Genomic DNA, 117,665 nt, shown 5'->3' with positions numbered 1-117,665 from the left:
GGCATCACATACCACCTGCACAGTGTCGTAACTATCGAGGGTGCAAGGGATGCAACTGCTATGGGGCCCGGTGGCTGGGGGGGCCCGAGGTCCCACCATGTTATTTTTTTTTATTGTTGGGGCACACTGGTGCCCTCGGGAACACTCTACCTTGTGCCCCCTTCAGTGCCTATTACTCGCCAGCGACGGGTATTAAGAGCAGAATACCTGGTGCTGAAAATGGGAGCCCTGTGATGCCGGGGAGAGGGAGATGATCAGCGCTGCCAGCGATCGGGAGCTGGCGTCCCGGCAGGTGAGGGAGCCCTCACATTCAGTCAGCCCTGCAATGCCGGGGGAAGCAGTTTTGCACTGCTGGTGCCGGGGATCAGAAGACCTGGTGCCAGTGAAAGGGACCCCTCAGCCAGCCAGACTGCAATGTTGGGGAGCCCTCAGCCAGCCAGGCTGCAATGTCGAGGAGAGGGAGGTTCTGTAAAATATCAGAACATACTATACAACAAGGGATAAGCTACTATAAACATAGGTTAAAATAGATGGACGCAAGTCTTTATTCAGCCTCACCTTCTATGTAACTATGTAACTATGGATACACAGCTGAAGACCCCATGCTGGAGATGGGAGCCCAGTGATGCCGGAGACAAGCAGTTTTGCACTGCTGGCACCGGGCATCAGGAGCTGAAGACCCGGCACTGGAGATGGGAGCCCTGTGCTGCTAAAGCTACATATCGTGCTACTTGGACTCCGTCTCTACCCATTTCTCTCCATGGCACCCTCTCTCACTCCATCTCTACCCTTTTCTCTTCTGAATAGCACCGTAAGAGAGCTATTCAGAGCTGGGGCTATTCCAGCAATCGGGATGCCAAGTACTAACTAGTGGATTTCGGCCTACACCCCAGGAGAGGTATGAGCAGAAATCTGACAAAACTACAGTATCTCAGCAATGCTGCTTTGTGCCATAGTGCAGTGTAAACAGCATTGTGGCAGGGCACATTAGTTGGAGAATGCCAGTACTTGTGACTAAACACCAGAGAGTACCGGCATCCTCCAACAAAACAGCATGCTGATTCGACTAGCTATTGGAGCTCCCTCCTGGCGCTATTCATAGTGTGCTGAATTAAATTGATACCCCCAATAGGCATTGTAGTGGAAAGGCGAGGGTGCCCTTTCAAAATTTTGCTATGTGGCCCACAATGTACTAGTTACGCCCCTGCACCTGCATGTTAAGGGAGTGCTGCCCACACCGATTGACATAGACGTGGCCCCTAACGTGCGGGGCCCGAAGCCCAATGTGGGTGCAATCTATGGCTCCCAGAACATTAGGAAATTCTGAGAGCCAATAGAAAGCCACCTTAAGGTCCTGCCACTAGGCCTCACAACGTGGGAATCTAATATACGTAGGCCACAACTTCTTAAAAGCATTTAACACTTGAGAAAAATGTTTTGAGAAAGTGGCTTGTGAGACCATTAGGTCACAAACTGAGTAGAGCCTGTGGCCAAGAAGTAGAGGGCACACATTAATTTCTGCAGCCCAGACACTGCATAGTTGGCACCGCCACAAGGGTCCAAATCATCTCTCACCTGCTCATATAAGTCCAACATGTTAATGCAGTTTAGTCGAAACATCCCCAAAACCTGTTGTTTGGAGAGGGAGTCCAGGCACGATACCTACGTGAAGCACGCAGCAATCGGGGCACCTGGATCTGGTGCGCAGCTTGCTCCCTCCTTCTGCGCAGCTCTTCCAAATGACCAAAGTCACAAACAGCCAGCTCCACACCAATCTCCATCTCTCAAATCCTCACAGGTGGCCTTAATGATGTTTGGGTATATGTAGGGGAGTCTATGATTACAGTAGGGGACACCTATGTTGAAATGAACCATTTGAGCATTTTCTAAAAGTTGTTCTTGGACCACTTCACCCATCAGGACCTGGTCTGCATGAGTGGCCATATTTAGTAATTTTTCAGATGCGATTTCCAAATTCGCATTTCATTAAGTAAGCAATTTGTATACTTTTGAATGGAAAAACATCTGGATGCGATAAAAATGTGAATTTAAAGCGCCAACTGGAAATGTGCGAATTGTCACCAAAAAAATGCGAAAAGCGGCACTTATTGCACTCTATTAAATATGCAATTTGGCAAAAATGTACGAAAACACCATTTTCTTGACTAAAAATCACAAAAAACTCACATTCGCATCCCATTAAATGTCACCTAGAATTTTAAGAGGGGGGTTTCCAAATGTAATCCAAAATATCCCACTCTGCAGCGCATTGGAGTAAGTATGGGAGTCTGTGGGTGTGGTAATAGCCCAGAAAATTGGTATTTTATACACTGGATATTGTATGGAATACAGTATTAATATTTAACAGTGCAGATGGTCTATAGCAGGGGTAGCCAACTCCAGTCCTCCAGAGCTACCAACAGTTAATGTTTTCAAGGTCTCCTCAAAGAATCACAAGTGAAGTAATTAGCTCCACTTGTGGATCTTTTAAAATGTGACAGTGAGTAATGAGTGCAGCTGTGCCCCAGCTAGGTGATCTAGAAAACGTGAACTGTTGGTAGCTCTCGAGGACTGGAGTTGGCTACCACTGGTCTATAGTATAGGCCAGTGGTTCCCAGAATGTGTGCCGTGGGTTGGTAGTCGAGGACCAATTTAAATTATTTATGATCAAATATTTATGGACAAATCCAGTGCTGGTGGCTGCCAATCATAAAATATTTGTACAATCAGAAGCAAATTATGCCCTTTAACACATAACTGGCCCTAAGAGGCACATTTAAACTCAATCTACTTAAATGTATATATATATGTTTTGGGGCTTAGGGGTGCCGTGGAAAGATTCTGATACCCTAAGGTGCTGTGATTCTAAAATGATTGGGAACCCCTGGTATTGGCTGTTTCAAATATAAATAAGATAAGTGGTCAGGAAAAGGTAAACATATCATAATACATAAATGCACAAACATTATAGAACCCGTACTTCACTTTCTAAGCTCACAATCTCCCACTTCATAGTAAAGCTCCTGTTTCTCTCTCCTGGCAGCTACTCTCTGGTCCATTGGGATGTTTGAGGACTCAGATACACACATAACGTAAATATGGTAGAAGAAGTTGGTACACTGGGCATGTGCAGCTGCTCCTCCCTGTCCCTTACCCTGCATGATGTGGTGATGGCTCTATTGATCATATGATATACCAGTGCTATTGTTATTATATTTTCAGGCACTTGCGTTTTCCTATGGTGGTATACAAGACAGATTATTTTTGGAGAATGACTAGAAGGGCTGTTTAACATGACTTCAACAACATTGAAGTAGGACCCATATTGACTACATCATGATGGGCCATCTGGCACACTTTAGGGGCCACATGAAATATTAAAATAAATTAGTAAATAAATACGTTATGTGAGGAGGAAGGAATATGGGCATGCTCATGGAGTGATACTAAAGGAGACTAGATGGTCAAATGTAATCTGGGCTATGCTGGATGACAATCCCAGACCCTAGATAACCACCAGGATCTTGGACTAGAATCCCGATAGCCTTTTCCAAACGTGAATAGGTGAAGGACAGGATGTACGGAAAACGTCAAGGTTTATTTACTAAGAGTTCTATTATAGATTGGATGTTGCTATGGGCAATCAATCAGACCCTACTTTTTATTTATTTAGCACAATCCAGAAGAAAATAGATAGAATCTGATTGGTTGCCTATAGCAATATCCCATCTTCAATAGAACTCCCATCTTTGTAAATTTACCCTTTAGAGTGGCATAGTACTGAACCAGGACTCCCTCTCCTAGTATGCACCTCCAGTAAGAGAGATAGGATTTGCAGGGCAGATAGTTAAGAAGCTACCCTGGAACCTAACCATACAATACTAGTAGGGAACACAGAATGTACATAGAGAATCAGAGTTGAATACAGTGACACAACCAACAGGACATCAGCACCACAGCCAAGAGAACTGGAAATCCTCCAACCATGGAATCAGGTAGGAGAAGCAGGAACAGTTCTTAGTGGAGATCGGAGGTGGTGGAATAATCACTCTAAACACTGACCTGTGGAGAAACCAAAGATCACAGAGCACAAAATAAAACCATCACATGTGACACACAAATAGCAGGTCCTGAGTAGATGACATGCAGAGGCTGCTAAGGCGATGGCACTGTAGTTGTAGAAGCAATTGCTGAATAAACAAGGTAGTGCTGACTTTGATATCAGATGACTGGTAAATGGGAATGACACTGAATCAGTAGAATGCAGTAAGCAGGATATCCAGATATTCTGGGAATGCTAGCTGGGATATGCAGATATACTGAAGACACTTTCTGCAGAAGGATATGCAGATATAAATGAGATGTTGGCAGATGCAGGAAATAAGGAGAACTGGGCATAGCTCTTATACAGGACACACAGATTGGCTTGAGACAGCACTTCAAATAGGACATATGGAAATGTGGAAGACAGTGCTGAGGTTACGGATTAGCTGGAATTAGCATTGAAGTACGGCACATGGAAGTGTGGAAAGAACACAAAGAGAGCTAGTGGCAGGAACACACTGACACTGGAGAAGGACAATGATATAGCACTTTCAGCATTCAAGTGACAAATTCCCGTGATCAGAAACTATCCCAGAGGGAAGGCATTGCCCTGACTCAGTTTTTATGGGAGTTCTAGATTTAAATAATAACTGGTTAAAGTCCATTAATGAATGAAGTCAGTTGTCCGCTGCAGCACTGACGTTGGCTAAATGAATCACATGACAAAGTCCTAGATGGCTGCTGAGAGTATGCAGGGTGTTTACAGATGAATAACAAACAGTTCAGTATTTCCAGATAACTGCTGTACACCAAGTAGTGTATTCACCAGCAACTAGTAACACTTAATTGTAGTCTGGGGACCACAGGCACATTGAGGATTACTGAAACAGCACAGAGTCTGAGTAGAGCAATGATGAGATTGGAGACTTGTTTCAGAGTATGTTGATATGACAGTACTAGGTTTGGTAAGTAGTGCTAAGACCCTAATCTATGACAATATGTGGCTGAAGGTTGGAAGGCTACACTCTTTTTCCGCGAATTATAAAACAACCCTAAAACTACCTCAGCGCCCTATCCTAAAATGTCTCTCCGTGCCTGTCACTTGGCCCAAAATTCTTCCACATGCCACAAAATGCCTTCAAACACCCTCAGACCATACTTACTGCAACCACATGGCACAAATCTCTCACATGCACACTAATAGGATGTACACACAGTTAGATTTCAGCTATTTTTCTATTAGATTTTGCTTATATAAGAATTTGATTTCGATTTGATCCCAATATTAAATTAAATAGAAAAATAGACTTTGCTGGCAAGACTATATAGTACATAACTTTACTATATAGTCTAAATGGAATGTATACACAACGCCGTGCAATTTGAAACAGGATTGAATATAAAGTAAATTGCACTGTGTGTACACTAATTGTTCCCCATATTCCATACCCACCTACCCAGATACCACTCAGACCATCACGCATACCACTAAGAAGCATGCCACCTAGATCTCCCCACATGTAAGACAGACCGTCCCAAATACTGTACAAACTTAACTTGTAAAACCTACCATTAGTATGATGACCCCTAATGTAAGTAGGGAGATCAGTGGTGCAGATCTTAAAGCAGCATCTAATTATCCTCTGATTGGATGCTCTGTGAAACCTCCCAACAGTGTGCAGAGGTGGCCATGTCACATGAAAGCCACACTAAATCACAGTCAGGGAGATGTATTATACCCATATACATAACGCTTGAAGCTTTGGTTTTTGGCTTTGAAGGCAAAGCAAGAAGCAGTAGCAATGAGATGTATAAACATCTTGCATTGTGCTAATGCACTGTGTCTCTCCACCTGGCATATCATTGCAAGATATTTTTTGCAGACCGGAGTCGTCAGCCGCAGCAGCCAAGTATAGACCCTACTGTGGTGATTGGGAAACACTGGCAGCTGTTGAAATCTATAGCTGCAAGTGTTGGAACGGTCAGTGCTACTGACCATTCATACATTAACTGCATATCGGTGCGCTATCTTGTAGATAGCAGTGCCAATATAGAAAGGTGTGCTACTCTGTCATGCAGCAGTAATACATGGAGGGAAGCGATATCCATGCATATAACGTGTGCTGATACCACTTCTCCCCCATGAGGACATTTAATACAGCTTCCCCTCTATTTCCTGTGTTCTTTCTTATAAGCAGGGAGTACACAGGGAACAAGTCATAATGGGTTACAGAGCTAGAGGTCAAAGCTTGTCTATGTTGTTGTCCACCATTGTTCTATGTTGTATTGTCTGCTCAACCTACTATCTTTTTAAATTGAATTGTTACATGCCAGTTGTAATCTGTAGTTTATGGGTACTGTAAATTAGAGACAAAGTAAGTATGTGATACATTTGCCAAGCTAAGAAAACATAAATAAATCTATAAAAAAATGGGTTATCAATTTGGCACAACCTATAAACCCACCATCGGGTATCCTCCCGGTTTACACCTTGCCTGTTGACAAACCTAAACACAACCTTAACTCTAAACTTAAATAACTTAACCTAAAATAAGACACGGACAAAAAGTGCTGGCGTTTCAAAAGAATGTCAAATTTATTTTGACAACTAAAACTATGACTATAAATGGTGGCGGCACTAAAGAACGGTCACTATAGGAAAGGTGGGGTTAAAGATCACTATGCATACATACATCGCTGGTGATCACTCTCCCTGGTGAGCCACCCTGCCTGGTGGTGATGGCCATCCCACGGACAGAAGCATGGCCCATGACAATCGATGTCGAGGGAGAGTGCACCCCACTACCTACACACACACAGAGTTCTTAAAGAATGACTGTTCTTTACCGCCGCCGGAGAAGAGAAAAAGGAGGGCAGGGTGGGTGGGGCTTCTTCAGACAGAGGGTTTGTCATTATAACTCGTGATCCCTTCCTACCCTGTCTAGAAACCTCCCCCTGCTCTGATAGGCCTTGTGCCCATCCTCATTAACATACATGTGACCAACAGCACTGTGTAACCTGTGAAGAACCCTCAGTGGTTTATGCCCCTTCAGGCTTAATCAGCCCTCTGTGTTTCTTTTTTTTCTCTAATGGACAAAACGATGTGCACTGTAGGTGGGGCTGATGTAACATGTGCAGAGAGAGTTAAGGCCCCCATATACTAGCCCAACTTGTCCTAAGGACAAGTCGGACCCAATTTCCCCTGAGCTCCCCCGGCAGCTCCTCGGGAGGCTCACTTACGATTTGGCACTTTATGTGCCATTTTTTACATGCGATAAATCGCAGGGAGCTGTGCCGATGATGGGTCCGATCTGATAGATTTTATACAGGACCGCACATCAGGTCAGAGGATGTCAAACACATCTGATTTGGGACGATTTTGTACTAGTGCATGGGGGCCTTTAGATTTGGGTGGGAGGTGCTCAAATGGAAATTGCTGTGTAAAATCAGCCAGTATTTACCCTGCACAGAAACAAAATTACTCACCCAAATCTAACTCTATCTGCACATGTTACAATTGCCCCATCTGCAGTACAACAGAAAAAAATTTGCCTTGCGATCTCGGCTGAATTAGGCCCCATGCATGGTCTTGCATTGTATTGCGGTCACTTAATAATGCTTATGCTTCGGTTTATGATATAATATATTGTTTTTGTTAAAAATGAAGAGGCATATGTAATTGGATATTGGGTTTATTAATGAAGTTTCGGCATCGGTAGGTGCATACAAACTTGCAGATGCCGGTGAGTAGGGGAGCAAAGGCAGGGGGGAGCAATGGGGGTGTTGGGGCCATGCTGCAGCATGGCCATCGTTAATGAGAACCTCCCTAATCTTTACATGCAGGACGAGGGAGAAGGTCATTAACAATACGCAAGAGTCATTAATTGAGTTATTAATTATATTACATGTACACACTAGACAATATAGTAAAAGATATCGCTCAGAGGGGCCTTTCTAAACTATATCTTTTACTATCTCATCTAGTGAGTATGGGGCTTGAGTTGTGAATATTGTATCTTTATCCAGTGTTATGGCAATATTGTAGATTATGTTCATCTGTAATAATTAAATGACATTCATTTTGACTACAGCCCCTAGATCTTGAAGGGATGTTTCAAGTTATCAGACATGATAATTTAGCAGCCAACAGTAGCAGTTCCTATATATTCTGCAAAGTCTCAGTACTCAGTGGAGCTTTCTTACCTCATTTCACAGTGTACAGACCCTACCCTCAAACTATTATCAACAAGGTCAATATTTGGTATATTAGAATGTGTAAATGTATAGGACCAAAGTTATTTTTGTTAATAGATGCATTTAACAATCCATTTATATTCCCCTCCCTTAAGATTATAGGGAAAAAATAGTTGACATAATGGGGGAAATTTACTAAAGGAAATTTGTAAAAAAAATAGGTGTATTTGTATTCAGAAATACACTCATTTTTGACATTTACTATCCTGAAAATAAGGCATTTCGTAGTCGTATTGATGTGCTATCAATACAAATACGAATTGCCGTATTTTCGGGATAGTAAATGTCAAAAATAAGTGTATTTCTGGATACAAATACAACTATTTTTTTTACAAATTTCCTTTAGTAAATATCCCCCAATATGTGAAAAATACTTTTAACTTCATCACTGCTAGATGAACATGCAAAGAATTGCTGTACAATAAATACCATGCTTGTCCAGCAGGAATACCTTCTTCTGCTATGTTTTCCTTTTACCTGAATCAATCGTAAAGCACACGACCAGCAGAATCAAAGAACAAATGTAGAGTTTATTTTTGTATCGTATTTTATAATGACAATTTTTTTTTTCATTTGTAAAATAATAGAAAATAAAGAACTGAATTTCTTCCAAAGGCTCTTTCTGTCATAACAACATAGCTATGTTTTCGGTGCCAGCATCATTTTAATACTTCAGAAATAAAGACAAAATATTACTCCATAGCAATAAATATTAATCCAAAAATACCCGTAACAATTTCTTAATAACAAACCCTGTCAATTTGGATAAAACTTGCCCTATGTTTATTGACAGATGTGTGCTAGTAGGTGCTATCTTTGTGACAACTACAGTGTATGTCTGCAAAGTAACTAGTGTACCAAGGTACAGTTAGATTAGTGCTATGAAAAAGATGTGATCTGTTACAGTACTGATTTTAAAATTACATTCCACAGTAATGTTTTAAGTGGTCCTAGTGATTAAACTACAAAATACAATATTACTACTTATTTATTATCTGATAAGTTATCTATGAGTGACCCTTACAGCTGTTGTTCAATGGCACTATTATACTGAATACAATGCATAGCATTGGATATAAATAAACTTATTTCTCACAAGATGTATGCGTTTGAGTGGATTATTTTATAATTACTTTTTTTAGTAAAGTGCAATGTCTCATTTATACTTTTCAGGGAACCACAACAAATGTGTAAAGTATGGGAAACTAATACTTCAGTGTAATACATCCACTAAGTATTGGATATTGGGGGTTCCAATTACCCACTGTCATTTTCTTCCTCCTCATTAAGGGCCAGATGTATCAAGCTGCAAAAGTAATAAAATGGAGAGTGACAAACATCAGCCCCTACCTGCAATATTACTGGTTGGGTTTAAAAAATGGCTGGTGGTAGCTGATTGGCTGGTTGATTGTCACTCTCCATTTTAATGAAGCTTGATACATATGGCCCTAAACCCCCATACAAAACATGGTATCACATAGAAACCCCCTAAAATGCTGAATTTATTGTTTTTTTTCCAGCAGATCTAGCCCCCCACCCCCCCCCCCCCCCCAAGACACACTGCAGCCGATTCCCCTTGGTAAAATGCGAGGGGATGTGTAACAAAAACACATCCCCTCGAATGCCTCCGCTGCAGGAGAAAAATTTGATGGTCGCAGACCATCAAATGATTTCTCCTGCCTTGGCAAATAGAAGTCAGGGAAAAAACAACTTTTATTTGTGTGCGCCTGGACGAAGATGGGGTGGTTGCTGACATCCTCTGATGTCAGCCGCCCAACCCCAGCAGGCATAGCCCACCCGCGTACCCATGGGAACGCCAGCATTTTCATGGGGATGCCCATAAAATGCTGGGAGTTCCCCTGGGCGAGCCTCATTCTTACCGCCATTAACCCCCAGCCCTCCGTCCCGGCAACGAACAACCAGGCGAGTGTGTAACTCATTGCCGGGGTCTGCACATGTGCAAATACGCGCTGATGCAGACCCCCACAATTTTTTTATTTAAATTTACCCTGTTCTCAATTAGGCCCTAAATCCATTAGGGTGCAATTTAGTGCAGATGTTTGCTCGCAAGTGCTGAGGATGTGAGGGAAGGAGCACCCCCGTTGCTAACTCAATAAATCACTACTGGCAGTGGGGTAAGCCCTGTTGCTAATTAATAATGGCCCTTAAGCCCCGTACACACTAGAAGATCAAAACCGAAATTGGCAGCAGTGGAGACCCGGTGAAGTGCCGGCATCAGTAAGTGCATACAAACTTGTTGATGCTGGCGAGAAGGAGAGAGATGGCGGGGTGAGCAATAGGGAGGGTGGGGGCCATGCTGCAGCTGTAGCATGGCCATCTTTAAGGAAGCAAAATCAAAGAACAAAAATTAAAGAACAAATGTTGAGTTTATTTTTGTATTGTATTTTATAATGACAATGGGCAGGATGCACTAATATGAAAATGCAGTCAACACACCAGTTTTTACTGCATTTCTGTATGATCTAAACCCCCTCTGCCGGGTCAGGGCTGGGGAGGGTATCGCCAGCAAAAGCAGGTGATACCCTGTAGAAGTCTATGGGCTTCTCCCCGCAGTACTGTGTAAGGGATCCCTCACAGATCCCTCCAAGCATGCTCCACGGCTGGGCCATCTCTATGCGCATGCGCAGAGGGAATCCCGGGTCTCAGACTCGGAAGTCCAGCGCCGGAGCCGCATCACAAGGGACAGCTCTTTTTTTCGCAAGAGCTGTCCCTTGTGTTACTAATCGCATATGTTAGAGCATATGGGCTTAGTAAAAATACGGTGGCCGGCGAAGAGGGGCAGCAGTGGTGAAGAAAATAAAGAACAGAATTTCTTTCCAAAGGATCTTTCTGTCACAACATAGCTATGTTTTCGGTGCCAGCATCATTTTAATACTTCAGAATTAAAGTAAAAATACTACACCATAAAAATAAATATTAATCCAAAATTACCTGTAACAATTTCTTAATAAGTAAGTAGTAAGCAACTGATGTAATCAGTGTCCCTTTCACAAACATGTATCTGCTGCAGAGCACACAATTTCACTTGCGCAATTATGTCTTTATACTGTAATGTACATCCTAAAAGTCCTTATCAGCATTACTATTGATAAGGAATGTATTTATCTGCAATGAGATCAATGGTTCACCTTGTGTTGTTCAGGGCTTTATGGCTAAGAACAAAACCAACCTGATCTGGATGTACCTGATCTGGATGTATTATGGCGGACACTATTCAGTCTGATGGAGATATATATCGCAAAAACTATGTCAACATTCAAAAGCAGAGGGGATCAGAGCATTTGGGTGACTGCTGACTGGTGTCTGGTTTGGGAATTGCCACAATTATAGCTAATACATTCTTACTCTGCAGAATGGCTGTGAGGCTCCCAAACATCTTTCTGGGCCACCCGAAAGAGTAACCAAGTCTCCTATACTGTATACCACCCACTTATCAAGTGAAATGGGCAGTCTGGGTGACTGATAATTGTCACAGGCCGCCGCGGCGGTACACGGCGGGCAGGATACTCACCCGTTCGTGCCCAATGGCTGTCCTGTGTGCAGCAGGTCCTGAACTCCGGCGGCAGGCATCAGGGGTGGTAGGCAGTGACCGGCAGCAGGGCATGCAGCCAGGAGACAGGATAAGTGTCAGGCAGCACTTGGAGGCCAGCGCAGCCATCTTGGTTTGGAGCAAAAGGGTGTTCTGGCCAGGTTAGGAGTATTTCCTTTTCCCTGACATCTCAGCCTATGGCAGTCAGCCAGTATTTAGGGGAGCTGCCTAGGCTAATCCATGTCAGTGCAAAAATTCCTTTGAGCTAGCAGCACCTTGGGAGTGCTCCTGACTATCACAGTGCCTACTGCTACCCTCAGCCCAGCTATCCAGGCTCCGTGGCAAGAATCCGGTTTTCCCTTCTCTGCCATCTCTGCTCAGCCCGGTCTGTTCCTGTCGGTCCAGTTTGGTGAACACCTCTCTGTGCTATCTCCAGTGTCTTCAGTCCTCATTCACCCTTAGTTCTCTCCATCCTGCAACTATTGGATCCACATCCACCCCCCTATTCACTATACCTAGCAAGACTTTATTGCTTCAAGTTTATTTAATTGAGTGTCTTTTGTTGTCCCATTGATGAAAAAATCAATCATTAAACCTGCTTGTTTTAACCCTACTCCTCCAGGTCCGTCTGCCATTCCTGAGACCCGCACGATTCCATCTACAGTAAACCTACCCTTGTGACAATAATGCAATTTGTACTGAATTGTGTAATTTTAGTCATGTTCATTGCCATAGAAGGGCTAGGATCACCACACCTTACATAACATGAATCATACAACTGGGGGATAGCTAAATTAAGGATATTTTCTGTTTAAAATCTCACAAATTTATAACAGATATATATACTGCTGTGGTCGCAATTAATGCTAGCCAGTGACATACCAGTGTGTGCTGCGGTGGGGGACAGTTATATGCTGCTGTGTCCCAAAGCCTGAATAGGCAAGATGCCCAGGAGATGGAACAGTGCGCAGTGTTGCTGATGGCACTACTACGGTACTTTGCTTTAAATAATTGCGTTGCTTTGATTTTGTTAACAATATGCATGATAACAATATCATTGCGCATATTGCTGAAACCCTGTACACATGGGACGATTTTATCCAGTATTGCTGGCTAAATGGTTGCTGAGTGACCATATCACCCGTGTTTTTTGTTTGTTGTGGGCGATAAATCGCTATGAGCACGGAGCATGCTCCCACAGCCAGCCCTTAATGGATGCTGGTCACAGGAGGATGCTCCTTCAATTATGGCTAAAAATTGCTGGTGCACAATGCACTGAGAGATATTAAGCCAAAATTGATGAGCAACCAAATTGCACCCTGTGTACACACCATTACACACTATGGGGGAAATTTACTAAGAATCCGATTTTTCGTATTCGTATTCTTAATACGAATGAATACGAATACACATGGCTGTTTTAGTCGTATGCAAATTCGGGTTCCGGAGGGTTCCGGAGGGCTCAAGAAAGGTAAGTATCAGTATGTGTGGGCTTTGGATGAATTAAAGATTTATTTCTCGCGTGTCAGTGTGATTTTTTTACTATTTCTATTACTGTGGAACTACAAGTTCCAGCGGGCCCTTTAATGCCCCGCATTCTGGAACTTGTGGTTCTCCAAGTCCCCACATGCGGGACTCATAGTTCCACAGTATTAGACAATTGTTTACAATTCTATTTTTTCACAAAGATCAGCCCGGTAACCAACACCCAGGGTTACCGGGGACAGCACCAGGCTTCAGCCTGGGCAGGTAAGTTCTGGAGGTGGGACCCCTTCATTGGGGGGGTCCTCACTCCCCCAGGACCCCTGCCCAGGCTGAGTGGTCAGTAGGGATGAATTCTTTGGCCGGGGGGACTTGTATAAAACGTCTTCCCCCGTTTGTGGCATTACCCTGCTGGCTGGTTGGGCATGGGGCTGGTTTTTAAAATACGGGGGACCCCTATTCATTTTGTCCCCCATATTTTGGGAACCAGCCCTGGCACTGGAGCCATGAGGGCGGGATTAACAGTGAGCGCATTGGCGGATTCAGGGGGGCACCCGGGCACGTGCCCCCCTGTCATTTCAGACATTTTTTTTTCTGGTGCCCGCTCCCCCGCTGTGCCCGCTATCCCGCTGTGCCCGCTCCCCCGCTGTGCCCGGCCGGGATAGAGATGTGCTACTGTATAAAATTCACTTCTCCTGCTGGACCGCTAGCCAATGGGCGCTTGCGGTCCAGCAGCCAATCAACTGGCGGCTGCTGGACCGCGAGCGCCTATTGGCTAGCGGTCCAGCGGGAGATATGAATTTTACATAGGATAGGAGCACATTTCTCTCCCGGCCGGGCACACTGTGGAGCGGGCACAGCGGGGGAGCGGGCGAGCGGGGAGACGTGGGCGAGCGGAGCGGGGCGGGATGGCTGGCTGGCTGTCAGCACAGGCGGGGGGGGTGCACACACAACCCTCCCACCCTACTGCACCCACCCTGCTGCAAGCACCCTCCCACCCTGCTGCACCCAAGCAGATTCAGTCAAGCATGAAGCCCCTTGGCATCGAGCATGAAGCCCCTTGGCATCGAGCATGAAGGTAAGTGGCACTTATGTGTCAAATGTGTAATGGGCATTATGGTGTGATATATAGTATGTAATGGGCATTATGGTGTGTTATATAGTATGTAATGGGCATTATGGTGTGATATATAGTATGTCATGTGCATTACGGTGTGTTGTATAGTATGTGACGGGCATTACGGTGTGTTATATAGTATGTAATGGGCATTACGGTGTGTTATATAGTATGTAATGGGCATTACGGTGTGTTATATAGTATGTCATGGGCATTATGGTGTGTTATATAGTATGTAATGGGCATTACGGTGTGTTACATTGTATGTAATGGGCATTACGGTGTGTTATATAGTATGTAATGGGCATTACGGTGTGTTATATAGTATGTAATTACGGTGTGTTATATAGTATGTAATGGGCATTACGGTGTGTTATATAGTATGTAATGGGCATTACGGTGTGTTATACAGTATGTAATGGGCATTACGGTGTGTTATATAGTATGTAATGGGCATTACGGTGTGTTATATAGTATGTAATGGGCATAACGGTATGTTATATAGTATGTCATGGGCATTATGGTGTGTTATATAGTATGTAATGGGCATTACGGTGTGTTATATAGTATGTAATGGGCATTACGGTGTGTTATATAGTATGTCATGGGCATTGCGGAGTGTTATATAGTATGTAATGGGCATTGCGGTGTGTTATATAGTATGTAATGGGCATTACGGTGTGTTATATAGTATGTCATGGGCATTACGGTGTGTTATATAGTATGTAATGGGCATTACAGTGTGTTATATAGTATGTTATGGGGATTACGGTGTTATATAGTATGTCATGGGCATTATGGTGTGTTATATAGTATGTAATGGGCATTACGGTGTTTTATATAGTATGTAATGGGCATTACGGTGTGTTATATAGTATGTAATGGGCATTACGGTGTGTTATATAGTATGTCATGGGCATTGCGGAGTGTTATATAGTATGTCATGGGCATTACGGTGTGTTATATAGAATGTCATGGGCATTGCGGTGTGTTATATAGTATGTAATGGGCATTACGGTGTGTTATATAGTATGTCATGGGCATTACGGTGTGTTATATAGTATGTAATGGGCATTACAGTGTGTTATATAGTATGTTATGGGGATTACGGTGTTATATAGTATGTCATGGGCATTATGGTGTGTTATATAGTATGTAATGGGCATTACGGTGTTTTATATAGTATGTAATGGGCATTACGGTGTGTTATATAGTATGTAATGGGCATTACGGTGTGTTATATAGTATGTCATGGGCATTGCGGAGTGTTATATAGTATGTCATGGGCATTACGGTGTGTTATATAGAATGTCATGGGCATTGCGGTGTGTTATATAGTATGTAATGGGCATTACGGTGTGTTATATAGTATGTCATGGGCATTACGGTGTGTTATATAGTATGTAATGGGCATTACAGTGTGTTATATAGTATGTTATGGGGATTACGGTGTTATATAGTATGTCATGGGCATTGCAGTGTGTTATATAGTATGTAATGGACATCATGTGTGGGCTTATGTGTAATTGGAATTACAAAGTTCACTAAAATGTGCAATGGGCATTACGGTGTGTGGTATAATGTTGGTCCACGCCCACTTTTAACTGAGCAGGAGCCTCACCTACTACAAATTGAGAGGAAGGTGGGGCGCGAAACATGCCCTTGCTCCGGGCACCGTGGCACCTAGCTACACCACTGCCGCCGCCTTATAGGAGACAGACACTAGAGGTACTGCTATACCTCTAGTGTTTGTCAGAACAGAAGAGTGCAGCCAGCGCTACCCGGAAGTGTGGATTTGGGTAGCACTGGCGCGCTATTTAAATGGAACCCTTCACAAGCATGCACCCTGGCTCCCCCCTGGCAAAAAAAAAATATCAATCCCATGGCAGGGCAACAAGAATAAAACCCCTGGCAAGAAGCATGTAACCCCTGGCAACAAGTGATATTCCTCTGACAATAAGTATGTTGGTAAGCAGCAATTAAATGGTATAATATGTAATAGGCATTATTATGTTTAATGGGCATTTTGGTATTGGCATTATGTTTAATGGGCATCACAACGTATGGCATTGTGTTTTATGGGCATTACTTTGTTGGCATTATGTGTAATGGCCATTACAGTGTGTGACATATTTAATTGGTATTACGGTGTGTGACATTATGTGTAATGGGCATTACTGTGTACATTTTTGGCTCGCCGACGGCGCGCAATGTCCCTATTTATACATCATTATCTATACTATGGCTTAATCCATGTGGCGTTATCTGAATTTTGGCTTAATCCATGTGGCATTATGGAAATTTTGTCTCATTCTTTTTGGCATCATGTGTAAGCGGCAAGTATAATAGGGTCCACTATTTTGTTGCATAATGTGTAAAAGTGGTATATGGTGTGATACACTACACTCAAGGACACGCCCCCTTTGGAATGACCACGCCCCCTTTTTAAAAAAATCAGCGCGCACACCACTGCATCCTTCACTTTTCCCTCCACAGTGGGCCTATGGACTTAAAATGTCAGGGCCTATTTCTAATCCCATTCCTTCCCTCTCTCTCTGCTCTCCTCCTCTCTATCTCGCTTCACTCTCTAAGAATGCACACTGGCCACCACTAGGCAAATCTAGGCATTTGCCTAGGGCACCGGCCACTGGAGGGCGGCATTTTGCCCCCCCCCCCCGTGCCGCCCAGGTACCTGTCCTGCGGCGCTGTGTATTTAAAGCTGTTGTTGTGAAAACACTGGCAGCACGGCGCACGCTGATCTCAGCCAATCAGCGTGCTGCCAGTGTTTTCACAACAGAAGCGCTTCCGCTTAGCCCGGCGGATAGCGCTTGTTATTTCTAATGGACTGCAGGGACCCCCGCCGCCAGCTTTAAATACACAGCGCCGCAGGACAGGTACCCCCCTCCCCCGGCACCGGACAGCGCCGCATGACAGGTACCCCCCTCCCCCGGGTCCGGACAGCGCCGCAGGACAGGTACCCCCCTCCCCCGGCACCGGACAGCGCCGCAGGACAGGTACCCCACCCTCCCCCGGCACCGGGGCGCCCCCACCCCGACTCGCCTGGGGCGCTCCGGTGCCTTGCACCGGCCCTGACACTGGCACTACCAACACCGCTCACTCCCATCCCCCCTGTCATGGTGCCCCCCCTGTCATTTTCTCCTGGATCCACCCCTGAGTGAGCGGGAACGGGAGTGGTACTGAAATCGCATGGCATCGCACGCATGTCACTATAAAGAGGCATGCGATACGATTTCAGTACGGTACCGTACGTACAGAAATTGGGTGCCGTGCTAGGAAACAAGTACCTAATTATTAAAAATGTATTAATAATAACAATTAAATTACACAAATCACCGGCTGGTAATAATCATAAAAAAATAATGAATAAATAATAATAATTATAGATCACTCTATATATACAACTCATTCTGAGGTATTGCATAGGTTAATTTGTTAGTAAAGCATAGTAGGAAAAACTGCTTTCTCTGTAGTGGGTTAATCAGTTCAGGTTTTGGTTTTTATTGTAATTGCTTTGTTAATATGAAAAATAATTGCAATGAGAAATAGACAGTTAATTAGCTCTCTCACAGCTCTGTTGGTTAGTGGCTCAAATATTAGTAGCATGCATATTTGCCAGATTTTGCAGAAAAGCCTCGTTCTCGTTTGGACCACACGCACATGCGCACCAATGCATATCCAAGCATCGATTCAGATTTGAGCCCTCATTAGTAATTTCGTCTGTGTGCGCATGCGTGGTAAGGCATATTCACGTCTTTATATGGATTTAAGGCACACTGTTGTATAAGTCTGTTCTTTCTATTATTCCTGCAAAATTTGAACACCTTCTAAACGGATTAATACTTACTTACCTCTTTTCAATTATTAATTTCTACCTCCTCAAATATATAAAAAATAATTTTCTTTACTTTCAATTAGATACCAATTAAAACATTGAGGCATTTATAACTAATAAAAAAATAATGCTAAAAACATGATGACAATAATGGGTCTGGTGCATGTACAATATACCTAACATAAGTACACAGTATCCACAACAGCGTCAGAGCCTGAATCAGGTCCCGGGTGTAACCACCTTAAGTCTACACTGTGGGATTTTAAATGATCTGTACAAAGGATAGCAGTGTGAATCTTTACTGTATCAACTTGAAAGAACTTAACAATAAACCAACATTGTGAATAACCATTATTTTGGGCAAATAGATGCAGCAAGTAGACCAACTTCTGAAGGGTCTCTCACACCAGGGCTGACAGACATTTCAAAAGTGGTGCCAGCTACCAATCGGAGCTCGCAGACCATGATTTTGTGTAAATACTTAGGTGTTTATTCTGGTTCAGGCGGCTGGGCCGTAAGCGTACGTTCCTGTTTTTTTTTTTTTAATCTGCGCATGCGTACCTTCCGTAATGCGCAGGCGCGACGACTGCACAACGCTCACGGACGGGTCTTTCCATGCAAAAAACCTGTCCACAGGAGTACGGTCATTGTGGGCGGCATAGGGGCGTGTTGAGGGGAGCGGCCGAAATAATGAGGGAAACTGTGCGTAAACATGGGCGTACACGGGGGTGTGTACAATAGATATACGGTGCTACTACTGCTCGATCGGCGAAAGCACCGTTCATTTCGGACACAAAACAAGCGGCCGCCAACCGCCACCTCAGACCACCCCTACAGATAACGCATGAGAGCGGACAGCTGGGTCTGCTAATTAACGCTGATTACTACTCAAACACATACAACTGAATGTAATAAGCAATGCTGCAGCCTATTAAGTCCAAACCATTATTTCACTACCTGCAAGCCACACACAGCACTCAAACACATTGGAAGCATATCTTTATACACTTCTCTACATGTAAATTACATTGCGTCAACGTTTTCACTCTAATACAAACATTTTAAATTTTTAATTTAGCTAAACTTATATAAACCACATCTAAGAGCTACAAGGATGTGCCAGTGATGTTCTAAGGCCATGGCCACTATTTAGCACACAATCTTTGTATAGTACCCAAAATACATAACTGTAACACTTTCTGATCTGCTATGAATGGGATTTTACTACACTCGATGTAAAATGCCACCATTCACATTATTGCAATCACATCTCTATAGCAAAGGATTCCTACATCTGCTTATGACACAGAAAAATCATATATATTAAAATATTTAAACATGTTTGTTCACAAGCAATTTTATCATGTTTGGTCGACTCACACATCTGTAACATACCTGTACCAAGACATGACTTGTTTTTTAGGAAGGACACATATGCATTCCTACACAAATGCCCCTTTTGACCCTTGTTTGCCTACCTCACCCACTCCATGACGAACTCATTGTTCTGGGCCTGCTTTTACCTACTAATGTAGGAGTTACCTCACCTGCACAGAAACTGCTTTCTCACCTATTAAGTTGCTCTGCACATGTGCTGACACAAACTAATTAGCTGGGAAAAGTTGGATATGAACATGTTAATGGCCATGGAGAGGGTTACACATGGGAAACTTCTACAACACATCAATAAATGCACAAAAATACCCTGGTCATTAACTACACACAAATGTATTATTTGTTTGACACAAGAAATTACACATATAACAATTGTGTGTTAATTGTGAAAATAAATTTATTTGCTGTTCAGCATCACAGCTTAGTAGATAATTTAATATCATAAATTAAAATAAAATATAAAATATTGACAAAAATAACAAACAGCAATAACAAGAGGTTGCATATCTCCAAACTTGTGTTACCCTGCAAATGCAATGGTGAAAGAAATGTGGACACCAGAATACGACCTGCAACAACCAGGGAGAATACTAAGCATGATACACACCACCAAAAATAAAACCTGCATTTCTAGAGGTCAAAATAAGCACTTTAGTTCCCTTTGCACGAAAATGGATAGATGGCCAACTCAGGAAGTGGATGTCCAGTGCAATTTAAAAATTTGGGGTCCAAACACAGAAGAAGTGACCCAGTTAACATTATTTTGGCCCTTTTTTCCCCTTTTTGGATGGGGGGCTTGGGGACAGGGGCCTTTGGCACTGAATGCTTGCGCCGTCTTGGCCCAGTGGACAGAGGAGGGTCAGCAGACGTGGTAGCTTGTGGAGCAGCTTGGGGTGGGGCAGCAGATGGGGGATTGTCCCTTAGGGACCTGGTGGTGGTGAGCAGCTCCGCCAGAATGTTATTCTGGCGGCTGAGTTGTTGGGCAATGCTTTGCATACCAGCCGCCAGAATGTCATTCTGGTGTTGCAAGGCCTCAAACTGCTGGGTGTTGCTCTCCTGCCAAATCCCCATGAAATAAAAAAACTGATTCTGACGTTCTCTAGCCTCCATCCCATGCTGCTCTATCTTCTCCAGCATCTCCGACAACCTCACATCATATGAGGCCAGTGAATGGGTTGGCCTTATTGGTGGAGGCTGGACCACTTGCTCCACCTGTGGCTCTGAAGAGGAAGATGCTGCCGGTTCATCCTGTGCTTCTGCTTCTTCTAGGATAATAATTGAAAACAATGTCACCATCACATACACAAAAAATCTCTCTTACCAAATACAATGCATTACTGTGACTTACCATCAAAAGCACCAGCAAATACCTCCACCGGGAGCTCACTATCCATATTGGATACCCCCCTGACCTCGGCCACATCAATTACATCCAACGCCTCCTCCTCCAGGAGGGTATATTCCAAACTCTCTGGCATAGGCCCCCTCCCGGTGGACATGCTGTGGTTCTACCGGTCAGTCATCTTCCTCTTCAGTACAGTTTTGAAGTCTGACCACCTACAAAATCAAAAATTCAAATATCAACATGACATATGTGCACCACTGTGCTATTGAACATCATGACTACGTTACATTTCCTAGTGTGGGTGATCTTATGTTTTTTATGCATATGTTTCCCACACACACATTAATGTCTCCATTATGAGGCATTTCAGTGTCTCATCTCATTCATTAGGCCACTAAATGCACATACATATATCACTATGCAGAAATGACATCATCCATGGCCAAATTATGCACCTCCACCTGCTGTGAAACACATCCCACCATAGCTTGACAGTGTTGATAATATGGAGTTAGTTAACTATGGGAAGGCATGCTGAGATGTGTAGTTTCACACCACATTTTTTACATCCTTGTTTCAGTAGCATCATCTGGAACTTGTTACTACAACTCTTTTTCAACTACACACTTTCTGTTGTCCCATCACATACTTCACATGAGCAGAACTGTGCACATAACCTCACATCACACCAATGGTGCATGTTTCAGATATAAATGTGGTTTATTAGACATGGTTGTGTTCACATGTGTCATTGAAGTGTAGCACTATCTACAAACACACCTTTCTATTATTCTCCAAACATACATGTAACATATGTACACACATATGACATTATCAGGGGGAGAAACACACTTGCCTTTTCTTAACTGATGTCAAATCTCTGACCACTGTTGACACCTGGTTCACTTCCTCTGTGATCTTCTCCCAAAGGTTTCTCCTTGCACTGGCACCCGGCTTCCTGGTAGGTAATTCTATCCATTCTTGTGCCCTGGGAACTAAAATACGCAATTCTGCCTCTAGAAATGCAGGGTTTCTTTTTTTGGTGGTGGTATCCTGCTCAGTACTTGGCCTAGATGGTGCAGGTCGATTTCTGGTGGTCCCAGTTCTCTCACCATGCAGTTGCTGGGTCACACATGTTTGGAAAGATGCAACCTCTTGTTCTGGCTGGTTGCTTGGCCCTTGTGGAGCTGCTGGCATTGTTAGTGAGGGGCCCCCTTGCTCTTGGGCCCTCCTTCTCCGCTCCTGCTCCCTTTGCCTCAAACTTTCAGCAGGGATTCTGCTTGTGCTCTTTGTAGGGCGTCCTCAGCTGCGGAATCATCTGAGCTAGACATGTTTGCAGCAATTATGGTCAGCATCTGACTGGATATTTATATGGTAATCTTCCGCCTTGAAGAAGGGCGCGTATATTTTTTACCGCAATGTAGTAGCTAATTTTCGCCAATATTTCCCGCCGATAATTTCCGCCGTTAATTACCGCGGAAATTACGCAGGTCTCAATGCACCTGAGCATTCACCTGTACATGCACATACACAGGTTGTTGACCATTGTGTGCTACATAATGAAATGTGTGCACATGTAATTCCAATGATAAGTGTTTTTAGGTGGTCTCTGTTGGCAGTACATGTTTGCTTTCTTAAACAAATGTAGCAACATACCAACATTACAATGCTTTCCTTACATTTGTTATGAGGATAAATTTGTCATACACCAACATGTTGTATGTGCCTTGTTATCAGCGTATGTATTAGTAGATGGTTGTGTGTATAATTTTTCGCACACTGTATATACACAGTACGTCTCTCTCTACATTGAAAGCATACTGTATATTATGGTGTGTATATCGGAACGGTCCACGAAAGTTTATATTCGCATACATATTGTTAATGTAAAATGGATTAATAAAGTTAATAATAAAAAAACTAGATTTTAGACCAATCAGCAACCACCAAAAGTTATATATGTACCTGCAATTAATAACTGCGCCATTGCCAATATGTCTTCAACAAGGGATAACCCCTTTTCAAACGAAGAGCTGGTGGCCTTGGTAGAAATCATGGACCGGCGCCTGGGGCCCATATGTAACAAATAGGGAGAAGCGGCGGGCGTATAATGCTGCCCGCCGCTTAATCTACGCCCGGACCGGCGTCCGCAGAAGCCTGGGGCAGGTGGAACGGCGCTGGTCTGACCTGCGGCGGAGGCAGCCACACCTGCTATGCTCCATACGGCGCCATATTGCCCGATGTAAGTATATAATTTACAAATATTTATGCATTTTTTAGCAATGAGTTCTGTAGTCTTAAAACATGTGCATGAGTATGTGGTGTATATGGGGTGTATATGGGGGTATATGTATACCCTCTGATTTTGTGTGTAGCATATCAATTTGTTAGCATGATAAATGTATTAAATATAACTGAAATGATAAATTGTAATGTTATGAGCATGACTAATGTGACTTTTTCTTTCCCCCATTTTCATGAAACCCAACCTTCGATTTCTATACCAACAACATGAACATTTCAGCATGCGCCAGGGCATGCATGGAAGCCCGGGAGGAGGCAGCCAGGGAGGAGGAGGAGGCCGCCCAGGAGGAGGAAGAGGAGGAGGAGGCAGCCCAGGAGGAGGAAGAGGAGGCCGCCCCGGAGGAGGAAGAGGAGACATTGGGGCCTGCTGGTGCCCACCCCATATCAACGTCCCCTTCCACCAGCCACTCCCCTACCCCCACCCACACCCCTACCCCACTTCCAACCCCCCTACAACTCCCCACCACCCACCCCCAACCCTTTCTAATCCCCACTCCAACCCACTACCTCTATCCCAACTCCAATCCCATCCCCCTTGCTCCTGACCCCCCCAACCACCAACACAGGACACCCAACCAGCGGCAAGCAGGATGTCTCCACTAGCCATAAGTAAATAATGTGGCTAATGTTTACCTACACATTTCTACACATAAACAATCACAACAACCACATATGTGTATCCAATATCATCATTAGTTGCAACATATCACTGCAGGTCGACCCTGAGGTGTGGCCTGTCCTTCTCCAGGAACAAAGGTCCCCATGGTGGATTTTTTGAGTGTGGCCATGCCTCACTCCTTGAATAATTGATATAACAGTACATCCAATGACATATCCTACATTAGTGGTGTTGAAGTTATGTGGGTCCAGGTGTTGTGTAACTACACTTCCCAGCATAATGTGCAACATTAATTTATAGATGGGTTTGGTAATAGTGTGTAAGGCCATGCGGATGCATGCTTTACAAACATAGCTGTAGGCCTATAATTTGTACAACAATGTCCTACATTTTAAATAGTAAGAAGTGCTTAAGCCGCAACAATGTCATTACCCTTAAATAGCACAGCCTAATTGTGAGGTTAGAGGTGAGTCCCCCAACACAAACCTACCAATTGGGATACAGCATACATTCATCCAAGAAGGAGGAATTTATTTAATGTTATGTAATATGTACAGTATGTGTGTGTACACATATTAGTTTTTGGTACTGTGTTTACAGCAAACCCATCTTCAATGTAGTTGAAAAATGTATGTGGCCTTCACACTTACTGGTATTATGTAAAAATACAACAAACATTTGTGTATATTATATATTATTATTATTTTTTCCCTTAACTACAGACACTGAACAGCACCAGGAGGAGGTGGCACGGGTCATGAGGGAGATATTTCTGACCCTCCTGTATTTAAATATACTTTATGCCCAACTTGAGGCTCTCTTTTAATTTTTTTTTGAAGTTTTAACGTTTGTAAAAAAAAAAAAAAAAAATTTGGTACAGTTAGAAATTGCCTGTGTTGTTAATCCAAAATATGTTTGAGGGTTTGTAAGGGGAGGTACATACAGATGTGTAATGTCAGTTATATTTGTATTTTGAGGTGAGGGGTAACAATTGATGTGTGAATGTGTGTGTTTTTGAGTAAAAACACACATAGGGCCTTATTTTGGTTTACTCTTTCTGACAAAATCCTTCTTAGATGGACAAAACCATGTGCACTGCAGGGGAGCGGATGTAAAATGTGCAGAGAGAGTTAGATTTGGGTGGGGTTTTATTTCAAAGTGAGATCTATATTGAAGTGTAAAAATAAAGCAGCCAGTATTTTCCCTGCACAGAAACAAAATTACTCACCAAAATCTAATTCTTTCTGCACATGTTACATCTGCCCCCCCTGTAGTGCACATGGTTTTGTCCATCTAAGAAGTATTTTGTCAGAAAGAGTGAACCAAAATAAGGCCCATAGTGAAAATGCATGAATGTTTAATGTTGTTAGATGAAATCATCACACATAACATCAGGGTAGGTATACATGTAAAAAATGCTGCTTTCCCACTGCAGACCCGTTTTAAGTTACAGGTAATCTTAAACGGTATTTAGCATTCCCACTGCAGCAGATTACAGTTTTAAATGCCATTTAAGTACCATTCCCATTGCAGGTAAAACGTTTTAGCTCTTCAAAACGTTTTTACAGCACAAATGAGTGCCTGTGACTTTAATGGGCTTTTCAGGGTTAAAAAGGTGCACACCCACAGTTGTTTTCACATAATAAAAGGAGGGGGAGGGGCCAGTGGTGCGTACAAATCCCGCAGCGGTCAACATTTGTGCTATGTGTCGGCTCAATTTAACCCATGGTGGACAGTAATCTATACATTGCTGGCCAGTGCCAGCTATGTATATATTACTGCCTAATAACTAAATCATTGGTGCCCAGTGGTGCCTGTAATAAATAGATTGCTGGCATGTGCCAGCAATCTATATATTACTGGCTTATGACTGTCATTGGTGCCCAGTGGTGCCTGCAATATATAGATTGCTGGCATGTGCCAGCAATCTATATATTACTGGCTTATGATTGTCATTGGTGCCCAGTGGTTCCAGAAATATATAGATTGCTGGCATGTGCCAGCAATCTATATATTACTGGTTTAGGATTGTCATTGGTTCCCAGTGGTTCCAGAAATATATAGATTGCTGGCATGTGCCAGCAATCTATATATTACTGGCTTACAAAATAAAACATTGGTGGCCAGTGCTGCTCCGTGTGGAGCAGGACGGAGGGAGGCGGGGCATGTGGCCGGACCCGGGAGGACAAGAAAAAGAGGAACTGCGGGGCGGACCGGACCAGCGTCGCTAACGGCATCCAGCCGCAGCAGCAGCCAGCCGGACACAGCGGGGCAGCGTGGACAAGTGAGTATAACAGGAGGGGGGGGGGGGGGGGGAGGCGGGGGGTGGCAGCGGGGCGTACCGCCGGGCTGAAAGTGGTTAATCTTTCAGCCCGGCAGCGTACACACACGGAGATGATGGCTGAAAAAATCAGCCATCATCTCTACCGTTTAAGATGCATTCCCATTGCCTCTTAAACGGTAGATTACCGTGTAAAACTCTGCTTTGGAAACGGGTTGAAATACCGTTTAACTTTAAACGGTATTTCAACTCTGGCGCTTTCCCACTGCAGCCTTAAACGGTATTTTGCCCTCAAAAATCGGCAATATACCGTTTTAAGGCTGCAGTGGGAAAGGGGCAAAAATCGGAACAAACTAATTATGGACATAATTCAGTACATACACACAAACAACACCACGATGTTATTTAAAAGTATAAGCAATGTGGGGACACATAGATAGTGATTAAAATGCAACATTAGAACATAATAAATATACATGTAAGCAGGGGTAAAATGTATTTTTATTAGGGAGTTCATTAAGGTAGACAATTGAGGTAATATAAAACAATAATTGAATAACAATTAGAATAATTCATTTAATTGTCTTAATCATAGTTGAAAGGCTAGATTAGCAGGTCCATATATGTGAAGGGTATGCCAGCGTGCACGGACGTACGCTCACTCTCATGATCGGTGACAGACACTGAGTTTTCCATTGAAAACAATAGAGAGCCGTCCGTGCACGGTGGCGTACGCTCAGATAGCCGCAAGATATCAGTGGGAAAATGGACGAGAGACGTCCGTAAACGGAGGCGTACGCTCTGTTGTACGCCAGCTGTCGGAGTCTAAGCGGTGATCCGTCCGTGTACGGCGGCGTACGCTCAACTGTACGCCACTCCCCTTTGTCGGTGTTTGTGAGCATCCGTATGCGGATGTTTTGTGGGTGGACTTACGCTCACCGGCCACGAACGGGAAATGTACGCTGATACGGAACGTACGTACGTTTGGCCGCCGCAAACAGAAAAAAGGTCCTTAGTACTACTGGGAGAGTCATGTGTATAAACAGGAGTACGGTGGGCACTATGATGTGTGTGGTATAATGTGTAAGGTGCATTACAGTGTATAGCAGGGATGCGGTCATTTGGTCTACTGCATTATGGTCGACAGTCATTAGGTCGAATCCATTAGGTCGACATGCTAAAAGGTCGACATGACTCTAGGTCGACATGGGAAAAGGTCGACATGATTCTAGTTCGAAAGGTCATTAGTTCGACAGGTCATTAGTTCGACAAGGTCATTAGTTTGACATTGTCTATGTCGACATTCACAAGGTCGACATGGAGTTTTTCACTGTTTTTTGAGCCAACATGTGCCGACAGGCGGTATTTCATGCCCTACCATCCACTAGGGCGTGGTGGGAGAATAAAATAGTGTGCCGAGCGTAGCGAGGCACCGTGCCCGACGCATCGCGAGCGCAGCGAGCGATGCGAGGGGATGCAGTGCACTTTAAACTGTGTCCATGTCGACTGTGTTGACATTCAGGTAAAAAAACAGTGAAAAACCCCATGTCGACCTTGTGAATGTCGACATAGACAATGTCGAACTAATGACCTTGTCGAACTAATGACCTGTCGAACTAATGACCTTTCGACCTAGAATCATGTCGACCTTTTAGCATGTCGACCTAGAATCATGTCGACCTAATGGATTCGACCTAATGACTTTCGACCATAATGCAATAGACCAAATGATCCCAACCCGTATAGCATGTGTAATGAGCATTATGGTGAGTGGCATAATGTGTAATGGCCATTACTAAAAGGAGAAAACATAACAAATCATTTAAGGGGGGAGCTATATTTATAGGCCAGTACACATTGGGGGTTATTCAAGTTCCTTCGGACCGATGTTGCGTGTCTGCACATTTCTGCGCATGTGCTGACGTACCCACCCACGACGGAATGCGGGGGGGGGGGGGGGGGGGGTTGCTGGCAGCTGACATCACCGGATGGTGAGGACCCGATGGTGAGGACCCGATTTCCGGGATTTACACACCAACATCTGGGACATGCAGGAGCCGAGGCTTACCCACCATTCATGGGGGCAGGGAGCAGGACGTGATTTTCGGAAGCATCTTGGGCGTGCAAAGCCCTATTGTAAGTATGCGGGGAGGACCCAAATTCTCTTTTTTGGCACAGGACACCAACATGTCTAGTTTCGGCACTACTATATTAGGGCCCATGTCTGTGCTGTGAATTCAGTGTATATACTATGATCTGCGGGCAAGTGTGGCATCCCAGACTCTACTGACCTCTGTGACATCAACAGCCCTTGTATGCCCTGCTATTGGATAACCCTTGGGTCTGGGAGGACAGAGAAACAGCATGGGGCTGGGAGAGTCAGCCAGCATGGAGAAGAGATGCTTGCTGGAGTGAGACACAGCCTGAACCAGAATCAGCAGCATTTGCAGACAAAAAACAGGGAGAGAGCCTGTTTCAGCCATGCACATATACAGCCTGTCTCATCTAGACACAGCCAGCTATCAGACAGTGGGGAGATTTGCACTGCTCACACTGCTCCTATAAGGCAGACAGGGAGCCAGGGTGTGGTATGGGGTTCCGACAGTCATTAGCCTGGCGTCGGGATCCCGACTGCCCGGACTCCAACAGCATGGCAAACGCAAAAAAGGCCCTTGCGGGCTCGCTGCGGGCACGGTGGCTCGCTACCTATTCTATTCTCCCTCTATGGGGGTCGTGGACCCCCACAAGGGAGAATAGCGGGTGGCCATCGTGCACCCAACGTCGGGTAAATGACTGTCGGGAACGCATCTGGCACCCAGGGAGCCATTGTTAACCGTTGGGGAAACTGCTTAATGCAGAGCGAAGTAAACCGCTAATTTGATAATATACTTTATAAGTTCAAGTACTTCAACTTCTGACCACTTGTGTGACACTGGGACATAAAATCCAAGTATTGTACTCAGGAGGAGTCTGTTGTTCCACCTAGCAGAAAAGTAGGGACCTGGACTCAGAGACACAGCCTTTCTAAGCACTCATAGCAAAAGTGCTCATTTGGAAATAATGGTTGGCATACACACACTGAAGTTATATTATGTTGTCTGATTGGATGTGATGCTGTGAAACTGTTACAGCACAGGTTGAATAATAGTATTGAGCCAATTGTTTGCTATGATTTATTGCATTGTTTTCTGCAACTTTAACCCTTATTTCTTGAATTAGAAAAGTGACTCTTTGCTCCTGCAAAATAAATGACCATGTCACTGTCCTAACATGTAGTGACTGTATTCCATACTTGCCTACCCTCCCACTTATTGCAGGAGCCTCTCGCTCCCCCGCAAACCTGTCCGCACCTCCCGATTTTTTGTGGGCTGCCATTAACACCTTCACTGCGCATGCCGGAGAGGATGGGGTCGACTCTGCACGCGCCACTATAGTACATCACAGCCGGCCACATGCTGTGTGCACTAAGAGAAAGTCCGTGGAGCTGGAGAGACGTCAGCCAGGGCTTCCCTGATGCTGGCCCCGCCCACCACACAAACACAGTGGGTTCCGTGTATCAGCCCTGCTCTCCTGCTCCTGTCACCGGCTGCTTTGATGCTGCCTCCGCCCATCCACCACATCTTCCTCCTCCCTGCACCTCCCAGGAGTAGGGAAAAGGTTAGTGCTGTGGTGTACTGGGGTCTGTAATATGAGGAGGGGAATGTGTACTTTACTTGTGTGTGTGGGGGGTTCTGTTTATAATGTAATATGGGGTGATCTGGGTGTCATGTAGTATGGGGGCTGTGTATCATGTAATATGGGGTTGTCTGTGTATCGTGTATTATGGGGGCTGTGTGTGATGTAATATGGGGTGGTCTGTGTATCATGTAATATGGGGTAGTCTGTGTGTCATGTAATATGAGGTGGTCTGTGTGTGTATCATGTAATATGGGGGGCTGTGTATAATGTAATATGGGGTGTGTTGTGTATAGTGTAATATTGGGGGCTGTGTATAATGTAGACAGAGGGATTGCAGTCAGGGAGCCAGGGGCTGCCCAGCTGCTAGGAATGCATACCTCTCAACAGTCCCGATGTTATCGGGACAGTCCCGATTGTCAGGGCCTGTCCCGCTGTCCCACCCGCGGGCGGCAGTGTCCCGCGGTGTGGGGGGGCTGTTGGGAGTCCCCCCTGTCAGCTGCTAAGCAGCGGGGAATTAACCCTTTGCGCATAGCGTCTATTCCCGCAGCCAGGGGGCTGGGGGCATGGCTAGAGGCTCACAGAGCCTCTGGGTCATGCCCCCATAGCGGCAAAATGGGGGCATGGCCTCACGGAAGAGCCGCGAGTATAGGCCACGCACCCCGAAAATTTCAACACGCCTCCGGCGCGCAGCAACAACAACCCGCCTGCTAAGCTTCCGAAGTTGGGAGGTATGGGAATGACAGAAATAGGGGTCATAATACTAGTCCATGCCCTCTCCCAATTTCAAGCACACATAAGTTGTGAAGTCTGCCATTGCAGAACACACCCCTGAGTGTCAGTAAATGGGTGGTGCCAGACAGCTTTGGCGCAGAGCATGATGTCCGTCCCCCCAGCACCCGCAATCTCCCTGAAACTAGTTTTCAAAAGTAGGCAAGTATGCTGTATTGGGGTTCTGGGAGGGGGTCCCCTGTCCCTTTGCCATGGTACAAGCAGCCTAAAAGAGGAGTGGCCAAAATCCCTTACACACAGCCTCAAGCAGATTCCAGAGCTAAAGCAGGTAAAATCAATTCACTGACACCACAATTAGGGTGTTACACAAGCTGCATAGTTACTGCGACGCGCGTAGACTAGCGAAGTAAAAGAAATTGGAAACTGTAATTTGTGATAAAAGTAGGATAGAAAGATACCAGTAAAATATGAATAAATAAGGCTTAAGCAGAACATGCGCTTCCGGCCGCACTGATGATGCCACATCCGAAAAACACTCGGGCGTCAATACCTAGTGCATGAAGCGCCGGCAACAGCACAACTTCAGCAGCAACAGCCGGTACCTCACATGCCCGGAGAACAGCGCTGCCGCTGGCTGTTCGTACGTAATGTATTGTGTGCGTGCTAGTAACGACGCTGGGCTCCGCAGCGCAGACACTATAGCACGTGTGAGGGGCGGAGGCGGTGGTGGTAGGTACAGCGGCAATCAGGCTGTGACGTAGCCGTCGTTTCCCAACCTAGTTACTCCATCTGTGCTATTCCATTCCCGATTGGTTATAAGTTCTGCTGACAGCGCCGTCTCTAACAGGAGATGACCCCGCAGCTGAGCCTGCGCCGCGGGACATGACGGGAGTTGTAGTTCTCTCGTGCTTTAGCCCGGCGGAAGGAGGTGTGCGATCTCCCAGCAGCAACTACAAGTACCGGAGTGCAGCGCGGCCGCCGCTCCTGGTTCCCCACCGGAGAGATGACTAGTACAGCATGTTGTACCGTGCTCTAGCTCCAGCTGAGCGCCTGCTGTTCCTGGATCCCTGGCGGTAAGAGGAGGAAAGAGTCGTGGCTGCGTATCTGTGGCTTCTGTCACTCCGTGCTTCTGGCCACAGTGAGTACTTTATTATCCCCGGAATGATGGATGCGCACACTGCTCCATATGGATTGGTGCCGCCGTAGTTCTAGCGCGCAGTTCCGGGCCACAGGTGTTGTACAGTGTGGCACCCGCACCTCTATGTTCTTCTGTGGCCGGCAAGTGGCAGCGGCTTTCTTTTATGTAGTTCTGCATTCCTTCTGTACTGTACGTGGCAGAGTTATTACACTCCAGTCACCAGCTGTGTTTCGCTGCTGGTGCATGTTCTCTTTATTTTGTATAATAGTTACCAGTGTCTTCTCCATTATCACTATAAAACTGTTATTACGAATTACTCCAGCAGCCAACACGCTAGCAGAGAGGGTAGGCATCTTTATTGCTCTTGTGTGTAAGCTTTGTTATGTTTCTTTTAACATGCTTTATTTTTGTTTACCAATGCCTTTTTGTCGCTATAGTTGTTATATTTGTTTATAAATCATCCTTCTCTCCTTGACCCATTCCATGAGTGACCGAATGCTTGTTTTCTGGACTCTGTCTTAATTTATGACTGCCTTCACCTATTTTAAACAGGTTAATGTAGTGGTTCTCAAACTTTGCGCTGTGGCCTTGCCTTGGTTGCCCAGGGCCAATTCAAATTAATTAGGGTCTATGTAACCAATGCTTGTGGTTGCCAGTCATAGATTATGTGTCCATTGTCCCTCACTACATAATGAAACCTAAGGATATAGCCATAATTTATATTTATTTCAAGTTTTTTTTTTTTTTTTTTTATGCTTAATTTACCAATAAGAAACATTTGGCCAATGGGTGCTGTGAATATAATTCTGATACTATAGTGTGTTGTGAAGCAAAAAAGTATGGGAACTACTGGGTAAATGGATAAGAGGTGTTTCAACACAGGTGATGGCAATCGTATATTAAGAGTAAAATCCATGAATAGAGCATTTTGCCCCTCCTGGAGAGGATTGTTGGGCGGTATGCAGTGGCGGTTTTTACTTATGGGCTGCAGCCCCCCCCCCCAAGTAAAATCTGTGAGACTGCACTGACTTCACTGTGACTGGCAGTGACTACCTATTGGAAGTCCCATTGGGAGGTGTTCCCAGCCTTTTGGGATGTCTTTCTGCGGGCGGCCGTGTAAATTTGGCAATTGTGCATGCACAGTACCTATATCAGTACTGCGCACACGCTGGTCCCGGTGCCAGTCATTTAAATTGTACAGGCGCCGGGACCAAGATTCCTTCTATGGGCTGTTGCCGAAGCAGCTCATAGAAGCTGGCCGCATGCGCAGTACAGAGGTTTGTGCCAGTCCTGTCATCGTAGGACAGGTGCCGTGGACTGGAGGAGAGCGGCGGCGACAGGGGGAGGGGGGTGCCTGCGGCCAGAGGCAGCACTCTTCCCCCCCCCCCCCCCCAAAAAAAAGGTAGGAGCCACCACTGGCGGTATGATAAATCAGAACTTATTTGTGGGCACGGTAGTTTGCTATGCATAGTCCTATAGGTCTTCAGAGTTGTCTGCAGACTTTATGGTCTTTCTACAACTCTGATGTTGGGTGGACTGCTCACGGGCACAACAGGTCCTGCAAGGTTGCATGCACTGGCCCAAAGCTGCAGCACGATTGGTACGTGGCTTGGGGTTGACAACAGGAACTGTTTTTTACATAACGAATGTTTGCCGCCCCTGATTTTTGGGCATGCATAGGCAATAATATACATCCTCATAAACCAATTTCTTGGCCACGGCAGAGGCGTTTCAGCAGGCAGTCTGCATAAGCTTATTCACAATCCCGATCCAATGCTGCGTCTTCAGACGTAGAACTTGTATTTGCGATGCCTCCTTCAGGATTAGCATGTTAGATGGTTTACAGTACTGTCGAACTATGTAGCAGGTGATCTTATCTCTGGCAAAACTTAAGGTCCCCACACACTAGAAAGATCTGCGATCGTAAGATGTGCGCATAAATTAGCCTTGAAATCTTTTTTCCGTCCTGGACAAAAGATTTCAGGCAAGCACACATCTTTACCAAAGATTTTTCTTAAGATCCCGTTTGCATTCCTATGGATCTTTTGTTAAATCTTCTAATCTTTTGTGCAGCACGTAAGATCAGAAGATTCAGCTAAAGATCCACGAGAGTGCGCATCGGACCAAAATCGGCCGATTTACCGGCCAAAAAATCGTTCTAGTGTGTGGGCACCTTAAGATTGATGCCAAAATGATTTTAACTTGTTTTTCAGATGTTGCACAAGAGGATTTACTTAGCAATACATTAAATAAGTCTGAAGGTGATCTGCAGTATCTATTTGGTAAAACTTCCCAAGTATTTATTGACCCCTAGTGTTAAGGCCCAACAAACGGGTTGGCTTATGCAATTATATTGTTCCACCACAGCTGGGCTGGAGTTGTTGCAGCAGCCAGAGCAAGTCTCCAACTATCCACCTACCCTTGCCAACCACAGCATGGTAGAAGCTGCTGCAGATGGTACAGAAGATCCTGAAAATCCTCAATGAATAAGTAAACAAAGAAAATAAATTAACTGACTCAGGGTTGATCTCGCATGCATTTCACAACGATATCTACAGTGTCTGATTCGTAGACCACTCAGAGTTGCTTACTAATTTCAGTATGAAAGTTTTGTAAAGTGACATTTTTTTCATTTAATGTACCCTTATAGGCCTTTAAGGGTCCACTTAAGGGAGTCTGTTAATTGTGTTGTCCAACAACAGATCGCAAATGCATGAAAACAGAAATAGCGTGCACCCTTATGATGGCACCCTGAAGTGCTTGTCTGATTAAACCTGTCATCGAACTAGATCGTTTCTTAAGATAAGGTAGTGTGCAAAGTTTGAAGACTATTAGTTAAAGCGTTTGAGAGTCATCACACACACACCTTTCCGTTATACTTACTGTATGTAGCTTATTTATGTAAAATACCTTCTGCATGGGTTATTCTAATTGTTTACATTAGTTATTGACCCAGTGGAACTCACAATCTGTTGCCTACCATATAGATACACACTAGAGTAAATTTTCTGACAGAAGCTAATTAAATATATATATATTATTTTTTTTTTTTTTTTTGGGAAAAACATGTGGCTTACCTAAAAACTAGGGAGAGTCTCTATAACATCAAGCTTGTTCTGGTTATGCAAAGAACAGCACCACTTATTTTTGAAAGAGCTGATTATACATCCAGACATGTGATGCTGAGGAGGCACAATTAATTCAACTTCGTTAACAAAACAAAAAAACTAAATCCTGTATCTTGTGTGTAAACTGGATTTTTAGTTACTGTACTGTCTGAGTTGGGTTTCAGGTGTTTGTTCACTGGAGATGTCTAAAGGCCCATACACACTGGGTGACTTTGGGCTGAAAAACAGCTTAGTTTTTTTAGCTGCTTTCAGCTCTAAAGGGTGATAATTGCTCAGCGTGTATACACAGAGCTGTTTTCAACCCAGCGGTTTTCCCCATATCAGCTGTGCATACACGCTGGACAAAATCACCCATCGTGTATGGACCTTAAGGGTTTCTTGTATGTTGAATGTTGTGAACATGATTATTTTTTGTCTCCTCTGTGAACTTTTAGGGGGGCATTTACGAAGATGGAAGGGCGGGTGCGTTGTTGTCATAGCTGGGTGCAGGGGTACTGCAGGTTGAGGAGGTCCAGGTGCGTGAGTGCATTAGTACCACGGGTGGGGGAGTAGTAGGTGCAGGGAGTACAGTGGTACTGCATGTGGGTGGTGAGGGGTAGAGGTGCTGTAGTTGAGTGAGGGGCAGGGGTGCCGCTGGTGTTGGAGGGGCAGGTGGGGGAGTTTGGAATGGGGTTTCAGGCCCCTGTCCCAGATGGTGTTCCCTGCTGCTACCATCAAGCTCCCTACAGTGGTATTCTGTGCATGGTGACCGGAGGTTGTTGGGAGGTGCAGATGTCAGTGGCAGCTGGCAAAAGGTGCAGGCGATAGTGGCATTTGGGGGCTGGTAGGACATGAAGGTGACAGTGAAGGCTAATGACTTGTAGGAAGTGTTGTGACAGAGGCAGGGGAGAGGAAGGGTCTGGTGGTCTACCACCTGAAGTCGGCTGTGGAGGGCCAGCTGCCTGTTCACTGTTCCCAAGTCTCCTGCAACGGAGTGGGGAAGGATATACCAGGGATCCTGCCACACCAGCAGCAGATGCAACCCATGACCCCCCTCCCTTCCTAGGAATTACTTACCTGGGGCTATAGAAATTTCAAGGTGGCAAGGTGCTTTACTCTTACCATGGTGGCGGATGACACTGTTCCTACAGCACTGCCTTCTGCTTAACTTGCTTTTCCCGACAGCCACATGCAGATGCTGCAGCATGATGTCTTCTGCCCGGCTTCCGGCTCCCAAGTCAGTTGCTCAGGCCGCACAGCTGGCAGATGTGAAAGCAGTCCAGCTTAGTGATGGGTAAGAGCAGAGCACCGCTGCTGCAATAAATGCTCTGCTGGATGGATCTGCTGTGCACAATAAGGACTCCACCGGGAGTCTCTGCTGACCAAAAGGGTCTGTGTGTTGGGCATTAGGCTTGGGCACCCCCCACCCCCTTGTGCATACCTATGGGGGAGAAAAAACACTGTTGGGACAAGACCCAGCAGTTGCCGGAGAGAGCGAGTCCGCAGCATGGACGGTCAAAGTGGCTGTCGGGGGGGGGGGGGGGAGGAGGAGGAGGAGGAGGAGAGCGCAGTGCAATGCTGGGATAGAGCATGTAGCAGGGAGGTGACTGAGTGGCTGCTGGGAGAGAGCACGCAGCGGGGGGACGGACCATGCTGCTGTCGGGACGCGTTACCTGCTAGTAAGGTATCCTTAGTACACTAACTTCTAGTGTACTATCTGGATACTATTATCAGCAGACAGACAACAGTGGTGCTATTAGTCATTATTGCAGTGTCATGAGTTCTGAGACACTGTTAAGGCCCCCATACACTATGCGATAAATCGGGTGAAATCGTCCCAAAATCGCATGTGCTTGACATCTGATCTGATGCGCGGTACTTGCGCGGATCGGATCACGGCGTCGGACCTACAGAACATAAGATATATCGGAATCTGAGCCATCATGGGTGCTTTTTAGCACCCACGATGTTCAGATCCGATATATCTTTATATACAGCCCCCCTGCGCCCCCCCCCCCCCCCCCCGCATTGACGGCTCCCGGCGGAGGTAGTGCCCCCGGCGGAGGTAGTGCAGGCGGGCTCTCAGCCAATCAACCGCCACCCAGTCTTTTGAATAAGATCTTTCTATTCTCCCGCTGCGCCGACTGTCTCTGCTCTGCGACGCCTGCGGTCCCCGCCTGCACTACCTCCGCAGGGAGCCGTCAATGCGGGGGGGGGGGGGGGGGGCGCAGCTAGTAAGACAGGGGGGCGCTGCGGGGGACACAGAGTTGGCAGTAACAGAGCCGGGCAGGAAAAGCTGTCAGCGCTGGAAAAAAAGCCCATACAATGAATGGGCAGCCTGTGATTGGCTGAGCGCTCTCTCAGCCAGTCAGCAAATGGCTGAGAGCGCTCAGCCAATCACAGGCTGCCCATTCATTGTATGGGCTTTTTTTTTCCAGCGCTGACAGCTCCCGCCTCCCCCTGCCCGGCTCTGTCACTGTCCCCCGCAGCGTCCCCTGCACGTTTCCTTAGCAGCGCCCCCCCACCAGCAGCCCTGTTCTGCAGCCCCCCACCCCCCCTGCTCCCCGGGTTTACATGTGATAAATCGAGATGATTTGTCACATGTAAAAATGGTACATCAAGTGCCAATCTTATCAAGCTCCCCCGGGGAAGCTCGGGGGAAAAGTCGGGGGCGACTTGAGCTCGGGGGAAAAGTCGGGGGCGACTTGAGCTCGGGGGAAAAGTCGGGGGGCGACTTGAGCTCGGGGGGAAAAGTCGGGGGGCGACTTGAGCTCGGGGGAAAAGTCGGGGGGCGACTTGAGCTCGGGGGAAAAGTCGGGGGGCGACTTGAGCTCGGGGGAAAAGTCGGGGGGCGACTTGAGCTCGGGGGAAAAGTCGAGGGGCGACTTGAGCTCGGGGGAAAAGTCGGGGGGCGACTTGAGCTCGGGGGAAAAGTCGGGGGGCGACTTGAGCTCGGGGGAAAAGTCGGGGGGCGACTTGAGCTCGGGGGAAAAGTCGGGGGGCGACTTGAGCTCGGGGGAAAAGTCGGGGGGCGACTTGAGCTCGGGGGAAAAGTCGGGGGGCGACTTGAGCTCGGGGGAAAAGTCGGGGGGCGACTTGAGCTCGGGGGAAAAGTCGGGGGGCGACTTGAGCTCGGGGGAAAAGTCGGGGGGCGACTTGAGCTCGGGGGAAAAGTCGGGGGGCGACTTGAGCTCGGGGGAAAAGTCGGGGGGCGACTTGAGCTCGGGGGAAAAGTCGGGGGGCGACTTGAGCTCGGGGGAAAAGTCGGGGGGCGACTTGAGCTCGGGGGAAAAGTCGGGGGGCGACTTGAGCTCGGGGGAAAAGTCGGGGGGCGACTTGAGCTCGGGGGAAAAGTCGGGGGGCGACTTGAGCTCGGGGGAAAAGTCGGGGGGCGACTTGAGCTCGGGGGAAAAGTCGGGGGGCGACTTGAGCTCGGGGGAAAAGTCGGGGGGCGACTTGAGCTCGGGGGAAAAGTCGGGGGGCGACTTGAGCTCGGGGAGAGTCGCCCTAGTGTATGGGGGCCTTTACACTTGTCATAGTGACAGTTTAATTGAACTGTCCTACCCTATTTAGGAAGGAGACAGAAATGTATACCCTGTGAAGTATTCTCCAATACAGTGTACATAATTGTATATATTATATGTTTTGTGTGAGTCCACCAAAATTTATTTAATTATGAGTTCAGTTACATTTTATTAACAAAACAAAGTGAATCACCCCAATTACAATGGAATTGGCATAATAATTAAAAGACAAATTCCAATATTTACACAACCCCACAATATATTAATCATAATACAATAAATAAAGGTACTTATGTTAGTTGTAAATTAACATAAGAGTGCCCCAACAAAAAGTATTTTCTTTTCTTCCTTTCTTCTAATAACTTCATTCATGGGAGCACCTCCACACTGATTATTTGTTTGATATATTTTTTCTTGATTGCCAATACTTGTGGACCCTAGTATCTGTCACTAACCCTCAGATTTCCTACCCTTGTGCACTTGCTTTCCCATTTTCCTTTGCTGCATTAAAACATACTTATTTTCAGCTCTGACTCGTTGGAACAAAAACCTGGTAATATCTTAATGACAGCTTTTGTCAGTTTTCCAGCATTTCCAAGCAAATGGTCAACTGTCATTTGTTCTCAACCTTTACCAGCTTTATGTTCCAACCAGCCAGATCGGACAATACATCTGTAGATGTATGGCCAGCTAAAGACTTAAGTCTGTAGCTTGCTTACCATTTATTTTTCTGCCAGAAAATATGTCACCTTAGTCAAGCAACATTCTTAAAAATAATTGTGATTCTGCCATTCTGGGACATGAGGGGTATGAGCCAAACTATTTTACTATTCACAATGTGTTACTTGGAGGCTTATTGTGGGCCTTGTGCAAATGCACTTTGGTCATTTGTTAAAACTACCTATGGTCTACACCTGGGGTAGCCAACCCTAGTCCTCGAGAGCTACCAACAGTGCATGTTTTGCAGGTCTCCTCACAGAATCACAGGTGAGCTAATTAGCTCCATCTGTGTATCTTTTAAAATGTGTCATTGATTAATGATTGCAGCAGCTAGGTTGTCTGGAAAATGTGCACTGTTGGTAGCTCTCGAAGGCTAGGGTTGGCTACCACTGGTCTACACTATGGGTCCTCAAACTGTGGCCATCCAGATGTTGTGATACTACAAATCCCAGCATGCCTTGCCACAGTTTTAAAACTCCCTTATAGCAAAACTGTGGCAAGGCATGCTGGGATGTGTAATTTCACAACATCTGGAGGGCCTCAGTTTGAGGACCCATGGTCTACACGCTCTACAGGACATAAGTTGTGCACATACGCCCCACATAGTCACCACTTTGTACTAACACGCCATACCTAATTATACTGTGTATGTGTGTATCCAATACTGCCGCCACTCGCCACTTATAAATAAACTTGTTCAGGTGGCAGAGAAAGAACATGATGGCAATCCAACTCCCAAACTGAATAAAACTACTCAGACAGACCACTGCAATAAAATGTCTGTATCGGTGGTAACCAGTAACGTTTTGGGCTGTGAACCCTGTCTTCGGCCCCCAAAACATTACCTGTTACCGTCAATACAGACCTTTTAATTGCAGTTGTCTGTTTGAGGGCCCACCTTTACATTTTATGTGGGGGGGGGGGGGGGGCGCATTATTATAATTTGTGTGTAGGGACTTCAATGTGACTGGAGCAGTGCATGTATTACCTACACAAATATGCCCACTATGTTAAAACATCATGTGTCTGGGAATGGGGATGGGAGGTTCATAAAAAGTAACCAAACTTATTTATTCTTCCCATCCTGTGTAATTAAGAGTAGGTCAGGTTTCTTTATGCAAGCTTTGCTGCTGAATGGCATCATGTGAACATTGCAGTTCATGACAGTAAATCATTGCTTTTTGTCTTGCATAGGTTTTCTTTGCTGGAACAGAAATCTGTTTAGTAATGCAGGAGGACGACCAACCGCAAGAGGTAAGCTGCACCTCTGCTTCTCCTCAAGTTGTGGTATTGCTTATGAGAAGACCAGTGCTCATAACTCATCAATAGAGACAGGATTATTTGCATTTGCATGTTTGCAAATGCATTTGCATATTTTGCCCATTCTCACTGGTTATTGCATATTTCACCTAAAATCTAGGGATGGTGCATATTTTAGGCCCTGCCCCCTTTCCACCCGTGAGTCACAGCACTGCTTTGCCCTGCTGCTGGCCAGGTAGTGGTAGAGTGTGCAGGCTGGGGCAATATGTGTGCAGAGTGGGGAACCTTCGATGTACATAGCGTACACTGCTCTAGGCTGCCAATCCATGTTGACAAGTCAGTCGGGGCGAATGCCATTATAAAGCTCCTGAACCTTTGCCTGCCCCTGGCCTGGGACTTTACACCAAGAGAAAGACTTCTGCAGCAGAGGAGGTGGGCGGAAGGGTTGTGACATCACGCGGCGTGGAGGAAATGCAGTTTCACAGTGAGTATTATGGTGCAGGGAGGAAGCCTTCCACTGCGCCCTCCTCACACGCTATGCTGACATTTCTAATTTTATGCTGATTTTTAAATAAATAAGTAAAAAAGAACTTATTTAATGTAGCATATTTTAAGTATTTTTCATGCATATTTGCATGCATATTTCAAGCTTTTTATGTTGCATATAATCCTGTCTCTGCTCATCAAGCATGTACCAATGATAGTGTCATTTTCCATGTGGTGTTGCTAATACAGGTTGACTATCCCTTATCTAAATATCTGTTATTCAAATTATTCCAAAAACCATAGTCTCCTCATTTTGGCTAAGGGAAACTCAACCTGTATACAGTATTATAAATTCAAAAGAGGAATTCAATTATCTCTGTATGCGAGGGGGATATCCTTTAATGACCCATGGGAGTGTGCATCATTGATGAAATAGTGTGTACACGCGAGATATGTACAATAAAAAAATGTTAAGATATCCTCCTTATGTATATTGTTTAAAAATCAGTGTGTATGCGCGTTTAAGGGTCCTACACACAGTGCGATTTTAGGGCATTTTGGAAGTGATCTCAGTAGACTGCTTACAAAATGCCCCTTCAACGCTCCGTGTGTAGTGGCCATAGCATTGTTCAGCCCCGCGTGTCTCACGGGTCTATTCTTACTGGAGAACACTGGCCCTGACAGATCACTCGGTACACAGCGCTGTGTGCTGAGCAATCCACATTGCTCAGATTGCTCGCAGTCTCGCACTGTGTAGGCCTGTTAATATAGCAAAAAGTTTTCTTTCCACTAAAGAATAGTGAGTGGTATTTGCAGACAGGATTACAAAATAGGGTTTTATACAATTTGTAATTGCTACATATAAAATGTTGTTTTTTACCAGGTTGGTACACCACCAATGGCAACATCCAATGCAACAGAAGATGGGACAACAGAGCCCTCTAATTTGCCACACAACATCTGTGAGTATAGGGAAAGGGATAAATTGAAATCGGCAGCTATTATGTTGCTAGTGCTTTGTGCTGCCAAAAGGGAGGGTTTAGAAATTCCAGTTTATAGCACAGGGCTGGCCAATTGCGGCCCTCCAGATGTTGATGCACTACACATCCCAGCATGCCTTGCATCAGTTTCAGCATGGCCACATAGCAAAACTAATGCAAAGCATCCTGGGATGTGTAGTTCATAAACATCTGGAGGGCCGCAATTGCCCAGCCCTGTTATAGCAGGTACATATGTTTCCATGGTGCTGCAGTGTAGACATGTTAGTTGGTTGTAGGTACTGCAGAGCTACTGACAAGTTCGAGGGAATTGTACCATTTGTTCTAGTAGGGCATTCTTTGCACTTTCCTATGGGGCAGACGGCTCTTTCAGTGTATTGGTGCTAAAAAATCGCTGATAGTATGTTCTGCAGTCTGTTCTAGTGTTCTAAGAATGTCAACCTATACACTGCTCAAAAAAATAAAGGGAACACTTAAACAACACAATGTAACGCCAAGTCAGTCATACTACTTTGAAATCAAACTGTCCACTTAGGATGTAACACTGACAATCACATGCTGTTGTGCAAATGGAATAGACAGCAGGTGGAAATTATAGGAAATTAGCAAGACATCCCCAATAAAGGAGTTGTTCTGGTGGTGACCACAGACCACTTCTCAGCTCCTATGCTTTCTGGCTGATGTTTTGGTCACTTTTGAAAGCTGGCGATGCTTTCACTCTAGTGGTAGGATGAGATGGAGTCTGCAACCCACACAAGTGGCTCAGGTAGTGTATCTCATCCAGGATGGCACATTAAGCTGTGCCAAGGTTTGCTGTGTCTGTCAGCGTAGTGTCCAGAGCATGGAGGCACTACCAGGAGACATACCAGTACATCAGGAAACGTGGAGGAGACGTAGGAGGGCAACAACCCAGAAGCAGGACCGCTACCTCCACCTTTGTGCAAGGAGGAACAGGAGGAGCACTGCCAGAGCCCTGCAAAATGACCTCCAGCAGGCCACAAATGTGCATGTCTACTCAAACGGTCAGAAACAGACTCCATGAGGGTGGTAGGAGGGCCCCACAGGTAGGGGTTGTGTTTACAGCCCAAGACTGTGCAGGACGTTTGGCGTTTGCCAGAGAACACCAGGATTGGCAAATTCGCCACTGGCGCCCTGTGCTCTTCACAGATGAAAGCAGGTTCACACTGAGCATGTAACAGAGTCAAGGAGAACGTTCTGCTGCCTAAAACATCCTCCAGCTTGACCGGTTTGGCAGTGGATAAGTAATGGTGTGAGGTGGCATTTCTTTGGGGGGCCACACAGCCCTCCATGTGCTTGCCAGAGGTAGCCTGACTGTCATTAGGTACAGAGATGAGATCCTCAGACCCCTTGTGAGACCATATGCTGGTGCGGTTGGCCCTAGGTTCCTCCTAATGCAAGACAATTCTAGACCTCATGTGGCTGTAGTGTCAGCAGTTCCTGCAAGACGAAGGCATTGATGCTATGGACTGGCCTGCCCATTCCCCAGACCTGAATCCAATTCAGTACATCTGGGACATCATGTCTCGCTCCACCCACCAACGCCACATTGCACCACAGACTGTCCAGGAGTTGGAGAATGCTTTAGTCCAGGTCTGGGAGGAGATTCCTTTAGGAGACCATCCGCCACCTCATCAGAAGCATGCCCAGGCATTGTAGGGATGTCATACAGGCACGTGGAGGCCACACACACTACTGAGCCTCACTATGACTTGTTTTAAGGACGTTACATCAAAGTTGGATCAGCCTGTAGGGTGTTTTTTCACTTTAATTTTGAGTGGGACTCCAAATCCAGACCTCCATGGGCTAATAATTTTGATTTAGATTGATAATGTTTGTGTGGTTTTGTTGTCGGCACATTAAACTATGTGAACAAAATATTTAATAAGAATTTCATTCATTCAGATCTAGGATGCGTTATGTTAGTGTTCCCTTTTATTTTTTTTGAGCAGTGTATAGAACACATACACAAATTTCAACTGCTTAGTAGCACTTCTAGATTTCACTAAAATCCTACACCACATACAGGGGCAGATTTATTAAGCTCGGTGATGTGATAAATTTTTTTTTTTTTTTTTTTAATCACCGGCCAATCCACTTTTAACTGAAGTAACAGGCTAGGTTTGAAAAATGACAGGTAGGAGCTGATTGGCCGGTGATAAAAATCAGACACTTCATAACTTCACCAAGCTTAATAAATCTACCCCACAGAGCTGTAGATTAAAGCTACAAAGTATCTTCCTTATTCTTAAAATGACGAATAAGCATCTTCAGACTAAAGCAGTTGGACTCGTATCTGTTTTGAATCGGCAAAGCATTTTTTGAGTGCAAATACTCCGCAAAGGCCACAGATTTTGATGGTTCTAGTGTCACATGAAAGGGGTTGTAATGTAGATGTTCAATAATGTTGCAGAATTTTGATATGTAGTCAGGTTGTTGAGGCAGAAACGCATCAGTCATGATTGTTTTTGTTTTTCTTGCACTTGGATAAAGCCTTGAAATTCACTTGCTAAAAAAAAACATTTTGCCCTAAACTCCATTGATATAATGAATTCTTTGGAATACAGTAAACTTTAGATGAACACAATGGCCTTCATTCTGGTTCACTCACAAAGCAGAGTTAGGGGGGGCCATACACTAGTAAGATTTATCTTCAGATCTGGCTGGTTGGAACAAAAACATGGTTATGGATGAGTGACAGTTTGTCAGTTTTCCAGCATTTCCAAGCAAATGGTCAACTGTCATTTGCTCTCATCCATAACCAGGTTTTTGTTCCAACCAGCCAGATCTGAAGATTAATCTGCGTGTGTATGGCCACCTTAAGTTTGCTGCTTTGTGAGTCTTCCCCCCCCCCCCCCCCCCCCCCGCAGGCCTGTGAATAGATGTTTTGCATTAACATCCATTCGCAGCCTTGCGTGGGTGCCCAAAATCAGTCGCTCTCTAGTGCTCCATTAACATGGTGGCCAGCTAATATCTGCCCCTATTCGCATGGGGATGCCCAGCATTTTCCTGGAAAATGCAAACTCCTACTGCACGCCATTGTGAATTCGCAACCTAGCAAACCAATCAGAATGAAGGCCAGTGTTTTCTGCTATATTTCAAGCAACACTGACTAGTATCTCAATTTTTTCTTTTGAGTTCCTGGTATAGTAAATTATTATTTTTTTAACAAATACACACCCTTTAGATGCAGAGGTTTTATTTATGTAAATACTGCTCACAATTAAATGCACTGAGGATTCTAACCTGAAGTCCCTTGTTCTTTTGATTCGATGGGAGGCAATGGTTTGACTAATGAGAAATCTGTGCTCAGTAATAGTTTTGATATAGTCAAATTTAGGTACACAAAAGCTGTTGCAGGCTAGTATACTTGCAGCATAAGTCATTCCTTTTTAATACTGCAAGATGTGGGATATCATCCATCTGTACCTTGCCTACTCTCCCTACATATGTCTTATTTTCCTTGTTTGTCTTATTTAGCAGATGCTGATGCATTTCGCATTCTGTGGGAGATGAAAATGAAGAAAAGACAGAAATGCCCATCACTACCGGACACCGTGACAGAGCTTAGCACAGAGGAGGGCAGTAAAGTGTACATTGTGGGCACTGCCCACTTTAGCGACAGCAGCAAACTGGATGTGGTAAAGGTAATGGTCTCTGTAGCTTTCAGAGCACATATATGTATTGACACTCGCATCTCCTAAAGATCATTTACATATTAATACCTTGCTTTACAGAGAACTTAAGTTGTCTGTTAGCAGTGACTTTAGTCTTAGTGCAGAATTAATATAATACTGATGGTCAACTTCCTTATAGATTCCTTTAATGAAATGTTTAATGTATCATTAGTTAGCTGTGTATCTTTAATATGTATTGGTCTTATAACCTCAAACTGTTGTCCCTAGACCATTCAGGAGGTGCAGCCGGATGTGGTAGTGGTGGAGCTTTGCCAATACAGAGTATCAATGTTAAAAATGGATGAACAAACTCTACTAAAAGAAGCCAAAGAAATAAATTTTGAAAAACTACACCAAGCAATTAAACAGGTATTTTTTTATGTTACTATGAAAACAGTGTTGGTTGACAACCAGAGAAAGTTGTAGCTTATATATATCTATAGATCTATATCTCTTTTCAAATAAGAGTCAGTATTCTGAATATATTCTTTTTGTTTTTGGTCTTTATTTTGTGTGTATTCATATTCAGGATCAGATCTAGTGGAATTTTTTTTTTTGTCTGCAATAGCGAACCAGGGAAATTCAACATTTGAATTACCTTGTTCTTCCAACCCAGGCAACAAGAGATTGGGGAACTGCCATATTCAATCTTGTAAGGAGGGTAGGGGGGGGGGGGGTGCTTTTAGTCCAGTTTAAATGGCTGTGAGCTATAATTCCTTATTCAGAATGGCTTCTAGGTGAATGTAAAATAAGATTAACGGCTTCAGTGATCTAGTCCATTCACATTAGCGCTCTTATTCTAAATGTGATTGTCTTGTTAAATCAGCACCAACATGTCTGTTTTTAACAATATGATCTAATTTGATTATAATGTAAAAGTGTGCCAATATTCAGTTGGATGGTCTTGCTAGGCCTAGAAGAAAAAACAGAGGACTTTGACCTATCTATGACACTATTTGTGGTGTTAAATGTTTGGTAATAGTATGTAATATGTGGTACTTATGTAGTTTCCCTCACTGCCAGCAAATGGCAGTGTTTCAGAGACACAGACAATATATTTAAAGATGGATATAAATATTTCTATCACACACCCACACCTGAGAACCACTTGTATTCTCATTATTTGCCTCCAATTCCCTACATTAAATTGCTATCTTCCACAAGTACTATATCTAGGCCAGTGGTTCCCAAACTGTGTGCCTAGGCTCCCTGGGGTGCCTTGGAGTACTTGCAGGGGTGCCTTGAGTTGGTGATCCAGGACCAATTCAAATTATTTATAGTCAATAGAATAGGCAAAATCAGTGCTTGTGGCTTCCAATTCACATATTTAATTATTGGCCGCAACAAGCACTGATTTTAATGTTCCTCACCAAATAACTATACCTAAGGATGACATAGAAGCAGAACTATGTAATTCTCAGTAACAAACCTTTGGCCTAGGGGTGCCACAAGAAAAAATTGTGATACATTAGGTGCCGTGGTTCCAAAAAGTTTGGGAACCCCTGATCTAGGCAGATATTGCTGCAATCCTATGTCATACAATTGGCAGTGGTGATGACTGCATATAAGGAATTGAATAGTGTGTGACCAAGTGCCAGAGAGCTGGGTCACTCCATCTCTGAAATAAACACTCTTTGGATTTTCGCATGCAACAATTTCGAAGGATATATTGGGACTACATAACTGTAGATTCTCCAACATGGATAGCATTGTCTGGCATTTGCTGTAACACCTAACAAACTGTGAAAATTGCTCCAGATAAAAGCAAAATGTAATGCTGCGGTCACAAGTAACATTAGCATTTAAAGGGTACAAGGCTACCTTTCTTCTGTGGGGTGCTGGAGCTGACAGTCCATCCATTCCCATTCCTAACTTCACAGCTCAAGTCTCTGCACATTGCCTGGGTTTGTCAACTTTGACACTGATGCCTGAAAACAAGATGCCTGAAAACAGGTTCCAACTGTTATGGCCAAATGGATGATTCTGCATGGGGAGGAAACCGCAATCAATTGAACCTAAATATCAACAAGAGACAGTCCAGGGGAAAAGTGGCTCTGTTATGGTATAGGGCAGTGGTTCCCAACCTGTGGTACGCGTCCACCCGCTCGGGGGTACGCGGCGGCCCGGCCTGTAATGGCGGCCGCAGCAGTCAGACAGGTTGCTGGAGGTTGAGGTATGGGGCGCCGGCTTCTGAGACTGAGGGGAGGAGAGTGCATTGCGCATCTCTCCTACCCCTCAGTGTGCTTCCCTGTGACTGGCCGCCCGTCCGCCAATCAGAGCTTGCGGGCCGGCAGCCAATCAGGAGCCGGCCCGCGAACTTTGATTGGCGGGCAGCCCAGTCACAGTGAAGGAGATATACGCAGTGTGCTGTACCCTCCTTCCCAGAGAGAAGCAGCGGCGGCAGCTACACGGCAGGGGGACAATGGACTGTTCTATCCCCAGAAGCAGCATCAATGGTGAGTGTGCTGCTGCTGGGAAATACTATGGGGGCATTGCTGGCACTGTGGGGGCATATTTATTGCTGGCACTGTGGGGCATACTTGTTACTGGCACTGTGGGGCATTGCTGTCACTGTGGGGCATACTTGTTGCTGGCACTGTGGGGCATTGCTGGCACTGTGGGGCATACTTGTTGCTGGCACTGTGGGGGGAATGGGATCATTCGTTAGACTGCATTTAGGTCGACTTGCATTTAGGTCGACTTGCATTTAGGTCGACTTGCATTTAGGTCGACTTGCATTTAGGTCGACTTGCATTTAGGTCGACTTGCATTTAGGTCGACTTGCATTTAGGTCGACTTGCATTTAGGTCGACAGGGTCATTCGGTCTACAGGTGTTAGCTCGACAGGCTCATTAGGTCTCTAGGTATAAGGTCGACAGGGTCATTAGGTCGACAGTAAAAAAGTCGACTGTTTTTTTTTTCATGCGTCGACACAGTCAACATAGCACCGCGTCCCCTCGCTGCGCTAGCCATGCTTCGGGCACGGTGCCTCGCTACGCTCGGCACACTATTTTATTCTCCCACCACGCCCTAGTGGATGGTAGGGCATGAAATACCGCCTGTCGGCACATGTCGACTCATAAAACAGTCAAATGACCCCATGTCGACCTTTTGCCTGTCGACCTTACAAAAGTCGACCTAATGACCCCGTCGACCTAAGTCAAGTCGACCTTCAGTCATTTTCATCTAAATGCAGGTCGACCTAAATGCAGGTCGACCTTAATGCAGGTCGACCTAGTGGTGTAGACCTAATGCTTGTAGACCTAAATGCTGTAGACCATATCACCGTATCCCTTGTGGGGCATACTTGTTGCTGGCACTGTATGGGCATTGTTGGCGCATACCCAGTACCATGGGGTCATACCTGGCACCGTGGTGGCATTCCAGTTTCTGGCACTGTGGGGGCATACCTGGCACCATTGGAGCATATGTGTATCTGGTACTTTTGGGGGCATATGTGTATCTGGCACTATTGGAAGGCTAACTTGATCCGTTGGAATGTCTGTTGCTTCAGTAATAGAGATTTGACAGTGTTCTGTTCTGTTATATGCTGTCAGCAGAATGGGCTGAGCTTATATTGTGGTCAAGTGGTTGCACTTTTTTTTTTTTTTTCTCGTCATTGCCCCTGTTAAGCCACACCCCCTAAAATTCACGAGGGGGTACTCATAAATGAAAAGCCTAATCAAGGGGTACAGGAGACAAAAAAGGTTGGGAACCACTGGTATAGGGCATAGTCAGCTGCCGCACATTAGGACCCCTGAGGAATATTCTGATATCACTGACCTGGGAATACTACAAAATCATTATGGTAGCTGATTTGCACTCTGCCATGCATTTACTAGTGTGCTCTTTCAGGAAGACCATGTGCCACCACATAGGTCTGTACCCACCAAGTTATGGTTGGTTGGAACATTTCTGAGTTTGGCGTAATCAGTTGCAGTTCAGTGTGACAGCAGTGGCAAGGAATTGTGGTCCAGTATGCAGTACCTCAAAGCTTGTGCGCTGTATGCTCCATATTGCTGGTATAATCTGATGGAAGGAAGGACCTATATGTAGCTAAACAGGTGTCTGCCACATGAGTGTATTGATGGATACTATGGATGATTATCAAACACAACTTTTGTTAAAGGTGATGTAATTAAAATGGAGAGTGATAAACTACTAGCTGATTAGCTCCTAACTGCCACATCAGTAAGCACTTCTCAGGGCTTAAGCTGGCCATACATCAGAAAGATCGATCTTAAGATCGATTGCGCTCATGATTGTGTACAATTTCCCTGGAAATCCCCAGCAGTCCTTGGTGGTTTTTGGACACACAATCTACTCACAATCCATCATACAATCAGTCATACAATCAGTCATACAATCCATCTGCTGCATGATTGTGTACACCAAATGTGCACACAATCTGCATACAATCCATTATACAATCAGTCATACAATCCATCTGCTGTATGATTGTGTACACAAGATGTGCACACAATCTGCTTACAATCCATCATACAATCAGTCATACAATCCATCTGCTGATTGATTGTATGATTTTGTACACAAGATGTGCACACAATCTGCATACAATCCATCTTACAATCAATTGAGATTGTATGATTGGGTACAATATCTTTCTGATGTATGGCCACCTTTAGTCCATCTCGCCCATTGTATATTTATTGCAAATACTAAATGTTAAATACTGTGGGCTTTTTTTCATGCAAAGAATATAATTCGGCTAACCTAACTATTCTTTGACTTGCCTCCATTTTTTTTTTTTTTTTTTTTCTCTATCCCCCTCTCTTCTTGCTGCTTGTGCCAGAATGGCGTTATGTCCGGTCTTATGCAAATGCTTCTGCTGAAGGTGTCTGCTCACATCACGGAACAGCTGGGAATGGCCCCTGGTGGGGAGTTCAGAGAGGCGTTCAAAGAGGTGAGACTCCATTTTACATAGCTAGCATTTATCATACCAGTCTCTACCCTATTGTTCCAGCTTTCATTTTCTCAGTTGTGTCTATCCATGAGATGAGGCAATAGTTGGAATAACTACCTTCCTTAGACAAAAAAATATTCTCATGAATATGTATGTGGCTCTTCAGAACCTTTTGTTTTGATGTGTTTATTTAAGGCATAGTGATTATTAAGTTATGAGGGGACTGGAGGGTAGGTATCCTTTTGTTACAAGCAGATCATAATGACTGTCAGCTGCCATTTTATTTTCTTTATGCCAATTGACCCTTTCTTTGTGTATTTTGGACCCTTATTTTAAGATTTGTCACAACTCATTTTCTTGGCTATTATGCTAATTTTCCTCCTGACACAACTGAACAGCTGAGTAAGGAGCATAGATCCTTACGCCAGGCATGGCCAAACTATGGCCATCCAGCTGTTGCGAAACTACAAGTCACAGTTCTGCCATTAGGGAATGCTAAAACTATGGCAAGGCATGCTGGGATGTGTAGTTTCGCAACAGCCAGAGGACGGCCATAGTTTGGCCATGCCTGCCTTACACACATGGACACAATGAAATGAATAACTTTTGTATAATTGTTGACTGGCAGCTTTCAAAATCTTACCAGAAATGAGTTCCACTCCATATATGTATATATTTTATACCAAACCTTCAACATTTATGCCTTTTTATTGATGGGGTTAAAAAAAATATTTTATACTTCCTAAACAAAGGTCAAATTTTGTATTGCGAAGGTCAAATATATGGTACACGTAGGTATGCGGCTTGCTCTAAAGATTCATGACCAAAGGTATTAGCTATTTCACTAAAGTCCTTTTGCTTTACATGCGTCCTCAGTTGCGAGGGTGGCAACATGAATCTTTAAAGGAGAATGAGTCCTCTAGCGTGAAGCGCACTTCTGTCTTCCAACCCGCTCTCAAACACATTGAAGATAATGACACTGCAACGAAAGATTAAGTTGCACTGTCTCTATTTTATCAAATAATTGCTTTTCATTGGAGGTAATAGCCTCTAAAACCTGTTGCAGGGTAACTGCTGGTGTAGAAGACTCCTCCAAACCAGAGTACTGAGGATTTATAAGGTGGATTGTAATGTGCTGTACCTCCTTAAACTGGTTTTGGGGCTGAGGAGTGTGCATGTTTTATTTGCTGCAGCAGCTTGCCCAAGCTTCACCATATTAGCTATAAAAATAATACTCACGGGGAAGGAAGGCAGAGCGCAATGACTAGATGAGTTCCGCACAGGACCAGCACAATGTGTTGCTTAGTATCTACCAGGGCCGGCGCCACCACTAGGCAAATCTAGGCATTTGCCTAGGGCGCCGGCCACTGGAGGGCGGCATTTTGTGCCGCCCGGGTACCTGTCCTACGGCGCCGTGTATTTAAATCTGGCGGCGGAGGCAGCGGGGGTCCCTGCAGTCCATTAGAAATCACGAGCGCTATCCGCCGGGCTATGCGGAAGCGCTTCTAGTGTGAAAACTCTGGCAGCACGGCGCACGCTGATCTCAGCCAATCAGCGTGCTGCCAGTGTTTTCACACTAGAAGCGCTTCCGCATAGCCCGGCGGATAGCGCTCGTGATTTCTAATGGACTGCAGGGACCCCCGCTGCCTCCGCCGCCAGATTTAAATACACAGCGCCGCAGGACAGGTACCACCCCCCCGGCACCGGGGCGCCCCCACCCTGACTCGCCTGGGGCGCTCCGGTGCCTTGCACCGGCCCTGGTATCTACACTAATCGAGGAATCCGACAAAAGAAAACTGATAGAACACATGACCTAGGTCTCTTCAGCTGAGAAAGAATGGAGCTTAAATGTGCCTTACTACCCACAGTGAGAAAACAAACCTTTCAGTATGTAAGCCCACAGCTGGTACATACAGATGTAGTGTGCTCATTGTTGCAGGATCGCCACCACTCGCTCCCATTTGAATGTACCAAATTTGCAGCAAAATGCAAACTCCACTCTGCGATATAGATGCTCAATGCGTTTCTATGAGCCATGGGAGTGAATTAGATGCATACGTGACTACAGAATCGTGCCATTTGACACTGAAGTCGTATGTGGTGGTTGACATGGCAATGATGAATGTGACTACATCTGTATGTAAAGGGAGAGCAGGAACTAATTTTGCTGGGCAGCTCAGCATTTGTGTTTTTATATCTCCAAGGTGGGTTATTTTTATCCAGGTCTCAGGCACAGCTCAGTATGAGACAGAATGCAGAGTAGTAAGCATACTCTCCCCAGAGCAATGCTGCAGCAGGTATCGGGAGGGAGGGAGCAGGACAACGCTTGTATTTATCGGAGCAGGAGGAGGGAGGTAAGGAAAAGAAGGGCAGTGCATCTCCCCAGGCTCCACCGGCAGCGTGTCGCAGGAGGAGAGGAGATGTAAGCTACCACTTAGCGATGCAAGCTTTGGCGGGACCACATGCCATGGGTGGTCCCACAGGCCAGGGAGAGGTGAGCAGGGCTGCACATAATCCTACGCTGGAGAAGTTCATGGCACTGTGAGGTCTGCAAAAGTTATAGGCTGAACACCGGTACCCAGGCTCAAGATATATAGTTCGTGTAGTTGGCCAGGGATCTCAAACAATTGGCGTCCTACTCCATTGCTGACGCCCCCCCAATTATAGCAATACATGTACTCAGTGGTGTAACACCCAGAGACATTGGAGGCAGTGGCCACTAGCTGTCAGAGGGGCTGCAGGAAAGGGGGCTGCTGAGCTAGGATCCTGTTCAACTGTATCCTGCTACAGCACAATGTGCAGACGCAGCCATAAACTCAAAGTGCATAATTGTCCATTAGGAGCCGTGCCCCAGATGTTCAGCACCATGTCCTTACTACTTCACCATTAAAATGACCATGTTCCTGCTTGGAATGTATGCACAATCACCCACATTTTGGGGGAAAATTCAATACCAGTTTGTTTCTGACCTGCAAATATCATTTGTTTTGACCCAAAACCACCTGCTCTGGACCAAAAAAGGCAATTATATACAATGCAACACATGCCTGGTTTTGTGTTCTGCCCATTCGCTCCTTGAAATCATCTTTTGAAAAACACAGCTTAGTAAATTTTGCCCTTTAATCAAGGTTGCAGCCACCATAGAAACCAAATCCCTGTTCTATATATGTAAATGAGCTAAAATAGAAGAGAATCTAACAAAGACGTTGTGCTTGGTCTTCTAGATTGTTTGCCTAATTACACAGTAATCAGATCTGTAAAGCAACGTTGTATGTAAAAGCAGTCACTGTGCACCCAAGGAAATCATGGGCCTTATTCTAGTTCACTCTTTCAGACAAAATCCTTCTTAGATGGACAAAACCATGTGCACTGCAGGTGGGGCAGATGTTACTTGTGCAGAGAATTAGATTTGGGTGGGGTTTTACTTCAAAGTGAGATCTATTTTGCACTGTAAAAATAAAGCAGCCAGTATTTACCCTGCACAGAAACAAAATAACTCACCCAAATCTAATTCTCTGCATGTTACATCTTCCCCCCTGCAGTGCACATGGTTTTTCCATCTAAGAAGGATTTTGTCAGAGTGAACTAGAATAAGGCCCCATGTGACCTTAAACTTTTAGAAATCTTAACAATCTTAACATAAATATAACCCACTTTAATGGATTGTTTAAAAAAAACAAAAAAAACAATTCCTATATAAAATTACAGCTCATGATGTATAAAAAGGTTTTGCTTGCCAATTTTCACACCTGTCTTGACAAATTCACTTGTGGTACCTACAGAATTTGAGTCTAACTGACAGATTCAAAATCAATTGTCTTAAAATAGAGAAACCTTTTTAAATACATAAACATGGCTAAGACCTCACCAATTTCATACAAAGGGAAAGCAGACTCCTAATAGAAACAAACATACAAGTGTCCCACACTGTGGACAAATCAGAGCCATGGATGAAATGTCATGGCCTATAGCCTTACACTAGGCAAGATTCCCATGGTCTGCTGCAAAAAGAGGTTTCTGCGCTCAAACTACCCAAACGATAAATGCTACAAGATAGATTATAATATATTTCTCCTATGCCGGCACTCCGACTCTGTGCCTATTCCAATAAATGTATATGTCTAAAACAAATTAAATGAGAAAAACTTGTTCTACATTATACAGTCTTGAGTGCCTTCTCTTTTGGAAAAAAATATGTATAAATGTAAACATGGCAGCCAGGAATTACGCCTAATGTCCTGCATGATTTCAGTTATATAGTGTATTTTGCTCCTGTAAGTTACTTCTGGAATGTACTACTGTTTGTTATGGTTGCTAAAAATCATCTGAATAGTGTGGGTCCTAAAAATCATCTGAATAGTGTGGGTCCTATTTCAGGCCAGCAAAGTGCCTTTCTGCAAGTTTCACCTCGGCGATAGACCTATACCTGTAACATTCAAGAGAGCCATTGCAGCACTTTCCTTTTGGCAGAAGGTCAAGCTTGCCTGGGGTCTATGCTCTTTATCCGATCCAATAAGGTAAAAAAGCTGCTTATTCTACTAAATGTAATCCTTTTGTTTGCACTTTATGTAGTTCTATGTGAAAACCTCACTCGCATTTCATAGTTAATGGCGGCAGATTCTCTTGTGTAAATGTGACTACACCTAACACGCAGACCTTTTTGTTTCAGTGAGGAGGATGTGGAGAAGTGTAAGCAGAAGGATTTGTTGGAGCAGATGATGGCAGAAATGATTGGTGAATTTCCTGATCTCCACCGGACCATTGTCTCTGAAAGAGATCTCTATCTTACCTACATGTTAAAACAAGCTGCTAGAAGAACAGAACTACCTTGTGCCTCAGAATGTAAATACCTGTTTGTGGTGATGTTTGTCAGCCAGTGCTACATACAGTAGTTTCGTAATGAGAAATGCAATCAAAAGGTTTGAGTCGTTTAAGATATAGTTGTCTGAATAAGCTCCATATTGCACCTCTCACCCAGGCATAAACCTGTAACATTGCAGCTCTTTCCCATAATCCAAGTTAGTGCAGACGTAGGTGAGCAGAGTATTCTGTCAGTTTTATGTTACTGATATTACAGCAGGAATAGGAAGTTCACCGGCCTTCCTCCAATCACTGTTTCCGTTACACCACCACTTACTCGTCGCTTACATTGGTCAGTGCAGTCAGTCTTCCTTAGTACCTGATTGAGCCACTATCCACATTCTGCATGTTCATTGGTAGAAGACTGTGTGTATGAGCTACATGCACAGGCCACATTTGCAGGGCCTCTGACTTTAGGAAATACCGTAAATCCTTAGTGACACAGGATTAAAATTCTCTGAATAGATTATAGCCTTAACAGTAGGGATGCAAATCCCGGGTCCTCTTTTTCAAACCCCGGATTCGGGATTGAAAAACGCTTATTCCAGTATTGGCATCCCTATTTTTTTTTTAAAAAATGCCCTGGCCGTCATATGTACATACCTGGGCGGGTGCGTCCAGGATCCGGGTGTGTGGCAGGGCTCAGGAGGCGATGAGCGGTGTGGCCAGAAGTCAATGTGGCCTGTGCAGCCCCTGGCCTGTGCAGCGTGACTACTGACATTATGTCACACTGCGCAGAGCTGCGTTGGGAGAAGCCGGGCAGCATCTGAGTAGGAGCTCAGACTCTGCCCGGCATTAGATTAGATGCTAAAGATGCAGAGTGGCAGCAGGACTGCAAAAGTACATAGGTTTGAGGGGTTACCCATAAATCATGAATCCCCCCCCCTATCCATATAGTGAAGTATGGCCATACTTAAGTGCAAATACAAAAAACAAGGCTTTTTTCCCCCTGAATTTAAATAACCAATGTGAGCTCCACTGCCATTTTCAGCAGATACTTTGAACATCTTTAACAGATTTTAGCACACAATGGACCAGATGTACTAAGCCTGAAAAGTGATAAACCACCAACCAATCAGCTCCTACCTGTCATTTTTTTTTTTTTTTCAAACAAGTCCTGTAACATGAGAGGTAGGAGCTGAATGACTGTTTTAACCCTTTTGGGCCAGATGGACCAAGCTTGAAAAGTGATATCCAAAGTAGTGAATATTCTGTAAGTATATAATGCTTATTACACAAATGTTAGTGATGTGCAAGTAACCGTTCTACTTTTTTACTTTCTCAGCTGAACCGAGAAAAAGTGTCCCAACCATAGTTGTTGGAGTAGTTGGTATGGGACATGTACCAGGCATTGAGATGAATTGGAGTACTGATGTTAACATCCAAGAAATCATGAGGTAAATATGTCCCTATTTGCATGTGAGGATTGTAACTTCTTCAAATAAGTGCTTTTTAGTAATTCTTCTACAACGTGACCATTTCCATTACAGTTGGGTTTTAGCAATAAAGGGGTGTTTAATCCTCCGCTGGCATTGAAAAGACATCTCTGAAAAATGAGCCTTACTTTAAAAGCAGTTGGGCTTGTTTTGCCTAGAACTGCGGTGGATAGTCAAGCTCCCAGACGGATCTCGACAATTCACAGCAAGTTTCTTGGCCATGCCCTCTTTTTTCGGCACTTGGGACAGTTAATCCGGTCTGTCAGCTTGCTGTAGAGCAGGCTGAGAACGAGACTGGGTCATGACTGCCAGGACATCCTGACTGACGTGAACAGGATTGAATATCCCCTATAGTCTCTGTAATGCAATGGCTGCAAATACACGTTAAATAATACAGGGGGGTTTATTTAGTAAGCGTCCGATTCTAAAACCTAATGCTCCCAAGGTGGGACAGTAAAGTTTTATATACTCTACAGGGTCCATAATTTTAAATCTGACCTAATCCTTTCTCCCTTTTCTTTTTCAGTGTACCTCCCCCATCTGCTCTGAATAAAATTATTACATTTACTGCCAAGGTGACATTTTTTGGACTTGTAGGTTATGGTTGTTTTTGTGTAAGTAAAAGGACTGTCCGGTTTATTCTCTCAGTGCCAGCCACACAGTATTGCATTCAAAGACTGAACAAGGTCTGGGATTTTTAAATTTTGCACCATATTTCATGAACTACGGAACTAGCTGTACTAACTTCACCATCACATTGTCTATATGAAGTTGCAGTTCAACACCCGGTTCGCACCAAATGGCAGTTCTGGACACTGGTCAGACAGATCCTAAAGCTACCCAGTTATGCATTTTGACGTCTTTTATAAACCACGGTTTTAAATTCTAAAATGTATCACTTGCTTTGCATTTTTTTGCCACATGGTACACTGAATTATTATTATTTTTTTTTTAGATCCAATTAGAAAATTTTTTCTCACAGATTTCTTGTTTCTTAACACATGTACACTTCAGTGATTAATTATACAGCACTCAGTTTTGGATGATTTGGAAATGTTTTAATGCAAATGATTCACTATCTGTATACCTTTATGGAATATTTCACCTACACAGAAAGATTTCAATCTAAAATCAAAAACTTGCACGAGTAAATGGTACTGTCTAATGTGGTATCAATTTTTTTTATTACTATATATTTTTTTTTTTTTTTAAATACCAATACTCAAAGGTCTGTCTACAAATTTGAGATCCTTTTTAGAAATCTTCCAATGCAGTGTGGTGTTTTTTTTTTATTTTGGGGTGGTGAGAATGTGTTGAAAAAGTAATGAAAATATTTAATGTAGGCTACATCTTGTATATATTTCAAAAAGACTCAATCCAATGCAAAACCTAATGGCATGTATTCAATGCCGGTGCGAGCGGCCGGCGAGGGGGTTAAACTGCGAGGATCGCAGAAAACCAGTGATCCTCGCAGTTTAACCCCCGCGCCGGCCCCTCGCACTATGCAACGTTCCAGGGGAATCCTCGCAGTCACAGAACTGCGAGGATTCCCCTAAACTGCGAGAGCCGAGGCTATTGCAGCAAACTCGCTGTAATTAGCCTCGATTCTCGCAGCTTTTGGAGGCACATACGCCAATTCCCCCTCGCTCAAAAAACGGAACGAGGGGGAATTTGCGTATGAGGGGGGTCAGTTGAATACTGACAGGGTGAGCGGTGACTGCGAGCAAAAAGTCCTGCTCGCAGTCACCGCTCGCCCATGGCATTGAATATATGCCATAGAGTTTCATCTAAGATATCCGATTAATTTACTATATCAGATTTAGAATGCACATGGTGCCTAATAGTCATGCAACTTATTAGAGGTACTTTTTGGAATGTCTAACTTAAATACAGCTTGATACACTGATATTGTTTCTGTAGGTGATGACCAGAATATAGTGAGAATATGAAAGGTCTAGGACAGGCCTGTCCAACCTGCATCTCTCCAGCTTTTGTGAAGCTACATATCCCTGTATGCTGTTAAATGCTAAAACCTGTGGCAGGGCATGCTGGGATGTTTAGGTTCACAATTACCTAAAGGGCGGCAGGTTGGACAGACCATTGCTGGTAAATTATCTTGGCATGTACTGACTAAAGTGGCTACTTGAATGTATTGTTCACTAAATGTGATTAGTCTCCAAAAGAACTCTGGGGAAGATTTATTAAGCTCAGTGAAGTGATAGTGTCTGGTTTTTATCAACGGCCAATCAGCTTCTTACTGTAATTTTTCAAGCAAAGCCTGTAACTTCACAGTTAGGAGCTGATTGGCCGGTGATAAAAAACAGACACTTCATCACTTCACCAAGCTTAATAAATCTACCCCTCTGTAACAGCAAGGACTATTGGTGTTCGTTTTTTTTTTTTTTTTTAATGAAACCTTTGTAATGTGGAAATATTGTCTATAGCAACTTATGTGTAAAAATGTTAACTATAATCTGCTTGTTATGGTGTGTACACACTGGTACAATCAGCATGAGATTTTGACTATATAGTCAAAATCGCATGCAGGTCGCACAGGTTTTTTTACCTTGCGTTCCCGATGCGCACTCCCGTGGCAGCACAAATCGAAACCCAGATAGACAGGGCTGCATTTACTTTATAGTGCACATCTGCACTATCGTCCAAATCGCGGGATATGGTCATTGGGTCCACATGTGTCTAAGTCGACAAAAGCATTAGGTCGACAGTCAAAAGGTTGCCATGGGGTTTTTCACTGTTTTATGAGCCGCCATGTGCTGACCAGGCGGGATTTCATGCCCTACCATCCACTAAGGCGTGGTGGGAGAATGTGCTGAGCGCAGTGAGGCACCGTGCCCAAAGCATTGCAAGCGATGCGGTGCACTGGAAACGGTCTATGTCGACTGTATCTACATTTGGGTCAAAAAGTGAAAAACCCCAAGTTGACCTATTGACCTGTCGATCTAATGCTTGTCGACCAACATTCTGTAGACCAAACGTTCCCAACCCCCAAATCTCATGCATTTCGTCTGGCTTGCTGTGCGATTCGATCCTGATGCGATCTGATCGCATCGGGATTGAATAGCAAGCCTAATCCATAGACATATGTTGCCTTCCTCCTTTTATACTTTCTAGGATTCTACTAGGAAGTTAAACAAAGATACAAGTTGCGCTCATTAAAATAGTATTTGGTAATTTTTAGAATTCTATGGGAATGGTATTATTATGTTTTTTTTCTTTCTGCCTTTTGCATGAAAATATTGCATTTTGTATGGTCTTAAACTAGCCTTTGTTGCAAACCAAATATTTGAAATGTACCTTTTTTGGAGCAATTTACAAGCTATTTTGAATACGTGACTTTCTCAAATTTGCTTTTGTGTCTCAGGAATTTTTAAACACTGTGTGATTTGAAGAGTGTCCGCTTTTTGTTTTTATTGAACTTTTCTAATCGCATTTGAAGGTTTGGGAGTTTTTCCCCTTCATTAACATTAACCCCAGTTAATTCTGATTTTAAAGTATTATAAAAAAAAAAATGAAAAAAATATATATAATTTTATATACAATAACTGCATGCCTGACACCTACTATAGGTTTAAAGCTGCATGAATTCCTTTTTGGTTACAGTGGTATTCGTAGGAAATGATTTGTTCTTTAGCAGACTTTTTATGCAGGACCTATATTGAGGCAACTCATTTCTTACTATCAATGGGGAGTCAAAACCCACCTAACAAAGCAATGGGGCCATTTTGTTTCTGCTATACTGTAGTGGTAAACAAAGTAAAACGGTCTGTATAAACGAAGTTTATCTTGCCTGAAAAAAGCACTTCATGTTTACAAACTCACAGGGCTAGTATCCTCATTTTTGGAGATTACATCCTAACCGATTTATCATTGGCAAGATTTTCTACTTGTTTACTACAGAAATCCTCCAATTTGCTTTATGTACTGTATCTTCAAGGGGTGTACCCGCTGGGCTCTGCAGGTTTCACTAAGCGAAGTCCTCATCAAGTAATTAGCCATCAGATAGAAGACTGCAGACTACATCCTGCCTTCCCCCAGCTGCTGCCAAATACTGTGACAGGCGTCTTAGTAAAAACTCCCTTGCCTGCACAGGCTATATGGCCGGGTTATGGAGACACTGCAGGGTCGCACATTACTATCACCCGATGTGTACACATGGACAGTTCTGGCTAACCTAGGGGACTTTGATCTAGTTAAAATCATCTGGCCGATTGCCCTGTGTGTACACAGCTTTACTGTTTTACCAATTTGATTTAAAAGTGCCATGAATATATGGAATACAGATTTATTGTATGTATAAAAAGTCTAGGTGTAGAAACTCTTTTGTGCCACCATATGTGTTCTGTAACCAATCATATGTCCTATGTAGCTTGAAAATGTCCTCCAAACTTAACTTAGATCATGGTCAGAAGCCTAAATTGGCTGGTAAATCATGGGACTAAATAACCCCTTTAAATGAAGGCGATTGGCATAAATTCTAATGCTATTTTTTTTTTTTTTTAGCAATAAGTTGCCTGGCCATGTTACTGCTGTTCCATATACTGTAACTAATACCCCTTTTACACCAGAGCCGCAACCCGGATTAATGCCGCTCCAGGCCGGGGCTTGGTGTAAAAGAAAGAAAAAAAAAAAACGGGTCCTGTTACCCGGTGTCCGACCCGGCAAATGTTCAGGGTCTGACACGGGGCTTCCCTGGTGTCGGGGGCAGTGTAAATGGGTAACCCGGGTCATCCGACCCAGGGACCCATTTCCTCCAATCAGGGACCCCCAACCTCCGGACCGCAGCACCCTGAGGTTGGGCAGGGGCTGCGTTCAGCCTCTGCTGCTGTCCTATGCAGACAGTAGAAGAGGTGAATGGATGCCTGTGTTCGGCGTCCATTCACCTCATGGACGGAGGCTGGGGGCAGCCCAGCAGCTTACCTGGGTGCTGGGCTTGCCCCCAGTGTGTCTGTCGTCGTTGCGGGGGTGACTATCGGCGGGTTTCCCGGCGCTTGGAGATGCAATCTCCGAGCGCCGGCTCAGGGCCTGAATTCACCGGCGTCCCCTACCCGGCATAATGCCCGGGGGAAGCCAGTGTAAAAGGGAACTGCCGTTTCGCATCCGGGTCCAAAAACCCTGGTGTGGCCCGGCAGTTTTGGTGTAAAAGTGGTATAAAGTAGTACAATTGTACAGGATTTGCTTATTTCTAGTCTATTTTAAGGGGTGTTTAGCATGCAGGTCAATAGAACTTCCTAATCCTGGTGTGTTTTTTTTTTTTTTTTTTTTTTTTTTTTTTTTAAGATTTATTTTTCTATTCCTTGTCTTTAAATGGCATAGAAATGATTTAGAACACTTATGCCGATAGTGTCCCTGCTTTTACTGAAATTGCAAAGCCATAACATTTTATTTGCTTGATTCTCATAAATGTACATTTGCTATTTTGCATTTGGATACATTTTTGCAATAGCAGCGTGCCTTTTTAAGGTTATGGGGAACATTGTGATTTATATGATAAAAATAAAAAATTGCAACAGTGATACCATGTTTGTTTGTAGTATTCATTTAGTCAAAGTTTTAACTTCTGATGTACCCCATACACTTGTGCAATGCATTGACTCATCTTATGCAAACGCATCTTATTGTGCTTGGAACTTTCCCAGCCAATCAGAGGGCCGCCCTGTCTTTTGAATGTGTTTTTTTTTTTTTTATTCAAGTTCTGCTGCCCGCTGCGGACTACCGCCTCATGCCAGTTCTCCTGTAACCCGCTTCACTACACTACCCGCATAATGATTAACCTGACATTTGACTGGCTGGGCATCTCATTGGTTGAAACATTCAATGTGCATAGATGCAGTCCAAATCAATGGATTGTATGCAGTAAGGGCACCATTAGTCGTCAATGTGTTCTGCATCATTGCATGTATAACTTTTACATAATAGAGCATGGGATGGATCAACAGTACTGCCAAAGCCTTGCAGATAAATCCAACTAGTCATTAGTCCTAATTCTCTGTACATTCTCTATTTATGTGCGCACTCTTTCCCTCAGGGTAATGTTTTTAGGTCCCTTTCTTCGGAAGGAACACCCCCCAAATACAGCAGGTCACTTGAAGGTGGCATTCAGACTCTAAATGGTGAAAAATGTGCTAAAAAGGAACTGCAGATGATCAAGGACACATTAAATTGGTAGCTTCCACCGTTTACTTCATGGTTGAGTTTGTCAATATATCAATGTGCAAATGCAAACACCCTGTGCTGAGTTATTATTGTAATGAAAATTGATCAGCTACAGCATGGGTCTTCAAACTGTGGCCCTCCAGATGTTGTGAAACTACATGTTCCAACATGCATTGCCACATTTTTTTTTTCCTACAAGAGAATGCCAAAACGGTCAGGGCATGCTGGCACATGTAGTTCAAACTGTGGCCCTCCAGATGTTGTGGAAGACTCATGAGCTACAGGATCAAACTGGGTCATCCGTCCTGTTTTATGTGGATAATTTGGTAGAGCGATTCAACACTTATGTGTGCATGGCTGTGTTTAACTGATAGGGCATCTGGTGTGAGAGCAAGATGGGGAAAACTTGTGTTCTGGTAGTGAGCTTTTTCTCAACTTAAGTAAAAACCTGAGGAATATGCAACATGTGGTCATGTATGTAAGTGCTGTCCTAATACAGATAGGAATTTCAGGATAATGCAGTTTATGCTGTCTTATCCCCCATCCACTATTGCAATATGGCCACTTTTTTATGAAAGTCTGATGCATTGCTGCAACGGATTGTGTCATATACTTGCGATGTGAGGCGTGTTCCTGGGCGCATTTCAGATCTTAAGAGCTACCATGAATATTTCTTGCAGCCCTTGTTAAGTTTGCATACGATACATTGTATGTGGTCCTCTTGCTTACAATGTATCATTTGCAATACTGTCCCCCGGTAGATGCCTTTTTGGGATCCAACTGAGACACATCATTTATATATGGTTGTTGGCTGGACTAAAGGCCATATATTTTGAGCTAACTAACTTCATAGAAGTACTGTCACGGCTGTTTACTCCTGATTTGTGAGGTTCTGGAATACTGGTTTGGTATACATCCTATTCAATATTCGAGTATCGGTTTGCTTTCGCCCCTGAGGAAGTCATACTGATGAAACACGTTGGGCTCTACATCCTAACCGACTAAACTCCTACTAACAAACAGTCAAAGAACAGTACTAACAGCGACTAACAATCTGTCAAAGAAGTGTTCATGTGAAAAAATTGAAGTGTCTACGTATAACCAAAACTGTTTACTCTTGTAATACACATATATGTGTCTTTTATGTCATGTTTTAAAGTATTTTTAGGTTTTCTAAATTACATTGGGTATTATCAAAATAAATATATCATTATATAGCGCCCTCTGAAACCGTCTTTTTGTATATGTGTGTGTGTGTGTGTGTGTGTATGTGTGTATATATATATGCAGTTTCTTATATAGTGCAGCATATTCAGTTGTGCTTTACAATTTGAATATCACATCTGTTGAATATAAGGTTGCAAGAGACATCCTTAAACCATGGTCAAACTCTAATGGGACAAGTCCAATCTCCTCTGACCTTGGCAGCTAATACATAGTAAGAGAGAAACACTATTCTAAAATAGAACAGAAATTTAATCAAATCAATAAAACTGCATAAATGAGAACCATAAAAGTAGGGCCTATTGAAAGGCAGGCATTCATACTGCACCGTATTAATATTAGTAGTCTAGACACGGACAGAGTAGGATGATGCTTAGCAGTGTTAGTTGGAGAACATAAAGCAAAGTCCTGTTAGGGCCAAATGGATAAGTAGTTTTAGTATACTGGGGAGAGAGTCAGTGTAGTGCAATAGGCATTAGTAACAATGTGATATATTTACTACTCCTTTTTGAAGACAGCGTGGTGATCATGAGCCTTTAGCCAAGACAGGTGGCCACCTGAAAAGCGTCAGACTATCTGTTACCGGCTTGGTTAGCACTTCCAATAAATTGCCATATCTGGCTCTGCCGCGGGTCACTGTTATCCAAACATGAACTGGTACCAGAAAAGAAGCTTGATCTAATGCATTTCTCCGGCTTCCTCAGAGAATGTCATACATAGACGGCCTGACCTGTACCTGTTTGGGGAACTTTCAGGGTAGATCAGGCACAGTGAGGTACTATTATCACCCTTGGAGAACCTATATATATCAGGCTTACACTCTATTCAGTCTAGCCCATACAACTATAATTATAGTTGGCAGTCAGCTTTGTTTCCCCCCCTGCACTGAGATAACTATTAGGTGGGATTGTTGGCTCCTGCCAACAACAGACCTGCACTTATCTTTTTCTTATACCTATCTCTTGCACTCCTATTATGTCATCAGTAGTGATTTCGTGACAAATGCCTGGGCTGAATCCACTCAGCAGGATAATCAAAACACCTTTGCCAACAGCAGACCTACCCTTTATTTTTCTCCTAGAAACTATCAATGGCTGGTTCTCAAAAGGCTCACTAACCGACCGTTCACTGCCTTAGGCACACAGAAGGACAGCAGTAGCCTAAATCACAACACCTAGTTATTCTTCTATATTTCTAGCTTAATTTGATTTGTTAAGGATACTCATTCTTCTCCACCTCTCTAGCAGACAGCATTCTACTATCACATTGTTTAACTGAAATTGGGATATTTGCTCAACAGCCTGGAATTCAGCAAATACAGCCATCTGAACATTAGATCACAGGATTCTTATCCATTGGGTTGTGATCACACATACTCAGGCTGTTAGAAAATCATTAATTAAACATTGTTTTTTTTTTTTTTATCATTTAATTGTATGTCCATGTCACTTGGTTTAAAATATGAAATAATTGAGACTAAACAAATTATTTTTAATATTTATTAATAGGTTACATTTTAATAGACAATATAAGAGTGCTCCAAAGTCGAATTTTCCTCTGTTTTTCTTATCTGAATATATATTGACTCGTGTGAGCACTACCAACAAGGTTAATGGTCATAATTGTCCCAAACTTATGTTGCTTTTTGAATATTTTCTCAAATGCACTAATGACTTCACGACATATACAGTGCTGTGACAATAATAATCTTTCTATAGTATATAAACACAGAAAAGGAAGAACACTTTTTTTTTTTTTATATGGCTTATATTTAAAATATGGGTACTCTTTACCTAGAACGGCGCCCACTATTTTGATCTTGGGCATCGCAAGGTAAAAAATCGCATCGGTTGCATCGCATGCGACCAAAAAATCGCATGCGATGCGACCGACGCGATTACCGCGATTTCACATAGGGAACAATGTTAAATGGCCCACAGAGGCCAAATAGCCACCCTCAAGTGTGAAATGGCCCCCCCAATTGTTAACGCCACCCCACGATCAACGTCAACCCGAAGCGTGGCGATCGGCGGCGGTACGCGTCCTACGACCTTTTCATACCCCCACTATCCATGTCAGCGTGGAGTTGAGAATAGAAAGTGTGGCGAGCGGATACCTTCACAGGTATCCACGTCCCCTCGCGGGGCTCACCACACTTTCTATTCTCAACTCCACGCCGACGTGGATAGTGGGGGTATGAAAAGGTCGTAGGACGCGTACCGCCGCCCCTCGCGGGCACGCTACACGCGCCACACTTCGGGTTGACGTTGATTGGGGGGGGGGCATTTCACACTTGGGGGTGGCTATTTTGCCTCTGTGGGCCATTTGCCTTGTTCCCTATGTAAAATCGGGTCAATTGTGCCATTTAACATTGTTCCCTATGTGTAATCGCGTCGGTCGCATCGCATGCGATGCGACCGACGCGATTTACATTTTATATGTATTTCTATGTGAAATCGCGGGCATCGCATCGGTCGCATCGCATGCCATTATAATGGCATGCGATGCCTGCGATGGGCGCCCTTCTAGGTAAAGAGTACCAAAATATGTTGAAGCCACTATTAAGTTCTAGGGAAAGTATTTCCATTCATACTGAATGTGGGCAAGCCATCGCCCAAAAAATAGGGTGTAATAACTATATTTGTCCTTACAGTATCCTACTAGTCCTATTCGAACCTAGAAAAAACGGTACTTGTGACTTATCTGGGCGCCCGATGTTGAAATTGTATGCCAGTACCCTAAGCATGCGATTTGACGCGATTTCCCTTGAAATTCCCTTTAAGAGAAAATCGCGTTGCATTGTATGCTATTGTATTGCATGCGATGCGATTTGATGCGATTTTAATATGTACAGAAACACAGATGCCTGTTTCATATGTGAAATGGCCTCCCAGACCCCATTTTTAATTGTATACCCACCCTGATGGCTAAATGACCCCCATTGTTAAAGCCACCCCACTATCAACGCCAACCCGAAGCGTGGCGAGCGGCGGCGGTACCCGTCCTCCGACCTTTTCATACCCCCACTATCCACGTCGGCCAAGGGAAGTGGATACCTTCACAGCTATACGCGTCCCCTCGCCACACTATATAAAATCAACTCCACGCCGACGTGGATAGTGGGGGTATGAAGAGGTCGGAGGACGCGTACCGCTGCGCTCGCCACGCTTTGGGTTGGCGTTGATAGTGGGGTGGCGTTAACAATGGGGGGCATTTAGCCATCAGGGTGGGTATACAATTAAAAATGGGGTCTGGGGGGCCATTTCACATATGAAACAGGCATCTGGGTGCCTTCACATATTAAAATCGCGTCAAATCGCATCGCATGCAATCTGATTGTATGCGATGCGATTTTTAGGTGCGATGAAGAAAATCGGGCGCCCAGATAAGTCACAAGTACCGAAAAAAAACTAGAGATGTTTACATGGCGAAATATATATAAGGTAGGTACGGATCAAGTAAATATAAATAGTTCTTTATAAACTAAAATTATAGGCTCTGCCATTGACCTCCCTATGTAATTGGGAGGTTACACTCATTTCCACCTACCAAAATAGAGATGGTTGGTATGTATGTTACACTGGCCAGGAAGAATTGTATGTGAGACCTATACATTCTGAAATCTTTTCTTTTTATTTTGTCTAACTCTTGCTCCCAGTGTGGAATAGTTAGCTGGGCTGCCAAAGTGAGGAAAGGAGGTTAATGTATAGATAGTGTGGTGGGGCAGCAGGTGCATATCTGCCACACCCTTTTCAAGCTTCAGCACGCTTGCAGTGACTTTACCTACATATACACATCTGACATGTAGGCATCATCTCACACACTGGTATTCTACTCTATGGACTCTTCTGTGCAGGGTTGGATTATAATGGGGGCACAGAGGGTCAGTACCCCTGGGCCCCCTCTATCTAGGGGCACCCTGTGGTTGGCATGTATTTAAAATATATATATTTTTTTTAGCTAATGGTTTTGTGCATGGGAGTGAGGTAGTGCTGCAGCTTCACCTACTGTATCTGCCAATGTGACCATTATTAATGGTGCTGAGCATCCATAGTCAAGACACACTGTCTGCACAAGTGTGCAATGCATTACTGGGAGTTGACGAAGTCCCATAACACTTTGCACAAGAGGTCAGAGGCTGACAGGCTTGTGCTGAGCTCTGCTTGGTGGAGCTCATTATATGCTTCTCAGGCCCATGAAGGATAGCAGCAGCAGCAGCTGCTGCTGCCTAGTCATGGGAGGGTTTTTAATCAGAGGCAGCGCTGTCGGGGCTCCTACAGAGTAAGGGACAGATGGAAGCTTTTCAGGTGGTATTTTTTATGTGTGTGTGTGTGTGTGTGTGTGTGTGTGTGTGTGTGTGTGTGTGTGTGTGTGTGTGTGACCATTGACCAAGTTTATACTGCATTTACTCTGTGTTTTGAAATGCAGTTTGCGGCCAGTAATGATAAGTAGGTGGAGGCCCCTCTTTCTAAAGTGCCCCGGGCTCCCTGATGGCTTAATCCAGTGGTGCTTCTGTGTATTAGAAACTTTTTAGTCTATTACACAGTGGCCCAAAGTCTACTGATAATGGTAAATACTGAAAGTGTTTTTAGAACATATATAATTGCCAAAAGGCTCAGAATTTTCTATACATTGACTATAAACCATTCTCTTTAACAAAATGAAATTTGTGCTAACATGTTACTACAAAAAACTATACATGACTAGAATTGCCACCACCCAGGATTATTCCAGACAGTTCATAGTGAAAGGCTGCTATGTGCTTGCTTCTTTGCCATTGCTGGAGAGGGTTCTGGGGGAACCCTTGTCTGTGATTCTTTTGAAGTTTAGCTCATAGAGCTAAAACCATTTTCATACGTTGGTAAGCTGCAGATTTACCAACTTTTTAAATGCAAAAAAGGTAAATCTATCAGCTTTGCATCCCAACAGAAATCTATGTGGGTTTCGGCTGAAGTCGGGAATGGAGGGATCCCTTCATACAATTAGGTGATACTAAACATTTGTCAATGCCACTAAAAATGTGTTTCTGGGAAAAGCCACAAATATTTTTTGATAAATGGGCACCTGTGATGAGGAGTCTCCATGCCTCTCCTAACCTCCTCCCATCTTTTCTTTCTAAATCCTGCCCATGTGCCAACCCCTGAATTCCCTCCCTCCCCCCATATGATATGCCATATCATATAAAACGGCGTGTTAGTACACCTACTGAAGTTTACTAAATGCACCAGACCATGCCCCTTGTCCAGAAATCTGAAAATGAAAAGGTGATAATTCTATGTAACATGAATGGTGCCTTGGAGCTTGTGGCAGATATACTGTACTAAGCATTGGGAAGAGAAAACGCATTGGCTGGTACTTTATCTCTGTCCACTTCCCAATCAGCTCCTAGCTGCTATGTCACATGTTCTGGGTTAATGTATGATTGGTTTATTATACAGTATAGTGGGGTTATCTGTACTGATATTACTTCTCACCCATGTATGAAGGAGGAAAGGAGTGGTAATAACCTGTAATTATCACTGCTGCTGTCTACAAGATAGCAAACCGATATGCGGAGGTAATGTATGGACTGTTCTGACACCTGTAGCTATCGATATCGACAGCTGCGGGTGTTGTTGCTCATACACCACAGCAGGGACAGTGCTGCCCTGGATACAGCAGCATCTGCTAGTTCTGGCTGCACAGGAGCCAGAGCTGTACTCTAAACAGCGAAATGTGTCAGGAACCAATGGACCTTTACCCACCAGCCACGATTGACCTGAACCCATCAGTTGTGTCTCCATACATGGATAACAAATGTTCCCTGCTTGGCACTTTTACCGCATCCATTGAGGACACTTGCTGCAATATCATCCTACACTAATGACAAGCCTCTAAATATCTACCTTTGATGGTAACTCTTTATTCAAGTCAATACGCTTGGCATTCACTTGAATTTCTGAAGGCGGTAACATAGGAACATAACTGTTTGCTGTTTGAACATTCATGGTCTATTTCAAATATTATTTGATCTTATTTTCTTATTTGTTTTTTAGTATTATTCAATTCATTATTAATATAATAAATATTGCCAATACTTTCCTAGCGCCACTTGTCTATAACTTATTTAGTTACATAGTTAAGTTCATTCCTGTCACTTAGGGCCTTATTCTGATCTGAGCTCAGTACAAATTTGTTCTTAAAATGGGCAAAACCATGTGCACTACAGGTGGGGCAGATGTAACATGTATAGCGAAAGTTAGGTTTGTGTGAGTTATTTTGTTTCTGTGCAGGGTAAATACTGGCTGCATTATTTTTACACTGCAATTTAGATTTCGGTTTCAGCACACCCCATCCAAATTTAATTCTCTTTGCACAGGTTACATCTGCTCCACCTGCAGTGCACATGGTTTTGCCCATTTTAAGAACAAATTTGTACTGAGCTCAGATCAGAATAAGGCCCCAAGAGGCAAATTGGAGTTTAGTGCCCCGCATAAAAAAAAATAAAAAAGGGGGGTAAACAAATATGGTGCGTGTATGTATGTATGTATGTATGTATGTATGTATGTTTGTGTGCATTTAATACGCACACACCCAGTGTCTTCGAGAAGATAGTAGCTAGCATCTGACTGGTTGCTATGGGCAACATCTCAGTTCTAAAAACTAACACTTTAGTACCCCCTAGTCTATCTGCCCCACAAAAGCCGCTAGATGAGGGCAGAGGAGCCTGGGAGACGTAGTAGCACCATTTGGGCAGTGGGCACCCGTCCGTGTACTATTCTCTCTGCAAGGAGTCAGACAGGGCGGGGGGAGGCGGCGCTGCGCGCACACACACACACACCCTCGTCTCATGTGACCGGGTGTTTACAGTTGCCCGTGTGTTTAGGGCACGCGAATGGCTCGGAGCCTAACACGTGCCTACTGCGTATTGAGACAGGCCGGGACGATCCGAGGGCTACCTGGGGCGCGTGAGGAAGCGGCGGGCAGAGGCTCGCGGATGGACACGCTGCTGGTTGGGGCGCTGGGCATGATGAAGCGCGCGCTGCAGTCTTCCGCCTGCCCGGCCTCGAGCCTCCGGTCTCTGCGCTTTGATAACCGGGCGCTGCGCTGTCTGCCCGTGGAGCCCGGAGACGGGCATGACGAGGACGCAGTACGGTCTCGGCAGGTCCCGGGGGCCTGCTTCTCGCCAGTGCGCCCTACCCCGGTGCAGAACCCTAGGGTGGTAGCGCTGTCACAGCCCGCATTGGCCTTGCTCGGGCTGCAGCTGGGGGAGGACGAGGAGGAAGAAGCTGCCGAATACTTCAGCGGCAACCGGCTGCTCCCCGGGTCCCAGCCGGCCGCTCACTGCTACTGCGGGCACCAGTTCGGGAGCTTCGCCGGACAGCTGGGGGATGGAGCCGCCATGTACCTCGGGGAAGTGCTAAACCCGGCCGGGGAGCGCTGGGAGATCCAGCTGAAGGGAGCTGGGCTCACCCCTTACTCTAGGCAAGTGACCCCATTACACCCGCACAATGTGATCACGCCTAGTACTAGGCTACCTTACTTTCCACCTGTCCCAGCATAGAGGGATAGGGCCATCTCCAGATCGCTGCGGTAAGTTCCCAAAAGGGCTATTTCACACGCTCCGGCTCCTGCCGGTTGGCAAAATCCTGCACGGCCAGGAAGCCGTGCCGCTAGGGTGACCAACTCATCCCTTTAAACCGGGACACATATTAATTACGCAGGTTCTGTGGCTGGCTTTCACTGGGTTTTAAACTGCCACACCTCAAGACTCCATTTCACCTGGCTTTAAACTGCCACAGAACCTGTGTAATTAATGTGTCCCGGATTAAAGGGATGAGTTGGTCACCCTACGTGCCGCACACAGTAGTTTACAATGGAGGGGATGGCCACAGCCCGGAAGCCGTCCCTTCCAGTGGTGGGATCCGGCTGCAACTGGATGGCCGGGCCGTGGCCGTCCCATGTGAATAGACATAATTGTGTCCATTATTAACTACAGTGTGCAGCACGGCTTTTCGCCGTCCGGCAGGAGCCAGAGTGTGAAATAGCCCTAAAGGTTTCGCCGAGGACTATCCAGTAAGGCCCCTTTCGCACACACCGGCAGCCACCGGGCGGCGAAACCCCACTGTGCCGTATACAGTAAACCTCGCACGGCCAAAAGCTGTGCCGTGCACAGTAGTCAACAATGGACAGGATTGTGTCCATTCACACGGTATGGCCACGACCCGGTTGCAGTAAGATGTCACCACTGGAAAGGACGGCAACTGGGCTGTGGCCATCCTCACCATTGTAAACTTCTGTGCATGGCTACTTGGCCATGCGGGGTTTTGCCAACTGGCGTCAGCAGGGGCGTGTGAAACCACCCTTAGCCCTGATAACACGGCCTGACCCACCGGAAGGATTATACCACCTATTAAGCAGCCGGCAGATCTGTTATAACAAATAGGATCAGAAATATTTGTGGATAACAGATTAGTATTCTGCTCCTTTTAATAAGTGTTGAAAACTGGTAAGCCGCTCATCTGAGCGGCTCCTGGCATGCCGATTGCCAGCCGGCAAACTGGGTGCATGCACGTCAGAGACGCTTGCGTGCCCCATTCTCGGCAATGGACACGCGAGTGTGTGAGACGCTTGCTGGCGGCAAAAGGGAGAGTTGTATTATACACTTCCTGCTTCGCCTCATTAACAAGATGAAGCAGGAAGGGACATCGACAAGATGTATTAACATCTTGTTTCCTAAACTTCCCCCTCCGGCTGGCATCAGCTCACACTGATGTGCTGTCTCCTTCCCGCCGGCTGGACAGGGCATGCGTGAGACATTGCTACTCGTGCAAAACCTCCAGCGCAGCCCAGAACCAGCAGTAGGCAGATAGCGGCAGGGGGAAGAAAGGTCAGCACTGCTGACAATTCATACATGTTCCCTGCATATTCTTTAGATCAGGGCTCGACAAAACCCGGGCGCCAGGTCACACAGGACTTGAATTAATGACAGTAGCAGTCCATGGAGGATTATACAGTTAACTATAACATCCAGCGCCGCAGCAGCCGGCAGAGCGGTGCACAACTCACCCGGCTGCTGCTGCGGAGTTATTTAAAATTTGAGCACGGAGCTACAGTGGTAGCTCCTGATTGGCTCGGGTGCCGTCTTCACTTTTCAAATAGTCGTGCTGTGGACCTGCTCTGTGCTCTGATACAGCAACAGCCGGGTGAGTTGTGCTCGGCTCTGCTGGCTACTGCGGCACTGGATGTTATAGCTAACAGTATAACCCACTGCAGGGCTGCTGCTCCCGTGTCCGATGACAGGGGCACCAGAGGCTGCTGCAAATGCTCCTGGAGTCCTGATATGATCACGGGGGCCCGATGCTTACGTGTCTGATGGCAAAGACACCAGAGGCACCTATACTCTGCCAGGACTCGCTGCTCTAGGTACAGTAAACAGCACTGCTTCTATTGGGATGGATGGGGAAATGGAGAGGGGTGTACTGGGGGGTATAAACAGTGATGCCTGTGTCACCCTCTGCTTCTCTCACACTTCCACTCACTACCTCTCCCTTTAACCCATTTTTCATCAGTCTTCCTATCACTCACTGCTTATTCTCTCTATCACGCTCTATCCCTTTCACCCACTCTTGGTCACCCTCTGCAGCTCTCTGTAACCCACTGATTCTTCCTGTCAGTCACCCCCTGTTTGTCATCCTTTTTCTCTGCAACACCCCCTGCCTCTCCCTGTCCACCTCTACCTTCTCTTCCACTATCCTGTAATGGTGCCCCCTCCCTTGTAATTTTTTTCTGGATCTGCCCCAGACTGGTATCAATGTGGCACAATATGTAATGGACATGATGGCATGTGGTATTATATATAATGGGCATCACAGTGTGTGGCATAAGGTGCAATAGGCATTACAGTGTTTGGTATACCATGTAATGGGCATTATGGCATGATGTATAATATGCAATAGGTATTACGGCATGTGGTATAACGTTTAATGGGTGTTCGACATGTGTAACTGGCATTATGGTGTAACTTTTTTTAGTTTTCTGTCTACACTTTCTTCCTGGCTCCAATATTTTTTTTTTAATTGTCGAGCCCTGCTTTAGATAGCAGCGCCAATATGGATAGGGGCTCTATGCGAGCACTTCTAGCGTGGGGGCTGTGGCTATTTTATATATATAAAAAAAAAAAAAAAAAAAGAGTCCGGAGTTAGGACTCTCCTTCTATACTTAGGGCCTTATTCTAGTTCACTCTTTCTTACAAATCCTTCTTATACCCCTTTTAGACCAAAACGCCGGGTCGCACCCGGCTTTTTGGACCCTGGTTGAAGCCGGGTGCGACCCGGCGTTTAGGGGCATTTACACCGGACGGGCTTTAACGCCCGCACCCCCCTCCCGGCGCTTGAAGATGACAGCGCGATGTCATCTTCAAGCGCCGATCGACGCCGCCGTACCCGGAACGCTGCTGGGGGCAGCCCAGCACTAAGGTAAGCTGCAAGGCTGCCCCCAGTCCCCGCGCGCACCCCCCCGCCATTGGACAGGAGGTGAATGGATGCCGCACACAGGCATCTGTTCACCTCCCTCCCCCCGCAGCCACTGCTGTCTGCAGAGTATAGCAGACAGCAGCGCCGGCTGACAGTGTCAGACTGACAATCCGTCCAACCTGCGGACGCTGCGGTCCGCAGGTTGGACGTTCCCCATTCATATAAATGGGAGCCGGGTCATCCGACCCGGCGTTCCCATTTACACCGCCCTCTACCCAGGTCCTAGCCGTGTTCTACCCAGGTCAGGACCTGGGTAGAAGTCCCGTGTAAAGGGACACGGCGTTAGGGATTTACACCGCCGAAGATCCGGGTCTGACCCGCCGCTGACCCGGATTTTTCGGCGGTGTAAAAGGGGTATTAGATGGAAAAAACCATGTGCACTGCAGGGGGGCAGATGTAACTTGTGCAGAGAGAATTAGATTTGGGTGGGGTTTTACTTTAAAGTGAGATCTATATTGCAGTGTAAAAATAAAGCAGCCAGTATTTACCCTGCACAGAAACAAAATAACTCACCCAAATCTAATTCTCTATGCACATTTTACATCTGCCCCCCTGCAGTGCACATGGTTTTGTCAGAAAGCATGAACTAGAATAAAAGAGGGGGGGTTGGAGAAGTTTTAACACAGGCGCTTATGGTCAGATGTATACAAGTTCCAATATATTTATTTAAAAAGGTTTATTTTCTAAACTGCATGAAAAAAATAAACTTTGCAGAAAAAACAAATATTTTAAAAATAATAGAAAAAATAGTTCACTCACAAAGGGGTCCGATGGAAGTGGTGCGCTAAATGCATCCTAGCGCTATACATCCAGGATATGAAGGGTGGATTTTTAAAACCACCTGCCGCTTCTGTTTAACAGGTAAATGTTATAAGTTGCTCCTGCCGCAATTTGTACTCCACGACTCCCTGCTATCTCCCGCAGCTGTGGTCCCAGCTTGTAGGTAGAGAGAAAGTCTGTCTAGTACTGACATACAATGCCGGCTCCGTTGTGCGGCTCCGTTTGCGGCTCCTGTTCTGGGGGGTGGTTGGAAGGTAGAAAAAAAGTGACCACGTTCACCTGGCCAACGCGTTTCAATCCGCAACGGGATCTTTGTCAAGGCTGAGGTGATAGTGGTCACGTGGTCACATTTATATCCGTCCGTCTTCTTCATCCATATTCCTCCTAAGTTATTCCTTATCCATATCGCCTGGCATTCTTAAAGGCATATTAGGTGTTATCCGCAAGTGTATTACCTACAAACACTGACTATTTTAAAACGTAAAAAGGTATTTGTCTTTATTAAATAATTTTATTTAAAAACGGGATATATTCTATTTTATTCTATCCTAGGTCAGGACAATGCCTATTTTATCTATTAGTTATGGCATATATTTGTACAGACATCATGCAGACTCTAATAGTTTTATGTATCTAAAATGTTGCTAAAAGATCTATTTGTTTTTATGAGAAGGAAATTGTATCTTTATTTTATTTCATTAATGGACAAGTGGTAACCTCTTCTGTTACATGAACCATTTGAGCTCGAAGTCCCCATTTAGTCCTTGGGGACTTAGGGTCTTCAGCTCATAGATCCAACGCATCTCTGCCTGGGCTAGTGCAACCTCCACATTGTTTTTACGCCAATTGCCTTTCACTTGTTCTATTACTTTAAAACTGACAAGATCATTAATAGAGCAGTTGTGTGACTGTTTAAAATGGGCAGACATGCAATGGTTTTCAAAACCGTTCTTAATGTTTCTAAAATGCTCCCCTAAGCGTACCTTTAGGGCCCTGCTAGTCTTGCCTATATATTGTTTCTCACATTTACATTGCATTAAGTAAATTACGTTTTTGCTATTACAGGTCGCAAAACTTTTTATTTTGTATTCTTTTTTTGTGGTGCATGATTTAAAAGTTTCTATTTTGCTGCCTTCCTTATTTTTGCAGTTTCTGCAGGCTATGCATAGCCCGCAGCGGAAAAAACCCTGCGTTCTAATATTAGGACCTGTACTTTTAGGTGTTATGGCGCTTTTTACTAAGTGTTTACTTAAGTTGGGTGCCTTTTTATATATTATGACCGGTTTCTCAGGTAGAAATGTTCTTAGGACTGGGTCTGCCATTAGGACACTCCAATGATGATTTATTATTTTCTCAATGTTTTTGTGTTTGTCATTGAACGTGGTGACAAACGAGCACGAGAAGTCTCGTTTGGTCTCTTCCCTTTTATTTTTGTTTTTTCCTTTCAGGAGGTCCTTTCGTTCAATTTTCTTCACCTTTTCCAAAGTTGTTTGTAATTTTTCTTCTTTATATCCTTTTCTGATAAATTTCTCCCTCATATGAACTGCTTGGTCCTCAAACATCGCTTCACTAGAACAATTTCTTTTTATCCTTTGAAATTGACTGGTCGGGATTGAGGCCAACCAATTTGGATGATGGTTGCTGTCAGTTCTGATTAGGGAATTGGTATCCGTTGGTTTTTGATAATTTTTAGTGGATATTTTTCCCTCCTCCACGAATATCGTTAAGTCCAGAAAATTTACAGTTGATTTACTGATATCGAAAGTTAACTTTATTCCAAAATCGTTCTGGTTCAGATGTTCGCAGAAAGATTGTAAATTTTCCCTGCCTCCCCGCTACACTAGCAAAATGTCATCTATGTAGCGATGATAGGACACGAAACCCGCACCGAGCCTGCTCCACACATGAGACTCCTCCCAGTAGTTCATAAATATGATCGCGAAGCTCGGTGCGTATTTCGTGCCCATCGCAGTCCCTGACCGCTGGAGGAAAAAATCGTCCTTAAAAAAGAAATAATTATTTCTTAAAATAAAGTCAATCCCTTCCAGGATGAACTCCTTCGTGTTCTCTGACATATCCTCCTGTACTAGGAAGTGTTTTACAGCTTCCAATCCTCTATCATGGGCAATAATGGTGTAAAGGGATCCCACGTCTCCTGTTACTAAGAGATCACCTTCCTCCCATTTTATTTTTTCCAGTTCCATTATTGTTTGTGTTGTATCCTTAAGAAAAGATTTGCCTTTCTGTGCTATCGGTTGCAAGAAGTGATCTATCATTTGGGACAGATTAGACGTAATGGACCCTATTCCTGCAACAATCGGTCTTAGCGGAGGATCCTCAACATTTTTATGGATTTTTGGTAGCCCGTATATAACGGGAAGTGTTGGGTCCTCCATCTTCAGAAATTCCCTCTCTTTTTCACTAATAGTGCCTTTGGAGAAGTGTTTATCGACCAAATTGAAAAGATTCTTCTTAATAGTCTCTATAGGGTTCTTTCGTAGCGGAAGATATGTATTTGTATCTCTCAACATTTCAAAGATTTTTTCCTCATATTTTTTAGTGTCCATAACTACTATCCCGCCGCCTTTGTCGGCGGGTTTTATAGTTAACGCTTCATTTTCCTTTAGAGATTTCATCGCTGTCCTTTCAGCTTTGGTCATATTCTGCCTCTTCATTTTTTGGGGGGCATTACATGCCTTTTCAATATCCTCAGTTACCAATTTACCAAATGTTTCTAAAAAGCATCCCCGATTGTGTGTCGGGTTAAAAGTGGATTTCTTCCTGAATTTGTTTCTATTCTGGATGGTCTCATCCTCCTCTAAATCAACCACAGTTTCATCTTTATCTTTGTGGAAGAATTTCTTTAGAGATATTTTGCGCAGGAATTTTTGTGTGTCTACAAACAAATCAAAGGGTTTCGGCTCATTTGATGGCGCAAATTTTAATCCCTTATGTAGCACCTGTTCCTCTATTTCTGTGAGGGTATACGTGCTAGTGTTAAAGATTTTTGTTTCCTCAAATTTTGTAGTATCCTTTTCGGTGTCAGTTTTTTTCTGTTTTTTAAAAGTCCTTAACCTATCGATGTTTCTTTCCTTTTTGGACTTCACACCTCCTCTTTTTCCCCTATATTTCTTCATAATATTTTTAATTAGGGTACGGTTCTTGTTGATGTTTAGAAGTCTCTCTCGTTTCTGTTCCTGCGTCTCCCTAAAAAATGATTCCTAATAGGGAGATGATTTTGTGTGGAGGGTGAGTGTAGGGTATTAATATCCCTTCTTTCATATTGTCTTTGAGGATGATCTGAGGTGATCTCGCTATTTCGAACGATATTCGTGGAGGAGGGAAAAATATCCACTAAAAATTATCAAAAACCAACGGATACCAATTCCCTAATCAGAACTGACAGCAACCATCATCCAAATTGGTTGGCCTCAATCCCGACCAGTCAATTTCAAAGGATAAAAAGAAATTGTTCTAGTGAAGCGATGTTTGAGGACCAAGCAGTTCATATGAGGGAGAAATTTATCAGAAAAGGATATAAAGAAGAAAAATTACAAACAACTTTGGAAAAGGTGAAGAAAATTGAACGAAAGGACCTCCTGAAAGGAAAAAACAAAAATAAAAGGGAAGAGACCAAACGAGACTTCTCGTGCTCGTTTGTCACCACGTTCAATGACAAACACAAAAACATTGAGAAAATAATAAATCATCATTGGAGTGTCCTAATGGCAGACCCAGTCCTAAGAACATTTCTACCTGAGAAACCGGTCATAATATATAAAAAGGCACCCAACTTAAGTAAACACTTAGTAAAAAGCGCCATAACACCTAAAAGTACAGGTCCTAATATTAGAACGCAGGGTTTTTTCCGCTGCGGGCTATGCATAGCCTGCAGAAACTGCAAAAATAAGGAAGGCAGCAAAATAGAAACTTTTAAATCATGCACCACAAAAAAAGAATACAAAATAAAAAGTTTTGCGACCTGTAATAGCAAAAACGTAATTTACTTAATGCAATGTAAATGTGAGAAACAATATATAGGCAAGACTAGCAGGGCCCTAAAGGTACGCTTAGGGGAGCATTTTAGAAACATTAAGAACGGTTTTGAAAACCATTGCATGTCTGCCCATTTTAAACAGTCACACAACTGCTCTATTAATGATCTTGTCAGTTTTAAAGTAATAGAACAAGTGAAAGGCAATTGGCGTAAAAACAATGTGGAGGTTGCACTAGCCCAGGCAGAGATGCGTTGGATCTATGAGCTGAAGACCCTAAGTCCCCAAGGACTAAATGGGGACTTCGAGCTCAAATGGTTCATGTAACAGAAGAGGTTACCACTTGTCCATTAATGAAATAAAATAAAGATACAATTTCCTTCTCATAAAAACAAATAGATCTTTTAGCAACATTTTAGATACATAAAACTATTAGAGTCTGCATGATGTCTGTACAAATATATGCCATAACTAATAGATAAAATAGGCATTGTCCTGACCTAGGATAGAATAAAATAGAATATATCCCGTTTTTAAATAAAATTATTTAATAAAGACAAATACCTTTTTACGTTTTAAAATAGTCAGTGTTTGTAGGTAATACACTTGCGGATAACACCTAATATGCCTTTAAGAATGCCAGGCGATATGGATAAGGAATAACTTAGGAGGAATATGGATGAAGAAGACGGACGGATATAAATGTGACCACGTGACCACTATCACCTCAGCCTTGACAAAGATCCCGTTGCGGATTGAAACGCGTTGGCCAGGTGAACGTGGTCACTTTTTTTCTACCTTCCAACCACCCCCCAGAACAGGAGCCGCAAACGGAGCCGCACAACGGAGCCGGCATTGTATGTCAGTACTAGACAGACTTTCTCTCTACCTACAAGCTGGGACCACAGCTGCGGGAGATAGCAGGGAGTCGTGGAGTACAAATTGCGGCAGGAGCAACTTATAACATTTACCTGTTAAACAGAAGCGGCAGGTGGTTTTAAAAATCCACCCTTCATATCCTGGATGTATAGCGCTAGGATGCATTTAGCGCACCACTTCCATCGGACCCCTTTGTGAGTGAACTATTTTTTCTATTATTTTTAAAATATTTGTTTTTTCTGCAAAGTTTATTTTTTTCATGCAGTTTAGAAAATAAACCTTTTTAAATAAATATATTGGAACTTGTATACATCTGACCATAAGCGCCTGTGTTAAAACTTCTCCAACCCCCCCTCTTTCATCCATGATATTGGCTGGCCGATTGAACCAGCTGGAGATTTCTCAGGCTGCTAGGTGAGAGGCGCATTTGAAAAATCACACACCATCCCTTTTGGCATGAACTAGAATAAGACCCTTAAGGAGGCTATTACAAACATTATTGTGTGCCTGAGATTACCTGCACTATCTATACAGATTAGTTATATCAGTTACTACTGGAAGCTATTGATACAGTGTGGACATTCAACACTTATTAAAGGAGTGGAATACTAATATGTTATAGTGTTCAGCAGTGGTGGTATTTACCTATGGGCTGCAGCCCCCTAGGTAAAATCCATCACTGTTCTCTGCCTCTTCCGCAAGGGTAAAGCTGTATACACACGGACAAAAAGATTGGAGTGTGCACCGGCGATAAATCGCAGAGTGCGTGCTCCCATTTTAGACCCCTTATGATTCCTGCGACCAGCTGATTCCCTCTGCAGCTCTCCTGGCAGAGGTTCCCTTTCATCAGTGACCATCTCTGTTCACTGATGAAAACAGGACACTGAGCGATCAATCACCCTGTGTGTACGCATCTTAAGAGCCGCCACTGGTGTTCACTGGGCAGGGCACTTTATTCAATCAGGAGCACATTTTATATTAGACATTTACATTAGAAACCAAAAATATATATAAACAATTGCACACTGCACTAGGATTACACCCATTAAACATTGTCTTATGGTGTGTACACACGGTAGATGTGCCTTAAGATCCTATCCACGATCTGATCAGATAGGATCGTGGATAGGATCTTAAGGCGCATCCTATCTTGACTATATAGTGCAGATCTGCACTATATAGACAAGGCAGCCAAGACTTTCTGGCTTCCGATACGTGAACCCTATATCGTCAACATTGGAAAGGAAATCGGACCGCGTGTACACAGCATTACTCTGCTATGCCTGTTACATATTTTGTTGCAATGACAATTACACATTGTGGCACACACTGTAATGCCTCATACACATTATACCAAACACCATAATGGCCATTACACATGATGAAACACACCGAAAGTGCTCAGCGGCATATCAGCGCGGTGGGGCCAGTGTACGGGCGCACAGTGCCACATACAAAAAGGGCAGGGTGCATTTTGAGGTTTTCAAAACAGGCAGGGTGCAGCACCCTGCAAAAGAAGCTTAGAGGGAACACGGTTATCCACAAATATTTCTCACCTACAATATGAGCGTATATGAAGATTTCTCCATATGTGGTAAGATTGACACAATCTGATATTTGCATCAAGTATCATTCTAATTTGCATACCCCCACTATCCATGTCGGCATGGAGTTGATTTTATATAGTGTGGCGAGCCACCAAGCCCGAAGCGTGGTGACGCGTAATACTAAGCAAATAGCTTAGTGGGCGCCCAACTAACATATAAGTACCCCCTGTGTGTTGTTAGCACCACATGATCAGTGTTTTTAATTCTTTCCTTTTTGGAGGCTGGCATACCTCCCTCATAGTGGCTGCTGATACACACTATACCTCAATACAGCACACCCTAGCGCCTAGACCAGGGGTAGCCAACTCCAGTCCTCGAGAGCTGCCAACAGTTCACAGTTTCCAGCTCACCTCATAGGTACACAGGTGCACTCATTACTGACTGACACATTTTAAAAGATCCACAGGTGGAGCTAATTACTTCACTTGTGATGCTGTGAGGAGACCTGGAAAACATTAACTGTTGGTAGCTCTCGAGGGCTGGAGTTGGCTATCCCTGGCCTAGACGCGTTATTTCCTCTAATAACTTATTACTGTGCCCACACACTAGAAAGATCTATGATCTTAAGATTTCCTGTGAACTCCCTGTCAGTCCTGGACAAAAGATTTTGTGCAAAGAGTACATTTTAAGAAAGATTTATCATGAGAGTACAGAAAATTTTTAACCCCCTTGGTGGTATGCCCGGAAGTTTTTCGGGCTGAACTGCGCTGCCAATTTTTCGTGTGGGCATCTTAAAACCTACGTGTTAGCACCTGAAAGACTGCAAATAAATCATATCAAAGCGTAATAACTGGATTGTTAATGTTAGAAAGAAAACATGCAATGTAAGAGTTTAATTTACAATTACATTTTTTTAACACCCCCCCCCCCCCCCTCCCTTGCAAACCCTGGATCCCTCCCAGCGTGCCCCACGGCTACGGTGTGCAGAGAGTCTGCTGGGTCTCAGACCTGGAAGTCCAGTTCCAAATGAGCATTGCAAAGAACAGCTGTTTTGGGAAGTGCTATCCTGCAATGACTACTGCAATGCTCTCCTCACTGGCCTCCCTCGATCCCGAACTGACTGAAAATCTGCACTGGCTCCCATTCCCCTACAGAATCCTCTTCAAACACCTCACACTCACATACAGGGCCATCTCCAATTCCATTGCTCCATATATCTCTAACCTCATCTCCATTCATACACCCTCCCGCCCTCTACGGTTACCTGATGACTGTCATCTCTCCTCCATCCTGATCGCTGCTTCCCACACTAGAGTACAGGACTTTGCCCGTGCTGCACCCTTTAGTGGAACGCACTCCCTCGCTCCATTAGACTCTCCCCTACCTGGCAAAGCTTCAAACGGGCACTGGAAACTCACCTTTTCATCAAAGTGTACCCTTCCACTGCATAAACTAGCTGGTTCTCCGACCCCTTGCCTGTTTACATCCTGCTATCTAGCCACCACCCACTTGCTTGCACCTCTTGTAATCTGTCTGTCTCCCCTTCCTACTAGATTGTAAGCTCCTCCGAGCAGGGCCCTCTTCCTTCCTGCTGTCAAAGCCCACTTCTCTTCACATTTCACTCACAGCTGTCCTATACTCCAACACTCAGTGACCACCTTCGTCTGCATACTCATCTCCATCATTGGCCTCAAGCCTCTAGTTGTATGTTGATTGAGTCCTCACTACTTATATTTAAGCTGTAATGTGTATTGAACTGTGGCGTTCTTTATTTGTACTCTATTTTTGTTATTTACTTACTGTAATGTTAAGTTTTGTCTCCCTGTATTGTTCCTTTGTACGGCGCTGCGAAACACTTGTGGTGCCTTATAAATAAAATTATAATAATCCTTTCTGTTACTAATGGCATATGTTAGTGCATATGGGATTATTATAGATTCAATGTTGTGGCAGAATGTATTGGCAGAGTTTAGTGTATCCCACCCATAGGGCCTGATTCAGACCTGATCGCTTGGCTGCAAATGTTCAGGGCCCAGCGATCTGGTAACAGCTGCCCCGCCCCTGTGCACGGCTGCGAATACATTCCTCCTGATCGTGCGCTGCAATGGCTGTGGGGAGATGGAGGCGACTCTCACAGAAAACGCTGGAATGTTGCCTACAAACGTCCCGCCCCTTTTGACTATAACCTTTCAAAGAGCCAGCGATGATGTGATTACACCACTGGCATGTATGCAGCAGCTCTCACATGGACAGGGGCTAATGGAGGTGATGTTCACTATATGGGGGCCAAGCTCAGGACTGCTTCACATTCTGGAGCTTGATAAATCTGAGGGATTCTCAGCCTCCGTAGAACGTTATGGGAGCTGCAGCTACTGTCAGACATGGTGTTCTTCTATGGTAGCCTATGGGTTACTAACTTTCAGCCCAGGGTGACGTGTTAATGTTATCACACTGCTTCCAGGTCTTTAGTAGAGCAGGGGCTAATCAGAGCCCTTCCCCTGGCAAGAGAACACTAGTAAATTCCCATGAAAATATTAGCAATCATGTAAAAAATATTTACAGGGCTCTGCATGTGGCACTGAGCCGTCCCAAAGCCTTTGCTTCTGACTAGCAGGATGCCTGAAACTGCAACTCCACCTGAGCATCCTTTACAATGCTTCAGACAGGTAGCCTGTATAGTCCATCAGAGCTGCACTTACCGATGCTGCCACACCTGCCCCTATATGCGGCATAATGGCGTCATGTGCATGACATTGGGCCCCCAGGTGGTTGGTTGGGACAGGTTACCCTATGACCATGCTACAGATATGCCCATATGACTGTAACGCCGACTGCACTGAAGTAACACAATCCCTTACAAGTTCTTTAAGGGGCCAAATTATCTCCCCCATAAATTATGCTTTCCTTTTCAGGGTCCATGGGTCCCACAGGGGACATCGGGGACATCGGGGTTGTAGGTGGATCCAGGGGGTCCGAGGCACCAATCAGCGAAGCTTCTTAAGATTTCCCAGGATGCCCGGGCCCTCTCCCCTATAACCCCGCCTCCAGGCTCACACAGCTCAGTTTTTTGTTTGGTGCCTGCAGGAAGCAGACGCACCTTTTATCAGCAGGGATTACCTCACTGAGGTAATCCCATAAGAAGCTGCTATATTTTTTTCTTACTTTTATTTATTTTTACATTTGAATCTGCCGCCTAAGCGGCTGAGCCGCTTTGCGGCTGAGGCTGCTCACCGCCGTCAATCATCTGACGGCGGCGCGAGCAGCCGCATCACTCCTGCCGGCGCCGACATTCCCCCACGACCTCGATCAAGCGGGGTAGCCCGGCGGAGGGGAGACAGCGCCTAGCACCGCGGAATCTCCTCGAGGCAGCGTGGCCGGCGTCCAGGAGAAGGTAAGGCTCTCTTAGAGAGCACAAACCGCTGCCATGCTGCGCGCTGTGGGAGACAGCCGCAGCAGCTGGCGTGGACACTGGCCCTCGAGTCAGGGACTCCACTAGACCACCGGGGACCGGAGCGCAGGCCAGGATGTGGGGGACATCCATTTTACAAGGCTCCTTTTTACCTGGTGGGGGAAGACCAGCAAGGGGAGGTGGCGCGTAGCCTGCAGTCCCTCCCCCAGCTTTGGCGCCATTCTCCTCGGAGATTGCCGTTCAGTTAGCTGCATTAACCCTGTGCCCACCCCCCCCTTCTCTCAGACCAGCGCCATTTCCACAGGCACAGTAGTCTTCCAGAGAGAGGGCACAGTCTCCCCTGTGAAACCGTTCACTGACTAAGTGATTGCTTTCACAGACACCCTAAATCCCCCTTACTCCAATAGAGTTCAAGCGGTTGATACAGGGTGTGATAGCATTTATAGGCTGTAAAATGGCTGTATGTAAATGCTTGTGTATGTGACTGCAATGTGCTAGTTCCTTTACTTTCACTTTCTGTCAGTATTTCTGCACTGTCCTCTGTATTTCTCTCATCTTCTGAGGAGGATGACAGAGGTTTAATCCTCTAGGGTCACATACACTCAGTGATATCACTCTAGGTTTTCCTCTGTGGTATATACCTATTGTGCACTGTAACCCCCCACTTTGGTTTTGTTTGCATTATATCCAAACGGGGGTACAACCAGACAGTGTTTACAAAGCTCCTGTCCTGCAAGAGCTGTGCTGCAAGCCTGTCTAACAGGATGTCTTCCAGGACGGGTTATGTGTTATTCACTTTATCCCCCCCCTGGCCAGTCCTCTGCCACCACGGTGGTTTCCCACAACCTCCCTGGGCAGCCTAACAACAGTCACTAGGCAACCTATTGGATTGCCTTTGACCCCCCTACTGCACCCTCTGTAGTCCAGCCCCCTCCACCTTGGTGGGAGGCCCTGTCTACCTCTGTGCAGATCTGGCAGCAGTTTTCGGTAGCTAGGCAACACCTGCTACCTGATGCTGCACTACCTAATAGGTTTCTGTTAACAATTGCTTTCTGTAGCACAGGTTGACACAGATCATAAGGGGGAAAATAATGTTAATGCTGAGGATGTCATCAATATTCATAATGACAATATGATGATGCTATGCCTACAGCACTCCTGCTTCAAAGCAGGGACAACTGATGTGGCAGCTCTCACTCATGCAATCCGTGAGGTGTTAATGTCAGACTTGGTGAAGCCTGAACCTACTGCTAAAACCAGAGATGGTTTTTAATAAAAGCAGAAACTAACCCTAATGCCCTCATTCAGACCACTTGATGGTAGTCAGGAGGGATAAAGGGGCTAATCAGGTTTGTGAACCACGACTAATCCCTTGGTTTATTCTAAGGTATCCTTCAATACTGTTGGTCACTTCAGGATTGATATTAAAAGACCCTACCAAGGTGTTGGAAACATTCCTTAAGGGCCATACCCCCATTCACTGGGAAGGACCTCTATTGACATGGCTAAAGCCACTTTATACAGGTCCTAGAAGACTCCTCTGAGGATGCTAAGTTATGTGTACTCCACATTAAACAAGCAGCATTATATACATATATATAGAGATATTTATATCTATATATATATATATACATAGGAGCTATATCAGAGGCTGGCACTGTCGCTGCCCAGACATCCACCAGCTTCATTCAGGCCAGCCGTATCATTTGCCCAATACAGGGAAAGTGGACCTGGAGTCCTGGTAGACCTTGGAACTTTTACCTTTTTAAGGGTAAAAATTCTTTTGGGGAAAGGCCTTAACAAGTTTGTGGCCTCTCTGACAGCTGCCAATATGGCGGGTCTATCCACGGCTTTACCTCAAAAAGGAAAGCCTGAGATCAGTCCTATTCCAGGACCAATCATGCCATTAAGGCAAGCCCAAGCAGGGGCCCCTACAGGCTCCTGCCAATCCCGGCAACCACCTGCATAACGGCCCCTCCACAGGGGAACCCCAAGCGGGAGGCTGACTTCTCGTCTTCCTCACCTGCAGCCATACCACACTGGATTAGACATATCTCGTCCAATCCTGGAAAACAGTGTTAGACCTGGTTACTAAGTGGATCGGATCCACATGGGAACACCAGGTGCTGTAGGAACATAAAAAGGTTGCCTGGGTAAAGGAAGTTGTGTCATCTTTGCACGGGTCTACCTCAAAATTCAGACTAAGCAGAACCATTATTAAAATAAAAAGGTCTGCTACGGTCTTGGGTCATCCCTCACCACTAGAGAAGACTCTGCTACTACTCGTCTTTGGTCCTGGTTCTAAAACGGAACTTACAGGCCAATTCTAAAACTGAAGTCTCTTTAAGGTGGTGCAGTGTTCAAAGTTTCGGATGGAAACTTTAAGGGCAATAATCCTACCCATGGAACGGGGGATAAATAGGCACCCTGGGCATTTGGGACGCTTACTGGCATGTCCCAATTCTGCCAGCATACCAGAAACATTTCAGGTTTGCTATTTAAAATAGCCATTTTCAATTCTACTTGGCTTAGCCACAGCCCCAGGATTTTCACAAAACTCATGGCATTTATGGCTGAACATCTCCACCGTTTGGGTATCCGAGTCTTTCTATACATATAGACGACCTACTACTGGTGGCCAAGTCCCTATTATTGCTGTTATCTCACCTATAGATAACAATCAGGACACTCCAACATTTCGGTTGGCTCCTCTCGCAACAAATGTGGCATTTGGAGAGCTACCCTGGACATTCAGCCATGGAGGATGTCTCTTCTCATGGACAAGGACAATTCTCTGCATCACCAAATATGGGTGTTTTTGCAGATTTCCAGAGTCTTAAGCCACTGGGCGCAATGAAAATCTTGGGATTGATGATGTCAATGTTTGAACATGGCGGAGTGGGCACAGTTTCATTTTTGCCCTCTCAACACCTCATTCTGGCAAAACGGATGGACAATATCAGGTCCACAAGTCAATGTCCCTTCTGGTTCTAAGAATGGACGATCACCACCATTCAAGGCTGGGAGACATTAGCTTACTCCCGAGCCTTGCAGGGCGTGTGGACCAATCCAAAAACACATCTCTCCATTAACGTGTTGGAGCTTCGGGCAACTTACAATGCCCTAATCCGCTCTCAGGACCTTCTTCAGAAGAACCCGATCCTGATCAGAGCAGACAAGGCCACGGCTGTGGTGTACATACTTGACCAAGGAGACCCTCGCAGCACTGCTGCTCTCCAAGTAGTCTCTAGGATCTCTTTCTGGGCGAAACAGTGTCTTATGGCTCTGTCTGCGATCTTCCCAGCAGTTCTAAATTGGAAAACAGATCCCTAAATCGACTTCCATCGGGGGGAGTGGTCACTCCATCCAGAGTTAGTCGCCCTCCTCAAAGACCGATGGGACCTACCAGACGTGGACTTAATGGTGTCCAGACACAAGAAAAAGTGTCAACATTCGGGTCAGGGTACAGGGATCATCAAGCTAGCTTCATGAATGACCTAGCAGTTCCAAGGAATTATCATCTTCCGTATGCCTTCCCACCAAGATCCATGATTCCCAGGGTAATCAGGATATTCAAACAGGGAGGCGGGAACCTCGTCCTGATAGCTCCAGCCTGGCCACTCAGCACTGGTATATGGACCTTCTACAAATGTCCTCCCAACCACCCTTCCTCTCTTTCGGGTGGTCTCATACTCGAGGACCTTGTCAGCGCCTGTCGTTGATAGCGTGGCACTTGAAACTACTTTACTGTAAAGTAAAAGTTTTTCTAAAAAAAAAAAAAAAAAAAAAAAGGCCAAGGTCATGATTCAGGCGTGCAAGCCAGCATCATTCAGAATTTATTACCAAATATGGCACACCTACTGTACGTGGTGTACGGCTAGGAAGTTTGATCCAAAGGTTTTCAAGGTGGCCAGAATTCTGGCATCCCTACAATAGGGTCTGAACATTGGACTTAGACTGCCGTCTCTGAAAATCCAAGTCTCACCCTTATCCATCTGGGTTCAGATGAAATTAACCTTCTTGCCGGAGGTACGTACACTCCTACAAGGAGTGATTCATTTTCACCTCCATATCTTCCTCCTACAACTCAGTGGGATTTGTCACTTGTACTGCAGGCCTTAATCAAGCCTCCTTTCGAGCCGCTACAAGCGGCGGATTTCAAAAGGTTGACAGACAAGATAGTATTTGTCTTGGTCATTGCTTCTGCAAGATATGTCAGCTTTTTCATGTAAGCTCCTCTCCTCATATTTCATCCCAATAGGGATGTTGTGGACTAAAACATTGCACCTTCTAAAGTTGGTCTCCAGATTCCACATCAATCAGGAGATTGTGATTCCGGCATTTAACACGGAATATCTCTCTACAGAGGAACGCTTATTGGATGTGGTCAGGGCTCTGACCATCTACATTGACCGTACTAAGACGGTCAGAAAATCTAATTTCCTTTTCGTGGTTTATGAATTCCACAAAAAGGGTTGGTCAGTGAGCAAACAGACTATTGCTCGCTGGATCTGCATGGCTATTCCAGATGCTTATTGGCAGGATAATCTGCCTTTTCCTCCTTCCACCAAAGCACACTCTTCCAGAGCGGCTGACCTATCATGGGCAACACGCCAAGGTGCTTTGGCCGAACAGCTGTGCAAGGCTGCAACGTGGTCATCTGTTCATACCTTCATTAAGTTCTATGCTTTTGACACGTTCGCCTCCCAGGATCCTCCTTTGGTCGTCGGGTACTTCTGACACCTCAGGCAAATTCCCTCCCTTGAAATACGGCTTGTGACATCCCCGATGTCCCCCGTGGGACCCATGGACCCTGAAAAGGAAAAGGAAAGTTATGGTAGAACCTACCTTTGTTAACTTTCTTTCCTTTAAGTCCATGGGAACCACAGGGCGCCCTCCCTTCAATTTGTTCCTGAGGTATCCCTAGGTGTGATATACTGCACTGTGACCTTTAACGACCATAGTCTTGTTCATGTACCGTGATATGTATGTATGTGTACTTGGACATGTGTTCTCTCTGTCCTCTTCTTTTCTCCGCTTCCTGCTTACGGCTTGTTACCAAAACTGAGCTGTGTGAGCCTGGAGGCGGGGTTATAGGGGTGAGGGCCCGGGCATCCTGGGAAATCTTAAGAAGCTTCGCTGATTGGTGCCTCGGACCCCCTGGATCCACCTACAACCCCGATGTCCCCGATGTCCCCTGTGGTTCCCATGGACTTCAAGGAAAGAAAGTTAACAAAGGTAGGTTCTTCCATAACTTTCCTTTTCTCAGCAATGATTTCATAATCGTCAAGTTACCAAAGGCTGATTGATGGAGATATAGGGATTTTGCATTTATATATCTATCAATAGATCAAGGAGTAGGCAAACTCGTCTCTTGCACATGTGGCTCATATTAAAGTGCATTATTATGTTTTTATAGGACCAGACATTTTTTATGACATTAAGGATCCTTTCTTTCAATTATTGTTTGCAGGGTATTGGTGGAGAACATAACAAATTAGTTTATCCCAAATGTACCATCTATAAGGGGGACACCAACAAATTTCCCAGCAGATATTGTTGCATCTGCTGAATTTCCCCATTTTCAGCCACAAAAGCAGCCTCAATAGAAACCTACTGTAGCTACGTTTAGCATGCTCCAGATGCAATACACTCTGGGGTTTAGCTCATGTAGCATAGACAAGTTGGGAGTGGGAATGCAAGCACTTTCCTTTTACAGAGACTGCTGTATATAGAAACTCTTTCCCCTTCATGTGTGTTAAGACAAGTGACGGCATCATTTCATTTCTAGTCGTTGAGAATAGCAGCTGTAATTGTAATTATGGGGCCAGAAACCTGATAATTAGTAAATGGTCCTCTTAAGGTGCATACACACTGTACAATTTTTTTTTTTAACAATTTCATTCATTTTGGCCCTTCTGAACGATATTGGTCAAAAAAAATTGTACATTGTGCAGTGATGTTTTAATTAATACTTTCAGTTCAATTGTCATATGAATGCATGTATTAAATATATATATTCCTTTGTAGACAAGCAGATGGCAGAAAAGTGTTGCGTTCCAGCATAAGAGAATTTCTCTGCAGTGAAGCCATGTTCCACCTTGGAATACCAAGCACGAGGGCTGCTTCTTGTGTTACCTCAGACTCCGCTGTTGTTAGAGATGTCTATTACGATGGGAACCCCAAGAGAGAGAAATGCACAGTGGTGTTACGCCTTGCTCCCACATTTCTAAGGTAATATTAACAACCTTCAAATCATTTTTAACATTCAAGTATATCTAAATGGTTTATGAATCAAAATTTTTTTTTTATCAGGTTTGGATCTTTTGAAATCTTTAAGGCAGAAGATGAGTTTACAGGTCGGCAAGGTCCTAGCGTCAACAGAAATGATATCCGGATCCAAATGTTGGATTATGCGATCAGCACTTTCTATCCAGACATACAGGAGAAATATGCAGAGAGCACAGCTGAGAGAAATGCTGCCTTCTTCACAGAGGTACAGATGGGTCAGGGTCCATCTTTGCAGGGGATGGCGCTGGCGTCGCCAGCCGCCATCCCCCGCCAGCGCCATGGCGATGGTGAGAAGGGGATGCGCGTGCACGAGAGGCGCGCGCGTCCCCTTCCGACGGCGCTTCGATCCGTTCCCCCGGGTCCCCGCCGGCTTGCCGGCGGTAACCCGGGGTCCCCGCCGCCTGCCCGCACCCCCCCTAACCCCCCCTAACCCTGTCCGTCTCCCTGAGGCGGAGACGGACAGGGTTTTCCGTCGCGCCAGCGACGGAGACGCGCGTGCGTCTCAGTCTCCTCGCTGGCGAGGCTGCTGGCGGGTCGCCAGCGCGTACGTTCTGGCGACCCGCCAGCAAGGATGTTAATAGTAACATACTGTACTGTAGATCTTGATTGTTCTTGAGCGGTTTCATCTACACTCATTTTAAATATCCATTTAGAAGCCTAATTCAAATACAGGGTGGACTTTTATAATAAAGATATTTTTCTTTAATCTGGAAAGTGTCATGTATGTGTGCATTACCAATGTAAGACTATAAATAATTGAATATTTAGAGTCCTAATTGACCACTAAAGAATAATATATTGAGACATACATGTATTTTATTCTTTAATTAATATTTACTTAGTGCTGCAGAAATTTCACCTTACTATATAATCAATATTACAGTAAACATTAATAAATCAATAAGGATTAATAAATGATGTACCTGTACAAAATACTACTATTATTACATGCAGGTAGCACTCAATATATTTGCAAAAGAGGATCACAGGGAAAAAGACCCCCCTCCTTCCTGCCGAGGAATTGCACGGTATCATGTACCTCATACATTATCAAGTGGTGTCATTTGTTAGCAATATATAATAGAGATGGAAACCACTGTACCTACTTCTTTATTGATTATTTCCTCAACAAGACCAACAAGTGGCTTAGTATTATGTGTAAGTAGGTCACTTTTAAGAATCCTTTCCCTTGATCCTGATGAATACAAAGCAGTCCATCAGCAATAGCAGATGCCCTGCCTTTCACAGTGTCAGGATGTAAGGACCTTTTTATTCCCAGTGATTGAATAGACCAACAGGACACCTCAGTTGTACATCTCTGAGTTATGCCACTGCTGGTGTTTTTTATTTTAGAAATAATTTCTGGGAGCTTTAAACAAAAAAATAAAATAGTAATACACAAATAAATAATGGGGTTTTAATTAATGAATTGATTCATGCACTTAAACTCGCAGCCCACTGTCAAGGGACATCAATTCCCTGCAGGTCCTGATCTAACACACAGACTCTTGATAAACTTACAACTGCTATCACATCATAGTCAAACTGAACATATGACTGCTACTTGGTTCACAGCTCCCCAGCCAACTAAGGTATGAGTTGGAATCCTGTATCAGGGATAAGTTTTAACTGACCATTTTGTGAGCACAGCTTTCTTATGACCGCTGCTTCCTTGGGGGGGTTGTGATCAATTAAGTCTGTTTTTTTGGCTAGGTGGAAAAAAACAGCCTTTTCTATTTAATTGTGGCCATATTTCGGAAGTTTTTAATCATGTTTTTGCTCTTTTAAAAAAACAACTTTATATTCTAAATCGCATCGGGAAACACGACTGAAAAGAGTCATACGGCCGCAATTTCAACAAAACCTTGTGGATAGGCAAGTAGTTTACCTATCCACCTGTTTTTTGACCATGCCAGACTTTTGACCATTAAAAAATTGGCACTTTATTTGAATGTCGAACGCAACATAAATATGGTGAAAAAATGTTTTTCCAACTGTCGAAAAATCCAGCACTTAATTGAATACCCCCTTAGCCTTAATTCAGGAGCTGTGTTGTTGAAAGTCTCGCCTTTAAAAGCCATAAGTTAGTTGGCAGGTTAACTCTTGGTCAGGAAACAAGCATATATTCAGTTTGACTATGATGTGATACCGTATGTATTTTATATATGGGATACGGCTATGTCACAAAATTGTATTCCCTATGTCAGTAATGTATTGGGAATAAGTGTTTACATTGAATAACATTATTTTCCTTCCAGGTAACTAGAAGAACTGCCAGGCTGGTTGCTGAGTGGCAGTGTGTTGGATTCTGCCATGGTGTATTAAACACTGATAACATGAGCATTTTTGGCCTTACTATTGATTATGGACCATTTGGTTTCTTGGATAGGTTGGTATTGCAGTAGTATATCTATAATCTATTGTAGTCTGTAACTCCATTTTATATATATATATATATGCATATAGAATACATGCATATACACAGAGCAAAAAAGCATAGTTAAGTTTTTCATTCAAGTAACAGGTAGTCAACGATGCAGGAACAGCCTGGGTATGGACAGGGTCAGCCAGCCAATCTGACTGCCCTCCGGTCCAGCTATTTATACCATCTGCTAGGGGCTTAGAGCTGGACAGCGCCGCAGACACGAGTCTGTGTAGCACTATGGTACTTCCGGTGAAACCGGAAGTTCGGCGGCCGGGAATCGGCCGCTGGAACGCATATATAGATATATATAGATATATAATATATATAGATATATTTATATATAGATATATAAAATTTAGGTACTTATGTAATATCTGGGCTCCTGTTTTTCTTATGAGACCGCGTCCGCTCGCCACACTATATAAAATCGACTCCATGCGTTGTTGGATAGTAGGGGTATGAAAAAATGGGGTGCATTTAACATGGGAGCCCAGATAATACATAAATACCATAATTTATTATTATGAATGGAGAAGGAGCACAACCATGAGCAAGTGTAGGCTCACATACATATAAATAAACAGCTTGCCGGAATGGATTCCACCACCATGCGCCACAAACAGATATGTATGTATGTATGTATGTGTGTGTGTGCGTGTATGTCAGGGGAGAGACCATGTATAGCTCTGCACCTTCTAAAATAGACCTGTGCAGAAATGTTTAACACTAATACAAACCTTTAATTGGCAAACTACGTTGTTTCTGAGGGGTTTATTTGCTAGCAGCAGCTTAATACCAAAATTTAAAAACACATTGCTTTTAACAGCATTAAAAGATTTTCATCAAATGTAAATTGTGGGTGTGCTTGTTATGGCGGCTGGTGGAAAGTCCGATATCATACAATAGAAGTATGTGTGTGGCATTGCCAGCTTCGTCACTGGATGGTATTTTCTTGTACAGTTATATTTTAATGCAGGCCACTTCAGACCACGATACTTGATAGCACCCATATTATCCTACAGATGTCTTGTACAGTATATTTTATGTTTTTTACAGGTATGATCCAGATAACATTTGTAATGGCTCTGATAATATGGGACGCTATGCCTACAACAAACAGCCAGAGATCTGTAAGTGGAATTTGGGAAAGTTTGCTGAGGCTCTGGTTCCAGAACTCCCCTTAAACATTAGTCAGAAAATAATCGAAGAGGAATATGACGTAGAATTCCAAAGATGGTACATGCAAAAAATGAGGAAGAAGCTGGGTCTAATTCAACTAGAGCTTGAAGAGGACAGCAAACTAATCTCCGATCTGTTAGACGCCATGAACCTGACAGGTGAGACTTGACAATTACATCAGTTAACCAGCAGCCATTTGCGTTCATGTAATGAGTGTCCAAAAAAAAAAAAAGGGGGGGGGGGGGGGGGTAGGGTGGTTAGAAACAAAATGTGGTCCCAAAATATAATCTTTTATCATTTGGATAGAATTTAAACCAGACTTGGCAGTAATACATGTCACTAGTAAACTACTTGGGCTTGTTAGTAATGTCCTCACAAAACAGGAGGCAATGCATTCTGCAGTTTACTGGTAGCACCATAGAATGATAGGTCACACAACGTGGTGCTTGCATAGCACTGCCTTCCTTAGTAACCAACCGCTATGGCTTGCAGTAACATCAGTAGTACTTTGGGCATGTATAAATGCATACCCTACAACATGACCCATTGCATTCGGTACACAATGCTCTGTTCCTGGACGTCCCTGGTGATGTATTATTGTCATCACCTTTGTTGAAACACCCTTCTCGTCAATAACCTAGTTCCACACAGGTGCTGGCAATCATACGTTACCAGGGAAGTCCAGGAGCAGAGCATGGTGTACCGAATGGAATGGGTCATGTTGAAGGGTATGTAAATTTAAGTGCTTCAAACATAGGGGATTATTCTGATTCACTCGGAAAGGCACAATCACTCTCTAATGGACAAAACCATGTGTACTGCAGGGTGGCTGATGTAACATGTGCAGAGAGAGTTAGATTTGGGTGCGGTGTACTTCAAACTGACACTATCTTGGGTACTTGTTTCCTAGCACGGCGCCCGTCGTGGTTAATCGCATACCTTAAGTTAAGGTAACTTAAGGTATGCGATGGAGGCGATTTTCTGTAATTTTTCATACATTATTGCCGGCAAGGGTGAAATCGCGTTGATCGCGTCGATCGCATGCCATTATAATGGCATTCGATCAATGCGATTTTACATAGGGTACAATGTTAAATGGCCCCCAGACCCCATTTTTCATTGTATGCCCCCCATTGTTAACGCCACCCCACTATTGACGCCAACTCGAAGCGTGGCGAGCGGCGGCGGTACGCGTCCTCCGACCTTTTCATACACCCACTATCCACGCCAGCGTGGAGTTGATTTTATAGCGAGCCACTGAGCCCGAAGCGTGGCGATCGCACGTGTAATATCTTTAAAGTAATGCGCGTCCCCTCGCGGGGGTTGCCGCGCTCGCCAAACTTTTTAAAATCAACTCCATGCCGACGTGGATAGTGGGGGTACGAAAAGGTCGGAGGACGCGTACCGCCGCCCTTCTCGGCCTCGCGCTTGCCACGCTTCGGGGTGCCGTTAACAATAGGGGGGGGGGGGCATTTCACCCATAGGGGGGGTATGCAATTAAAATTGGGGTTTCAGGGGCTTTTTACATTGGGCTCAATGTAAAATTGGGTCTCAGGGACCATTTTACATTGATTCCAATGTAAAAATTGCGTCCATCGCATGCGATGCGTTCAACGCGATTTTTTTAGGTCCCGATCAATACAATTAAAATCACTGGCCCCGTGCTAGGAAACAAGTACCCTATCTTGCTGTGTAAAAATAAAGCAGCCAGTATTTACCCTGCACAGATCAATAAAACACCCAAATCTAAAGCCCTGTGCACACAAATCGATTTTGCTTTTGATTCTATGTTAGATTCGATTTTCTATTAGATCTGCCATTAGATCTTTCCATTCGATTTGGCATTAGATATCGAATTCAATATACATTCATGGTACATTGTACACATTCGATTTACTAGATCTAATTCAAAATTTCTTTAACTGCACAGTAAATTTTTCTGTTCGATTTTGTGAAAACGGGAGCGCGCATTGAATCGAAAGTGACACAAAAACCATTCGATTTAGTTTAGGAAAAATCGATGCATGTGTACAGGGTTCTACACAAGCAAAGAGAAAAAAGTGTGTCTCGGTGTGGTGCACCTTTAATGATTCTCACACGTAAATATTAACTTTTATTATTATAGTTAAAAACTAGCGAAATATAAAAACACACAGGACAAAAAACATGAATATGGTGTGTTTAAAAAACGGCGGCTCACTCCCTCAGCACAATGTGAAAATTGTAATGCACTGTTGACAGGTAATTCCCGTCGACACCTGTTTGTTACGTCAGATGGATTAATATCCTATATATCGGTGTCCGATTCGGGTTATACTTCCAGTATAGGGGTGCGTACCAACTGCGTGAAATACCCTAATATATGGTAGGCTAACTGTGACCTATTATTTGATCAAATGGGTTACGACCATTGTGTCATATTTATAATGAACGTGTCCTGTCGACCTGTGTCGATGGTTCCGTGTAGGAGTTCTTTTAAATATGTATAGTCTTATAGACCAAGGCCAATTTAAGTAGGTGATATTCCACAGGTCAGCTCAACTCTCATATCACCTGTCACAGGTCGTCACACTGAGTTATGCTACAACAGTGTGTTTTCTCTACAAATGCAATAGTATGATATTACCTAAGTGCAGCCACTCTTGATTGAGGATCAAAAATGCACTCAGAGGACACACAGTGCTGTTGAATAGGTTATGCTATGTAGCAATATCCTATGCAGCAGTATTTGGTTTTACCATAGATTGTCTTTAGGGTAAATAAACCCTGCTAATAATAGGTTCTATAATAGTATCATGTATCACACTGATTGGTTACACAGTTGAGTTCACAATATATGAAACTTTTATACTTTAATAGTAAGCTTGGGAAGCCAAGTGTTTGATTTGAGAGTAACAGCCAGTGTCGACCGTTATGTCAACGCTAGTGTGCTGGGTTTTTCACTTAAACTGTTTCTGTGGATACACGGTACATGACCAACATTGTCCACCTAGATCAGCGCTGGTTAGTATGTTTCTATCTCAGAGCTTATAGATAGTAACAATTTCCACTGATAGGGCTGTATCGGCTATATAGATTAGCTATGTAATTGCTATGTGTTGCTATATAAGTAGAAGCCGAGCAGTCCTATTATAGAGTGATCACTCCCTAATGTGCACAGGTTTTTAGACCCGTAACGGCAGGCAGAGTCATTAAGTGTGTACTCTGTCCACACATGGTCCAGCGTGAAACATTCAAACGTGGCGTACCCAGGCTGTGTATAACCAACAGTGGTGGGTAGTCTTACAGTATAGTAGCGCACCCCCCTGGTTGTGATACCTGTTGAAAATTTTTTTACAGATCAAAATACATTTCTAAGTGCTGAGAAAGAGTGAGCGTCACCGCTAGCCGGCGTACGCTTCGCTATTAGCTTTTTCAAGGCAAACCTGTGCACATTAGGGAGTGATCACTCTATAATAGGACTGCTCGGCTTCTACTTATATAGCAACACATAGCAATTACATAGCTAATCTATATAGCCGATACAGCCCTATCAGTGGAAATTGTTACTATCTATAAGCTCTGAGATAGAAACATACTAACCAGCACTGATCTAGGTGGACAATGTTGGTCATGTACCGTGTATCCACAGAAACAGTTTAAGTGAAAAACCCAGCACACTAGCGTTGACATAACGGTCGACACTGGCTGTTACTCTCAAATCAAACACTTGGCTTCCCAAGCTTACTATTAAAGTATAAAAGTTTCATATATTGTGAACTCAACTGTGTAACCAATCAGTGTGATACATGATACTATTATAGAACCTATTATTAGCAGGGTTTATTTACCCTAAAGACAATCTATGGTAAAACCAAATACTGCTGCATAGGATATTGCTACATAGCATAACCTATTCAACAGCACTGTGTGTCCTCTGAGTGCATTTTTGATCCTCAATCAAGAGTGGCTGCACTTAGGTAATATCATACTATTGCATTTGTAGAGAAAACACACTGTTGTAGCATAACTCAGTGTGACGACCTGTGACAGGTGATATGAGAGTTGAGCTGACCTGTGGAATATCACCTACTTAAATTGGCCTTGGTCTATAAGACTATACATATTTAAAAGAACTCCTACACGGAACCATCGACACAGGTCGACAGGACACGTTCATTATAAATATGACACAATGGTCGTAACCCATTTGATCAAATAATAGGTCACAGTTAGCCTACCATATATTAGGGTATTTCACGCAGTTGGTACGCACCCCTATACTGGAAGTATAACCCGAATCGGACACCGATATATATATATATAGGATATTAATCCATCTGACGTAACATAAACAGGTGTCGACGGGAATTACCTGTCAACAGTGCATTACAATTTTCACATTGTGCTGAGGGAGTGAGCCGCCGTTTTTTAAACACACCATATTCATGTTTTTTGTCCTGTGTGTTTTTATATTTCGCTAGTTTTTAACTAAAATAATAAAAGTTAATTTTTACGTGTGAGAGTCATTAAAGGTGCACCACACCGAGACACACTTTTTTCTCTTTGCTTGTATATATCCCATACTGTGTCCAGTGGTAGCACACCTCCCACAGAATTTAATTCTAGGAAAATACCTAGTATACATAAATCCTGGGGGGTCCGCTACTTTTTCCTCAAGCATCAATGAGGGTCCTGTGCGATTGACCAACCTTCTCTGTGTCGACATGTGTACAGGGTTTAACTCTCTCTGCACATGTTACATCAGCCCCACCTGCAGTGGATATGGTTTTGTCCATTAAATAGTGATTGTGCCTTTCCGATTTAATCAGAATAACCCCCATGGGGGGGTATGCAATCTGCCGCCGCTATTTCCGACATGGGAAATAGCGGCGGCTCCCTATTCAATGCTGTCATTAATTAACTTAAGAAGCTGTCGGGCCCGTTCTGCCGATAACGGACGTTATCCGGGCCGCAGATTGCCAATCCACGGCTGTTTTCGCGAACACGCCTCCTTTGTGCCCATCGGACATTGAATCCCGTCTGTCGTTATCTGGTCGATCTGACCGCAAACGGGCCTGGATCATGGCTGTCGGCGGGTATCGACAGCCGTGATCCCACATTGCATACCCCCATAGTGTTTGATTGCTGATGGTAAGAAGTCAAAATATTATGACTCCCTGGTCTTTTTTCAAGTCTGTCATGTCCGAAGGTAAAATACATTGCACGTCTTAGCATATCCTTACAATTTTGCATGTGTCAATGATCACATGAGCTTTAATACTCTGATAATGCCATACTTCTAGGCTCCGATTTTACGAATACTTTCCGGATCCTCAGCAAATTTTCTGGAAAACCTGCTGATATTGGGGAATTTCTGAACACCGTTGCTGAACAGTGTGCTACGTTGGAAGAATTAAAAGTTGCTTTCAGACCTAAAATGGACCCAAGGTTAGGTATACAGCATTACATTGTGAAAGGAGTGCATTGCGATTTTACCCTCTGCTTTTAATAAAGTGCATGTTTTGATTGTATTGCACTGTCAGGCAGTACAGGCTAGCCCTATGGCCAGAAGTACAGCAGCTGCAACATTTGCGTCCTAATAGGTTGAAGGCAAAGCTTAATATTTATAAAGAGCCAAAATGTGCTGTAACTATAAAAGCAGCCAGTCAGGTATTCACTTTCTGAACATGGCCATTGCATTTGTGTAATATTACTATATGTCTTTGGTCTTGTTGTGATCTAGCATGTATTTCTCCTAGAAATGTTCACATAAACTTGGGTGTTCCTTGGTATACATATAACAAGTTTATTTTTATTTTCCAGGCAGCTTTCAATGATGCTGATGCTAGCACAGAGCAACCCTCAGTTATTTGCATTAATTGGCTCAAAGGCGAACATAAGCAAGGAGCTAGAACGTATAGAACAGTTTGAAAAGCTCGAGAAGTCTACTTCTGAGGACCTACTGAGTGATAACAAAAGGCACTGGGAAGAGTGGCTTAAGAAATACAGGTATGTTGTCTGACAATCTAAACTAGCAATGATTTCCTAACCAATTGCAAGTACTGTTTATTTCTTTGGGGACCGGGGTATCCATCTTCCTCTCTGGGACAGTGCAAGCTAGGTGGGAAATGTTTGTAATTGGACAGCACTGCATAGGAGAGTGCTGGCAGGATTGTTTATAGGTGCTAATGTGGATGGTGGGGCCTTTGGGCAGAAATACCAGAGGAAGGGATAGCATTTGCACGGAACAGAAAACATGAATATTCATTCGTGGCGGGTTCCTTCTAAAAGAACTCCAGAAATGCCATTGGGTTTTCTTTTATAAACCTTTTGATTAACTGGGTACGTAGAAATAATTAAAGATGTCAAAGTGTGAAGGTGTGAAAGTGATATACAGATAGATATGTATAAGGTAATGGCTGTATTTATTTCTGTTCAGTTCACATGCTGTCTTTTTTAATGCTGTTGGTCTGCATTGTTTCCAGTGTCCGCTTGGAGAAAGAACAAGCAAATATTAGGCATGATGACTCTTTACATTCTGAGCGGGAGAAGATTATGAATTCAAACAACCCAGCATATATCTTGAGAAACTATATTGCTCAGAACGCCATAGACTCTGCTGAGAAGGGAGATTTTTCTGAGGTAAAGCTTAACAAGTATCAGCACAAAATACTCAATTACACTTTCCTCATGTCTGTCACATGCATATTGATTTATTCACTGCTCATGTCATTGGCAAATTTATGGTCTTAAAACCGTGCACCTCTTCAGTGCAAGTTACCTATGAATCTCCACCTTTAATAGAATGAAACCAAACCTTAAGCTGGCCACTAAAGTCTAGTGGAGGTATTCAATTGTTTTGCCATTAGCAGCCACTAGATGGCGCAGAACGATGCTATTTAACCTTTGGTCCATTCTCCGCTGGTGGCACCAGCATTTATGTTCCCACTCCCCTCCGGAGGTGGTGAGCTGAGATGCACAAAGTGTCACCTGTTTCAGCTCTCAAACCTTATTGACAATAACACAAGCACAATTTTGTATAGTGAACTACAGGCTAGGTCCCAGCATGGTCTGCCTGCCGAGCACGCTGGCACAGTTACAAGTACAAGCTTACCCATGTGTCTGTAGTTTACTAGCTTCTGCAGATATATATATTTAGCTATTAAAAGTACTCTTTGGACTACTGGACAGCGGGATCAGGTAAATATTAAACCAATTAAAGATAACCTTATTATTAAATGTCATTTTGGGAAATGTAATAGTCTGCGGGTTTGCCGTAGGTGCAGGATGCTGGCTGAATTTGGAAACCCTTTTTTTTTTTTTTTTTAAACAACGATCATTTACAATGCATGATTTTGAAAATCAAAATGTATATGTTTCGGTACTGTTGTTTTTTTTTTTGGGGGGGGGGGGGGGGGGGGGGTTGAACTACAATTGTCAGCATGCACTGGTGGCACGTTTGGTTGTACAAGTGCCACACAATTTTGACTGCCTGCCCGCCCGCCCATGCCTCAGCTTTTCTTTTAATATACACACTCCTTACACTGTCATGACGAAATGTACTGCAAAAACATAACAATTATTGGAAGTTGCTTGAAGAATTTCTGTAAATAGTATAGTCTGATACTCCCTGTTTATCTCTGCATAATGAAGAGATTAGTTCTGGAAACACCTGAAGACTGTGGTGACTTCTCCCCACCGAGAAGTTGCACGCAGTGCTCCTGGCAGGATCGCATGTGGATCTTTTGCATGTGATATATCGCATGCAATCACCACTGAGCCTGCCCGGAGCTGGAAGCAATCCTGCAGATTGCTTCACCTGCCAGAGCAACTTTAAGGGTCCAGTGCCATCACATGGGACGGTGCATCACATCAAACCCGCTCTCATTCAACTTTAATTTGGGCTCTTTTACTGCGATTGATCGCCCAGTGTTTGGGAGCTTTAATAGTACAGCTATAGCTTTTGGCTTTGTCCCATGATAAGCAGAACAGCTGCTGATCATCAGTAGATCTCTATGCTGCATTATAAGAATACTAATATAGCTGCAACCCTCTTGTAGTGTAATGTGCAATGGAAAGTATGACTGTTGATCTCCGTTGTCAGACAACTAGTTGAAAAACCCAACCATTTAAACTCTGGTGACTAGCCCGTTTTATGGTGTAATAAATAATTATATAACCATTTGTTTGTCCATAGTTGTGACCTCTCCTCCTCTTGTGATTACTAAAAGTGCATGTGTATCTGGTCTAGGAAACTATTATTGCAACACTGGCGCACCTTAATGTTGCTGTTTTTATCTTTACTATTGTGCTTTGTCAGATGTGATTAGTTTAAAGCTGGGAACACACTAGCCAATATGTCGTTTTGTGAGACGGCACCGTCTAATGTGTACATGCTATGTCACTGACAATGAGCGCTCCCACTGTAGACATTGCTAGCAAGTGTCATGCTGCTGGATGCAGTATGGCTACCACCAGTGCTCCATTGCTTCTGGCATTGGAAGGTGTGGGTATACACTTGCCAGAGCCTGGTTCCTTCCTCAGTGCTGTTTCTTGGTACAAACATAGCCTGGTGTGTACCCAACTGTATTCTGTAAACTGTTATGAAGCAGATCTACTTCAGGTAGCTGATAACTTGCCATTTTCTTTTCACTTTCCCATCTGAATGCAGTGAATTGTATTACAGGTATATACATTTTTTAGGGGCTCTTCTTAATTTTCATTATTTTTGTTTGTGCCACAATTTTAAAACATTGTGAATGCTGTCTTGATTGTGCAATTACTAATCTTTGACCTGTTTACACATCTAAATGACTACGCACATTCTATAATTTGAGCCACCTGACATGACAGTAGTCTAACACCTAGATATATGTAAGCCTTTGATGTGTGTGTGTGTGTGTGTGTGTGTGTGTGTGTGTGTGTATATATATATATATATATATATATATATATATATATATATATATATATATATATATATATTTTGGGTGCGGCCCGGCACTCACCGCGATAGTCCAGCTGCCCTGGTGCCCGTCTATAGAAACAGGTAGATCAAAAAGAAAAGACTGGCACTCCGGGGTCTTCTTCAATAAACGTGCTGTATTAAGTGGCAACAAGCGTCCAACGTTTCGGGGGTTGTCCCCCTTTGTCAACCCCCGAACAAATGATCAAAGAAAGAAAGAAACAGGGCTCAAAACTCACCTTAAACAAATAAATAATGCGGTTTTAAATACTCCTCACATCTGAGGTAAGGTATTGTCAATGGCCACTCGATGAACCAATTGATTCCTTAACAGAAAGTGAAAACAAAATGATCGGTTTTAAACTTGCTGGATATGTAGAGAGGGAGCTTTGAAAACAGAGATTGAAAGTAGGAGCAGATACAGACTAAGCCGGGCCTTTAACTAGTAGTTATAATTGTAAACTGCACCAACATAGTCTGCACCCTTCCTCATTAAAGGTGTAAGGTTATACACATCTTCAAGTGGCATGCAACTGATTGTGAGAACCTTCTCATAAATATATACTCCTCATAATAGAACAACAAAAGGTTGAAGTATTAACAGTAGCAGTCTCATGTCAATAGTGTAATATTCTCAAATTACTTTCTAACGAGTATGTGTTTTCTTAATATATGTTCTCTAAAACTGTTCACTAGGTCAGACGAGTATTGAAAATGTTGGAAAACCCATATGCGGAGGATGCGTCTTTCCATGAAGTTCCAGATGTTCTATCAGAAGAAGTTTTGGAAGAAGCTGGTGCTGCCATCTGCAGACCATCAAACCTTTCCAAGATTCCTTACAATAGCCGACCTCCACTTTGGGCAACCGAGCTCTGTGTCACCTGATCTTCATAATAGCCTTGTTGTACTTTATTAACTGCTTAAGAATATGGATGTTCTTTGGCTTTAATTAATGTCAACAAGGCTACAGTCAAGTTCTCTTAGGTTTTTAAACAACATTTGGATGATTGACCACTTATTTTGAATCTCCAAATGTAGTTTACATATGAAGGCAAAAATATAAATTCATGAAACTGATGTATTTTGGCCTGATTTTCACCTACTGGTACTTGCAAGATGTGCATAGCTTTCCGGCTTGCATTGTTATGCAAAAAATTGGTTTAAAGCTGAAGTGGGGCAGAACTTTAATGCTTTGTAAGCAACTAGCAGGCATTCAGGAACAACTTGCCCTGTTCTGCTGTATTCAAAATGATCTCATGATTTAATATAACAATAATTTATAAAGAGGTTCATTTGTGTGTGCAATAAAATGATTGTATGAATTAATGTTATTGATTTATACGCACAAATACTATGCTTAGACATTTGGGAGAATGATGGACATAAGTTAAAGATATTCAGGTATCTGCTCGTGACTACTATGTGCCTTCGTGCAAATTACTATGTTACAAGGGAAGTAGAAATTCTAGATTAGGTTCATATGATCAGTAGTTTTATTGCTAGAGTGTTCATTGATTTTATATCATTGGTTGACAAAGTTGTATTGGAAGAGTAACTTTTTTTTCTCCTCTTAATCATTAATGACCCATTGCATGTTTCTGGTGTATCCCCAGGGATGACACAGATAAAGTAGACTAATTAGGTCCCAAAATATGCAGTTTGGTACAGTTTAGTTTCTAGTACATACAGTAAAGCTTTATGGCTCATAAGCCAAATCCGTGCGATTCATTTTATTTATATATCATGGTACTCTAAAATCTGTTACAATATATTCACAGTAATTTTGCACACGCTCTTGTCCGTTTATATCTAGAGATTTATGGATTCCACATTGGGGGCCAAATGGACCAGGGTGTAAGAATCAGAAAGTGAGATTATGGGATTTTTTTTTCCCGGGTAAAGCCATTCAGACATACACTAGTCTCGGGATTGTGCATGTGAAAAATCCCAGGATTTTGCCCTATGTCTGAAAGGTGTATTAAAAAATACACCCCTGTGTGGGATGCAGTTATAATCTCGGCATTCAAAATCCTGACGGCCGAAATCTCAACACTTTCTCCCTCTATAGAGGGAGAATAAATTATTGTAGCGAGGTACCAGGCCTGCTACGTGGTGAGCCCCCCCCCCAGTCGGGATTTCAGCGGTTGGGATTTCGACCGCCAGGATTTCGTATCAAACCCCCCTGTGTGGTATATGATAGTCAAACTAGGACAATTAACAAAAGGAAACCAAACTTCACTGCAAAATTTAAGGTTCAGTGAAACCTGTGTTTTCGACCATTGCACCCCCGTTTTTGTCGGAAATTGCTTTGCCAAAACAAAATGCCAGAGTTTGCTGTGGCTTATCAGGGCTAATAGGGAGGGTGGGTTGCAATAAAACATTTGTTTTTATTGCCCATCCTTTAATAACCTTCACATAAAACAATATTTTAACAAGATATTTAATAACTTTAGCTTAAAAAGTACATTGCCGTGAAACAATAAGTTATTCTTTTTGTAAGCTTCAAAAGTAAAAGGGCGGGATGCTATATAGCAGAAATGCGGTAAAAACCCCGTTTTCGGGGTTTCTACCGCATCTCTATATGCTATATGGCGCCTCCGCAGTGTCAGCGCTGCGGAGGGAATCGCCAGCTAAAGCTGGCGAATCCCTGCAGAAGCCTATGGGCTTCTTACCGCAGCGCTGTTTGAGGGATCCGTCACGGATCCCTCCCAGCGTGCCCTGCGGCCGGCGCCGGGGTCTGCGCATGCGCAGATGGACTCCCGGGTCACAGACCCGGAAGTCCAGCGCCGGCACCGCATCGCAAGGGACAGCTCTTACCGCAAGAGCTGTCCCTTGCATGAATAACGGCATATGTTATAGCATATGCCGTTATTAAAAATGCGATGTCCGGCGAAGGGGGGCCGCGGATGTTATAACATCCCGCCCAAAGTCTGTAAAGGTTGTTTGTTTTAGCTAATGAAATTTCTGTGATTTTCTATAAGCAGAGGTTGTTTAGTTTTCTCTTTTATTAATGGAAAACTGCATAAGGCTGCATGTAAGAAATTAATGTTCTATTTTATATTATAGCAATAATAAAAAGTCATAATCTTTGTATTTCCTGATTTTGTCTCCTAAACTATTCTTAGCAATATTTTCTATAAATGCTAATACATAATTTAGAACATCACAACCGAGGCCAGTATTCAATGCTCCCAATTCACCGTTTTTTCGGGGAATCGGACTGTTTTCACTCCTTGCGGTGAATTTTTTTCACTGAAAATATGATTCACCCTATTCAATGTTCACTATTCGCCGAAAGCAAACAGTGAATGCCGGCCAGTTCTCCGTTTCATGCTTGCTGCAATTCGCTGGTGTATTTCAATGGGGTTTTCACTGGGATTCGCCGTGAGTATATTCAATGCTCAAATGGAGAACTGCTTTCTCCATTGATTTTCGCCATGATTCTCCATTTTACATTCGTCATCTTTTTTAGGTAAACTGGAATGTGATCTTTTAAAATAAAGCGTTTTTTTTTTGGTGTAAAAAAAAATCCGATTTTTTTTTCTGTGAAGGTGCATGCTATTTTTATTCATGTGCTTGGAGCACATGAATATATTTTTAATTTTTAAAAAAAAAATGTTTTTTTCTCCCTCGGCCAGCAGGGGACACTGCAGTCTTCACGTATGGGATAGAGTTGGTGTACTGGAGGAGTCGGCACTTTAAGAAAGTTTTAATCGTGGCTGGCTCCTCCCCCCTCTATCCCCACCAGACCTCAGTCTTAGAAAAAGTGCCCGGAGGAGTCGGTCTCCTGGGCAGGGTCTCCCTAGGGAGACCTAAGTTTACTTTTTACTTTTTATTTTTACTACAAGGACACAGGCACGAATGCCTGCTCCGTGGGATCCTGGAGGGGTCCGGTCGACACTGCACGCAGTGCTTCCTCCGGTACCCAAGCCACCTGAACAGCTGCTCAGGGGACCCGCCGCAGCTGCATGCGGCTTTGCGTTACGGGTCCAGGGCTCTCCCCCGCACTCCAGGAAGGCTACCGTTTGGGTAAGCGGCGCTGTGCGCCATTCAAGGGGGCGGCCAGTCGGAGCGCGCTGGCCGAGTGAGAGTGGATGTCAGTCTGCAGTACGTAGTGCTCGCAGCGCTGACAAGGAGGGCTGAGGCTTTTTCAAATGTACCGCCCGTGAGAGGCGCAAAAAAGCGCGCGCGCGTGGGGGGCGGAGCTTATCTCTCTCCTCGCGGTGGGCGCCATTGCTCGCACCGCTACGCAGCTCCAGCATCTCTCAAACCTACGCCTGCAGACCTGGTTCACCAGTCCCTGCTCGCACCGCTCAGCGCTCTCCCCGGAGATCACAGGGGTACTGTGAGTCATAAGGGGGTTATTACTGTTTGTGATTTCAGCTATCTGAAATATCAATTGGGAGGGTAGTGGCTCCTCTCTCCCTATTGAAGCCAGGCCTCGGACTTCTACGTCCTGTCCTGTGTGTGATAGCTATCTGCCTGTGTGTGTGGGTCTAAAACTGCACTACTATCTGTCTTATACTACAGTGTACTATGGCAGGAAAGGCTACCTCTTCCAAGGCAGCTCAAAAGGTTTACACATGCAAAAACTGCAGGGATCAGTATACCCAACACAAAAAGGGTGTTTCCCTTTGTGAGACATGCTACGCTGTTACACAGGTGCCTGTGCTCATACAGACACCTGTACCTCAGGCCCCTGTGCGTATACAGTCACCTGTACCTCAGCCTCCTAATCAGATACCTGATACATGGCAGACTGTTCTAACAAACCTCACTGCTGAATTAGCAGCATCTAAGAGGGAGAGAGAGGTTTTTCAATCTCAATTAACACAACTCTCTTCTACTGTGGATTTTATACAGCAGGCTATATTACCCTCCACACAGGCAAGGCCCTCTTCACCGGGACCGGTGAAAAGGAAGGTTGCCTCTGTTTTATTTGTCTCTGATGACGATGTACAGGCACATTTAGTTGATGCTGACATTGATCCTGACGACCCTTATCAGGACCCTATAGCAGATGATCAAGATGATCAGGACGCCCAGGGCGTGGAGGGGCTTATAAGAGAGATTCGTTCTACCCTTAATATAGCCGATACATCGGTACCCTCACAAGTATCCATCTTTGGACGGGTGCAGAGGCAATCTATAACCTTTCCAGACTCAGAGGAATTGGACAATCCTCCTTTTAAAGTCTGGAAAACCCCTGACAAAAAGTTTCAGATGTCAAAAAGATTCAACTCTTTATATCCCTTCTCGGCGGAATCCAGGGCAAAATGGGAGACTCCGCCCACTCCTGATGTATCTTTGTCCCGCCTCTCAAAGAAGACTACTCTTCCCATTCCGGGGGCTGTGAAAGAGGCTCCAGACAGGCGCCTGGACGGTTCCTTAAAGAACATTTACACTACAGTGGGGGTGATTATGCGCCCAGCCCTCGCCTCCTCTTGGGTGACCAGAGCAATGGAAAATTGGGCGGGCGACCTACTTAGGGGTTTGGAACAAAATACTCCTAGAGAGGAGTTATTAGCTTTAGCAGAGTGCATCAGAGACGCTGCTACGTATGTAGGCGAAGCGGCATCTGATGTGTCTATCCTAGCGGCAAAGGCCTCGGCTTCAGCCGTTCTGGCCAGACGCACTGTCTGGCTTAGATCCTGGCAGGCGGAGCCAGAGATCAAAAAAGCTGTAGAGGCACTCCCATACTTGGGAGATACCCTGTTTGGCCCGGAACTGGACAAGCTTATTTCTCAGGCCACTGGGGGAAAATCTGCATTCCTCCCCTCCTCAGCTCCCGCGCCAAAGAGGCAGTTTGTTAACCCTACTTTTCGTTCCTTTCGAGGGAGTTCAGGATTCAGGGGTCGTTCAAGAGGTGGTTTCTCCTCATTCAGGGGCCGCAGAGGTCGAGGCAGACCTGCGCAGGCCTCTGCCACCGCCTCTCATAGAGACCCCAAGCCCACTGACAAACCAGTGGCATGACTGGCTTCCCGCTCACTTGGGGGATCCCAAGGTGGGCGCCAGACTGTTACTTTTTGCAGAGACGTGGAAAACTCATTGCAAGGATGCATGGGTACTTCAGATAGTCTCGCAGGGTTACAGGCTGGAGTTTGCCACTCCGCCTCCAAAAACGTTCTTCCCAATAGGACTCCCATCCTCTGCAGAGGCAAGATTGGCTTTATGCAGAGCCATCCAGACCCTTATCTCTTCAGGAGTAATTATCCCTGTTCCACCTCAACAGCAAGGCACAGGGTATTACTCAAGCATTTTTGTAGTGCCAAAACCGGACGGTTCTGTCCGCCCAATCCTAAATTTAAAACACTTAAACGAATTTGTGTTTTACCACAAATTCAAAATGGAGTCAATCCGTTCCGTAGTGGCGTCTTTGGAAAAGGGAGAATTTCTCCTTTCCTTAGACATCAAGGACGCGTACCTTCATATCCCAATTTGGGAACCACATCAGAGGTTCCTCAGATTTGCGATCCAAGACCGCCATTTCCAATTCAGAGGACTCCCCTTCGGCCTTTCCTCCGCCCCTCGGGTGTTTACAAAAGTAATGGCAACCATGATAACAGCTCTTCGCCTCCAGGGTATAACCATCATCCCATACCTGGACGACCGTCTCCTAAAGTCGCAAAATCAAGAACAGTTGGTAGCGGACGCTATCCAAACTTGCAATTTTCTAGTAAAAAATGGGTGGATAGTGAATTTCAAAAAATCACAACTCAATCCATCCCAGAGGCTGCAATTTCTCGGTCTTATCCTGGACACAGTCGAGGAAAAAGTTTTCTTACCAATGGACAAAATAAGGACGTTACAAACAAGGGTGAGACAGGTCTTACAGGCCCGGAGGGTCTCGGCCCACCTGTGTACCCGGCTGTTAGGACTAATGGTGGCTTCGTTCGAAGCTCTGCCCTACGGCCGATTCCACTCTCGAACATTTCAAGAGAATCTGTTATTGCAGTGGTCGGGTTCACACCTTCAGATTCACAAGAGAATTACTCTCTCTCAGAAGGCTAGCTCGTCTCTTCTCTGGTGGCTCCACACACCTCATTTTCTTCAGGGGCGCAGTTTCAGGCCTTGTACATGGACCATGGTTACAACAGATGCCAGTCTCCGGGGCTGGGGGGCAGTGACTTTAGACCACACCTTCCAAGGAAGGTGGTCCCAGCAAGAGGCGAGGCTCCCTATCAACATCTTAGATTTGAGGGCCATCAGACTGACTGTTACAGGCCCACAGCATTCTGCGCGGGCGTCCAATCAGGATTCAGTCGGACAACGCGACGGCAGTCGCTTATATAAATCGCCAGGGAGGCACCAGGAGCAGAGCTGCCATGCGGGAGGTCCGCCCAATTCTGGATGGGCGGAAGCTCATGCCTCAAACTTCTCGGCAATCTTCATACCGGGGGTAGAGAATTGGCAAGCAGACTACCTCAGTCGCAAAGACTTTCACCCGGGGGAGTGGGCTCTCCATCCGGAGGTTTTCCACCAGCTGACTCTGCGTTGGGGGATCCCCCAAATAGACTTAATGGCCTCCGGACTGAATCATCAGGTTCCGGTTTACTGTGCCAGGTCCCTGGACCCTGCAGCAGTGGCAGTAGACGCCATGTCGATACAGTGGAACTACAGCCTGGTGTACATATTTCCACCATTCCCACTTCTTCCACGAGTTCTAAAAAAGATAAAGAGGGAAAACACATCTGTAATCTTAATAGCTCCGGACTGGCCAAGGAGGTCGTGGTACTCCGACCTCAGGAGCCTGCTGGTCGAACCCCCTTGGCCTCTGCCAAAACGACCAGACCTACTCCAGCAGGGACCATTCGTCTACCCAAGCTTACGTCATCTGCATTTAACGGCTTGGCTGTTGAAGCCGAATTGCTAAAAAGAAGGGGCATTCCTTCAAAGGTTATACCGACGATGCTCCATGCTCGAAAAAGTGTAACTGCAGCCCATTACCACAGAATTTGGAAGAGTTACATATGCTGGTGCGAAAAACACAGGTTTCCTAAAGCAGTTTTTAAGTTGTCCAGACTGTTAGAATTCCTCCAAGTAGGTCTGGATAAAGGATTGCGTTTGGCCTCTCTAAAGGTACAATTATCAGCACTATCGGTTTTCTTCCACCGTAGGTTAGCTGTCATACCGGAAATACAAACCTTCCTAAAAGGGGTGTTGAGACTTCAACCCCCTTTTGTATCGCCCACTGAACCTTGGGACTTGTCCTTGGTTCTCAGGTTTCTGCAGTCAGACATTTTTGAACCTCTGGATACAGCAGACCTAAAACACATCACATGGAAAACACTTATGCTTCTAGCATTGGCCTCTGCTCGAAGGGTTTCAGAATTAGGGGCCTTATCCTGTCGGCCCCCCTTTCTTATCATTCATAACGACAGAGCTGAATTGAGGACCAATCGGTCTTTTCTCCTCAAGGTGGTTTCCACTTTTCATCTAAACCAGCCTATTGTTATCCCTGTTTTCAAAGAAGACTCGGCATCTTTGGATGCAGTGAGGGCTTTACGTATTTACCTAGCCAAGACTGCGCCTTTTAGGAAAACAGACAGTCTTTTCATCCTCTATGCTGCTGATCGCAAGGGATGGCCTGCGTCCAAGCAGACTCTAGCCCGCTGGATTTGTCTGACTATTAAAGCAGCCTACCTTCACTCAAATCTAGGTGTTCCAGCGGGAATTACCGCACACTCTACCAGATCGGTAAGCACTTCTTGGGCCTTAGCAAGAGGGGCCTCCCTATCACAGGTATGCAGGGCGGCCACCTGGTCAGGTTCTAACACCTTTGCCCGATTCTATAAATTTGACACCTTTGCCAGGTCAGAGACGGCCTTTGGCAGAGCGGTTCTGCAGGAATCCCAGCGCTCTCCCACCCGGGAGTAGTGCTTTGGTATTATTCCCATACGTGAAGACTGCAGTGTCCCCTGCTGGCCGAGGGAGAAATAAGGAATTTGGTACTCACCGATAATTCCCTTTCTCCAAGGCAGCAGGGGACACTGCATGCCCTCCCAGCGCTAATCTTCCTGCCATGTTACACGTTGAGTTAGTTTGCAAATAACGTTATACCAGTTTTACACAAATAACGTTATGCCAGGTGTTTGGTTTGTATATCTTGTTTTGTTTTTTGGTCTGTTTGATGACTAACTTGTGTTGAGTTTCCATAGCTTTTAGCATTCTTCTCCTCCTATCGGGTTTTCTGCCCTATTACCTCGTCCTCACGGTCACAGTTTTTCTAAGACTGAGGTCTGGTGGGGATAGAGGGGGGAGGAGCCAGCCACGATTAAAACTTTCTTAAAGTGTCGACTCCTCCAGTACACCAACTCTATCCCATACGTGAAGACTGCAGTGTCCCCTGCTGCCTTGGAGAAAGGGAATTATCGGTGAGTACCAAATTCCTTATTTTTTTTACACATTCGCCAGCAGGGGGCGGGAGTCAGGAGATGCTCATTAATATTCATTTATTCACTGCACACTGGTCCCGATCATTACATATGCACAATCGGGACCAGTGAGTGTAGCGGCTCCCTAACACAGCCCCCTGCCAGCTCTGGGGGGCTCTCCCTGTGTCCCCAACAGCCCTCCTTCACCCCCACAGTGTCCAGCGCAGGCAGGAAGGCTTCCATCTCCCTGCCTGCAGCCGTCCCCCAGCGGCATTCGCCGGGGGGGGGGGGGGGGGGGGGGGTTTGTTAAAATTCGCTGCCAGGGGCAGAGAGCCCCTGACGCGTTGAATCGCCCTACAGGGAGAATTGGGGCAAAAGTGTAATAAATCCTACACCGGATTCGCTGCTGCCCCCGATTCCAACCATTGAATACCTGCCATTGAGTGAGCCATAGCTTTAATACTTTTTGATTTCTTACATATACAGCTTTATTTCTTTCTATTGCAATCTGGGGTACACTGATCACTATGTTGCTTGAAGGGTGCTATGGAGATGTACATCATTTTAGCTTTCAAAGAAAACAACAAATTATACTAAAGATAATTCCATTTCTTTGAAACACTTAATGGCAGCCCTATTGTGGGTTCATATACAATTTACCCAATATAGACAGGATGTGTGTTTTTTTTGTTTTTATAGGATCTGCTCAAGGCCCCCATACATTAATCCGACTTGTACCTGATTTCTCCGGCAGCTCCCCGGGAGGGAGTTCATGTGCAAAGTTTTGAATGCGATGTATCATATACGGAATACGCTGCACTATATAAAAAACTGTAAATAAAAAATAAAAAACATGCAACTCCCGGGGAGCTGCGGAGGATGCTGACGACCAGAGAGCGCGGTGGAAGGAACCTGGGAGCTGGGCAGAGGAATAGTTTTTGAAAGAGATGGAATGATTGTAACTATATGATTAGCTGTTTCTTATTCCTACTTCATGGCAGCCTTTATTATGGGGTATACTAAAGAAATATACCACCTGTGCCCAAATGAAAAGGAGATATTTGCTGTAGCGGCTTTGGATCTAATTGCAGTAGATTCATGTGGTTGCCAGTAGATGGTGTGGTTTTTTTTTCCAGTTGCACATGTTTCTTCATTCCTGCAAATTTATTTTGCGTGATCAGATGCATGAGGAATTCCTAAAGATCAGCGCAAGGAGCTGTTTATCCAATTTCTTCGTGCAGAAAGTGAGCATGCTTCCGAAATTTATGGGGTGGAACAGTTAACACTTAATGGTACTGCAAGGTGCTTGCTGAAGCTGAAACAGACCATCAAAAACAAGCGCAGAGGCAAGCTCTCGAAGGGGATAGTGCTACACCAGAACAACGATAGGCCATATGTGGTCAATAAGACCCTCAACCTGCTGGCAAAATTTTGATGGGAGATCCTGAAACAGCCTCGATATCTCCCCATGTGACTCCCATATCTTCGGCCCCTTAAAAGATTGCTGAAGTTAACCCAGAAGTTTCTACATGGATGCCATCCACTCCTTTCCTATGCACTCGGATCAGCGCATCAATGGCAATTATGAGTAGTAGTACATGAATTAAATATTCTTCGCACACAATACATGGGAGGGACAACACAAATCCACATATTTAGTAATAATGCTTCAATAATTTATTCATACCAAAGACCTGACTAAGAACCTAGCTTCAAAAGTGGGCCTTCGCAAATTCCGCCACATGGTCACTTCCAAACATTACGCATGGACGCATACATTTTCATTATTGGCACCTGCACCTTCTTAGCCCACAAAACAGACACTGCCCTTGTTGAGAATACCTCAATAGTCTCTGGACATTCTTTTTTATAAACAAACAATCACTTCATTAATCCATCTCACAACAGTTGTCTTTGTAAGCGCACAACCTCACTGTGCCCCTACTGGTATAACAAAAAGAGTTTTAGTCCTTCTGAACTCTTTTCCTTTCCAAATAGATATTACTCTCACCAAATCCAATGTATGTAGGTCTTACTCTTATTTTATTCATTGGATTAGTACAGAATGATGGCAGGTATGGCTCTTCTACACATAATGTTCAGAGTCTCTTTGCAGAAGTGATAGCAGTAAGAAATTCCACTTTCCAAGAATTTTTTTTTATATTAATCTGTTTCAACTGTTCAAACAGGGATAACATCAATTCATTGAGTATCAGATTCAATTACCATTGTGATTAAAAAAAAGAAATTCAATCTGTGGTTTTAGCCTTTTTCTAGCAGAATTTCTTTACAAGCTTGTTTGCTGATAAAGTTCAAATAGCAGCCTTAAATGGACAGAAAGTTTAATGGTTGAACAGCCAAACCTTTGCAAACCTATTCAAGCAGGAATTACAGAACTTGCGGTATATCAGTCTCCATCATAATGAATTTCTAATTAGCCTAACCAATGAAATTCTGCAGACTCTATAATATATATTTAGAGGATACCTTCTTTCCAGCCTGTATAAGGAGTTTAACAAAATAACACAAGATGGTTTACACAAGAAACAGGCAATGGCACGAACATGAAGCAAACAAACAGATACAAAACAATAATAATAATAAACAACCTACCAACGAGCCACAACCAATCACAGACCCCACAGGGCAAATGGACATCATTTAAAACCAATGAGAAAAATGATCAACAACCAATCACAGACGCCCCAGGATGAATGGAAACCATTTAAAACCAACAGGCAAAACAACCATTAGGAAGAAAGTCAGGATCCAAGATTCTTAACCCCTTTCCAGCTGAACATTTTACATACACCTCCCAGAGGAAGGGTCTAAAGGGCAGAAAGGTGTTGGAGCATAGTCATTCACAAACCTCCTGCTAAATTGTAAACATTTCCATAGAAACAGATATCCTCAGTGCCCAGCAGTCCTGGAAGTTGCTGCTAGAATGGGTTTTTTTTTTTTTTTTACTTTTCCCATCATGCACTGTATAACCTGGAGGGGAAATATAAATTTGTGGCCAGCAAAGCAAGCCCGTGGGGGTACAATCCAGGTAAAAAAAAATAACCTACACCTACGGAAATTATATATAAAAACCGATGTGAGGAAATCTAACAACTTCCGCCCTCACCTGGTCAAAAAATAGAAGTGGATCTAGGACACAAGCCTCAGGGAAGATGGCTCACTGGGAGCAGGTAGGCATCCGTACAGGAGCAAAAGGCACTGGAAAGGATCTGCAACGAGTAACCTTACTTCCACAGACCACGATGAACACCTGTATAAGAGCAACCCCCAGCTAGCTTTTCACATAGAGGTGAGTCATAGGGTTGAGAGCCCCATGCAGACATGTCCCCAATCCCCAAATACTACCTCGGCAGCAAATAAAGTACCAACCAATGTGGCCAAACAACATTTAACCCACTACAAGCTCAGGTACTTACCCAGCATACGGTGGAGTCGCGGGACAAACTAAATAGGACAAAATACGCCAACACTTACAGTCTGTATCCACCATCAACGGACTCCGGTACCTTTATGAATTGTGTACTTCTTGTTTATAATATGTATTGTATGTATCTCATGTGCAGCATAGAATACCAGCCTGACTGTATTATCATGTACTTTCTTATCCTCTGAACTCAACTGTATAAGACATTTTGTGCAATTTACTGTATATTTCAAACTATTGTATTAACTAATTGAGAAAAATAATTTACCATTGATTATCTACATCTCTGATTCTAGCTATAGCCACACAGAGAAGTAGAAAGTGCACACACATAGAAGGGGGAATACAGGTAGTGTAGAACCAGCCATGATGGTGTCCAATTCTTTACGGTTTCTTTTTTTTCCAACACAGGGTAAATGAGGGACATCGAAAAGGCACATACACATAAAGGGATCATACAGTAGATTCCTACAAAGAACACATTTTATCATGGTAAATCTGTTACTACATGTATTACATTAAGTCAATGATACATTTACATCATAAGTAGAGCATAACCATTAGAGTACCTATCTTTTTGCTGCCTTAAAATACGAGTGTTCAGAGTAATGTTTTGGTATTGACCTTTTTAATTGTTGCAGACTGCAAAACATGTTGTAAAATAATAACTGTCACAGAGTGCA

At 44.2% G+C, this 117,665-nt stretch overlaps 2 protein-coding genes across 4 annotated transcripts; both read left to right on the top strand.

Moving 5' to 3' along the window:
* The first annotated feature begins 31,574 nt into the window (after window positions 1-31,574).
* Window positions 31,575-62,335, top strand: TRABD (TraB domain containing). 3 transcript variants are annotated; one of them, XM_083182886.1, is made up of 10 exons: window positions 31,575-31,789; window positions 40,335-40,394; window positions 41,770-41,848; window positions 45,386-45,549; window positions 45,808-45,948; window positions 50,393-50,503; window positions 54,881-55,020; window positions 55,173-55,345; window positions 56,649-56,760; window positions 57,326-62,335. In XM_083182886.1, the coding sequence occupies exons 2-10, from the start codon at window positions 40,368-40,370 to the stop codon at window positions 57,498-57,500; spliced, it is 1,122 nt and encodes a 373-aa protein (XP_083039012.1). In that variant the 5' UTR covers window positions 31,575-31,789; window positions 40,335-40,367; the 3' UTR covers window positions 57,501-62,335. The 3 variants fall into 3 exon arrangements, with proteins under 3 accessions (XP_083039012.1, XP_083039011.1, XP_083039010.1); XM_083182885.1 differs by having other exon boundaries at window positions 31,578-31,724; window positions 45,383-45,549; XM_083182884.1 differs by having other exon boundaries at window positions 31,579-31,789; window positions 45,383-45,549.
* Window positions 62,336-70,988: 8,653 nt separating this feature from the next.
* On the top strand, window positions 70,989-107,256 carry SELENOO (selenoprotein O). Its single transcript, XM_083182882.1, has 9 exons — window positions 70,989-71,661; window positions 91,352-91,555; window positions 91,637-91,817; window positions 93,871-94,001; window positions 95,094-95,374; window positions 100,502-100,646; window positions 101,022-101,207; window positions 101,684-101,840; window positions 104,860-107,256. Exons 1-9 carry the CDS (start codon window positions 71,072-71,074, stop codon window positions 105,055-105,057), a joined length of 2,073 nt encoding a protein of 690 aa, XP_083039008.1. The 5' UTR covers window positions 70,989-71,071; the 3' UTR covers window positions 105,058-107,256.
* The last annotated feature ends 10,409 nt before the right edge of the window (window positions 107,257-117,665 follow it).

Source organism: Crinia signifera, chromosome 4, assembly GCF_055691185.1.
Source record: "Crinia signifera chromosome 4, ASM5569118v1, whole genome shotgun sequence".
NCBI classification, from domain to species: Eukaryota; Metazoa; Chordata; class Amphibia; order Anura; family Myobatrachidae; genus Crinia; species Crinia signifera.
This window is presented reverse-complemented; position numbering and strand designations above follow the sequence as displayed.

Coding starts and splice junctions, on each gene's coding strand:
- TRABD (XM_083182885.1), top strand. CDS start 40,368: ATGCAGGAGGACGACCAACCGCAAGAG. Junction 45,949..50,392: donor TACACCAAGCAATTAAACAG/GTATTTTTTTAT, acceptor TGCTTGTGCCAG/AATGGCGTTATGTCCGGTCT. Junction 56,761..57,325: donor AACATCCAAGAAATCATGAG/GTAAATATGTCC, acceptor TTTCTTTTTCAG/TGTACCTCCCCCATCTGCTC.